General features: G+C 40.1%; 2 protein-coding genes and 1 pseudogene across 3 annotated transcripts; all 3 read right to left on the bottom strand.

Annotated features, from left to right (window-relative positions):
- Positions 1 to 52,828: 52,828 nt before the first annotated feature.
- Positions 52,829 to 72,301, bottom strand: KIAA0408 (KIAA0408 ortholog). 2 transcript variants are annotated; one of them, XM_065911393.1, is made up of 6 exons: positions 72,063 to 72,301; positions 66,297 to 66,537; positions 61,313 to 61,672; positions 61,145 to 61,224; positions 57,766 to 59,089; positions 52,829 to 55,734 (listed from the first exon to the last, which is right to left on the bottom strand). In XM_065911393.1, the coding sequence occupies exons 1-6, from the start codon at positions 72,218 to 72,220 to the stop codon at positions 55,582 to 55,584; spliced, it is 2,316 nt and encodes a 771-aa protein (XP_065767465.1). In that variant the 5' UTR covers positions 72,221 to 72,301; the 3' UTR covers positions 52,829 to 55,581. The 2 variants fall into 2 exon arrangements, with proteins under 2 accessions (XP_065767465.1, XP_065767464.1); XM_065911392.1 differs by having other exon boundaries at positions 52,835 to 55,734; positions 57,757 to 59,089; positions 72,063 to 72,299.
- Positions 66,425 to 125,901, bottom strand: MTCL3 (MTCL family member 3). Its single transcript, XM_065911391.1, has 7 exons — positions 124,801 to 125,901; positions 124,089 to 124,313; positions 122,166 to 122,324; positions 92,951 to 93,022; positions 85,241 to 86,422; positions 83,310 to 83,614; positions 66,425 to 66,551 (listed from the first exon to the last, which is right to left on the bottom strand). Exons 1-6 carry the CDS (start codon positions 125,899 to 125,901, stop codon positions 83,504 to 83,506), a joined length of 2,850 nt encoding a protein of 949 aa, XP_065767463.1. The 3' UTR covers positions 66,425 to 66,551; positions 83,310 to 83,503.
- A 5,724-nt stretch (positions 125,902 to 131,625) lies between these two features.
- On the bottom strand, positions 131,626 to 132,461 carry LOC136150694 (small ribosomal subunit protein uS2-like; annotated as a pseudogene).
- Positions 132,462 to 144,179: the final 11,718 nt, after the last annotated feature.

Raw genomic sequence — 144,179 nt, 5'->3', positions numbered from 1 at the left:
CAGCAGAAATCTTTCTTGCAGGTACTTGATTTATCTCTTCAATGTCTTCCAGCAAACTGTTCATATTTTCTCCACTGAGTTATACACTCATATTATTAGGTCTACTCCTCCTTGCTATTTTTTATGTTTTGTTGCTATTATGAATGCTATCTTTAAAATTGTCTTTTTTGAGTATATAGATACATATATGCATAATACCTGGCTAATTGCTCAGTTTTCATTTCTTACTATTTCTTCAAGCATTTGAAACACTTTTAACTTTGAGAATTTTGTAATTATGAGATGTGAAGTCATGCTGACTCTGACTTTGTTTGCTTAACTTTTGGGTTTCTAAAACTACAAGGCTTTAATTCAAATTTGGATTACATTTATATTCTTAAGGGAGTATGTTCGCAAGACATACTGTCAGGGCATGTTGCCTGGGCTCTGAAAGAGGGCAAGTGCAAATATATTTCTCAATTTGGCACTTAACCATCCCAGTTGTTTAAGGTAAAGCCCTAAGATGGCCTGACTCATGCCTGTGTTTACCAGTTCTCAAGGGAGATTTCTTTCCTCACTCATAGCTCAAGTTAAGACAGATACATTTTCTTGCTGTACAGATTTTGCCTCATTTATCATTTTTCAGAAGGCATAGCCCTTCAAAGATCACAACTTCACGCAGGGGTGGGAAGGCAGGACTCAGCTTAACTCTCCACCTGGAATGGTCCCAAGATCTCATTTCTCTTTTCACTCCTGAACTTGAAACACAAATCTCTAGTAACCTAGATCAGCAAATACAAAAAAGGCTACTTTAACTTGTCTTTGTAAAGCACACAAAAGAGTGGCCAGCAGATAGAAAGCATTTCATATAAATACAGTCAACTAAATAATAAATAGAAAATGTAGGGAATGGCTGATGGTATCAGGAATGTTTAACTTGGAGAAATTGTGACATTTTGTTAGAATTGGGAATGTGTAGACATTATCTGACAGCTCTCTCTACCTAGCTCTCTCACCTTTCTAATACTTGAAAGGTGAAGAAGTTGAAATAGATTTGTTCTGTGTGACATAAATAAGCAGGATTAAGACTGATCCATCAATGAATATTACAGCTGTTGTTGCCTGGCAGTGGAAAATATGAAGAACTGAAATACCATCATTTTATTTATTTTTTTTATAAATTTTAATGGTCACATATGTAAAATTTTACTCATATTGCAAAAAATTAACATTAACTCATAAGCCTTTAAAGATAAGACTAGGTTTTCAAAACATGGTTATGGGCTCCACAATATTACATGTGGAAATGGAGCAATCTATTTAACCATTCCCCTGTTGTAGAGTTAAATTTTGCTCTTCAGAAGAATACTGGGCAAAACATCCATATTCTCTTTTTAAAAGATCACTGACAAGTTCGTTAGATAGAGTGCTGGAAGTGTTAAAATATCACGAATAAGGTGTGGTGTTTTTTTTGTTTGTTTGTTTTGTTTTTTGCATATTTGTTTGCTTATTTGTCTTCCTCAGGTCTTAGTTGTGGCATGCAGGAACTTCATTGCATCATATCTGGATCTTTTGTTATGGTGCAAGGACTCTCTGGTCCTGGCATGTGAGCTTAGTTGCTCTGTGGCAAGTGGGATCTTAGTTCCTTGACCAGGGATTGAACCAGTATCCCCTACATTGCAAGGCAGTTTCTTCCCTGGACCACCAGGGAAATCCCATGAACAAGTTTTAAAGGCATTTGATAATTTGATTCCAGTTTGTTTTCTAGAAAGGTTAGACCAATTTACTCTTCCACCAGCAGTACATGATCATGTTTCTCACTTCTGTAATTTCTGGGTGTGTTTACTTCAGTTTTAACAAGAAACTCATGTTTGCAACTGCAATACTTAAAGTACAGGTATTGCTCATAAAATATATACTAGATTGCATTGTAACAAGATACTAAGGTAGTTGCCAAACTGATGAACATGCATGTGGGCTAAGTCAATTCAGTTGTGTCCAACTCTTTGTGACCCTATGCACTGGAGCCCTCCAGGCTCCTCGGTCTTTGGGATTCTCCAAGTGAGAATACTGAAGTGGGTTGCATGCTCTCCTCTAGGGCATCCTCCTGACCCAGGGATCGAACCTACGGCTCTTAAGTCTTCTGTATTGGCAGATGGGCTCTTTACTGCTGGTGCTACCTGGAAAGCCCAAATTGATGGACATGCATGAGTTATTGGTATATTTTTAATCAGAAGGCATGGGGTTGCAATTTAAGTGTTATTCACAACACAGATTCTATTGTAAAGAGTGGTAGGAAAAACCGAAGCTGCATTTGCTAATGTACTTCAGTAAGTTATTTACATAAGTAAATAAATGATCCAGAGTGAATCCTGCTATTCCACACCATACAGAGTATGTAAATTTACTATGCAAACTCACCCTGGGAAGAGTGCTGTGATATGAGGTCAGATTATCTCATTAGATACAAAATGAGCACTCATGAGACCGGCATGACTGAAACCACCTCATTCATTTGTATCTTCAAGTAATTGTAAACCAACTCCTTATATCATGCAGAGTGCATATGTGTGTGCTGTCTCTTCAGTTGTATCCGACTCTTTGTGTTCCTATGGACTGTAGCCCCCCCAAGCTCCTCTGTCCATGGGGTTCTCCAGGCAAGAATACTGGAGTGGGTTGCCATGCCCTCCTCCAGGGGATCTTCCCAACCCAGGGATCAAACCCAACTCTTAACATCTCCTGCATTGGCAGGCAGGTTCTTCACCACTAGTGCCCCCTGGGAAGCCCATATCACAGAGAGTATCTTCACTTAAAAGTCCTCTTTTTAGAGAAATTCTAAAGAATTCAGAGGTCAGTCTATAGACAGGGGAGTTGTTTTGAGTGACAGGCACCTTTTCTGTTGTCCGTGCGGGAACATTGCCTAGGCAGCCAGTGACTCTTCAGACAAGTAAGGGTGGCTTTGACATCGTGGTCTCTTGACCTCACGACCAGATCTCATGTCGTCACACAAACCATACCCCACAGCAATGCATTTGCTCTTACAGTTAAACTCAGTAATCAGTATGTTTATTTTTCTCCACTGCCGTCATCATTTATATTTTAGAAATGTTTCCACTGAGAGCTTTAAACATTGAATTTCAGGAAAGAAAATATCACAATTGGAAAAAAGGCACACTTGGAGGGTAAAATGTCTGTGCCGCCTGTCTTTAAATTGATCACCAACTGTTTTTGTTTAGGTGAATGTAGCAATTTATCGGAGAAGGCAATGGCACCCCACTCCAACACTCTTGCCTGGAAAATCCCATGGATGGAGGAGCCTGGTAGGCTGCAGTCCACCGGGTCGCTAAGAGTCAGACACGACGGAGCGACTTCACTTTCACTTTTCACTTTCATGCACTGGAGAAGGAAATGGCAACCCACTCCAGTGTTCTTGCCTGGAGAATCCCAGGGACGGGGGAGCCTGGTGGGCTGCCGTCTATGGGGTCGCACAGAGTCGGACACGACTGAAGCGACTTAGCAGCAGCAGCAGCAGCAGCAATTTATGTTTTAAAAGACGGTAGACTAACAGAAAATATAATCACCACCCACTTTGAAATGTAATTAAGTGAAATATTATCCATTCTGATCTTTCAGAAGTGCCAGCCTGAAGTTTAAGTCCTCTGTTCATACACCTGAGACTATCTCAAGCTACATGGCTCTGGAGCTGAACCTCTTAACCACTCAGCTGTGGCCCTGTCCACTCCCCTTACCTTACAATGGCCTGTGATTCCTTGTTCCCTGACATACTTCTCAGAGAGATTACCCTCCCTCTCTCTCTCCTGCATATTCTCTGTTCATCCTGTTTTCCCAATGAGAGAAGCCTCCTACCTTTCCACTATCAATTAAAATGCTACACTGTCTGACTAATGCCAATTCATCCATCAACATTTTACTTCATGCCCAGAAACATACCTCTTTATCTTGCTTATATCGCGTATCTTCACCTCTAGAATTATATTTGGGTTGCTTATTTTTGTATACTTTTCATCTTTATTGAACTTAATTAATTGCTTTATTAAATTTCATGATACCCTGTACAAATCTGGGTACCATAGGCCTTTGACAAATTCTTGTTATCTAGAAATAAATTTTAGTTCATTCTAGAATATGTACATTTTGCAATGGTGAAAGATAAAAGATTACAAATGGAATAATAATGACAACAACAAAAAGCATAATTTTTCTTTGGCTTTTGGATATCTTTGAGAATATTTTTTTCAAGAAAGACTAAATAAAAGATGGTAAGGCACACATAGGCTTAGGGTCTAATTTTCCAAAGGTAGAAATATAGGTGGGGATGGTAGGTGGTAGAAAGAAGGTTCCTTGCTCCCTGTGGTGTTTGATGTGTGAGCCTAAGGAAAACAACAACAAACCACTCTTCTGTTGGGAAGTAAGTTGACCGTATAAGTTGTCTACAAACTCCTCAAAGATTGAGACTGTTGCAGTCAACTAAAGCAGAAGATGACTTCCGAAACAAAAAAAATTTTTTGACTGAAGTAAACTGAACTTGCCATTAGTGTTGAGACAGCGAATATTTTTTATACCTGCCACATTAATTTGAGCTCCTAAAAGATACCTTGTCTATTTTATAAAAAAAAATTTGAAACTCTTTAAATGTTAAAGGAAACATAAAAGAATTAAAGCAGTGCAAAAACCACTTGACAAAAGCAAATTGATATTTATTACCAAGCATCTGACTATAGTTTACTGTGGCAGGTAGATACTCTGTCTTACTTTGAGCTTTCTGACAGATGAAATACAGAGAAAATGATATGAGGTGTTATAATTCTCACGATTTTATAACAGAGACAGTGTAATCTGGATTATAGTGGTAATTGTTTTCTTATACTGCATTAATGGAGAAATTTTCACCTCAGTTCTTATGTAAGGGAAATTAGGTACTGTTTTGGTAAATGATTTTGTGCATTGTTCAGATGCTTTAGGAATTTGGAGTTGAGCAATCCTGAGTTGATTCCTGGCTCCTGTGAGTTGTGTAACTATTACACGCATTCTTTCAGTTTGAGTTTTCTCATATGTAAAATGAGAATAATACCAGCATCTATCTTGTAAAATTATTTTGAATCAATATATATGATGTAGAAAGTGATGAATAAATAATAGAAATATGACACTGTTACTGTTTCACTGAGGGCTAATTTATAACGTAGATGCAGACTAGAGATATTAGAGGATTTGGAAAATGGACATGTCCACTATACTCCCTTCTCAATTTCTTATCCCTGCCTAACCCTCATGTATTTTGTAGTCAGTAAATTCCACCAGTCAACATTTGCAAAGAGTTCTGCTCAGGGTCAAGCTTGCCTCTGGTGTTCTGTGGATCGATGAATGGCCAGACCCACTGTTATTCTTTCCATTTCAAACTACAGAGGAGTAACAATAACCATAGGATTACAGCAAACTTTTCAATAGCAACAGTGAAATCTAGAAGAGAGCAGAAAAAACATCTTCAACGTATTGAGAGAAAATAACTCTCCACTTAGAATTTCATCTTCAGCAAAACCTCTTACAATTTATTGATCAATTGATTTTTATCTTTGCCTGCACTGGCTCTCTACATTGCTTTGCATGGGGCTACTTTTGCTGCGGTGCATGGGCTTCTCGTTGTGGTCGCTTCTCTTGTTGCAGAGCACAGGCTCTAGGCATGAAGGCTTCAGTAGTTGCTGCTTGTGAGCTCAGTAGTCGTGACACACGGGCTTAGTTGTTCCACGGCATGTGGAATCTTTCCGGACCATGGCTCGAAGCCGTGTCCCCTGCACTGGCAGTTGGATTCTCAACCCCTGCACCACCAAGGAAGACCCCAGAAAAACCTCTTAAGACTGAAAGGAAAATAAAAATATTTACAAATACAAATTTTAGTTTTCTTCCCTGCCCAGAGTCCACCATAAAGCAGCATTTAAAGACACATTTCAGAAGAAGGAAGATCATCTCAGATGGTCTGGGCTGCAAAAGTCTTGCTGAACAAATAAAATGGTAAATTTTATTTTATGAAAATTATATAAATTAATATGACATTTTCCACAAAGCAAAGAAGAATGTCTAACAAAAAGATAAAGTAAGTGTGTGTGTGTGTGTGTGTGTGTGTGTTAGTCATTTAGATATGTCTGACTCTTTGCAACCCCATGGATTGCAACCCACCAGGCTTCCCTATCCATGGAATTCTCCAGGCAAGAATACTGGACTGGGTTGCCATTTCTTTCTCCAGGGTTGGAATTCTAACCCAGGGTTGGAATCTGGGTCTCCACTGCAGGCGGATTCTTTACTGCCTGAGCCACCAGGAAAACCCCCATGCTCTAGCATATTTCCTTTCAAAAAAGTTATATGGAAATACTCAGGACCACTTGAATGCAAAAGAGGAAAGCCTGAGTTTGAATGGCAGGAAATGAACATTTTAGAGGCATCTGAGCATCTTCAAGACGCTTAGATTAGAGCATAGATTACATGGTATGTCAGAAAAGAGTATAGAAAAACATAAATGGGCCTTGTGACTGGGCCTTGTGGCCTACACTAAGTAGTGTGGATTTTATGCTTTTTATACACCATCCTTCTTTCTAGTATCCACTTCTGTAATTGTACTTATGCCAGAGTCTGATCATTTGCTTCCTTATCTTTCCTGCTATCGTGTGAAGGTCTCTCTAGAAGTAACTCATTTCCCTCTGTATGATCAAGCGCTTAGCAGTTCCTGGTACATATTCATTGCTGAAAGCATACTCATTAAATGGCTAAATAGTTAATATTATATTCCTTTGCCTCCTCATACAGATTTAAGTACTTTCCTGTTTGTGGCCCATGTAGACTGTACCTCTAATATTTGTTCTTTTAAAAAAAAAATTGTCTCTGTTAGACTATTAACCCTTAGAGGGTAGAGTTAGTCTTTTTACCTCCCGTTTCTGTCACAAGACACTTTATGTGCTGTGTTTAGTCATTCAGTCGTGTCCGACCCTGTGTGAGCCCCCGGACTGTAACCCCGCCAGGCTTCTCTGTCTATGGGTATTCTGCAGGCAGGAACACTGGACTGGGTTACCATGCCCTCCTTCAGGGGATCTTCCCAACCCTGGGGATCAAACCCAGGTCTCCCACATTATAGGTGGATTCTTTACCATCTGAGCCACCAGGGAAGTCCAAGACACTTACTTCATAGGTGTTAGTTTAGTAAATGCATGTAAGTATGCCTGTGTCAGTAAATGGACTGAGGTACGTGATAAAGGCCCTCCAAGGGAGAGAATTAGTGGTGTGTTAGAGTTCACCTGTACCAACTCCTGAGAGCTGATAAATTTAACTGATAAATTTTCAGGAATTTTGTGAGCTACTTGATATTATACTGGTATCTGGAAATTGGCCATGTTAGAAACAATGTAGACCATGGAAATCAGCAAATGCGACAAACAGGGTATTTGTGTGTTTTTTATGGGTTCTTTCCCCACAGAAAACCAGTTGTAAAGCAATTACCAGCACCCACATTCAGAACCCCAATTCTTAGGTCAGATGTTTATACATGTCAGGACCAGCCCAACAACAAACCGACCCAAGGGAGTGGTGCCACAGAAGAATAAAGAAAAAGAAGACTCAGAAATAAAGTGGGGATCAGGGGGCTGATGCCATTCGCAGGCAAAAGCCCAGATCCTAATCCTTGCATGCCTTTTATTGTTAACTTCTACTTCCTTATGCATGCTCTAGAGGTATCTGTTCTTTACAATCTCAGATCGGAGACAACGATGTACAATGCACAGTCTTCAATGTCAAACCTTCAAGCCTTTCATTACTTTGTTTAGCCTTTTGGCTAGTGATGCCCTTTCTCAGCAACTCCTTCAAGGCTCCGGTTATGGGAACAGTCGCTAATGGGTTTCCATCAGTCACATCAATACTTCAACATCTTGTTTTCAAGATGTCTTTCCACGATGTACTTTTTATTGCTCCCAGCCCTTTGCCTGGAAGTGATGAGAAAGTCCTTCTTATTTTTTCAAAGAATCTCTGTCAATTACAGAACAGGCCTGTGTGTAGCATATTCCCTTCAATACATGCTACATCCTGGAAGGAAGGGAAATTTTGCAAATAGGCAAGGCAGGATCCTGTTTAAAACTAGACTAAAACTAGCTTAAAACTTGACTTGTAGTTGTTTTAAACTAGACTTGGATCATTAACCAGACAATAACCTCCCTCTTTCCTTTCAGTTAAGCCCAGGATGTGAGGTTTCTGCTTCTAATGCTTTGCAAACTGCTCTCACTTCACTTGGGGATTCCCTGCTGTCTCAGACATAAAGAATCTGTCAGCAATGCAGGAGACCCAAGTTCAGTCCCTGGGTTGGGAAGATCCCCTAGAGAAGGAAATGGCAACCACCCACTCCGGTATTCTTGTCTGGAAAATCCCATGGACAGAGGAGCCTGGGGGGCTACAGTTCATGGGGTCACAAAGAGTAGGACACAACTTAAAGACTAACATTAGATTATTATACTTGCTTCAGTAGATGTCCACCAACAGATGACTACTGGCTTTCCATTGAATGAGAGGCTCAGCTGGAAAGGGATCTTTTCTCTTTCTCACATGAATGAATAATCTTTTGGGTCAGCTGTCCGTAGTTCCTTGCAAGTTACATTTTTGTTATTTTTTGTCAATCAGCACTTCATTTTCTTCATTTTTCATGTTTGAAACTCAGTTTCCAAGTAAAGTCATGATCTTATGCTCATGAGTTCAGGATGAATTTAGCCCTATAAAGCTGTTAGGTAGTTAGAATAGGCAAAAGGAGTCCAAAATGGTAGTGGCTAAAAGACAAAGAAGGGAAAAGCCTGTGAAAACAGAACAAAGAAAGGTCTGAGGACCGGAGTAAGGACCTCAGGTAAAACAAACAACCCTCCTGGCTAGCACAGTTTACATAGGGCAGGCTCAGGGGGAGGAGAAAAAAAACACATAAAAAGAGGAGCCAAAATTGAACCAAGGGCTTCTCTTCTCTTTGCATGTTTTGGGTCAGTACACCCTCACACCTTGAGGGTGTATTTTCCTTTGCTTTCTAAATAAAACTGAGCTGTAACATGGAGCTGTAACACTGGTCCATCCGAGGAAATTACATGGGGCTGTAACATCAGCTGTCACTTCAAATTTTTGTTGTGACAAGACAGAACTGAGGAAATTGCAAACTCCCCTGACAAAACAATGAAATTGCCCTAGCTTTAAGATTTAGTAGAAGAAATTTGCATGTCAATATACAATATATCAAAAGAGAATAATATTACCAGTTATCTGGTGGTAATACAAAATGAATTACCCACTTTTGCTAAATGGACCATGGTAAGGATGATGAGGTACCTAGATCACTAAGTCTTTCACTCAATATCTGCACAACTATGAAATGTCAGGCTCTGAGCTGATTGTGTGGGATTCATTGATGTGCAAATCACTACCTCCATGAAGCTCACAGTCTCCTGGGGAAGCTGACGGTGAAACAGACAAAGTATAGTGTATGGTTAGGTGCTCTGACAGGGCAGCACACAAGCCCTGCCAGAAGCTTCCTAGGAAAATCTGAGACTGAAAATGCTACCACACAGTCTCCAAGAAATGTGCCTTTCTTTAACGTCAAGTCATCTCAATTTTAACAGTATTCTTTAAATTCTTTTGGTTGGGAGCAACTGGACCCAATTCTGACTAGCATGAGCAAAAGTGGGGAATTTATTGGAAGACGATGGACATCTCTCACAAAATCAAAAGAAAAATGAGGATGCAAGGAAAGGAAGAAGGCAGATCCAGAAACCCAGGAGCAGGAGATTATACACTTTTTGTGCCATTTAAAGAACTCAGCTCAACAAACTCCCAGGCTCTCTAGTTTTCCTCCTGATTGACCAGGTGTTTTGTATGGAACCCAGCCTATCAAAAACCAATAACCAATGTGGCTGGACCAGCCCTGTGGATCTTACTACTATAAGAAGCCCTTCAGCAATAACCATAAGGAAAGTCTGGGGGAGAAAAAGGTTTTTTACCCATGGGTCCTGGAGAGCACATGGCACTCCTGGGGCCTCATGGTGAAGTCCTTTGAGGGAAGGAGGAAGAGAAAGAGAGAGAATGGACCTGGAGAACTGCTCTTATTGGGGTCAAGGATGGGGGCCTAGGGTTTCAGGGATATATGCTTTATTGAAGAATATTTAAAATATAGGAGTTGGAATTTTGAAAGTTTGAGAAGAGAAAAAAACAAGTGGTCCAACTAGTCGCTTATTGAAATCAACAAAGATCTTTAAAACAAAGGGATCTTAGTAGAAGGAGGTGGCCTGGCTCTTTATCTAGCCCTGTGGCTGCCAATGTGTTTATTTTAGAAAGTGTCTTTGAAGTGGATGCCTCAGGAATCAAAGCTTAAGTCAGGCACTTGCATTAAAAATAGGGGAGGCAGGGAATGTAAGGTTTTATAGTGTACCCCAGTTTGTGGAGTCCATCCTTGGATCAAATAGCTGTGGCTATGTTGACAGTGGAGGCTTCCCAGTGATGCTAATGGTAAAGAACTCACCTGCCAATGCAGGATTCATAAGAGACAGGTTCGATCCCTGGGTTGGGAAGATTCCCTGGAGGAGGAAATGGCAGCCCACTCCAGTATTCTTCCCTGGAGAATTCCATGGACAGAGAAGCCTGGCAGACTACAATCCATAGGGTTGCAAAGAGTCAGACATGACTAAAGTGACTGAGCATGCATGCATGTTGCCAATGACATTTTCAATAGATAAGGGTCCTTAGGAACCCATACTTCCTGGTATTAGGGTATGTCCCAGAGAAAGGTGGGTCTGGTAATAAGCACATGACTGAGTGCTAAGTCACTTCAGTCGTTTCTGACTCTGCCACCCTATGGACTGTAGCCCACTAGGCTCCTCTGTCCATGAGATTCTCCTGGCTAACTGGAGTGGGCTACCATGTCCTCTTCCAGGGGATCTTCCCAACCCAGGGATTGAACCCATGTCTCTTATGTCTCCTGCAATGGGGGCGGGTTCTTCAACACTAGCACCACCTGGAAAAGTGACAGAAGTTCCAAAACTGCTAGAAATGCATGCAACAAAGGGGCAGATAAACTGGTAAACTAGCAGGGGTTGAAGCAGCCCAAATACATGTAAAAGGCTCCATGATTAACACTCTCATTCCTTGGCCCCCAAGAAGGATCTGTTAGTTAGCCACATTCAAGGACTTTGTCACTGAGGCTGTAATTTCTGATGCCATTTGTTTTTCAAGAAGCAGAACAAGCTTGTAAAGTTTATTGTGTCTCCTCCTCAATAGCAGTTGTGTTCTTTAGACCAACTCAGTTCATTCAATCATTATTTATTTGTTTTGCAGGTGAGTGTAATTCACACAAAACACACACACACACACTTGAGGAGAAGAAATTATAGAGACAAAAACCTTGTGTAAAATACAATTCATGTCTGTTAATAGTATTAAACCGTATGGACCTGGGGTGTGAATTCTTTAAATCTGCTGTTAAGATCTTTGCCTGTGCTGTCATTCTAGATAGTGCAGTGGGCCTGCTAGTGGCCACTCAGCTAATACCCAAGTCCTTTCTTCTGCATCATGTATAGGGTCAGAAAAATTCCTCAGACAATCAGGGCTAATGTAAAACTTTTTCTCTTCTTCCTTGCAGAACTCCTTACCTCCTAATATTCCTTATATTCTTCCAAAGGAAGTTAAGCTTTGTTCTTTCCGTTGTGAAACTGTCCTTACTAATTGGTAAATTTCTTTTGGGGGCAACTCTTCTACAGGGCTCCATTATTAGCTCCCCACACCTTCACCCAACTCTTCCCCACCCACCTCCTTTTTTAAAAAATCACTTTCTAGGCAACTTTACCTACAACATTTTATCTTCAACATTTGTAGATTATATACAAATATTCTCACCTCTATACCTGTACTTCAGAGCTTCCCTAGTGGCTCAGCAGTGAAGAATCCTCCTGCCATGCAGGAGATATAGGTTCGATCCCTGGTTTGGAAAGATCCCCTGGAGAAAGAAATGGAATTCCATGGACAAAAAAGCCTGGCAGGCTACAGTCCATGGGGTCTCAAAGAGTCCACTTACTTAGAGAGTAAACAATGACAATAATACCTGTAGTTTGGACATCACACCTTGGTTCCAAAGAGTCTATTAAGTATGTATTCCCATCTATTTAACCTAACATTTAGATGTAATATTTCCAGATGAAATTTCATCTTGCCTTGAAGATCCACGTCACCTATTCCTCCAGTCTGCTATTGAGTGGACATTCATCTGTGGTTGGCCAACTCCTTTGAATACCTCGGTTTATTTTTTTAATTCCTCACACTACAAGTGCTGCTTTCTAAAGGTAGATGTCAGAGAATTCACACCCACAAACTTCTTTGCACCTACAGTACAGGTATAAGAACTAGTTTGGACTAATCAGATTTTATATATTATATATAAAATGACAGAAATTTAGGAATGGCTACAGTACTGATTATTCCTTCCTGAAATAGTCAGATACCAGATGTGTCATGTTGGATAGCCATGCTGTGACATTTAGTTGGGTCTTCAAAGGCTCTCTGTTCCCCTCAGAATAATGTATAGTGTTATATAGATAGACTTTATAATCCTGTCCTACTAGGCTATATAACTCAGCATCAGTCCCCTTACCTGAGATCAAGGAAGTATCATCTTACATATAATGCTCACATGTTAAAAAGCATCTCAAGATACATCACTCAAAGGCAAGAAATCTTTTCAACCTTTTACCCTTATTAAATTAAATATAAATAATTACCTTGATTTGTTACTGTGCCCTATTCCTTAGGTGCAGGTTAACTAGGATTTGACAAAAAAATGAAATTGCCATATTTCCGTATATGTTTTATATCACATATGCAATATTTTTGGATTTACAAAATTTTATTTTCTATCTTCATTCAATGGGTAGAAATATATTTTAAAGAGAATTTAGTTGAGTCAATTTAGAGCTCCCCCCTATTGTTCAGGAGACAATCAGAAAGTTTGGGTGTTTAACGGTGAAGTCCAGGGAGATCTCCTGCTTCCAAATTGACTTGATGAATTAGCACATCAGCTGGGCCTGTCTTGCTCTCTGACTTGCATCAAGAATAGTAGTACCAGCAGAAGAAGCAGTAATAGTCTCTCTTCTTACTGTTAACCTCCACACTCTGGCAAAATGGTCACTAACTGATCTTTCCCTGTAGAACTGAGTACAACTGTGTGGGAAAATAACACTCTTCCTAGTCTAGTTTCCCCAGGTCAGAGCTATGCTGAGAGCAAAACTTTATAAAGAATGCATTGTGTTGGAGGCTGAATGAATGCCTTTGAAAAGAGATTCTCAATTATACAATTCCATCATAAGAAACTGGCTTCACAGCTCTGTTGGCCCAGAAACCATAACAACACCATTTAAGGAAATGCCTCTGAGAATTTTCTCAGTGGAGAGACTGTAATTCTTTCTCATTCTTATTACTGTGCAGCTGCACATCAAGACTGGGCAAGTATAAGAACCCCTAACACAGAGCAAGTTCTCCCCGGAATGCTGACTCGGTGTTCTCCAGGCTCACTTGCTTGGCATCTGCTTCAAGTCACTTTCTTCTGTGAAGCATTTTGGAACTAACTAAAATAATGGGTAAAGTCTAGAAACAGTTAACATTCTACTGGATGTAGAAAATAAAAGGGATAACCTAAGGTTATGAACAAGGAGGGAGGAATAGACAAGGAACTAATATTTACTGGTGGCTAGTCTGCGACTCTGTGCTAGGAGCTGAACAGGTTATCACATTCAACTTTAAAAAGATATTTCCCATGCAAAGTGTTTTCGTATATCAAAGGTGAGGGAGCAGACATTCAATGCTTCCCACTGCACGAAGCTAGTAAGGAGCACACTTAGAATTCAAACTAGAGATGTTGGATTTTAAAATCATACTCTTTCTACCATGTAGAAAGATTTCTGTCTTAGTTTTGGTTTTAGTTTCTTTCAAAAGCTAAAAGACTCACTTGAGAAGAATCTCCAGGTTTCACCTGTAGTTTTGTTAGTTTACTATAATGATGAAACTTCACTTCAGGAAAACTCGTTGGGCTTTATTTGCTTTTGTTTTCTTTCTTCATGTCTCCTCTCTTGTATTTTTTTAAATTAATTTTTCTTTTTTTTACTTGAAAAAAGTGTTTTATTTCCAAATCTGGTCCATATTTACAATCTAGTTCAGAGCCAAGCCTTAAACTATACAGAATTTCCACTGTAATTAAATATTTAGCACTGAGTTATAAATAGCCTTCAAGAAGACATATTCTCCATTTCACCGTCAACTGCATCACACAACACTTGGTGAATGTATGTTTCCACAAATCAAAATAAAAATGGTCAATGCATTTAAAAATTAAAAAAAGGAATCTCCAAGTTTCATAGAGAAATTACCAGTTCACTGGTAATTCTCTGTAAGAGGCAAATGCAAATTAATCAAGCAAATTTTTAAGAGCTGCATTTTGATATCATTGGTGACACAAATTAGCAACAATGAAGAAGGAAACTTCAATGTGACAGTTTTTAAAAGATGTTGAAGAAGAGATATATGGCATCTTAATTTATTTAATACTTGCATTATAGAAAAACGCACTTGGCTTCCCTGATGGTTCAGTGGGCAAGAATCCACTTGCCAATACGGAGATACGAGTTCCACCCTTGGTCAAGGAAGATCTCACATGCCGTGAAGCAACTAAGCCCATACACCACAACTATTAAGCCTGTGCTCTATAGTCCAGGAGCCACGACTACTGAGCCCACGTGCCCCAGAATCTCTGCCCCAGGACAAGGTAAGCCATCGCAATGAGAAGCCCACGCACCGCAACTAGGAAGTGGCCTGCACTCACTGCAACTAGAGAGAAGCCCATGTAGCAACAAAGATCCAGCACAGTCAAAAATTTAAAAAATTACTTAAAAAATGTACTGATAGCACTCCCCTTAGAATTTAATTCAGCAGAGTAGACAGACTTTGATATTCTCTTCTCTACTAGAACTAATACCATAAGTGAACACAAAATACCGATTGTGAAAAGAGAACAGAGACAAGTCAGAAATTGTGTTTGGATGAGAACATACATTTTATAGGGCCAAGAAATCTCTGGACACTTTAATGTGTCTGAATAAAAACAGAGAAAGCACTAACTATAGTGTGGGGGTAGAGCGTATCACCCATTTTTTGCAATTCTGTAGCTATCGTGACTAAGAGTCCAGTGTCTTGGAGGCATCATGCAGCCAGGAGCTCCTCATGTACAGATTAATTGGCAGGACAAGGGTGCGAAGCTCTGCAGTCTTCTGGCTGCCGGCTGGTCTGCTAAATGAAAACTTCATAGAAATAGTGTATGTATGAACAAGGTAACCAGTTCATAGGCAACTCATTCACCACCTTGTCTCCCAAAGCTCCTAATTTTCTGAGTGGGTCACCTCTGACAAAGCCTGAGGCTACATCTGTGTAATGCCAAGCATGATCTGTGTGGATGTGTAATATTCCATTAAATTATAAGCTATTTTGCCTGCATAATATCAAGCTGATAGGAATTCCTTTATAGTCCCATTTATTTACCACACAAAGATTTCTTTTCTCATTTGGATGCTTGATATCGTTTAAATACAATCCAGGACTTACTCAGGAATTAAACACATTCTTTTCTTAAACAGTTCAAACGATCAGCCTGATATCATCACCCGGCTATAAATAACAGGCATATCAATTATCCTGTGGCCTCCCTCAGGCCAGGCAGATGACAAGCTCCTACCCTTTCTTTCCAGTGGAAGTTTGTGCCTTGGTCTTTCCAATTTTTGTGGTTTATGAAAGAACTCATCCACAAGGTTCTTCTATTTTTACACATGTGAAAACAGAGCCTAGGAGACCTAGGAGCTATTTAGGATTTTTAGGTCTGCTGACTACGTGGACTGAAGGACATCTGAGAGGTTAGTCTTCTGCAGTAAAGCTCGGCACATTGTCAGTGACATGGCTGTCTACCTAGCCCTGCAGGCTCACTGGAAGGATGATTTCTCTCAGCTCAACCACTGAAAAAGTCCCCTTGAGCTATGATGTCACTACCAGTCTCAGAGCTTTCATCCATGGGATGGACTAGTGATTTTCAGCTGGCAACCTACCAGATAACCTGTCACAAGTATAGCCTGATAATATCATGAGTATCATTAGAATCACACAATTTGAGACCTAGAAGGAAGCTTCTAGACTATTAGAGTTCCTTTCTCTTACTTTGGATAGAAGGAAGTTGAGTCCAGGCCAGTGGTGGTGATACAAGTCTATCCCATGAACCAAAGTGAAATTGTAGGGTTTTATACAGAACAAGGCCATGTAATTCTTAGCTACAGGACTCAGAGTGGTGGACAAAGAAGGATGATGACAGAAAGATCATCTGCACCATAGAAACGTGTAAAGTGTGGAAGTGTCAGTTGCTCAGTCATGTCTGACTCTTTGCGATCCCATAGACTATAGCCCGCCAGGTTCCTCTGTCCACAGAATTTTCCAGGCAAGAATACAGGAGTGGGTAGCCATTCCCTTCTCCAGGGAATCTTCCTGATCAAGGGATCGAACCCAGGTCTCCTGCATTGCAGGCAGATTCTTTACCATCTGAGCCACCAGGGAAGTCCCAGAGGGTAAGAATTGTCACAGGCTGAAAGACAGCTCACTGCGAGTTTCTGTGCAAGAGGGGTGTCATCGTTGAGAAGAAAGTCTTTCCTTCTAGAACCTAAGTGACACATTTCACCTCATCATAACCAAACTCTCAGACTTTCTTTCTGCCAATAATTTGAGTCAATCTCAAGTATGATCTACAGTCTCTTCTTCTGGACCCCAGAGAACTTCCATTCAAAAAAAAAATGCAATGTACATATGACCAGACACATACATATATTGATATTCTGTAAATTTCAAATAACCGAACATTCCTATAGCTCTTTATTTCCTAAAAAGTCTTACATCATCCCTGATTTCCCCCAGAGATCTTAGCTCTTTAATTTCATGTTACTGTTGTTCATCTGTTTGTTTATTTTTATTCATTCTTACATTCATTCATTCCACAGTTATTGAACACGTGAAACACATTCCACACCCTGGGTGAGATATAAAGATGTATAAGAGATGTTGCCTATTCTGAAGGATTTCACAATCTCCTGTGTCAGACATGCCTGGAAATAGATAAATTAAAATACCAGAATACCACAAAAATAATAGAATCGCTGTTGGAGCACTTGGGAGGGTGTTGCATAGTATGATGTGGACATGTGAGACAGAGCACAAAGGATGAGAGAAGTTGGCCAGACAGAAAGAACAGTCCTTCCTTCTAAGTAACAACATGTACAAAAGCACAAAGGTTGAAAGTATTTGGGAAATGATGAACAGTTTCATGTGGGCAGAATGAAGATGTAATCAACCTCAGATGTAATCAAGAGGTTTAACTGGATGAACACTGGAAAAAGAAACTCTAGGTTTTCTAGCTCAGGAAATAGAATAAATACAGCATATAGTAAAAAAAAAAAAATATATATATATATATACATATATATATATATATGTTTAAACAAGTCTAAGAATATAGCATATAGTTCAGTTTGGAACATCTGAGAATGTATAAAACCCTGAGGTCATTTGTAGAACAATTCTTATTCTGCTTTTCTAGTAGTTAAAAGAAGTTTCCACCAATACAGATGGTCTTGCTTTGTTCTTAATAGTCAGGAAATAAAAGAATAGGAAAATACAGTGGCAACCACTAGCTTTAAAAAAAGAAACACTTTATTTCCTGCTGTTGATAATAATAAGGCTTTCTGTACGGCAAAGCAGTTAAGAATCCGCCTGCAATTCAGGAGACCCACGAGCATGGGTTTGATCCCTGAGTGGGGAAAATCCCCTGGAGGAGGAAATGGCAACCCATTCCAGTATTCTTCCCTGGAAAGAATTGGACATGGCAGAGTAAGAGTATACACTATAGAGTATACTGGAATAATAATAATACTAGAAATCTGGACCATATTTCTACCATACTTGTTTAATTAACTCAGAGGGCTTAAAGAGAAGTGTGGTCCAGCTTTCTAGTATTATCCATTTTTTAATTAGTTGAAGCAGTTACACAAATAACTTGGAATTCTGTTGTTGTTTAGTTGCTAAGTGGTATCGTGTCCAACTCTTTGCAACCACAAAGACTGTATAGCTTGCCAGGCTCCTCTGTTCAAGCTGTTATCCCAGGCAAGAATACAGATGTGGGTTGTCATTTCCTACGCCAGGGGATCTTCCTGACCTGGTGATCTTCCCGACCTAGGAACTGAACCTGCGTCTCCAGCTTGGCAGGTGGATTCTTTACCAGTGCACCACCTGGGAAGCCCGTGACTTGCAATGCTAGTTATTAAAACAATTGAAATTAGAATGGATGCAGATGGATAGGGTCAGAACAGAGCTGCAATGCACATATTAAAAATAAATTAGATCATGGTGGGGGAAATAAATCTTTTAATTATATTAAAAAATTAACTACTTTATATTACCAAGTTGGTTTTCTAATTTGGTGTAAATATGGCGTAAATATGCATTCTTCTATGCATGTATCTACATGAAGTAATCTCTTATGAAGTACTATGAGCTATTGGAATAGAATGATGTAATGTATTTCTTATAGTTTTCTTTTTCTAACCTTTTATTTTAAAATAGCTCCAAATTATAGAAAAGTTATAAGAAAAATTGGAGTAGTTTATATTGCTAGAATATCACACTCAGTAAATTTAGTGTTGATACAACAGTTTTATCAAATCAACAATTTATATTACACTTTGGACAATTTTCTCATAATGTTTATAGGGTCTTATTCCTTTCAGTACATGACCAAGACTAGTCTAGGCTCATACATTTCAGAAAGTTGTCACATCTCTCTATTCTATCATCTGAAATATTTCATTAGTCTATGAGATTGATATTTTGAAGACTATAGCAAAGTTATTTCATAGAATTTTCCTGAATATTTATTTGCCTCAGGTTTTTTCATATCTTCAGGTAATGCCTTGCTGGCCAGAATGCTAAGAAAGTGATGTTGCATTCTTTTTAGGGTGTCATATCTAGAATCACATGATGTCCACTAATCCCTCCTTGGTGATGTTAATTTCGATCACTGGTCAATTTGTTGTCTGGTTTCTACACTATATCCTTACTAACTTCCTCCTTGAAACTAATAAACAATCCAAGGGGTTGAAGCCATTCTGCTGTTCAACAAACCCATCAAATTCATTCCCTAACCCCTGCTTTCATATTCATCTATTGATTATTTTCTTGGGCTCCAAAATCACTGCAGATGGTGACTATAGTCATGAAATTAAAAGATGCTTGCTCCTTGGAAGGAAAGCTATGACAAACCTACAGAGCATATTGAAAATCAAAGATACCTCTTTGCTGACAAATGTCTGTATAGTCAAGGCAATGGTTTTTCCAGTAGTCATGTAGGAATGTGAGATTTGAACCAAAAAATTTTGAACACCAAAGAGTTTATTCTTTTGATTTGTGGTGCTGGAGAAGACTCTTGAGAGTCCTTTGGACTGCAAGGAGATCAAACCAGTCAATCCCAAAGGAAATCAGCCGTGAATATTCATTGGAAGGACTGCTGAAGTTGAAGCTCCAATACTTTGGCCACTTGTTGCAAAGAGTGGGTCATTGGAAAAGACCCTGATGCTGGGAAAGATTGAAGGCCAAAGGAGAAGGGGGTGGCGGAGGATAAGATGGTTAGATAGCATTGCTGATTCACTGGACATGAATTTGAGCAAACTTCAGGAGACAGTGGAGGACAGAGGAGCCTGGTGTCCTGCAGTCCCTGAGTCTCAGAGTTGGACACGACTTAGCGACTGAACAACAGCAACAACAATTGATTATTCTTGCCCAAATCAATATTTAATATAATGGAGGCAAAATGATTCACAACTCCAGTGAAATTAGTTGTCATTCTACTCTAAGAACAAGCTTTTCCTTTCCTCTACTTATCTATCTCTAATGTGGACCCATGGATTCCTATTTCATTTGATGATATTACTATCTTTATTTATTTGAATAATTAAAATGTCTCAGATTGCCAAAGTGGAGACACTTCAGGCTGGCCTCTGTAAGATTTATTTGTGCCCCTATTCTATTTTTTTCCCTTTTTCATGAGCTCATCCTTAATTTCTGGTACAACAATGAGTGCCATACTCATCTTGTACCTTCCTTACCCCAGTTCTGCAATCAGTTAACTCTTATTTTATCAGCTCTAGGGAGCCATTTGGGGTTTCCCAGGTCCTTGTGGTAAAGAACCCACCTGCCAATGCAAGAGAAGCAAGAGACTCAGTTTCAATCCCTGGGTCAGGAAGATTCCCCTGGAGAAGGGACTGGTAATCCACTCCAGTATTCTAGCCTGGAGAATCCCATGGACAGAGGAGCCTGACATGGCCCATAAGGTCGCAAGGAGAAGGACACCACTGAAATGACTTAGCCCACATGGAGTCATTTAAAACATCTTACTTTTTAACATTCAAAACATAAATGAAAGATTTACTCTAACTTTCTGGATCTATTCCTCATTATTGCTTGCTCTGCCACTAAGGAAAAACATTAAAGTGTTCTCTTTTTAACAAATGTGCAGCTTGTTTTAAAATATCATCATATTTTGGTGGATTAAAAAAAAATCAACACTAAGAAATCTCTGATGGAACTTGTAAATCAAAGAATATCACGCTGGCTTAGAATACTTTCCTTGGCATCTAGAGCATGTTAACAAGGACTAAGGTAATAATCACACAGTTAAATATTGCTCACATGATGGGAGCAACTGTGGAGTCTACATTTGTCTGCTGGACATCTGCGGCTCGTTAGCTTGTACACCCAACAGTTCTGGTGATGTAGCTCAGCACCTGCCACCACTGTCAACTGTCGAAATTGGCTTTCTTCACTGATTTTTAAACAATTTGGAGTACCACCTGTTGTTTTCTTTGTATCATGATTTAATCATGATTTTCTGCTTCTCAGCATGCAATACTGTATATTAAGTTAAATAGTATTAGAATACAAAGATTAGGTGAATTTGGAAATAGAATAATAGACCCTGATTCTAAGATTAGCTGTTGCTCAATGAAATTGCAATTTGACCCAATTCATCTCTTTAGTGCAATATGCAGGTTATTGAGCTCTTATCATAGTTCTTTAAGTAATGCAACTTATATAGTGTGGGGTACACATCTGAATAAAATCTCATAACAGACAAAGAAACAGTTTTGAAATTAGTGCACTTGGGTTTTTCTGTGAGTAATATTGAGGGTAAAGAATTTGCCTGCAATGCAGGATTTCCCAATCCCTGGGTTGGGAAAATAATGGCAACCCACTCCAGTATTCTCGTCTGGAAAATTCTTGGGCAGAGGAACCTGGTGGGCAGCAGTCCATGGGGCTGCACAGAGTTGGACACAAGTGAAGCGACTTACCACACATGCAACATTTATTTGGCTCATGAAATTTTGTTTGAACTTCACCAGTCTGTGAGTCTTCAGGTCTTACTCATGTGTCTGCTGTTAAGTAAGTCAGGTTGGCTGGAGACTGGTCTGATATGGCCTCTCTATGCAATTTGTCATCCTTGTCTTGACTATGTGTGCTTGTTCACACGGGCAAGCTTCAATGTGCAAGTTTTTGTCAAGCTTCTGTTTCTCATGTCTCCTTTGGTAATGCTCAAATCAAAGGTGATAAAACAGATTCCACCTTTAATGGGAGGACTTGTAAAGTTAAATTGCAAGGACATGGGTTCAGGGATAGAAAGAGTTTGTGGTCATTTTTAGACTTCATCTACATCTTAATATGAATAATTTTATATAATTATAAATAAATTATTAATTATACTTGTTAATACAAATACATATGATAGCTCCATAGTGTTTTATGTTTTTAGGAACTGAAGTTTCTTTGTACCTGCTAAGTCACTTCAGTTGTGTCCAGCTCTTTGTGACCCTATGGATTGCAGCCTGCCAGGCTCCTCTGTCCATGGGATTCTCCAGGCAAGAACACTGGAGTGGGTTGCCATGCCCTCCTCCAGGAGATCTTCATGACCAGGGATCGAACCCACGTCTCATTATGTTTCTAGCACTGGCATGCAAGTTCTTTACCACTAGCGCCACTTGGGAAGCCCCTCTTTGTACATACACCTTGTCTATTACAACATATAACTAAAGGAAGAGACACTTCATCGTGGTAACGTGAACACAGTCATTCTTCTGTTTCCATTGGGGATTGGTTCCAGGACCTACCACCCTCCCTCCTGCCCACAGATACAAAAATTCAAGGAAGCTCAAGTACTCTATATAAAATGATGTAATATTTGCATATATCCCTTGTACATCCTCCTGTACATGTTAAATCATCTCTAGATTACTTATTTTAATATATAATAATACGATAATATAATATATATGTAAAGTAATTAGCCTCCAACTAATAAAAATAAATGAAAAAAAATAAAAATATTAAAAAAAATTAGTTCTCAGAATGTGGCACTATCAAGTTTTGCTTATGGAAATCTTCTGTAATGTTTTTTTCTAAATAGTTTTGATCTGCGGTTAATTGAATCAGAGGATGTGGGTTTGGAGGGTCAGCTGTGTGTTGTTTATTGCAGATGCTCCCTTATCAGCTGTTCCAGTGCCTGTTAACAGCACCTCACTTTTCTTTTGGGAAGTTTTCCTTCCTTCATCCCAATTCAAAGGGGGTACAGGGCAAGCAATGCATGTACTCCATACTGTGCTGTCATCTCTTAAAAATCTCAGTCTGAAGTGAAGTGATACAAACACAGAAGGCAGGGCCCTCAAAAGACCATGGAGAGTGTCTGTGGCTGAGATTTCCAGAGACACCCCGGTTCTTATATTTCTTGGAATCTGATTGTGCAGCATTTTCTTCAATACTGTAACTTTGTATCTTTAAAACTGTTCTGCTTTGTGTAAACATTTATTTAATAATATGTATGATTTGCTTGCATGCTCGGTCACTAAACTGTGTCTGACTCTTTGCGACAACATGGACTGTAGACTGCCAGGCTGTCCATGGGATTTCCCAAGCAACAATACTGGAGTGGGTTGCCATTTCTTTCTCCAGGGGAATCTTCCTGATCAAACCCGCGTCTCCTGCATTTGCAGATGGGTACTTCGCTGCTGAGTCACCTGGGAAGCCCGTGTATAATTTACTATAGGATATATAAATGAGATGTGAAGCAGGATATTTATGAAGATATCAATATATATATCTTAAACAAATGTGTATTATTTTTTATTTTGCCAGAATTTTTGATTTTTTTTTCAGCCAAAATAGACTTAATAAGAAATTAATATAGCTTACTTCAAAACTGAATATAACAAATACTGAATCCCAAAAACTTACTGAGGGCAATACATTCTTTCATCTAGCAAATCCTAGCAGAACACCACATTTTGTGGACCACATTTTGTCAGAACTCTCCACCGAGACCCGTCTGTCCTGGGTAGCCCTACACACCATGGCTCATAGTTTCATCGAATTAGACAAGGCTGTGGTGCATGTGATTAGATTGGTTCGTTTTCTGTGATTGTGGTTTTCAGTCTGTCTGCCCTCTGATGGTGAAGGATAAGAGGCTCATGGAAGCTTCCTGATGGCAGAGACTGACTGAGGGGAAAACTGGGTCTTGTTCTGATGGGCGGAGCCATGCTCAGTAAATCTTTAATCCAAATTTCTGTTGATGGGTGGAGTTGTGTTCCCTCCCTGCTAGCTACCTGGGGCCAAGCTATGGTGGAGGTAATGAAGACAATGGCAACCTCCTTCAAAAGATCCCATGCTCACACTGGTACACTCAGTGCCCACAGCCCTGTAGCAGGCCACCACCGATCCACACCTCCACTGGAGACTCTCAGACACTCACGGGCAAGTCTGGGTCAGTCTCCCATGGAGTCACCACTCCCTTCTCCTGGGTCTGGTGCACGCAAGGCTCCCCTGTGCCCTCCAAGAGTATACTTCCTAGCCCTGGCAGCTCTACGGTGAGGTCAGTGGCAACCTCCTCCAGGAGGGCTTATGGCTTACCCAGGTCTGCTGCACCCAGAGCCCCTGTCCCTGCGGCAGTCCACTGCTGACCTGTACCTCCGCAGGTGACGTTCAAACACAGTTCTGTCCCAGTCTCTGGGGGGCCCCTGGGCCCCAGTATGCACAAGGCCTGTGCAAGCCCTCTGAGCTTCTCTGGCAGGAATGCAAATTTGCCACTCCTACCGTCTTGCTGAGGCTTCTCCTTTGCCCTTGGGCATAGGGTATCTCCTCATAGCCGCTCCATCACCTACCATCTTACTGGGGTTTCTTTGACCTTGGACGTGGGGTATCTCCCCACTGGCTACTCACTACAGGGCTGTGCAGCCGCCGCTTGACAAAATTCCACTGGAGAAGCGAATGGTAAACCATTTCAGTATTCTTGCCTTGAGAACCCCACGAACAGTATGAAAAGGCAAAAAGACAGAAAACTGAAAGATGAACCCCCCAAGGTTGGTAGGTGCCCAATATGCTACTGGAGATCAGTGGAGAAATAACTCCAGAAAGAATGAAGGGATGGAGCCAAAGCAAAAACAACACCCAGTTGTGGATGTGACCGGTGATGGAAGCAAGATCTGATGGTGTAAAGAGCAATATTGTTTAGCAAATTGGAATATTAGGTCCATGAATCAAGGCAAATTGGAAGCGGTCAAACAGGAGATGGCAAGAAGGAATCAGCAAACTAAAATGGACTGGAATGGATAAATTTAACTCAGATGACCATTATATCTAATACTGTGGGCAAGAATATCTTAGAAGAAATGGAGTAGCCATCATAGTCCACAAGAATCCAAAATGCAGTACTTGGATGCAATCTCAAAAACAACAGAATGATCTCTGTTTTTTTCCAAGACAAGCCATTCAATATCACGGTAATCCAAGTCTCTGCCCCAACGAGTAATGCTGAAGAAACTGAAGTTGAATGGTTTTGTGAAGACCTACAAGACCTTCTAGAAATAACACCCCAAAAAGATGTCCTTTTCATTATAGGGGACTGGAATTCAAAAGTAGAAAGTCAAGAAACACCTGGAGTAACAGGCAAATTTGGCCTTGGAGTACGGAATGAAGCAGGGCAAAGGCTAATAGAGTTTTGCCAAGAGAACACACTGGTCATAGCAAACAACCTCTTCCAACAACACAAGAGAAGACTCTACACATAGACATCACCAGAAGGTCAATACTAAAATCAGACTGATTATATTCTTTACAGCCAAAGGTGGAGAAGCTCTATACAGTCAGCAAAAACAAGACCAGGAGCTGACTGTGGCTCAGATCATGAACTGTTTATTGCCAATTTCAGACTTAAATTGAAGAAAGTAGGGAAAACCACTAGACCATTCAGGTATGACCTAAATCAAATCCCTTATGATTATACAGTGGAAGTGGGAAATAGATTTAAAGGACTAGATCTGATAGAGTGCCTGATGACCTATGGATGGAGGTTCATGACACGACACAGGAGACAGGGATCAAGACCGTCTCCAAAAAAAAGAAATGCCAAAAGGCAAAATGGCTGTCTGAGGAGGCCTTACAAATAGCTGTGAAAAGAGAAGCAAAGAGCAAAGGAGAAAAGGAAAGATATAGCCATTTGAATGCAGAGTTCCAAAGAATAGCAAGGAGAAATAAGAAAGCCTTCCTCAGTGAACAGTGCAAAGAAATAGAGGAAAACAATAGAATAGGAAAGACTAGAGATCTCTTCAAGAAAATTAGAGATACCAAGGGAATATTTCATGCAAAGATGGGCTTAATAAAAGACAGAAATGGTATGGACCTAACAGAATCAGAAGATATTAAGAAGAGGTGGCAAGAATACACAGAAGAACTATACAAAAAAGATCTTCACAACCCAGATAATTATGATGGTGTGATCACTCACCTAGAGCCAGACCCCTGGAATGTGAAGTCAAGTGGGCCTTAGGAAGCATCACTAGGAACAAAGTTAGTGGAGGTGATGGAATTCCCAGTTGAGCTCTTTCAAATCCTAAAAGATGATGCTGTGAAAGTGCTGCAATCAATATGCCAGCAAATCTGGAAAATTCAGCAGTGGCCAAAGGACTAGAAAAGGTTAGTTTTCATTCCAATCCCGAAAAAAGGCCATGCCAAAGAATGCTCAAACTACAACACAATTGCACTCATCTCACACACTAGTAAAGTAATGCTCAAAATTCTCCAAGCCAGGCTTCAACAATACATGAACCGTGAACTTCCAGATGTTCAAACAGGTTTTAGAAAAGGCAGAGGAACCAGAGATCAAATCGCCAACATCCGCTAGATTATCGAAAAAGCAAGAGAGTTCCAGAAAAACATATATTTCTGCTTTATTGACTATGCCAAAGCCTTTGACTGTGTGGATTACCACAAATTGAAAAATTCTGAAAGAGACAGGAATACCAGACCACCTGACCTGCCTCTTGAGAAACCTGTATGCAGGTCAGGAAGAACAGTTAGAACTAGACATGGAAAAACAGACTGATTACAAATAGAAAAAGGAGTATGTCAAGGCTGTATATTGTCACCCTGCTTATTTAACTTATATCCAGAGTACATCATGAGAAATACTGGGCTGGATGAAGCACAAGTTGGAATCAAGATTTGTTGGGGTCCTTTAATGGACCGGAACCTGGTGGTATGGAGTCGACGATAAGAAAGTGAAAGAGAGAAAGAGGCTGATATCCCTTGGTTTACACAGAGGACCAATAAAGCCCTTGACACAGGACTTGCATCGCTCACGAAGGCACCAGGCGCCCTCTCGAGGGGGTCTTAGAAGCCCGGGCAGAAAAGTGAGCACGACGGGTCTCCACGCTCCAGAGAGTCAGACAGAAAAAGAGAGAGAGAGAGAGAGAGACAAAAAGGACCCGGGGACCTAAGCTCTGATGAATCAAAGGTGTTTTAATGATTTTCCTATGAGTATATATAGTCTGTAGTACAAGAAACTTCTTTCGGGAATGATAGAGATCAGAAAACCAAGCATACAGCAACCGTTACCTAGGGAACAAGGGGTAATGTTAGTCACAAGGTCAGGAGACAATCCGTATCTCAAGAAAGGGGAACGCGGCTAAGCAGCTTTGTCCTAAAGAGAATGTTTACTAAAGGAGACCCAAGCCTGCCTCACACAGTGACCTCAGTCCGCGGGAGCAGCGTGCTGTTCCCCTTGAAGAGGGACAAAGGACTCATGAGAGACAGCACGTAGGACTCCTCCCGTCAAACATTCCCTGACAAAGATTGACGGGAGGAATATTAATAACCTCAGATATGCAGATGACACCACCCTGATGTAAGAAAATGAAGAAGAACTAAAGCGCCTCTCGATGAAAGTGAAAGAGGAGAATGAAAACGTTGGCTTAAAACTCAACATTCAAAAAACTAAGATCATGGCATCTGGTCCCATCACTTCATGGCAAATAGATGGGGAAACAGTGGAAACAGTGGCAGACTTTATTTTGGGCCCCTCCAAAATCACTGTAGATGGTGACTGCTGCCATGAAATTAAAAGATACTTTCTCCTTGGAAGAAAAGTTATGACCAACCTAAACAGAATATTAAAAGCAGAGACATTACTTTGACAACAAAGGTCCATCTAGTCAAGGCTATAGTTTTTCCAGTAGTCATGTATGGATGTGAGAGTAGGACTATAAAGAAAGCTGATCACCAAAGAATTGATGTTTTTGAACTGTGGTGTTGGAGAAGACTCTTGAGAGTCCCTTGGACTGCAAGGAGATCCAACTACTTCATCCTAAAGGAAATCAGGCCTGAATATTCATTGGAAGGACTGATGTTGAAGCTGAAACTCCAATACTTTGGCCACCTGATGTGACTCATTTGAAAAGCCCCTGATGCTGGGAAAGATTGAAGGCTGGAGGAGAAGGGGATGACAGAGGATGAGACGGTTGGATGGCATCACCGACTCAATGAATATGAGTTTGAGTAAACTCCGGGAGTTGGTGATGGACAGAAAGGCCTGGCATGCTGCAGTCCATGGGGTCACAAAGAGTCAGACACGACTGAGTGACTGAACTGAACTGAACTGAGTGGAACACCAGTCATGGCCAGGTCCTGTTTTATGTGATAGGGATAGATCAGTGAAGACAGTAGATAGTAATTCCTGTCCTGCAGAAGCTAGCATTCTGGTAGGGGGACAGCAAGGCTGCAATGGCTCTAAGAATTCACAAAATTGTAAATAACTCAGCCCTGAAATGGTCAAAGAAGACTTTGTGGAAGTAATGGTGAACTGTGTGTTCAATGCAGTGGGATTTAGATAACCAGGAAGGAAAGCCAAGAGGAGCACATTCTTTAAATTTGTTAGAGTTTTTTATGAATTAAATCAGTGTTTTAGTTGGTGTTGGTAACAAAAAAATCTGAAATCGACTTTTAAAAACAATGTAAATGAGGTCAGTCTTGATTTAAATCCTTCAGTGGCTTTCCATTGCTCATAGGATAAAGTGAAAGTCAAAGTGTTAGTCACTCAGTCATGTCCAACTCTTTGCGACTCCATGTACTTTAGCCTGCCAGGCTCTTCTGTCCATGGAATTCTCCAGGCAAAAATCCTGGAGTGGGTAGCCATTCCCTTCTCCAAGGGATCTTCCCAACCCAGGGATTGAATCTGCATCTCCTGCACTGCAGGCAGATTCTTCACCCGTTGAGTCACCAGGAAAGCCCAAGTCATAGGATAAGATCATAGGAAAAGACCAGGCTCCTCAAAGATCTGGTGCCAGCATACCTATGAAACTCCTTTTTAACCCTTTCCTGTCCTTGGTCAATAAACTCTAGCCACCCTGACCTACTTTCAATCTTTATACCTTTCCAGTTTCATGCGAGACTTTATGATCACTTTGCCTAGAAGGACTTTTCCCTGTTGATTTGTTTAACAAACTCCTACTCATCCTCCACCTCTCAATTAACTGACATTTTCTCAGGGAAGGCTTTTTTAATATGCTAGTTTATGCAAGGTCCCCTAGTTATATGCTCTTAACATCCTGTATCTTTCCTTCAGAGCATTTCATAGAATATAATTAACTAATGATCTGTGTAACTACTGGTTTAATATGTGTCCTCCCTCTTGATGGTAAACACTTAGGCAGACATTCAATATTTCTTAAATAAATAAAGGAGAAACATGAAACTGTTGTAACCATTGAGGCCCTTTTCTGCTCCAGTGACTGTTTACTGCAGGTACCCCTCCTGTCTGGGAACAGATGACACTAGATTTCCTCAGGGTTGGAATTGCCAACAATGAACTTTTTAGTAGAGTATGAGCTCTACGCTCTCCCTTGTCTAGAACAGGGTAGAAACTGAAAGAGATTGTTAGGGCACGTGGAGAAAGAGCCACCCTTTGAGAGGAGGAGGGAGCGATGGTGTCATGTGAGTATGCGGAGAAAGCCGACACAGTTCTTGCAGATAGATTTCTATTTTTCTTTTCTTTCAGTTAAAAATAAGATAAGAAGCCAACAGATTGATACAGATCTGAGATTTTCCCAGGAGAATGTCATGAGTCGGTGCAAGTACCTCCCCCTCCTCCTGTGCATGCTCAGCCGCTTCAGTTGTGTACAACTCTTTGCAACCCTATGGACGGTAGCCCTCCAGGCTCCTCTGTCCATGGGATTCTCCAGGCAGGAATCCTGGAGTGGTTGCCGTGCCCTCCTCCAGGGGATCTTCCTGATCCCGGGATTGAACCCATGTCTCCTGAGGCTCCTACATTGCAGGTGGATTCTTTCTGCTGAGTGGCCAGGGAAGCTCCTCCCTTTGGGCTCCTCCTAACACATTACTTAAATCATAGAATAAAGTCTAAAAGTTAGAAAGCAGAAGAATGAGGGAAGAACGCATCTCATCACATGAACACACATACCAGTAGCACTTTAGTATAATTATTTACATTTTTGAATGCATGATTTTATTGTTTATGCAATGAAAACCAATGAATCTATAAAAAAGTATGTATATTTTTAATTAAAAATAACCTTTTATAATAATAAAATTATGTCTCAGGCCTGTGGGAAGTTTAGATTCAAAATACTTTACTGAAAATGACTGGCAGGTGCCCCTGTTCCCTACCCTCCTTTTAATAATATGCAGAATGGCCTATCTTTTTTTTTTTTTTTTAACAGCAGAACTGGTGCTTTATTTTCTTTCTAGCCTCTGTCTCTTTTCTTTTCTTTTTTTTTTCCATTTATTTTTATTAGTTGGAGACTAATTACTTTACAATATTGTAGTGGTTTTTGCCATACATTGACATGAATCAGCCATAGATTTACATGTGTTCCCCATCCTGAACCCCGCCTCCCACCTACCTCCCCATCCCATCCCTCTGGGTCATCCCAGTGCACCAGCCCTGAGCACTTGTCTCATGCATCCAACCTGTGCTGGCGATCTGTTTCACACTTGATAATATACATGTCTCAATGCTAGTCTCTCAGATCATCCCACCCTCGCCTTCTCCCACAGAGTCCAAAAGTCTGTTCTATATGTCTGTGTTTCTTTTTCTGTCTTGCATATAGAGTTATTGTTACCATCTTTCTACATTCCATATATATGCGTTAGTATACTGTATAGGTCTTTAACTTTCTGGTTTACTTCACTCTGTATAATGGGCTCCAGTTTCATCCATCTCATTAGAACTGATTCAAATGAATTCTTTTTAATGGCTGAGTAATATTCCATGGTGTATTTATACCACAGCTTTCTTATCCATTCGTCTGCTGATGGGCATCTAGGTTGCTTCCGTGTCCTGGCTATTATAAACAGTGCTGTGATGAACATTGGGGTGCACGTGTCTCTTTCAGATCTGGTTTCCTCGGTGTGTATGCCCAGGAGTGGGATTGCTGGGTCTTATGGCAGTTCTATTTCCAGTTTTTTAAGGAATCTCCACACTATTCTCCATAGCGGCTGTAGTAGTTTGCATTCCCACCAATAGTGTAAGAGGTTTCCCTTATCTCCACACCCTCTCCAGCATTTGTTGCTTGTAGACTTTTGGATAGCAGCCATTCTGACTGGTGTGTAATGGTACATCATTGTGGTTTTGATTTGCATTTCTCTGATAATGAGTGATGTTGAGCATCTTTTCATGTGTTTGTTAGCCATCTGTATGTCTTCTTTGGAGAAATGTCTGTTTAGTTCTTTGGCCTATCTTTTTTAATCTCAATCCTCTCTTGTAGTCAGTTTAATAATTATCAAGTACCTTTTGCCCAGATATGATCTTGTAAGTAAAAGTTTTTTGCAGTTTTCAAAATTGCTGAAAAAACAGTTTTGAACTGGAAGAAATTATTGGACTAGAAGAAAAAGTAAAGTAACCATTCTCCATGTTCAAAGTCTATAAAGTGCTCATTCAAATATCACCTCTTTGAGAAATCTTTAATTAGAAAAATTATTTTTAAACTATATCATAAAAAGATAGGAGTCAAAAGATTAGAAAGTTTCCTGTTTTCATTTTTCATTGTGCTGTAACCAGAAGAAAAAAGCCAGTGAATATTTGTTGACTAAAGAAGGTAAAAAAGTAAATATCAATGTACATCTGACTATATGCCCTCCAGAAAGAAGAGTCACAAACAGGCTACCTCTGATGGTTACAGGCAGTAAAATGTACATCTGAAAACATAAAAGAATTTCAGGGAGGAAGGTCGCCCTGCCTTTCTCTAAATTAATATCCATCTGAGCCCTGATATCATTATTAATTACATTTAATTAATATACTTATGTAATTAATAATGTAATTAATTAATAAGGTTAATTACATTTAACCTCAGTTTAAATGCGATGCTTTAGTCCTTCCTGATCTGATCCTTTTTCTCTCACTTACCTTTTTACCTGTCCAAAGTCAACTACACATGGAAGTAAACAGTTCGGAAAGAGGAGAGCTGTACCCCACCTGCTGGAAGACCAGTTGCATTGTGTTTTTTTTTTGTATCCCACAGGACGAACAATATTCTCTGACAGCAGCTGACCAACTACCCAACATCAACAGGTTCTTTTTCCTCTCTGTCTTCATCTATCTGGCACATCTTTGCCTGCTTGGTTTCTTGGCCCGTTGTTCTGCTCCAAGTCATGTTAAGAAGTGCACATTGAATCTTTTTCTCCATTCTTCCTGGACTGTCCAAAGGGACGCGCCAACCTCACACCTTTTCTCCAACTCTCCATTTCTGGTGGGAAAAAATTCAATTCCCTGCCCCTGTGAGCAAACTCCAAGCCCTATCCTATGCACACACATCTTGAATGTTCTAAATCCCTGGGTTACTGCCACACCTAAAGAGTCTAGATTAAAAGGGAAATATTTACAAATGTCAAGCTAGAGTTACCTGAATCTGCTTTTACTTAAATTGGCTGGGTAATAATTTATTCCAATGCCATGATTAAAGGTACAGAATGCGTCTGTCAGACCGTAAGTCATTTACAAGTACTTTTCAATTTCAAGGTTATTTCTGGGAGCTCTGAAGTCCTTGATTTCACAGATACAATTTGACTGACATAAAACATGAAATACAGTTTTATGGGATGTAGTTTGGATGCTGGGCTTCCCTGCTGGCTCAGACAGTAAAGAATCCGCCCACAATGTGGAAGACTCAGGTTCAATCCCTGGGTTGGGAAGATCCCCTGGAGAAGGGAATGACAACCCACTCCAGTATTCTTGCCTGGAGAATTCCATGGACAGAGGAGCCTGCCAGGCTGCAGTCCAGGGCTCACAAAGAGTCAGACATGACTGAGCAACTAACACACACCCACACAGTTTGCATACTGTCCCTTTCCTCCTGTGACTTTAGAAAGAAATTCTTTCCGGGATTTCAAGTTTCTGTGAGGAAGGGGGTTTTTCTGGGAGCTGTGAGATCATGCAGCCCTCTAGGTGTTCAGACTCTTCCTGTTCACAGGGCCAATGTTTTTCAGAGTCCTCCCCCACCTTCCCTCCTCGTAATACTCAGGCTCATAGTTACTCTCTAGGTAGGGAGATCTGGGGCAAAACATGGCCAAAGTTGGACTTAGACTAAGTCAGCTTCTTGAGCTGCAGTCCTTACTCCTGATGTGTTCTCCTTATGTCTGTTCAAGGAAAGAGTTGAAGGAACAGAGATCACCAAAATGTTCCATCATCTTCCCTGCCTCAGAAATGAAATGAAAGGTTTATCCTAAATTAGCATGAGACTGCTCAGTGTTTAGCTTTATCTAAACTATATGAAAGTCAATATGTGCTATATATGGTTTTTTAAAGTTCAATAATGTCTTACTTAATCCAATCCATATAAAATATTATCATGTCAATATTCAATCAACACAAAAATTCATGAGCTATTTTACCTTCTTTTGAGGGGTAGCAATTGAATTCAGCTAACTCTGGTGTTTTTCAGACTTTCAAGTTGTGTGAAAACCATAGTTTTACTGGTATTTTGCAATTTTGTTGTTATGAGGTATGTGACATGGGTCTCATTTTGTGTTCTTGTCCCAAACCCCGTGAATGTTAGAGGCGGGACTGACTACTTTCCCTCCACTGTATGACCAGATGCAGGGGAGGAAAGCCTCCTTAAGTAGTCATAGATCCCCTCTGTGACAGCACTTACCACTGAGTTTTCTTATTCCTAAGTATCTTCCCACCTTCCCTCAATTCCCCTCCATCTGTCTCCTTCAGTGAAATAGATATCAGTATTTATTGACTAAATAAATGTGATGTTTTTATTTTATAATCTATAAAGACTTTCACTTCTGTTATCTAGTTGGTACATAACATCCTCTGTGAGGCAAATAAGGAAATGGACTGAGAAAGTTTAAGTTCCTGGGGTCAAAGTTTAACCATTTCACCCAGGGCTCCTCACTTTAAGTTTTCACTCCTTCCACTTTGTAGCTTCATTTTGGACCTGGAGAAATGGGGCATCAGGGAAGTGTTTCAGGCAGAACACAGCCTGAGTAAAGAAACAGAAATAGCTCTTCGGGTTGGTTAAAGCTCATTGTGTTCAGAAAAAAATAGAACATGTGGGAAAGAGCAGGGCTTTGGTGGCAAAGCCTCCGATGTCAGTTTTGGGACCTTGTGTATTACTCTGATGGTTTGCAAGCTGTATATGTTTTTTTAGGGAGAAAGTAATTGAAGTAAAGAAACTTTATTTTTATCCATAAAAATATTGCTTATTTCCTCTTGAGATGAAGCTGGTCTTCATCTTAGTAGGAGCAGGAGCAGGGAGAGAAGTTGCTCAACTTACACTTGCCAATGATAAGCCCCTAAGGCTCACAGACTTCCTTCATTGCCCTGGGGTGTCAGGAAGCCTCTAATCCCAGCCAGCTGGCTGCTCTGAGAATACAACTGGGCAGGGGAACCCAGGTTAGAGAGCGTGGATACATTAGTTCCAACTTGACCATTTTTCTGCCAAATGCCAGAACAAAGGAGCCACATTTTTGTACAAAGGACAAAGCATTTCTTTTTTCAATTGATAGATACTACTTTATGGATTCTTTGTTTTTAAGGTAAAGGATAACTCTTTGTTTGGATTTTTCTTTTAAATTCTCAAAAAGGCATTGGAGCCATGCCTTTAAAACATGTATAATATCTTGTCATTCATTTGCTTAAAGCCCTGCCAAGACTTTCTGTTCTGCTTGGAGTGGAACTAGAAGTCCTTGAAACAACTCAGCCAGTCTTACACAATCTGGTTCCTCATGACCCTTCCAGTCTATTTATCTCTCTCTTGTTCCCTGTTCTCCAGCCACACTGGCCTCCTGGCTGGGCCTTTCACTCACCAGATATCTCACTGCCTGAGGACATTTGGTCTTATTATTCCTTCTACCGGATAACTACAGAGTTCAGTCGCTCACCTTCTTGGCTCTGTGGGTAAATCTCTGTCTGCAATACAGAAATTGCAAGTTTGATCCCTGGGTCAAGGAAGATTCCCCTGAAGGAGGAGATGGCAACCCATTCTAGTAATCTTGCTTGAGAAATCCGTTGAGCAGAGGAGCTAAGTGTGCTATAGTTCACGGGATTGCAAGAGTCAGACACAACTGAGGGAGTAAACAACAAGAACAAACTCACTTCAGTCTTGTCCAACTCTTTGTGACGCTATGGACCGTAGCTCATCAGGCTCCTCTGTCCACGGGATTCTCCAGGCAAGAATACTGGAGTGGGTTGCCATGCCCTGTTCTAGGGGATCTTCCCCACCCAGAGATTGAACTGAGTCTTTTGTTTCTCCTGGATGGGCAGTCAGATTCTTTACCACTAACACAACCTCAGAAGCCCACCTTATCATCCTGGCTCAAACATCCTCTTCTCAATGAACCCCCACTAATCACTCTATTTAAATTGAATGCCCGTTCCAGCGTATTCTATCTTCTTTCTAGTTCATTTTCCAATACCCTACTCCCCACCTGGCATTCAAAATCTTACCTTTGTAAGTTTTTTCTTGGTCTTTCTTCTTTCAATAGGCCATAAGCACCAAAGGAAGGGATTTGGTTGACTTGTATTCACCCGGACCTACAACAATGCCTAATATGTGATGATGATCAATTAATATTTGTTGAATGAAATAAGTGGGATCTTTTATTCTTGGAAGATTGTGCATTAGCATTGCTTTGGGTCTTTTGTCTAATTAAAGTAATTGTTAACCTTCTTATGGATTTCTATGAATCTAGAGTAATTTCTTCACCCCCCTGAGTATTTTGGATTAGAGTGTTAGAATCTTCCTTTTTGTTTTTTTATTCAGGAGGACTAGCCATGTCATCAGGGTTTCAATTGGACTGAACAAGGATGCCCTGTTTTTTGTAGGTCATAGAATGGGGTTTAGCAAATCATGAAAAGCTGGAAAAAAAGATCTCCATCTGCTGGATGGGACATGGGCACCATCTGTGGTCAGAAAAATTATTACTCTATCTGCCTATTCTGTCATTTCCACCCTGAATCTATGTTACATGTGTGCATTTAATTTGTGCTGTTACAGTATTGTTTTATGCTTACTGACTGCTAATTTTGGAAATGCTTCAAAGCATGTATATTTTTCTCTATAGCCATGTTTTAATACTTGAGATTGAAGATCCAGGTGACTATGATATATAAAATGGTGATGTGTGCAAAGACTCGATAAAGTACAGGTTGACTCATATTTATGGTGCAGTGATGACTGTCCTTTAATTCTAAAAGTCAAATAATGCCATAAAATTATAATCATAATCCATGGGTATCAATTATACCAAGTTATTCAAGAGCTACATATGAACAAATAAATCTTGCATGCTTTTAAAATACTAAGATATGTGAAATCAGAGAGTAGGAGAAAAGGAGTAAGTGAAAGAATAACTTTCTGTTATACTGTTTCAAATTTTATCTCCAGTTTATTTATGCACTGAGAACATTTTCAGAATGCTAAGTAATCTTATTCACCTGGATGTGTCTTGCTTCCATAAAGTGTTATAAAATTAATTGGTATAGTATTCAGAAGAACAATTTTAGTAAATTTTTCAGACTCATAGATTTTCCCTATGCTTCACCGACAAGGAGTTTTAGAAGAGGGGCAAAGTTGTGGTGGAGAGAGTACTAGTCGTGTACACCTTTATTCCATTGAAAGATGGAAGCTAGTCAGCTCCAACCTGGAAAAGAAGCACAAAGAAATGTCCCCTAACCCTAGATCAGAATCTCTTGGCTCTCTTCAAGTCTCACCCAAACCCATGTTATAATTGTGCTGCTCACTCCCTCTCTGGCATGCTTCCTCCCAGTTTCCTGGTATCTCAAGACTTTAGAGAAACAATGCTATGCCTCAGAATATGTTCAAAGTCCCTGAGAATAAAGTATATTTATTGGAGATAAAATGACCTATGTTTGTAATCCAAAAAATGGTCCTCAGAATTTTGGAGCATTGCAACAAAGAAACAGTTGACATGAGTTGCTACCCTTTAGCACAGTAGTGACATCTGTGAAGGGATTTTAACATTGTTGATGCCTGTAACGTTTTTGCCAAGTTTGCGTGCCTGCTCACTCACTTCAGTCCTGTCCAACTCTTTGCTACCCTATAAGCTGTAGCCCGCCAAGCTCCTCTGTCCATGGAATTCTCCAGGCAAGAATACTGGAGTGGGCTGCTGTGCGGTAATCCAGGGGATCTTCTCGACCCAGGGATAAAACCTGCATCTCTTATGAATCGTGCATTGGCAGGCATGTTCTTCACCACAAGTGCCAAGTTTAGTGGCCTGAACAATGTGTTCTGACTTAATATGGCAGGCTTGAGTTCCCAGAAGTAATTTCTTTAAAAAATTAAAGAATATTTTTGACTCATGTATGTTACAGAAGCCAAAACTGTCATTTTCTTTAAAGATAAAATGTCACAGTCTTGTTTCAGAATTTTCTCTAGTACCCATTGGTTTACTTAATAAAGTGTAAACATTTTAGCCTTAGCATTTCAGTCTCTCCTGAAATCTCCCCTCAGACAAGCTGGCTCAGTCACTGTTCTCCAGATTCCAGTGGAAAGGCCTCAGGGATTCCTGTTTGGTATGCCTTTGCCGATAAACTTTTCTTTCACTTAATATGACCTCTGTGCTTACATCGTTAAATCCAGCATCTGTCATGAACGCTCTTTTGATAAAGCTAAGCTCCAATTTTTATTTTCTAGGCATTTGATTGCATAAAGTACTCCAGAGTGTGAATTTGATGTCAGATCTCATCTCTTACTAGAAGTGAAATCTTGGGCAAGTTCTTGTCTCTCTAAATCCCAATTTCTTCATCCATTGAATGGTGGTAAAAATACCAAATTCAGAGTTGTAGTGAAGGCCAAACTTAGCACACTCTAATAAATCATAGAAATTTTAGATATATCATAATTTCTGTTCAATACCATGTATGGTTATAGTAGTTACCATTTATATATAAATATCCTATTTCTCCATCTACATCCCAAAATTCTTGAGAGTGCTATATAGTACAAGCCAGGCTGTCTTTTTCCATTCTATATAAACAAAGATATTTCTCAATTTATGGAATGAATTTAATACAGTGATAAAATGCTTCTGTAGTATCTCATGTTAAGTACATTATTAGTTGCTTAGTAATATGTGAGGATAGTGCTTAATTTTTTGCTGTTGTTAATTACAGGGGACATGGGGTAATTTAAAATGGAATTGTGACAAAGAGGATCTAAGTTCTGTATATTAATTAAAAAATTATATATCCCTCCTTTTCATCTCTCTGCCAGAAAACCAATGCTGAATTTGATGAAATGTCACCTGTTATTCATCATTTTAGCTTTAAAATCTAGGACGCTGCCTTGAGTCTCTGACTTCAGGGTGACTTGTAATTCAACCTATTGGGGTCTGACTGTGTATCAAAACACAGTGGCTTTAACTAGATCTTTCAAACAGCTGACAAATGAAGAAAAGTTGGGGGTGGGGTGAAGAGAGAGAAAAGATGCTTCATTTTAGGGACCTATTTTTTTTTTTTTCTTTTTATCCATTGATCAAAGGACCTCAGTGGCTGTTTCAGAGTCTCAAATCAGTGGAGTCTCCAGGGTTTACATTAGTTTGTCTCTAGGGTAAAGAGGACAGCCTGCAGCAGAGCAAGGAAAGTATGTAATGCAGCCAAATAGACTATTTTTAAAAACACATTGTGGTTATTAATTTGAAGCTGAGCAATCTGTTTTTCTATATGAGGATACAAAGATCACAAGTGTTCATTAGAACTTCAAAGCTTGGTCAAAGGCAACATGAGATTCACCCAGTATTCCTTCTCCTCTGGTAACTGATACTGATTGGTCCGTGACGGTTCACTGTCAAGTGATGGCTTCCAATGAGGGCGAAAAGCGTGGGCTCTCCGTAGAAATAAAAAAGTAACAGAGATATTATTTGTCATGATTCCTAATAATTCTAAATGCTTTGAAGTATTTAATTGAATCAAGAAGAAGGGAATTGTTCAATTCACTTTTTAAAAATCACAGAAACTGTACAATTGCTTGAAAAATTAGGAAGAGAAAAATTATTGGATAAAACATAATTGTGTTACTTAGAAAAGCAACTTTTAGCAGCTCGAAACATCTAACAAAAGCTTTAAAAGACTCATTTGTATTTACTTAGGAATTCTATTCCTGATAACCTTTCAAAATGAACTAATGGTAAATATGAAGGAATAAAAGCTTTAACTGCTGTATGAAATGAACCATAATGCAACAATTAAAACATTACCATTAAAAGTGATACTTGTAATAATATGGGATAATGTTAAGAGAAAAAGTTTAGACACAAAATTAGGTTCATATTATTTGATTAAAACTATAAAAAACAAAGTAATGTATAAACTATAACAAAATGCTAATAAGTTTATATCTAGGTGTAGGTAGTATCAAGATATTGCCTTAACTTTTCTCATAACATTTAAGGGCAAATGCAATTTTAAAATAAGAGTTTATTTCTTCCTGTTGAAAATATAGGAAGAGATATTCCTCTCACCAGGCTCCTCTGTCCATGAAATTTCTCCAGGCAAGAATACTGCAGTTGGTTGCCGTTTCCTTCTCCAGAGGATCTTCCCGACTCAGGGATGGAATCCGCATCTCCTGCAATGATAGGCAGGTTCTTTACCAGTGAGTCACCTTGGAAGCCCCATAGCTGTGAGTACTTTACTTCCTCTCTTTTTGAAACATATGCAAATCCTTTGGGAAACTAGATAGGCCTTTGTCAGCTTCATGAACCAGGAACATTTCTCTTAAGGATCTGGGAACTATCTCTTTGAAATGCAAACATCAAACTCTTTTCCCTATGAGGACACAGTGGACAGAATGGACCTGGAAGTCCATGAACCAGGAAGCACCCTTGTGAGTGTGAGTGCAGTGCTAAGGCATTCTAGTCCTGTATACTCTGTGACCCCATGGACTGTAGCCCCCCAGGCTCCTCTGTCCATGGGATTCTCCAGGCAGGAATACTGGAGTGGGTTGTCATGCTCTTCTCCAGGGGATCTTCCCAACCCAGGGATCAAACCCATGTCTCTTAGTCTCATACGTTGGCAGGTGGTTTCTTTACTACTAGCGCCACCTAGGAAACATCCTCACAAGACACCTAATCTGTTCAGTTTGTCTGCCTGGATTTTGGACTTCCTAGGGCTTCCTTGGTGAATAAGGCGGTAAAGAATCCACCTGCAATGCGTGAGACCTGGGTTTGACCCCTGGGTGGGGAAGATCCCCTGGAGGAGGGCATGGCAACCCACTCCAGTATTCCTACCTGGAGAATCCCCATGGACAAAGGAGTCTGGTGGGCTGCAGTCCAGGGGGGTCACAAAACGTTGGACATGACTAAGCGACTAAGTACAGCCCAGCAGAGCCTACGGAGCTGTGAGAAGGATGTGTTTGTTTGAGCCCCTCTGCCCCACCCCTACCCTGGCCCTGACCCCACCACACATAAAAGGCAATGCAAACATTAAAGGAGACAGTGTCCCTGTTTCCCAGTCTCTGTGGGAGGGCAGGAGCCTTAACTTGAGTGGGCACCTCACTCCAAGGTATGAGACTACTTTCTGTCGTAAAAATGAGAGAAGGCTCTTTTCCCTCTGGCTAGTTCAGCTACCTAGCATAGATGGCCACTGATTTACCAGGTGAATTTAGGATGAATTCTGTATGACTGATGGTGCTGTCCAGTCCTCCCACTTGAGGATTAGTTATCATTATCTTGAAAATAGGTACGTATTGGGCTTCCCAGATGGAGCTAGCAGTAAAGAAACTGCCTGTCAATGCAGAAGATGTATGAGATGTGGGTTTGATCCCTGAGTAGGGAAAATTCCCTGGAGAAGAGCATGTCACGCCCCGCCAGTATTCTTGCCTACAGAATCCCATGGGCAGAGGTGCCTGGTGGGCTACCGTCCTTGGGGTCACAAAGAGTCGGACTTGACTGAAGCGACTTAGCATACAATGGATTCTATTAGCTTCACTATATAAGAGGGTAAAACTCCTTTCTATCTTTGCAGTCTCCTAGCAGATTACCTGTGATGTGTATTATAGTCTGGTTTAGTGCTTATTCAAAAATAAAAGTACTGTCTTTCTCTATTATCTTTTCTGGCTTGGGAAAGCATTGTGTTTTTAATTATATTTCCCTAATGATTTCAAATTTTATATAATGAGTATTATTATGAATACAATGGGAAACTATTTTATTTTATAATTAGCTTCTATATTTGTAATGGATTTCTTAAACTTTTTTGTTAACCATCAGTTAATAGCCACTTTATTTGCTTATCCTGCTCTAAGCTATAAACTGTTCTTAGCTCCAGATTGACTTTTCCAAGTCAAAAGAATTCTTTTGACTGTCTGTTCCATTTTCTTCTGAGCTGCATGTTGTAGGCTGTTAAGCCTGGGAAATACCTATTTAATATATTGTCGCAGCTAGGAGCTCCACTGATCTCTCATGGAGATCAGCTTAAAACCTCTTCTGCTTTTCAAAGCAACCAATTTATTGTTAGTCTGGTTAGCCTTCCTCTGGACTCTGCTTTCAAAATATTTTTTTTTCTTTCTTTCCTCTATTGAGAATCAGAAAACAACAAAAAAGTGTTTTACTGTAAGTATGTCCCAAATATTGTATTCTATCTTTATCTTCTGTCTACTTATCATCAGCTATTAATCTTTGTGTTGACAATCAATTCAGAGTAGAATAAACCAATAGTGTTACTATAAACTGATTGTTGTTTATCTGAAGTTCAAATTTAACTGGGCATCATGTATCTATAATTTTAAATATAGAAACCCCACATGTATGATCATCATAAATATGCTTATTGGAACCATATTCTTCCAGATGATAATTTCTTTACCCAGGTCAGGGTAATTTTATAGCCTATTGTTGAAAATAAGTTGATAGATTAGATACAATGAAGCTAACAGAAAACACTTACATAATTTAAATGAGTAGAAACTGACTTATTTATCAGATAAAAAGATTTCTCCTATTCTTTAGGGAAAATTAATTTTCCAATTAGGATACTGGAAGATAAGCATCATTTGAAAGAGTAAATCAAGGAAATCATATTTTGTTTATTGATTTTAAAACTTGTTCCCTCTTTACACATATCTGTTTCTGTAAAATTTTGAGTAGAAAATACAAAACTATTTTGCTATACATAAATGAAATCCCACTACTTTTTTCCCCTACTCCACAAAAAAGCAACATTTTTTCCTTGCAGTCAAAAGAGTAAGTGCCTATTTGCTACTAAGTCCTCTCAGTTCAGTTCAGTTCATTTCAGTTGCTCAGTCGTGTCTGACTCTTTGCGACCCCATGAATCACAGCACGCCAGGCCTCCCTGTCCATCACCAACTCCCGGAGTTTGCTCAAACTCATGCCCATCGAGTCGGTGATGCCATCCAGCCATCTCATCCTCTGTCGTCCCCTTCTCCTCCTGCTCCCAATCCCTCCCAGCATCAGGGTCTTTTCCAACGAGTCAACTCTTCGCATGAGGTGGCCAAAGTATTGGAGTTTCAGCCTCAGCATCAGTCCTTCCAATGAACACCCAGGACTGATCTCCTTTAGGATGGACTGGTTGCATCTCCTTGCAGTCCAAGGGACTTTCAAGAGTCTTCTCCAACACCACAGTTTAAAAGCATCAATTTTTCGGCACTCAGCTTTCTTCACAGTCCAACTCTCACATCTATACATGACCACTGGAAAAACCATAGCCTTGACCAGACAGACCTTTGTTGGCCAAGTAACATCTCTGCTTTTTAATATGCTATCTAGGTTGGTCATAACTTCCCTTCCAAGGAGTAAGCATCTTTTAATTTCATGGCTGCTGTCACTATCTGCAGTGATTTTGGAGCCCAAAGAAATAAAGTCTGACACTGTTTCCACTCTCTCCCCATCTATTTCCCATGAGGTGATGGGACCAGATGCCATGATCTTAGTTTTCTGAATGTTAAGCTTTAAGCCAACTTTTTCACTCTCCTCTTTCACTTTCATCAAGAGGCTTTTTAGTTCCTCTTCACTTTCTACCATAAGGGTGGTGTCATTTGCATATCTGAGGTTATTGATATTTTTCCCGGCAATCTTGATTCCGGCTTGTGCCTCTTCCAGCCAGTGTTTCTCATGATGTACTCTGCATTTAAGTTAAATAAGCAGGGTGACAATATACAGCCTTGGCATGCTCCTTTTCCTATTTGGAACCAGTCTGTTGTTCCATGTCCAGTTTTAACTGTTGCTTCCTGACCTGCATACAGGTTTCTCACTAAGTCTTCTAAACTTCTCTAAATTCTTCTTTCTCCTTCCCATGACTGCTATAGTTCACGAATATAATGAGAGACACCTTGAGATGGCCGGTGTCAGTAGCTCATTTCCTCCCCCTTTTGGCAGCTAGCTAGACTTCAGTCTGAGGCTGATGAAAGAACAAGCTGTTGGCAGTGCCTGAATTTGCAGCTCCCCTTTTCCAACAAGTCTGTTATTAATGTCCCATGACATTGTGAAAAGAAGCTCCCTTTGTTACACTGTCAAAACCAAGTGGCCATTTCCTACCCCTCTTTCTCCATCAATGTGTAGAATACGTATCTGATGAGGTCTTGCTCTGACAACCCCTGTGCTCCCTCCTCAGCTTGCCCCCCACACCCACAAAGAGCTACACAGGATATGCAGGGCGATGGGATGGCTTTGCCTTGCTGTTTTCCCTACCTGTATATTTCCCCAAAGCATTCACTTTACTTTTATGCCTCTGGTTGCTAATGTTGTGTTTCTTTGCCCTCATTGCATGACGTGTACTGTCTGAACTGGGGGACCATAACAGTCAGGTAATTTAGAATCAGATCTGTCTTTTCATTGTGTTTTATGAAACCTAAAGGGCATGGACCCCCACCCCAGAGTGGGAAACAGAAAATCAAAGCCATTCTTCATTCCATTCTGAAAATTTCCCTTTGCGCTTTATAAAATTTCAGAAATTAGAACTGCTAAGGAAAAGAAATATTTGAAAAGGTCAAGATTTTCAATTAGGTTTTGCCAGTACCATATTTTGTTCTTCTCTTGAAATGGACTTGAAATTTAAATAATTTTGGAAGCTTTGTTGAATAATCCATGAACATTCTAGAGTGTAAATTTCAAAGTTAGAGAAGAGATACCAGGTGAATTAATATATTTTCAGGTTTTGTAAATTGATTTAGGATGATCTGGGTAAGAGGTGCTTGCTTAGGGCACAAATGTAAACAGTAGTTTAAAGAAAGATCCTCAGTGATTTGTTAATCTTCTTTCCTTTTAAAACAGATTGAATACCTTTACGTGAAAGACTTATTCCATGTTCTTCTTCACACAAACAAGTTAATGTCTGAAGTACAATTCTGGGGGAAAAAACTCCATAAAGTCCTTTATTCTCTTACTAGAAGTTTGAAATTTCCAGGTAGTACTCTCTACCAACTTGAGCCTGTAAACTCTCTTTGCTGATTTTACTGAGATCCATAAGTAAATGTTCCTGCTACATACTACTGATAATTTCATTTTGCTCTAAAATACTGGAGAAAACGAAAAGCTGGCCAATGGGTGCCATCTTCAATCATTTTTCCTTTTGTTTAAGGCATTAGTGTTAAGTCTAACATTTCATTTTAGAGTAAGTTCTGCAGAAATATTTTGGATTTTCCCACTTCCCTTTTAGACTCTGCTGTGTATGACGAGGGCTGTGAGCCTACACTGTATCTTCTAGGCCCTGTTGGTACTGGATGGAGATCTGGATGATAAAGGAAAAGGGAAGCTTCTGGCTTCCAGCTCCCACCCAGTGATAACTGCCAGTGTTGTTGTAATGATAGTGATGATGAGGTGATTTTAAACTCGACAGTCCAAATGGAAGCTGCATTTTTCTACAGGAAATGGTTCTTGTTTAGCATCCTAGAGCAAGCCCTGATGGAGCTTCCAACAGTGCAGCTTCAAGTGTGTGTGTTCTAGGCTAGGAACATGAGGGAACATTAGCAGCTCCTAATCTCTAGGTATTAGATCTTCTTTCCTGCTCCTCTAGCCCTCATCATCAGTTTGTTCCTCCAGATATTCTGTCCTTTTGTTATCAATTTCCTGTTCTTATGTGTTTAGATTCCTATTGTTGTTTCTGTCCTCCTGACTGGCCCTTGACGGACAAAGTACCAATATGAAGCCACTAGATTTCTTAAGCTATACTAGTAGTTTTGGAACGTTTGTCCCTTTCCCAGGTGGCGCTAAATGGTAAAGAATCCTCCCACCAATGCAGGAGATGCAAGAGACACAGTTTTGATCCTTGGGTCAGGAAGATCCCCTAGAGAAGGAAATGGCACTGCATCCAGTATTCTTGCATGCAAAGCTACATGGCAGAGGAGCCTCTTGGGCTTCGGTCCATGGGGCTGTATTGGACACAAGTGCATGCACGCGTGTGTGTGCACACACACACGCGCACACACACACACACACACACACAGTGATATGTGCAACAAACCAAATGGACCTCAGGACATTATGTTTAGTGAAAAAAGTTAATTTTCACCTCCACAATATTAATAGTGTATGATTCCATTCATATAACATCCTTGAAACAATAAAACTAGAGGGGTAGAGAACAGGTTAGTGGCTGTCAGGGCACAGGGATGGGTTTAGTGGGGAGATACAAGGATACAAGGAGGCAGCACAAAGGAATTGTTTTGTGATGGTACAACAAGCATGTATTTTGACTGTGGTGGTGATTATACAAATTTGTACATGAAAAAAGGTGCATAAAACTACACAAATACACACACACACACACACAAATGAATGCAGGTTTTAAAATGCAGGTCCTAGTGTCAGTGTCCTGGTTTTGATTTTACACTAGAGCCTCTACATGATGTCATCATCAGGGGAAGCTGGGTAAAAAAGGACGTATGGGATTCTTTGTTCTATTTTCTCAGCTTCCTATGAGTCAACTATTACTTCAAAATAAAAAGTGTATAAAACTGTGCTGGGTACAAGCCAACTCAATGAAAAGTAGATAACTTGATTTTCTTTGTTGTTGAATATTTTGTGGCTTTTATGTCAGCCAAGAAAGCATCACCTTTTTAGACATGATTATTGACTGGAAAGTTTAGTACTCTTGTGCTTTGGGGAATCAAGTGCTGTCAACAGTCTGGTCCCACAAAATGAAAGTGAACATGCTACTAGGAGAAGAACAGTGTGCTAAGATTGGTCATGGCACTGGCTGCTAGAGCAGGAAAAGCGGAAAAATGGAATTTCCCCATATGTCCTCAGAAACCTGTACAGCCAGTCTTTAGAGTAATTATTTAGTTGCTGCAAGAATCAGTGTTTTTAGCCAAGACACATAGTAATCAAACTGACAAAAATTAAAGACAAAAATAAAATATTAAAAGCAACAAGGGAAAAATGACAAATAACATACAAGGGAACTCCCATCAGGCTATCAGCTGATTTCTCAACAGAAACTCTACAAGCCAGAAGGGAATGGCACAATATATCTAAAGTGATGAAAGGGAAGAACATACAACTAAGGATACTCTACCCAGCAAGACTCTCATTCACATTTGATGGAGAAATCAAGAGCTTTACAAACAAGCAAACGTTACCACCGAAGCAGGTTTACAACAAATAAAGGAACTTCTGTAGGCAGGAAACACCAGAGAAGGAAAAGACCTATAGAAAATACATCAAAACAATTCAGAAAACAGTGATAGGATCATATATATTGCTAATGACCTTAAATGTCGATGGATTAAGTGCACCAACCAAACGATAGAAACTGGCTGGGTGGATGAAAACACACCCATGTATGCACTTTCACTTACCACATCACTCTGCTTGACCCCCCCAAATTCTATGTAATTATTTTATATTGCTAAGTTAATCATGTTCCCAGTATGGCTTGCAATTGTGATCATCTTTTATTTTTTGTTTGGCTATTGGTTGTGAAAACTGATACACATCTTTTACTATTGAAAGAGGAAGAATCAGTGTTTTTTAAACTTCAGATTACATGCCACAGAAAGTCATTGATTGCAAAATGGAATTTAAGAATTTCTAACAATTACTGTCATTATGTAGTTTGTTTACAAGTGCTTGATTCCTTCTAAGTTCTACTTATTGCCAATAGAGAATAAGTATTTTAAAATAAGCTGTATTGCATGTTATGTTATCATTTTTTGAAAAGACCTTTATGCTGGGAAGGACTGAAGGCAGGAGAAGAAGGGGATGACAGAGGATGAAATGGATGGATGACATCACCGACTCAATGGACATGAATTTGAGCAAACTGGGAGATGGTGAAGGACAGGGAAGCCAGGCATGTTGCAGTCCTTGGGGTCACAAAGAGTTGGACACAACTAAGCAACTCAACAACAAAAATTTAAAAATTGTATTTCCTCAGGAAATACATTATGTCATTTAAAAAGGAAGTTTGAGTCCCAAGCTGAATACTGAGTAAAATAAAACAGATAATTTAAACTTCTTAGTACATCCAGAAATCAGCAAAAGTTGGAGAGATGCATTTTACCAATAAAATGATGATGAAAAGGTCATAGACCATTCTCTTTACTATTGAACTGGTACTAGGTAGCTGCCATCTAAAAATAGTAGGATGTGTTTAGAAGCATATTTGAAATATGAGCTATAATATGATGGAACTGCCAAAGGTCTAGTTGTTTATATCTTTCAGTAGATAAAACTCTGAAATTAACTGCATAAACCATCACTGTTCTTGTGGTTAATATTAAAATAAACTGTTCAAAGGAGCAGAAAGTGTTGCACCAACAGAGGAAAAAAATATTAGCTAGGAGTGAAAAGCACAATTGAAAAGACAAAATTGCCTGATGATTAAAATCTGTTTAAAGAAAATAACCTCAATCTTGGTGAAGATCCATGCTATAGTTACGACCATATCTGTTTGGAGATTAAAAAGAAAATAACAGGATGAAAAAGATACAATCATTAAATGATGTTTGATAGTTCTAACACACAAGAAGTATATTCTAGAATGACCGATTGAAAGATGAACCCTAACCTTGCTCTTTATTTTAAATTGGAAAGCATGGACACTGATAATTTGGTAATTTAAAAATCTTTATCCTAATTCATACAGATTGAAATTACAGTAAATGATTTTTAAACTATATATGAGATTTCTTTTTAATTAATGAAAATGCCCATTGATGAGTGTTTCCAGAGAAATGAATCTATGATGTTGACATTGACGTCAACAAGGGCTCATCCTTTTATATTCTGCATGAATCAGCGGCCCTGGGGTGGTGCATCAATTATATCCCCTCTCAAAGAATTTGGTTTTTTGCTTTTCTTTGTGGATTAATGGGCTGGACATAAATGCTGAATTTTGTTGAAAATTAACAGAAATAATTATTTAGATGTTTATCTTTTAGAGAAATTTATAAAGAAATGGGAAATGAGTTTGAAAATCTGCTCTTTGACAGGTATATATGCTGGTTTAGGCAGAGAAAACTGCTGATCAAATCAGGGACCTCCCTGGTGGTCCAGTGGCTAAAGAATCCCCCTGCAAATGCAGGGAACACGGGTTTGATCCTAGTCCACGAAGATTTCACATGCTGCATAGGCTTTCTGCAACTACTGAAGCCCCCAAACTCTAGAGCCTGTGCTCTGCCAACAAGGGAGTAGCCCCACTCTCTGCAACTAGAGAAAGTCCCCGCACAGCAACCAAGACCAAGCATAGCCAAAAATAAATAAATAACAATTTTAAAAAGATTTTCAATTTAGTAAAACTACTTTTTAAAGAGGAAAATTAAAAACTTGTAAAAATGGCTAAAATATGGGTTAAAATGATGAATCACTGCTTTATTTAACAGCAAACAGTAGTTCTCAAAGTTGGCTTATTTAGCAAAAACATTTTAAGATTGAATTGGGTGTGATAAGACAGCAGTTAAAATGTGAGAGCTGTGAAGAGCTGACATCAACCATGAAATTTTGGAAATTTTAATTCAACGACATGGTAAAATTGAGTCCTATACTATTATTTTTTGTCTTCACAAAAGCCCCTCAACTATGTTTCTCCTCAGACAATAAAAAAGAGAGCATTACAATATTTCACATAGCACACTGACTTTTCAGCTAAAAAATACTTAAATTTCTACCAGCAGTCAATTCAAACATTCAAGAATACTATCTCTTTGGTAGTATTCTTGTCATCTTATGCCAGTGATTATGCTCATAAAGTTTACAAAACAGTGAAAACAAATGATCTCTATTTGTAGGCACATTTTAAGTGCTGAAAAATATGATGACACCATCAAGAAGAGAAATTACTATACAGTGTAAATTCAGGTGGGAAATAAATTATTTCAGTCCATGGTAATTAAATAAGGAAGCAGAGAGGAAAACCTATTTTGATTTTCCTGATAGCAAATGATTAAAGCATTTTGTTATTGTTAAACTGTTAACAATTTTTTAAAAATTTATTCAACAAATATTTATTGAGCTTACTCTCTGCTGGCACTTTCCTAAGCACTTGGCACAGTAAGTGAACAAAGCAAACAAAATTCTTGCTTGTTTAAGGACTGTAAAAATTTTCAAGTTACGACTACCCTAAATGAAATAATTTTAGACACCACCCTTCATGGATCAAAGCCCCGTTGTAGCGAAGGGGCTTGTATAAGTCAATGAAGCTATAAGCCATGCCATGCAGGGTCACCCAAGATGGATGGGTCATAGTGAAGAGTTCTGACAAAACACGGTCCACTGGAGGAAGGAATAGCAAACCACTCCAGTATTCTTGCCTTGAGAACCCCATGAACAATATGAAAAGGCAAAAAGATAGGACACTGAAAGATGAGTCTCCCACGTCAGGTGTCCAGTATGCTACTGGGGAAGAGCGGAGGGCAATTACTAGTAGCTCCAGAAAGAATGAAGTGGATGGGCCAAAGGGGAAATGATGCTGTTGTGGGTGTATCTGGTGGTGAAAGTAAAGTCTGATGCTGTAAAGAAGAATACTGCATAGGAACCTGGAATGTTAGGTCCATGAATCAAGGTAAATTGGACATGGTCAACAAGAGACGGCAAGATTGGACATCAATATCATAGGAATCAGCAAACTAAAATGGATGATAATGGGTGTATTTAATTGAGATGACCATTTTATCTACTACTGTGGGTAAGAATCCCTTAGAAGAAATGGAGTGGACCTCATAGTCAACAAGAGTCCAAAATGCAGTACTTGAGTGCAATCTCAAACATGCCAGAATGATCTCTGTCCATTTCCAAGGCAAACCATTCAACATCACAGTAATTAAAGTCTATGCCTCAACCACTGATGCTGAAGAAGCTAACATCGACCAATTCTATGAAGACCTATAACACCTTCTAGAACTAATACCAAAAATAGAAGTCCTTTTCATCATAGGGGATTGGAATGTAAAGGTAGGAATAATAGGCAAGTTTGGCCTTGGATTACAAAATGAAGCAGGGCAAAGGCTAACAGAGTTTTGTCAAGAGAATATGCTGGTCACAGCAAACACCCTCTTCCAACAACACATGAGATGACTCTACACATGAACATCACTAGATGAAATGAGATTATGTTCTTTGCAGCCAAGGATGGAGAAAGCGCTCTGCAGAGACCTTGGGTAGTTTTTTCTTTTTTTGCTACTAGAGAAAACTTCCTGGAAATATTAAAAAAATAAAAAACACCAGTCTTGATACTCTCTTATTTCTCTAGACAAGTCGTTAATTTGAGAATCAGAACGGTGCTTGAGTGAGTGTGGGAAAAGTGAGCTGATGGAACTGGGTGACCCTGTGGCACAGACCTGTGGAGCACAGATAGTCTGCGGGAACCTCCTCCTCCAGAGACAAAATGGAATAGTACTATGGCCAGAAATTTCCTGTTCTCAGGACCTGGCCTTTTTTTCATTTGTTTTAACTGGATGGCAGTGGATTAACAGTGGACACTCTTGCTCTCAAGTATCTTTTCCTCTGCTCCATGCAGCCCACCTCCTTTCCATTCAGGACAGAGCTCAGAGAAGCTGACTAAGCTTCACCTTCTTTAGTTATAATATCACTGCACTTCTTTTTCCCTGAGACTATATTCTATTCCCAGATGCAATATGGGTGTTCCCCATGCTTTTCTACTTCATGTATACAGTCATTTTCTAAGTTCTTCTAGACATGGTCTTACTCTTTGATGTTGTGCCTATTTCTGTTTTTTATTGAAGAAAAATGTCACATTCAGTTTCTGGGGTATCTAATTTTGCTCTTATGGTGTATTATATGAAGATATAGATGGTTGATTTTATTTATGGGTTTATCTAGATAAAATTTTAGATGATAATAGATGGAAAGTGGAAAGAGACTATCAGTCTACACGCACCACCCTTGCCTGCCTTTTAAAGTCAGATGAGTTGGCTCTGTGTGATTTCTAAGGTCTTTCCTACTCTAGATTCTTCTCTCATTTCTAGACTCCATCATAGATTCATGAAAACAGAATCATTTTTCTTTCCAGAAGTTGCCAATCTTACCTGTTGGATTCATGAGATCATTGTAATATGTATCAGATTTCAAGTTTTATTATTTTTTTTCCCACTGAGACAGATTATTTTCTATAAGAATTTCCACAGTGAAAAATATTGGCTAGGCACTTGCCTTAAAACTCCTCCTGCAATTTTTTCTTTGTTTTTTTGTTTGTTTATGAAGCTCATTTTTGGAAAGGCAAATTTTCTGAGCTGTAATAAAATGAAGGTCATGGGTCTAGATTCTGATAAAGGTACATGCAAACTAAGTCACTTCAGTCATGTCCAACTCTTTGTGACCCTATGGACTGTAGCCTGCCAGGCTCCTCTGTCCATGAGATTCTCCAGGCAAGAATACTGGAGTGGGTTGCATGCCCTCCTCCAGGGGATTTTCCCAACCCAGGGATCGAACCCACATCTCCTGCAGCTCCTGCATGTGGACTGCACGTGGATTGTTTACCACTGAGCCAGCAGGGAAGTCCCTCTGATTAAGTACTTGCTACTTTAGAAATGTGCAGAATTTGAAGCGAAACAGCACTCTACTAGAAATCTGTGGGGCTTTCCGCGTGACTCAGTGGTAAAGAACCAGCCTGCCAAGCAGGAGGTGCAGGTTTGATCACTGGGTTGGGAAGATCCCCTGCAGAAGGACATGACAACCACTACAACATTCTTGCCTGAGAAATCCCATGGACAGAGGAGACTGGTGGGCTACAGTTCATGGGGTTGAAAGAGTCAGGCACAACTTAGCAACTAAAACAACAATAACAAGAAATCTGTGTATGTCTAAAAATAATTTAACTGATTTCATAATGTAAGAGCAAATTTCAGAGAAGTATTTCTTTTTAAAACAAACTTAATCAGACTTAATAAGCAGATAAATAGACACAAAATGGTGTCAATACATGAGACACTAGATGTGTTTGCATATGACTGGGTGCAGGAATTCAAGAAGGCTTGGTCTTTAGACTACCATCTTGAGATATTTTAGGAGAAGCTAGGTTGAACTGTGTACATATTTGAGTTTAGACTTTAAAAAACTCTCAGCTGGAGTTTCACCAGTAAAAGAGGAAAATATAAATGTTCTTCCTCGTGTATACATATGCCACCACAAGTGTTTCCACACCTATTTTACTTGATAGTTTCCAATGATTGAAGGAGATTTCATTATTGAGTAGCTGTCAGCAAGTGTGACTAAAAATCATTTTAAAAAGTATGTGTGGGCAAGCAGATTCTCTTTTTTAGGTCCAAATGTTTTCTTAGGATGACGTGGAGACTGGCTAAATCCTCTATGTAGAAGTAATCATGTTTTGTGCATGATAATAGCTGGTCATTGTCATTGTCTATGTAAAAATAAATAAGTTATGAATAATTTTTAATAAAGTGAATTATACAACATCATTTGTACTTGGCTTTGGTCATAAAGCAACACAGGGAGCGTGGGCAAGGGTTGTGCACGTAGACACACACACACACACACACATACAGGCACACAGGCACAGAAACTCAGACACTCTTCTCTGCCTCATTCTTTTTCCTTTCTGAGATCAATCTACAATGTCAGTAACTCTATTGAGATAATATAAGATTTTTTTCCCCTCAAAAGTCTGCCAGGGAAAACTTCTAATCAAGTGCCTCTGAAACATTTATAAACCCCTAAAATCCAGTAATGATGGTATATTAAAGGTAAGTTTTGGGGGAAGAAAATGCCCAACCAAAGTAGAAAAACTACTGGCTAAAAGTCACATCAAAAATGTATTTTCAAGGATAATTTCCATTTAACTGATAGGTTTTTCATTAAAAAATTATAAAATATTTAAAAGAGAAGACAGAATATTCAAATAATACTTGTTTTTTTTTTTTTTTTCCAACTTTACAATCAAGGAGTTGGCATAGATGCTAAGGTTTTTTTTCAGTTCTAATATTCTATGATTTTTGTCAACATAAGATGTTAAAATGTATCCCACTGTTTCATTCAGATGGTTAGAACAAGTGGCACAAAATTGTGATGTGTGACAATATCACCCTTTTAATTTACAGATAAGGAAGTCCCAGAGAAGTAACATGCATATCCAATGATACTCATCCATTAGGGTATCAATGAATGTCACTGCTTCCAAATCTCCCTAATTAGCAAATATTTTGTTCTGTGTTACTAAGGACTCAAAATTCCCTCCCCACCCCTGGAAATGCTCTTTTAGTAATCATGGGGTGAGGCCAAGAATTAAGATACAACCCTCAATATTTGACTTGTAATTCAAGTTAGGAACCACAGCCCCATGTCAGACTACTGGGATAGATACAGTGAAGGAGAGGAGTAGCTGTGTCTCACGGCCCGTGGGCAGGCTTGTGTTCCCTTGTTACACAGAAGTATCTTCCTACCAGGTTCATCATCTTATGCCATAGTCTCCCACCTCCCCAGTGTTTTCTCCCTTTTAGATGAAAAGCATATTATCTGAGTGACATCACTTGATATCTAGGGTACTTTTTTCCTACAGTCTTCCTATGGAAAAGGATATTCCTGGAACAAATAAGAATTAAAAGACTGGATCTGTAGCCCTTTCTTATCATCTGCTCCAACCTCACGTTCTAAAAGTTTAATTCTGCTCAACTCCCAGAAACTGGAAAATAAGAATCTGGCCATCACCATGCAACAGTCTTGAGCCTTTAAGGCAGTCTGGGATTCAAAAATTAACTACTGTACCTCAAATCATACTGTGATGAAGTGAATTTTTCTAAACTGTTAGAATGTATCACAAGGAGAAGGCTCTTTGAATATCATTGTCATGAGAATTCATTAACCTTTTGGTAGTAGAAGAAAATTAAATAGAATTACTATCTAGCAATGTAGTTGGCTCTATACACAGACAATGGACAGCAAAGTTGCTTCTAAGATCATTCATGTAGAATTCCAGGCACCTCAACATTCACATTACTGTCAGCTCTCAGTATGTGGATATTCACTGTTGGCAAATTGTGACCAGCAAAAAAGTTTCTGCTCCTTATGCTACCCACAGATGCCAAAGGTTAGATTAAGGCTTTTTGAATGTAGCACACTACAAAAAAATACAATTCAGCTCTCAATGAAATATTGTTCCTGATTTTGTTAATAAAAATCTGAAACAGTCTCTTATCTACTAATTTGAAGGAAAAGGTTAAAAGAGGAAAAAGTGAATAACTTACCTCTCACAATATGTACTGCTCCAAATGCTGAAAAAAAAGTTTACTAAAATTTTGCCAAAATTAGAATTCAGCCTAACTGAATTTCTTTTTAAACCATATTTAAGGTATGTTTGTTACTGAAGTTGTCAAAATAAATTAATTGTTCAGTTATGTTGTTTATAAAGCAGTCTTAGGCCAGCTCTGAGGATCAAGTATACAGTGAAAGCCATAATAGACTGCTGAATGATATACAAAAGTTTTTGTGGATATTTTATGTTTGTTTTAGAAGGCTGATCTGTTTTCAACTATTTAAACTCTTTATTTATAAACATTTAAAAGAATAAACAAGGAGACCAATGGTATTAATCTATCCTTATATGGGTTAAGGAACTGAGTTGGCTGTAGAAACCTACTAACCTTAGGTATATGTATAGTTACTTTTCTATGTAGTTGGGGCCAAGGAAGTGGTTAGTTAATATATGTACCTCAAATGCCTTAAGTGGATGCCTATTAAAAGGTACAAAAAATATAAATAATACTGTGTATTTTAAAAAATTTTAAATAAACACAAAGAATATATAGGTATATATGTTATAATTTCAAAGTCAACACTAGCACATAAGTTTTACTTATCTAAATACATACCGACATTTCCTATATCAACACATGCACCTACAAAACACATAGCCATGCACATAACCTTGCTTTCTGCCACTTGCAAGAAAGTCAGACTATACAATATAGTACACTGTTTCAACTTAAATCATATTGGCAAATTAATGAGGATGGCATTAAAAAATTCTGGTCTAGGAAATCAAAATACAGGAGGAATTATTCCATAGATTAAAAACACTGAAGACTGATGGGAAGTTAAGGTTTAAATTGTCCCAGTAACCTTGAAAGATACAGAAGAGACAGAATTGGTTGTAAACACTTGGAATACTCTGTTTGGCAATTGGGACTTTTGTAGTCTAGCAATTAGAGCATCAGAGACTTAGACCATCGAAGCTTCTGATCAGAGAGGAATGGGGAAGTTGTGGGCAGTTCTCCGCAAGGCAGGGGGTGCTGAAGGAGATCTAGATGCCCATCTGGATGGGAGACGGCGATTTGCTGGTCTGGCAGGTCGGGAGAATCCTTTTCCAGGGGAGGATTTCACTGCCATGGATTCCTAAGACACAAAAGAAGACCTTCACCTCACCATTCAGGCACCAGCAATGAGCTTAATATATTATGGATCCCAACTGTAGGATTAATATATTACCATGTTTACAAGTAAGAAAAATTAAAGAAGCTCTTTGTCTAATATTTGTGGTCTGGAGTGTTTTAATCAAAACAACTCACTTTGAATATGAATATGGCATTTGCTAATCTTGTGGATCTCGTCGTACTAAGTTTTAATACAACTAATTTCATCTTAGAACTAACTATGTAAGTTAATCTTATGTTAGAACTCAAAGTTTATGTCAGGTAACATTGATATGATGGAACTAAAATAATCCTTAGTGGAGTGTTAGGATATTTCAGTTTTTAAAAGATAATAATTCATGAAGAATTAATTTGCATCCGGTTATTTTATGTCGTTATTGACACTTTTAGAGATCATAAACGAAAGGGACACAGACCACCAAATGATTTGTCTGATGCTATCTTTTTTTTGTTCACTAAGAACCACTCTTACTATCAATCTTTCAAAAGCTTCAAAATTATCTTTAAAAGACTTTAAAACCGAACTTTGTTCTTTTTAAAAATATTTACTTTTGGCTGTGCTGGGTCTTAATTGGGGCATGTGGGGTCTTTTGTTGCTGAGTGGGCTCTAAAGTTGCCATGTGTGAGGTATCTCTCTAGTTGTGGCGCTTGGGGTTAGTAGCCCCTTGGCATGTGAGGTCTTAGTTCCCGACCAGATATCAGACCCATGTCCCCTGTATTGGAAGGTGGACTCTTAACCACTGGACCATAAGGGGTGTCCCAAATATAAGAATTGCTCTTAAGGATCTACAGTAGAGGACCCTTCTCAAACCTCCAATCATTGCAAAAATGGGAAATATTTAATAACATTTGTTAATGAGAATTTTTGGCTGATTATTGTACATATGCTTCCACTTCCATGCCCTTCCATCTGAAACCAGAGGATCTTACAGGTATTTATGGGTTCAACTAAACAACAGACATACAAAAGCAGGATAGTTATTTGCACTTTGGGCAAACAGACAAAGCTTCTGATCAACTGGATGTAAACTGATATTTTGTAGGACTTGAAAACCACATAAAAATTTCTCACACCAGAAGGAAGCAACTTGCATCGTTTAAAACTATGCTGCATACACACTGTGCTCTGTAAAACTAGGATTTTCAAAGTGTTGCCTAATTATAACAATATGTCACCTTGTAACTTTTTATAAATTATGTGTATAAGGTACTGACGGATAGCTCTTCATTGTAAATACAGATCTCTTTAACCTCTTTTCTCCCCTCTAAGATTACACTCTTTTGCAAGCATACTGTAATAAAAAAAAAAAGGTAACAGTTTATTTAAATACCCATTTTTGGGGGACAATTTCCACACAAAGAATTTATACCAATAACAATGACTTTAAATTTTTTATGCTATACTATCATTTTTTTTTCATATACTGCCTTTTACCTCCACAATAAGAGAACTTTATGAGGCACTATTTTAAATGTTTTTTTTTTTTTAACCAAACTCATATTCATGTGAATAATCCCATGAGGAAGAACACAAATCAAATTCTGGGAATGACTGAACCAATCATAGCTAAAAACAAAAAAATACAAGTTATTTTTAAAAATACTTTCCATATACTTTAAAAAATATAAACACTTTAGTAGGATAAAATTCTATAAAATTCTCCCATTCAGAATATTCTTCAAGAAAGAAATATTTGATCATTTTGTTCTTGAGCCCATTTTTTACACTATATTTTCTGCTATTTCAGAATTTAAATAAAAGCTGTAATGTGCTAAACCCAGACTTAAAAACTAAACTTTTAAAAGTTTGCACTGAGTTACAATCCTAAGGTTTATATTTATTCACAAATGAAGGGTCAAAGAACCAGAAGATGTCAAAACATTTGCCTATGTTCTATTTATATGAATGGGCAAATGACTGAACTCTGAGCCATTGCTAAATATGGATGCAGTTCCACCAAAATATGTTAAATTGCTTTCTCACCTCAGTTACCTTTTTCCAATCTACTCCTTGCTTCACTTGCTGTGCCCCATACACTGCTGTCTTATGCTCAAGCTCTTGTTCTATTTGGAGCTTTTCTAAATGCTGACCCAGTGTGGCTCCACCGCAGACATCGGAACTACATTTGGTCCAGTTGGCCTGGAGGCGTCTGGAATCCTCCAGTGCAGACCCCGCGGATGTCTCATAGGTTTTAAGCAGCTTTTCCACCACACCATAATTTGATCTGGGGTCTGCTGACCTTGGCCGGCCAGACAAATTACTTGGTCTCCAGTCATGCTCGTGAAGCATATTCCGGTAACTGCTAGGGCTTACGGGCTCCTGGGTTGGTCTGAACTGGCCTGTTGTGGGTTTTTTGGTGGAATTATCAGGCACATTTTCCCTGGGCGCAGGCATGGGGGCACTGGTTTTCAGAACGTCAGAAACACGGTCACTGTCTGAGACGCTGGCTGTGCACGCAGTCAAGGTCCCACAGGGCTGGAGATCTTCAGATGGTTCTGAGCAGCTCTGACTTTGTTGTACAGCATGACAATTTCTATCTGTTCTAAATACGATTCTGTTAAATTCATCAGTCTTTTTTGCCAGCCTTTCATTCCCGGTCGTCTTTTCAAAGCCATAACTGAAACTTCTCAGAGGGCCGCTGCTCTGGGGCGCTAAGGAGCTACAGTCATTGCTTATATGAAGATCAGGAGGAGATTGAGCAGGGTGATCTGGAATTACCTTTTCATATTTTGGCTTATTGGGAGTAGAGCAGACTTTCTGAAACCACAGTGTGGAGGGGCTATTTTTTGCACAAACCCCAGTGTTGCACGACCACATGCTAAGTCCAACATTTTCATTATGTGAAGGCTTGTTATCTACTTTGGCTTCTAGTGCCAAAGAAGGAAATGTGATACCATCATTCAGAGTCTTCCCTTCATTTAGACCCAGCAGAGGCATCTCATCTTGCTTCCAGAGGAAATGAGGGTGGCTGTTCTTTTCACCTCGACCCTCTTGGGCCACCCAGTTGCTGTGGTCTAAACATTCCTTCCAACTTTCATGGGCTTGTACACAATATGAGTTGGGAAAATTTCGAGATGTGCTTCTTGGAGGAGGAATTGGTGGGGTTTCACTTCTTTTCAGGTCAGTTGTATCAATTCCATCTTTTTTCTTGGAATTGTTCTGGAAAACATTGGTACAGCTCAGATTTTTTCTGTTTTTCCGTTTCTCATTTTCTAAACTGGTTGAAGGAATGCACTGGCTGTTGTTGATCATGTGATCTCCACGAGGAGTATTCATTACATTTGGTGTTTCCTGGAGAAAAGAATCTGACTTCATCCTAAAAATTATAAAATGTGCTATATTAGTGATGACTTTGTTTATGATAAACTCTTAAAAGACACTAGGCCTAAAACAATGGATTCTATTATAGGAAAAGGAGTCACAACTTCCTTAAACAATATTTTTATATAAATTTCCTAGTATAAAACTTCAAGTCACTTTTGCTGTAGGATAAAGACCACCACTCAGTGTTGTATTCAAGACTCTATACATAGTCTGACCCAAACTGTTTTTTTTTTTAACTGTCTCGCATTATTTTCTTCTATTACCTGAAACTTCACCTACACTCAGACTCCACTTTGTGTAGTCTCTTGGGTGTCTCCTACTGGTTTTCCCATTTTCATAGGTTTTCTCTTGCTATTTCCTTACATCAGCTTGGCCTACTGAATTCCTATTCATACTGTCTTCTGAGCTCAATCTCCGCCACTCAAATTTGAAATAACATTCTAAGAAATTAATGAAATAACATTCTATTTCATTCCAGAAACCTGAATCAAAGCACAGAGACATGAGAAATACCAAATGGGAGGTGTTATTTGGACAAGAAAGAAAAGTGAGCTTTTTTTTCTTTGATGAGTAAAGGACATATTTTTTTTCAAAAAGCTGCAGTAAAAATCATGTGGCCGCTCAAGCTACAGTGAGTAATTTGGTATAGACAGAATATAAAACAGAGTGGGAAAGGATGATGACAAATAAGAGAGAAACACTAGGTCAGACTGTAATAACTTCTAATTACATATTAAGAATTTTGAGCTTTTTCTCTAAAGGCCATGAAGTGACAGTGAGAACTTTATACCAGGGATGGTTTGTAAAAGCAAATTGGAAAGTAAGAATTCTCTGAATTACTGAAATAAAAACCTACATGTAGCAATATTGTGGGTTCACAAATTAACATTAATCATATTGATAAATAGAAACCACTTTTATACCTATTTAACTTCCATTATGAGATAGCTTATAAAAAAGTGCAGATGAATACCTACTAGGCAAAAGCTAAATGGGAAAAGTGGAAGGCAAAATTATGTAAAAAACATGGTTGGGTAAGTCAGATCTGTTGTAAATCAGTACAAAAATTCTCTCTGAGTTTCCAAAGAGATGAAGAAAAATAAGGGTTCACGTTGCTATAGCTTCTAAGAGAAGTACGCTGTCCCACAAGGAGATAAATGGTAATTTTAGAGCAATCCATCACTTAACTTGTGGAGAATCCAATTTATTTTTCAATTTGGCTAAAACTTAGCCTTCGAATTATATAGGTGTTTCTGAACTGAAACAGCATTTTTACAGCACTGTGTAAAGATATATGTGTGTATGTATTTACAGTATGTTGTTCTGAAAATTATGAATGCTTTCATTATATACATAATAAATGTAGAGAAATAAATAATTCAGAATATTTCAGCAGAACATCCTTTATAAAATTAAAACACCACATTGTTAAATTTGACACAGCTTAAAGATGCATTTAACTAGGTTAACCCAGCATACTGTTCCACTGGCCAAATACTCGAAACAAAAAGAATGCCATTGCACATACTTGTTAATTTACTATTTATTATGGTGAGTGTTGGGGTTTTCCAGGTGACTCAGAGGGAAAGAATCCACCTGCCAATGCAGGAGGCACAGGAGACAGGTTTGATCCCTGGGTCGGGAAGATCCCCTGGAGGAGGGCATGGCAACCCACTCCAGTATTTTTGCCTGGAAAATTCCATGGACAGAGGAACCTGGTGGGCTATACAGTTCCTAGGGCTGCAAAGAGTCAGACACGACTGAGTGACTGAGCACAATGGCAAGTATAACTAAACTAAACATCAAAAAAGAGTAAAGTACACCTAATAGTCAAATTATGAAGAAAACCAGAAGATTTACTTTAAGAATTAATGAACACAGAAATGTACAATTTAAGCTTTTATCTCCTAAAATAACAGATTTTAGTAACATTACTAACTCTTGCTAACAAAGTGTTAAATGTGAAAGGTAACTTGGACTCATTAACTTAAAACAATATCCATCTTGATTTTTCAACATAAAAACCATCATAGATGTACCAGCCTACCTTCTGTGGTTAGACCGCTTTCGAATTTCCTCTTGAAAGTTGCATAATTCTTCACTAACTTTGGCAAGTTCTTCAAGAGCCTTTATACATATAAGCAATAGCATGTTAGCCCTTTGAAATGTAAATATTTCTTTAGAAACAGTCCAAGGCCAATCCCGTCTTACTTACTGTGTTGAGGGCGCCAGAGCAGCTCTTGTTCTCTGCCTCAGAAGTCCTCAGGTCAGGCCGGGCCTCACGTTCTTTTTGGTTGTCTCTGGCTTCAGAATCCATATACCCTACTTTTGATTTTTTGATTGTTTTTTGTTCCTTGCACACTTGATTTCTTTCCCTGAGTAAACTCTGCTCTGTTTTATCTTTTTTCCCTAGAACGTCCCTGGGATGTATCCCTGTAAATTTACATTGTCCTGAATTGGGGTAATCTGGAGAAGATTCCATTTTATCTCCAACGGCCTTCTCACAATCAAGATCAATGACCTTAGCACGTTCACTCATGTTGATTTTCCTCCGACGCTTTACTTCATGGCAGAGCTATAAGGAAAACAAAGATAAAAAATTTTCCCCAACCCACTTTCTCAATAGTTTTGATCCTAAACACAGTGTTCTGAGTTCTCTCTCTCTCTCTGTGGTGGGTCTTCCCAGGCGGCACTGGTAGTAAAGAACCCACCTACCACTGCAGGAAATATAAGAGACATGGGTTTGATCCCTGGGTCGGGAAGATCCCTTGGAGAAGGAAATGGCAACCCACTTGAGCATTCTTACCCGGAGAATCCCATGGACAGGGGAGCCTGGTGGGCTACAGTCCTTAGGGTCAGACATGACTTAAGCCACTTAGCACGCATGCATACATAGACTGCTCCAGGGTACTAATGCTCATGCTTCCAAATCATGCTTCTAAAATCTGGATTAGCTGGAGGAACTTTTGATGAACCATAAAGACTACATGTAGTAGGGCAAAGAAGGTAATTTCTATTTTTCTAAGCAGAAATCAACTCATTCAAAAATGACAGAAACCTGCAATTGTATATAGACATCATAATGACACAGAAGCACTGTTAACAAAATTGGAAGGACCTCAATCAATTACTGGCTGCTGCTGCTGCTGCCAAGTCACTTCCTTCGTGTCCGACTCTGTGCGACCCCATAGACGGCAGCCCACCAGGTTCCCCTGTCCCTGGGATTCTCCAGGCAAGAACACTGGAGTGGGTTGCCATTTCCTTCTCCAGTGCATGAAAGTGAAAAGTGAAAGTGAAGTCGCTCAGTCGTATCTGACTCCTAGTGACACCATGGACTGCAGCCCACCAGGCTCCTCTGTCCATGGGATCTTCCAGGCAAGAGTACTGGAGTGGGGTGCCATTGCCTTCTTCCAATTACTAGCAATGTACTTTAATTTAACCGACATTAAGGCCATATTTTAAAAATATATGATCCTACTTGTCAGTCAACATTGAACTGTCTAAATGATTGACAATCTCACATAGTAGACTGTAATAATTGTAGTAATCTCACAATCTCTCAGCTCATTCTGTCCCCAAAGTAGTTGTTTCATCATCAAAGGATGTTTCTTTAGGAAGTTATGTGGGTGAGGGGTAGGTAATTCTCAGACTTGGTTTTTTTTTTTACTTCCAAAGTTATATACATTCAAAAAAAGTTTCTTTCTTTGTCCTAATTAAAACAAACGTGACCCTGTCCTATGTGATACAATTGAACTCTAAGGCTTTGATCATCTATTAGTTTATTAATTGCCCCAAATTAGTTCTTGAGGATTTAGTTTAACCTGCAGGCAATTAGTGACTTTCTCTTCAGGCTTGAGTTCTGGGGAAACCTGTCAAATTCCAAAGACTGCCAGAGAACTATGAAAGCAAATAACTCTACATTTTACAGTCACATCCTATACCTGCATGAGATCTGTTAATCAAAGAATATAATAACAGATTTATTGCTACTCAATAATTACCCAAATGTCAGAGAGAAGCACTAGAACATACTTAATGCCTGAAGGATATGCACTGCATTTACTGTCCTAGTCATAAATTTGTCATTGGATGAAGTCAGGATAGCATCAAGTTGCCATCATGAATCAACTGTTTTGGCTCCTGTAAAATTATCTGTACTGAACTGCTGTGGGCGTTATAATTTTGGCCGACCTTGAGGGGTGTAATAAGAAGCAACCCTTCAAAGCACCATGCTAAATCTAAGGATGTTGTTGGTGGCACTGTCCTCTTTTAGAGGAGTCATGGGTGAAAACAAAATTGCTTCAATATAAAAATCAGGGACCAAAGTGCAATTTCTGGGAAATTAGTCTCCTTTTGTTTCCTGAATATGGAGAAATATGCATCTGATAATTTTTTGTTACTTGCTAGAAAGATGGACCTGCTGCATGCATTTTGCAAAGAATCCTTCCTCTTGTCTTCACTTCATCTTTCTCTTCTCGTTTAGAAATACTTTAATTAACATAGAATTCTACTTGACATCTTAAATTCTCTTGGGGACTTAGGTGAAGTATGAAAAAACAAAAAAACACATTATATTATTGATGGGAAACCATTTATTTTGTGTAAGGAAATCTGTTACTTGGTATTTAGCTGTCTTCAATGGGTATCTGATCATTCAAACAAAGGATAGAAGCAGAAAATATGACAAAGTGATTAAAAAAAAGAAAAGTTCCCAGGTGTCTATTAATTCTATTAAGGGTAACTATCTGGATCAGTCTAGGTTTCAAAGATCCAAGTATCTACATCTTTACTTTGTAACAGCAAATGCAATGATTGTGGCTAGTGGCTGAATAAAGAATCATTAGCATCTTAATACCCAATACTGATCCTCTCTCTGATCAGAATACTGATATATTTACTTGGAATCACAGAAATTATAAGCATGCACTTAAAAATGCTAAATTTTCTAGCATATGACTTAATAAGTTGTGTCTGATCTAAAAGACAGAATCTGTGATAAGTAAGAAAGAAATACAGTCTCTTCAGGTGGTGCTACTAGTAAAGAACCTGCCTGCCAATGCAGGAGACATAAGAGACACAAGTTTGATCCCTGGGTCGGGAAGATCCCCTGGAGGAGGACATGGCAATGCACTCCAGTATTCTTGCCTGGAGAATCTCATGGACAGAGGAGCCTGGTGGGCTACAGTCCACAGGGTCGCAAGAGTCGGACACGACTGAAGTGACTAGCACGCACACATACACACGCTTGTAGGATCTTACATTTTTTCCAAGTGTAGACTTTTCATTTTAGTTAAAAATATTGTCTTCACTTTCTATAACATGTGAGGACAATTTCCTGTTTTTCCCAATCTTTTCTAACTCAGCTTTGTAGCTTCTAAGCAGGAAGATATTAAAGGTACATTATTATAGGTACAAATACTGGGAGTGGAAAGCTGAGAGTGGAAAAGAATACATACATACTCTGCTATTTTATATAAGGAACTTGAGAGTATCCATGAATTTTGGTATCCATGGGGGCTCCTGGAGCCATTTCCCATGTCTACTGAGAGACAACTATATTTTTATGACACGGGGGACACAATGCTAGTCTTCAGGTATTGTAGAGGACCCGCTCTGGGTGGGTAGTCTGAATAAGCACATTATCCAACACATTCTTAGGTATGGTGCTGTACAATGCAGGCATCATGCCATAAATAGCACCACAGCTACTATCCAAGATAAAGAAAAAATATTCCAGTCCTTCTGTCAGTATTTTTATGGACTATTGCCTAAGTTTGGGGTATGTTTAATGCCTGTTAATTGACAAAGCTACTATCTTCCATAGATGGAATCTGCAGAGCTGTCAGAATAATTACTCGACAATAACAAATTTAACCAGAGAGCAGACTATCTTAGCTAACATCTTAAGCTACATGGCTTAAACAATTGGCTGGACTAATCCTGACTCCCTTAATTATTTTGCTCAGATGCTAGAATTATCTGAGACTATCATTAAACAGATCTTCCAAACCTTGAGAAGCCAGTGACCTATGAGTTCAGGTTTCAAACTGGCACTGCAGGTTCTGATTTAGCCATCTCCTTTTTGATCCAATAGAACTCTGGGTGGAGGAGTTAACAGAGGAAGCAAAATGCATTTCCCAAACTATAGAAGGACAAGAAGTAAATTCTCCTTTCAATCTGCAATCGTCTACTACATGCCTGACTTCTCAGTTGGATTTTACAAGAACAGTCTAATGGCTAAGTGTTAGTCACGACTCTTTGTGACACCATGGTCTGTCCATGGAATTCTCTAATGGGTTAATGGCTATTCTTTTCTTATTTTTCCTTTTAGCATGCCAATTTGTATTTTATTCATAATCAATTACATGGCTGTTAATAAGAAAAATATTTGCACTATAAACACACAAAGAATTAGCTTTGATTGCCTGTGAATGATGGCCAAGGAATCTGTTAAAATAACTGCCTTGACAATATGCACAAACCATGTAAGTCAACAGCAGGGATGTTACAAGACAGCAAGACAAGTATAAATAATTTTCAGTTGGAACAAGCCTGAATATATATCAGTGCAGATAATTAAGGAAATATTCAAGGTCCAACAGGCTGAAGGGATAAAATTACCATTTGTATCAGATTCTGGGCATGTCATTTTTCATAAACGCTTTTCCAATAAATATGCCAATAAATGTGGCGCACCTTGCCAAGATAAATATCATGTCCACTGTCATTTTCTTTTTGATATAAGACACTCCTTTTGGTTATACTGAATTATCGAGTACATAATTTCCTTTAGTAGACATTATTCATACATTATCTTAGAAAAGATCTATTTTAATGCCCAATTGTAATACTCCAAAGGTATGTTCCACTAATTATGGTTTTCTTTTATTTTCACACTGGGCTCGGCATTTGAAAACTCATGCAAAATACATACCTCACTTTTGATACCATCAGCATTTTGGTAAGGAAAGAGTAAATTTACAGATTTTAGAGTTTTCATGCAAAGTTATAAAATAAGTATAGTCTCTACACTACCAATGGGTTAGGTTATGCTATTTTCGGTCTAGTAAATATCACTGAGACATGTAACTTTTAGGTGGAATTGGAAAGTAAAAACAGTTTCCAATACAAAACAAACCAAAAAGGATTTTCCTTCTGAGTTTTAAGTTTCCAAAGGATTCAAACAAATCAACACGTACCTCTTCTATCTTCTTCTGCATTATCTTCCATTGACTTTCCCATTCCTTTCTTTCATTGTCAAACTGGTCCAGTAATTCCATTTTCTCTTTGTGCCAGTTAGTCTCTGAGTTCTCCCACCGCTTATGCAGCTCCATGGTAACCGTGTGAGTGTTAGTGAAGGGGTGTTTCTGCTCGTCTCTGCCTTCTCTTAACTGTTTCTTGGAAGCTTGGAGTTGTTTTATTTGAAGCAGTCTCACTTGCCTTTAAAACAAAGCCTAATATAAACATAACAAGAGAGAGTTCCAAATCCATGTGCTTTCTGGAAACATTTTATCAGATTGTCAAGAGCCATTGACATAAACAAACCAAAGGAAAATTGGACTCAAAAGAAGAGATGACAAAAATATCTGCTTAAGAAGAGAATAGCACAATCAAAAACAAACAGAAAAAAGTATTGTCCAGGGTTTTTTCCTTCCTCTTTCTGAAACCAGACAGCAAAATTACAGTGGACAGGATGGTTAAATGCATGTGTGAGATATAAGTATTCCTTAAACTAACCATCTAATCTAAAGATAGAATTTTTCATGGTTATTTAAGAGTGGAAGTATGAAATTCAACTGGATAGTCACAGCTACACAACTGTGGTAGATTCTTCTGCAGTAGAATTACTACTTCTGTTCTGATGCAACCAGATTATATAATTTTATGATCTTTAAAGTCCTGAGACGGTGCTGTGCTACAGTCTTCATTTTATACTGAAGAATTAAATCTTGTGGCAAATGTAGTTACTGTATCAATAAGACCCCAATGTTGGTAGTCAATCTGGGACTGATGGTATCAGCAAGAAACTAAACTAAAGCATGGAAAAATATTGTCATTATTTTATTTCATCAAATAAAATATTAAGGCAGCAAAATTATTCTGAAAACCATGTTAGAATTTATCCATGCTCTTTTTTCCTTCTAATAGACTAGATATCAGAATGTATGTTCTGATACTGAATTTAGAGTATTGAAGAAAATATTTTGACCACTTTGCAGGGAAATCTTCGATCATACTAAGCACTGACTGAAATAATTAGATTTCTAGCATTTAGGGCATGTGTACTCAGGATTTTAAGGTGCACTTTAAAATACCTGATTGGTAACTCTTTTATAACTCACCTAAAATTTCTGAGATTTATTTACTTACATTAGAATGGAGGATATCCACAGGCCTATTATAAAGATTAAATGACATGAATAAAAAGAGATTTGAGAAAGATAAAATTTCCTCTATTTCTTGTTTAAAAAAAAAAAAACCTTGTGCTGACTTCCACTGAAAGTATTTTTGTTAGTAAAGCCAGATATATTTTTAATGGGTAGAAAAGCATGTTTAAAGTATTCAAATCTCCATCTAAGATAATCATGCCTATAAGAAGTCTTTAACTCTTCGACTTTTTAGGCCACGACCAAAGTGCCTTAACTTACCAGGTGGCAGATGACGCTACTTTTAAGCTAATTCTCAAAAGTCATAGCTGCCTGGTGCTGGCATTGTCAAATGAAGCCCAGAAGCCCACAAACCCAGGCAGTAAGCCCCAGTCTGCAGTCATAGAAGAAGGCCGCATATTTCACAACCCAAATATAAACATTGAAGACATTTGATTTTTTTGTCAGGCTGTCCTGAACATGTATATCATGTGCTAAACTGTGCCAAACATACACTTTTGAGCTGCAATCTATTAATGAATTATAATAGACTAATAAGGGTCAAAGAAATCAGTACTATATGCAGGGCTCCACCCTCAAAAAACACCCTAATGTTAGGAGCTATATGGTTATTCTTCTCTCAAAAAATTTGTTACGGATACATCGATCATTCTTACCTACTTCTTTGGCACTCTACTGTTACTAATTCAGCCAAGAAAAAGAAGTAATTTCAGATTTAGCCATTAAAAACACTACCATGTCTCATTTTATCCACTTTTTCTAATCTCATTTTCCATCCTCTCTGTCCTTTCCATCTTCCTTTTGCTACCCTCCAGTCCTATGAGACAGTGACCAGAGGTACGTGCCACAGCAAATGCAAGTTGTCCCAAAATAAATGTGTCAATGAAGACATAACATAATGAAGATAGCAAAGAATACACAGAATTTTGTGTCTTAGTGAATCTGTTACTGATTTTGATTACCTATTAATCTTCTAGGTTCATTTAATAACTATTCACAGGAAATGAAGAGAGTGCTAATTTTCAGAGAATACAGACTGTTTTACTATAAGTAATTAATTGTGAGCTAAAACTATCTTGCAGACCACTCCAGTGTTCTTGCCTGAAGAATCCCAGGGATGGGGAAGCTTCGTGGGCTGCTGTCTATGGGGTTGCACAGAGTTGGACACGACTGAAGTGACTTAGCAGCAGCAGCAGCTATTTAACATTAAAACTGCTTAGGAAGAGTGGAATGGTTTAAGATATCAAGAGAAAGTCGCAAATTTAACCAAGCAAGTGATATAAAGAGAACAGACTAATTTCAAGCTATGAGAAAACAGGTGCTATGATAGTCCATGTTTCATTCCGTCTTTAAACATTAAATGTACAGAAATCATCATAAAGTGTCTCCTACAATTATGTAGCAAATGACTTCAATTTTTCTTTTCATTTCAAACTCTTCTTCAATCACTTTCAAATCAGGGTTAAAGGGCAACAGACCCTTTTCTTTTTTACCTACCTGAAGAACATCATCCAGGAAAACTTTCAATCAGGCTTGCTCCTGGTAACAGGACTACACATGAATATTACCATGTTCCTGAAGCAGACAGAGCCCTGCACTTAACTGCAAAGAGCCAAACTCATCACTTAATATGGAGAAGGACCAATCTAGAGAGCTTGTCCTTTCCAAGACTAGAGCCACATCTAGTGTCACAAAACCCAATGGTTATGGATCAAAAACAAGCCTTTGAGAGAAAATTCCTATAGGGCAATGTTAGTGTCAATTTCTATGGGTTTATTGTACTTTCCACTGTCTATGTCTTGCCATAAATGTCAAATATAATAGAGCTGAATATATTGCATTCTCCTCCAAAAATAAAGCGGGGTCCAAAGCGTTTTGTGAGGATTAAATATGCAAGAAAGAGAATGTTTAATCCAAGCACCTAACACTGTTTTGGATCATAGTGGGTGCTTAATAAAGGGCTGGTTTCTTCCTCTGTCTTGTCTTCCTCTCTCCTGTCTCCCTCTCTCTTTTTTTGGTCTTCCCCTGCACCCTTCTTTCTTTAATCTATCTCCCTCTAGATAAAACTAAAATTTTGACTTAATTAGAAAATTCATAGAAGCAAGTGTAATTGTGTGAACTCATATTTATAATGGTTTTCCTCTGCCTTCAGTGTTTTTCAAGTATTTTAAGAACACAAGGCAAGTTAAAGATTTAGGAATTTTTTATTGTTAGTAAAAATCTGAGTAGACAAATCTTACATAAAACTGTTCTTGTTATAATTCTCCCTAAATGTTAAAAATAATCCAACTAAGTAGGGCAATTGTGTAGGGACAAAACATCTTTGCCAACAAAGGTCCGTCTAGTCAGGGCTATGGTTTTTCCAGTGGTCATGTATATGGATGTGAGAGTTGGACTGTAAAGAAAGCTGAGCGCTGAAAAATTGATACTATTGAACTGTGGTATTGGAGAGACTCTTGAGAGTCCCTTGGACTGCAAGGAGATCCAACCAGTCCATCCCAAAGGAGATCAGTCCTGGGTGTTCATTGGAAGGACTGATGCTGAAGCTGAAACTCCAGTACTTTGGCCACCTCATGCGAAGAGTTGACTCATTGGACAGGGAGGCCTGGCATGCTGCGATTCATGGGGTCGCAAAGAGTCGGACATGACGAAGCAACTGAACTGAACTGAACTGAATGTCCTGAAATGAAAAGTTATGGGGTAAAACGGCTCAGCTGATTCAAAAACTCAATTTCAGTGCTTTCTGCGGAGGCCAATATAAAAGTTCTCTTTGTTCCTAGCTGTCAATCTTTTTCGCCCACAGATACTGGTATCTCCGTGGGAGAGAAGGAAGAATTTCTGCTATCTACACCACTTCCCAGGTCTCCTTGACTCTCCATTTCACTTCACTCTCTCCAGAGTTTCATTCAGAATAAAAATGTGTAAGAGCACATGTAAAGAGACAGAGGGAGTTGCATTACTCAGTCATGCACACATTCTTCCCCCAACAACTCTAAGTGAGCATTACATAATCCATTTTAGCCCACTTCTCCCTCCCCAGGCCGGAAGCCAGATTTGTAAAAGAGTTGTGAGTGGGTTGCATAAGTATGGTGATGAGAGGAAAATAAGTTCTGCTAACCTTCCGGCCCTACTAGGAAGCCAAATTTAAGAGCAACACAGGAATTTCACAACAAATCACTTCCATTCCCCGTGTTAGCCTCACGGGGGTCATGGTAACACTTCATCTGAGGGATGCTCCACTCCTAACTACACCTTCATCATTACCACTTCAACCTTCATCTTCCCCACTAAAAACTGGATTTTAGCCAAACAAATAAAACAATGCTAGGAGAACAGACTCAATGGCAACTTCTCCCTTTGGAAAGTTTTGTTCAGAGTTTGTTTCCTATTCTCTGATTTCCTTACCCTAAACATGCTACTTTTCATATCATGGAAACGTTTTCATTTGTAGGAGGTTACACATTCCAATAGGAATGCCACACACAGTAGGTACTGTCAACCTCACAATTCCTAGAACAACTGTTTGCCTTGGAGATGTTTTGCTTCCTCTTAACTTTGAGGAATCAGGAATTCCCTTGTCTATACCCATCAAAATTATGCACCATTTGCTTCCAGGATTCTCCAGCCCTTTCTCCAGGCTATTAGGAATCACTTGCAACATTTCAACTGATTAACAGAGCTTATTCCTCCCTTAGTGTTCACTGGCAAAGGCATCTTTCCAAAGAAAACCATGACTTGATTCTGTTACAAGGCAAAAGGGAATTTTTAAAACTGGCCATTTCAACATGTTCTTTATCTTCCAATAGAGTCAAAGGGATATTACCACATGCAATTCTGAAAAATCAATTTTGCCTTTTCATTATCTTCATGTTCTCTCTTCAGTTATATATTCAAACTAGAAAATATCCAACCTACAGGCACACTGATTTTACTTAACTGATAAAAGCTTTGAAAAATACATTTGGCTTGGATAAACAAATGCCTAAACTTAACCAGCTTAAACAGTAGAAGACATAGATTACGGTTCCCTCCTAACTGCAGATGAACCCATTATAAATGTTATGCACTTCAGCTCAAATTACAGAAACACTGCTCATGCAGTGAGCAAACCATCATCTCGGATGAAACCACACTGATTTATTTTTCACTGCCATTTTCAAATGCCAACAATTTCAAAGACTGTGAACTTTACTCAGCAAATGTTAAAAAGTCTTCATCCTAATGAAACTAGTTTCCAAATAAATAAATTAAGTGAAATCCTACAGCAGAGAAAGCAGTCTTCAAAGTTCTGAGAGGCAGTGTTTGAAAAACTGTCTCTCAGAGCGGATGGCACCATCAGTCCAGAGTCAGGAAATCCACTCACGGCAGCTGAATCCTTTCTTCCCTGGGAGTCAGTAAAATCCGTTACGCACCCCGCCCCACTGTTTTGAAGCCCAGGCACTGATGCTAAATCAAGCAGATGTTGAATCACCCTCTACTTACACGGTATCCACAGCTTTAAACAAGTCAGCAGCAGCCCCTCTCTATATTTTGCCACAATTACTCACTTGCTTTCAAACTGCCAGAAAACAAACATACCTTTTTGCACTGGGGAGAAATCCTACGGAGGTCCAACCACCAGTCAACCTAGCAATGGGAGGACAGCTGGTTGTTTTAGAGTGAAAAGTCTTTGAAGTCTTGGAGCAGTGAATCTTGCTTCTTTGCATGAAATGGGAATGTAAAATCAGTCCAACCATTCAACAGAGAGGTACTGACAAGTCCCTTTGAAACTTCGACCACTTTCACAAATCCAAAAGCTGCTCAGCCCGGTGTCACAGCAGCAGCTGAGACTACTGTGACGTCAGCTTCTCGGAGGCGGCCTTCGAGTCACCTCTTCCAACCAGAGCTCTGTAACTTTAGAGCAGCTCCTACTCTGGGTAAACAACTCCAGGTCCAGGACATTTTTAACTTTTCTAAGGGAGCCCAGTATTTCTAAACTTGCCAAAAGAGCTGGTGTTAATATCACACAATGACAATGGCCAATTTTAGATTTCACTTATTTGGAAAAGTTAACTCCTTGTTTACAGGCAAGAATCATCTTGCCTGCCTCTCTCTTCCCTACTTTCAGAACTGCACTTTTTGGTGCCTTTGGAAGCTGGTGTGCCACCTAAGTGTGGCAGATTTCATATATATATAAAATCTAAAAAGATTTGTGAAGATGTGCCAAACTTCTGTCTTGAAATAAGGTAGAAATGACATACAAAGACCAACCTCCTTGTTCTTTGTGATTCATTGGTAGCTTGCTGCCTATATCTATAGGGATGGTGATGTCTTTCTGCTAGAGGAAATTAGATACCATGGAAAAGGACGATATTTATTGTGGGAAGAAAAAAAAAACACAATGAGATACTTGTTTTCAATTAAGGCATGCTGCAGCCTAATTCAGCAAATATGCTAGATAAAACTTTAAATAACAAGGGCTTGCCCTCAAGTCCAAAGTCTGTGTGGTCCTTAAAGCACTACATATTCACTGTCACAGTATTTTGCCTGATCCCAGATAAATGGTTCATGGGGAGCTAAAATGTTTGCTAAGTATAACCTGCTTATAGTGGGACTTTAGTATATGTAGGACAATTAAGTGAAATCATACTCTGTGTTTTGAAAGCCCAGCATCATAACCTCAAAAACAATTAACAACAAAAGTATAGTGATAATAGTGATGACTCATGGAGAGTCTACTCTGCACAGCTCTATGCTAAGTACTTCTAATAGCTAATGTATCTTCGTTTTAGTTCACTCTTGCAGAAAATGGGTCTGTAGATATTAATTCAATTTTACTGATAAAACCAGGGCTCAAAGAGGCCAAATATCTTGCTGAAATTCATAGAAGCTTGACTACACAGAGGAGCAGGTATTAGAACTGGGTTCTCTAATGGAGGACACTGGAATTTTGTCACAGAGATACTGGCTTCAAATGACTGCTACCACTTATCTGTGTGAACTTCAAGTTTGTTAATTCTGTAAAGGGATAATTTACTTGGTAAGGATGTTTTAAGAGTATGGGGGTGGGGGGAGGACTTACAGTACCGGGTACTAGGAAATGTTAGCTCATTCTGCCTCCATCCTTATCAGGACAGAAGGAAGATCTTGGCATGGGGGAGGAGGTGGGAGTTGGGAGGAAAGGACGATCCCTAAGGCATCTCTATAGGATTATCTAATGAAATTGTTTCTCCTACCCTCTCTGTCACTCCAAAACTCTTAATTTCCATGTGTCTTTTGTAAATCAAATTCAGACAGTTTTCCACACCCTATCAGAACTTCAGATAATATGTAGCTAATTACAGAAAGAATTATATTGCTCTCTCCTCTGTACTTCACTCAATAGTACCTATTTCAATGTCATTTTCGATGGATGTTCCAGTAATTATTTTTTGCAGTTGTTTCATCTCCATCTTGTCATGGTAAACTTGACCTTAAATTATATATAGAATAAAAAATGAGGGATGAAAAACTCATGGAATTTCACCCAAGTCTACCATTTATTCTAGTATTTACCAACCTTTTCTGTTGTATAATTTCATGTGTATTAGCTAATATTTCCAAGCTATATTTCATACCCTAAAGAAAGAAAGTAATACAATTAGATGACAGCATACAAAGGCAATAAATATTCAGCACAGGTATTTCTGAACCTTCGCACTAAAAATTTTAAGAAAGTTTGTTTTAAGAAAAGTTCCTGCTGTTATGTACACAAAACAAATGGATTTTAAAGACTGACGCCAGTATGCTCAGCCATAGAGTAATATTCAGACATTTGGAAGTTCCTGACATTTTCAAGCAGGAGTATAATGGCTGAAAACATTAGAGAAAAAATGCAGTTTGTTGCATAATACAGGTTACTTTGAATTCATTTAAATATTTAAAACTTCAAATGTGAAACTGACTCAAATTATTGCTCTATACATTGGAGAGAATTTGGAAGAATCATTCATATCTGACATCATACCAATCCTATTTCAACGTATAACAAATATGTAAAGAAATGCATATAGTAATACTTAAAGTAAATGTAGAAACACAAGCTGCTGTCAAGAAACAACAGAAAACCCTGGAAAGGGTTTGAAATGACCTGTATAAATGATGATATTAAGCCACAAACTAAAACATTTTGGAAAGGGGGAAAGAGGAATATTGAGAGCATAAATGTCTCTAGGAGGTTTCCAGACTTACAGAATTTTATAGCCAGAAAAAACCGAAACTGTCCAGTCAAGCTTCTCATTTGTTAGCTGAGGGAAGAGGCCTCGATGTTATTTACTCAGGGTCACAAAGCCATTTACCAGCAATGTCAGGAACAGAATCCAGGTCTGCTAATTCCTGGGGGAGTGCCTTAAAGTTTAAAATTCCAATGAGCTCAAGGTAAGGAATAAAACCCAGGGATAAGAGCTTTGGGCATGAGACACTGACTTCTGGCTTTGCCAAATCTTAAACTCATTTTTTCTAAGTCCAAATGAAGGGGTTAATATTAATATTTCATCTTCCAAGTATGATGCAGGAGTCATATAAAAGAGTATTTATCTCTATAGCTATTTATATTGAAAAGTTTGCATCATTCAATAATATAAGTCCTTGGTCAGAATACAAAGACAAAAGAATTTTAACTGAGTGATCGTAAAAAACCTGGGGATAAAAGCACCGACTTTGTCTTGAGCATACATTGCACATTTCATTTACAGTTCTCTATCTGAAGGATGATTTTGAAGCACCACAAGTAGTTATTTATTTCATCTCTTTATGCTATAACAGCTCTGGCCATATATTAGATTGGGTGGCTTCTGATTTCTTGCCTGTATAGTTTTTCAGGCCCTTCTTCCTTTATTCTTTAAACATATTTGCCAGCTAAAGGGGTACTGTTTTTCTATTTTTATTGTAAAGAGATGGAAAAAATTGAAGGGATGACCTCGAAAAACTGAAGTCATAGCATATTAAAATTTAGAAGCTACTATAGGTGGCAAATCTTAAATAACCCTTCCTTACAGTATAGTATCTGCCCTTTGCAATTTTTAAAGTGCTCTATATAGGAATTCTCAGGACTTTCTGCTCATTTTTCTGAAACCAAAACTGCTTAAAAAGTCTGCTAATTTGAAAATTATAAATATATTTAATAAAATAAAGTGCTTCATGAAACATCTCAGTTGTTTAGTAGAACTCTCTTGAATCTTAATCTTCCATTCTTAAGGCGAGGTCTTGGGTACTCCAATTAACATTCCACTTAATGAATATTTGTGAGCACCAACTCTGGGCCAGGTGGAGGGTTGGATTCTGAGGACTGGAAGAATAAAGCAAATCTCTGTCCTCAACCAGTTCCATCACCTCTGAAGATCCCTGCAATAGCAACTGCAGCATGATTACCCACTTCCTGAGTATTCCTGAAACAAGTGAACAAATATGGAGCACCTCTCTTGGGAGTCCCCATAGCACTCGGCCACCGGGAGAACCATTCAGTGGTACTCTCAGACCCTGCTGTACACTGCAATCACTCAAAGAATTATTTTAAAAATTCTCCTCCAGAGACTTTCTGAACCAGACCATCCAGTGATGAGGCCCAGGTTTCTTAATTTTTATAATGTTCTACAGCTGATTCTGTCAAGCCTGGTCCTGTGTTATATGAGTCGTAGAATGACAGAGTCTGGACTCTTGTGTTAGTAAAAGAAATATGAGATCGATACTTACTAGAATCTATTTGGGGTGATTTATTTTCCATGGAGTTACATGTTTAGATTGTCATGTTCCAGCTAGTGTGCTATTTTCCCAGTGCTGGATGTTTTTCCCTTAAAATCATGGGATGCTGGCTGTCTCCTCTATTCTGAGGGATGGCGACATGTCAAATATGTTAGCCAAGCAAATCTGTCATGGGGCTTAAGTATAGGCATTTCCAGATGACAGAAATATTCAAAAGAAAGAGCTTCAAACTATCTGCTTTACTTTTTTAAGTGCTGCTCTATATTTTGAAGAAACAAAACATTTGAAAAACATGTTTAGTTATTTAGGACTAGAGACAGATCTTGCTGACAGTTTTTCAATTTGTTTCTGGCGTCTCACTGTATTACATGTTTTTGTTATTATATTATTATTTGTTTTTGTCTCACTATATTATTTCCAGATTCTTGACTTGGGAAAGGTTGATAGTGAGGATGATGATAATGTTGATAGTGATGACAATAAAAGCTAAGTGACACAGGGACTCTTCAGGGCTACCTCTCATTTCAATCCAGAAAAGGGCCTTGGGAATGCCTGTCCACCACAAGAGGGCCACCCTGAGACACTTTTAGTTCCAGCAGTACAGTAGGGCTGAGAGGCCATTGAGAGGGTGTAATAACTTGAAGGACACAGACATTAATTCCTATTCTCCCCACCCCAGGGTGTTTCCACCCCACCTTTATCTTCTACCAGGAATGTTAGATTTATCAGCATTAAGTGACAGCATTACATTTTAAGTAACTGTCTGATAAAATGCCATTGACAGAGGAAGAGATTACTGGCTAGTCACAACTTTGCTCAGAAAAAGAACACGAGAAATCCTCCAAAAGAACAACCCATCTCTCTAGTCTATTTGACTCCTAGTTCAAAAATGAGGTAACAAAAAATGCTAAAGGATTTAAGAAAGATGATTAATAGAAGCGTAGAGCACTGTAACAAGGAACTAGAAACTGCAAAGAGGAACCAATGGAAAATAGATATTCAATTGCCATGATTACAAACCCATCTAAAAGAAAAGGAGAACAGCTAACACACAAAAAGGGCTGGAAGGAACAGTCAATATAGGTAAGCTTTGATCAGAGCCTGGGAAATGAAGCTGTTTTCTTTGTGGGCTGTAGAGCAGAGAGAGAGACAGACAGACAGAAAGAAGAACTGAATGACTGGTGCTAGATTTTGAGGGGCTAATGTGAGAGGTCTTGATACCCAGGTGCAAAGAAAATGTGGCATCATGACTTCAGGAGGCCACGCTAAAGGATCTGGAGATGAGGGTTCAGAAAGGGAGGCCCGCGGTCATACTTCAGATCCTTAACCGTGGTACAAGACATTTATCTTGGTACAAAATAAAACTTAAGATTATGTATTTAATATATCTAAAAATGCATTGATAATTTAAAAGAAAAACAATTGAAACAAGTAAAATATTATGAACTGAACTGGAAAAATCCTCAACAGGAAATTTGGTTTCAACAACATTCAAAGAAATAGTCTCATCCTCAAGTCAAAAGAGTTACATGAATATCTTCTGAAAGGCTGAAAAACTGCTAAACACCATTGATTATATACATGTATAGTAAATTTTAGGGCTTCTCAGGTGGTGCTAGTGATAAAGAATCCAGCTGCCAACAAAGGAGATTTATGAGATGCAGGTTCGATCCCTGGGCCGGAAAGATCCCCTCGTGGAGGGCATAGCAACCCACTCGGGTATTCTTGCATGGAGAATCCCATGGACAGAGGAGCCTGGCAGGCTACAGTCCACAGCATCCCACAGAGTCAGAAACAACTGAAGTGATTTAGCACACACACACAGTAAATTTTGTGAATTTGTAAAATTTTACAATTTTATTTTCAGACATTGGATGTGGATGGTACCCTATTTAGCTATAGAGAAACTCATACAAGTGTGAACTAAAAAACCTTTTATAATTGTAACAATGAAATAAAATAATCAGGAAATGTCCACATATTTAAGCTTATTATATATAAACATCTGAGGTATAACATAAGAATAGGTCCCTTGAGACAACACCTGGTTTGACAGTAGGAAGTGAAAGGTGGAGATTCTTCCTTGTTTTTAAGAGTCGAATATTGCCTTTGCTGCTCCTATTCTCTGATCAAGCAAGGTTGTGATAGCGCTCTATTTGAAAATGGTCCCTAAAAGTGTCAACTTTTCTCACTTCCAATCCTGACTTTACATTAGAGCATCTGACCCGAAGCATGACTGCCAGATGAAAGAGAGCTGTGATTCTATAAGAATATAGCTACCAACACCACATGAACATTTGCAGTTAAGGCTGAGTGACCAAATTGACATTCCAAAGTTCACTGGCAGCTGACGAAAATAATCGTATCCCACTCTACCACACAGAATGAAATGAAGGCTGGGGAATGCAGGCCAATACACATTCCAGGCTCAGCACTGAATTTTCCCTTGTTTTGAGTTTGAGCCTGTTCTGCTTAAAAATAGCCAACTGAATTCTTTTTTCCTTAAATCTCGCCCAAATTACCAAAGTCACTCCTTCCTACGCCCAAGAATGTGCAAGCAAAGGAATTTTTGTTTGTTTGAATTTATTTTCAGGGTGATGTTTAAATAGCACAGTTTTCAAAGGTGCAAATAGGAGAAGAGTCCCTGTTTCAATAATTGGAGGACTGTGTTTTCTTCATGAACAAAGGAGCCTGGATGTTCCTCTCTTAGAACTAGCTTTATATGACAAAGAACATGCAAGGAACAGAATCAAAGAGATGGGGAAGGGATATACCAGAGACTTCCTTTCTGAGGTCTTGGGAGTCACCTCTGTTAACTGTTCTTCCCATGACTATATCCTACAGTGTAAGGAAGACATTCACCCTAGATCCTGGGTGCTCAAAGAACAGCCTCATGTTCCAAGAAGGCGGCAAGGGACAAGGTTAACGTCTGTCTGCTGGTAGTTTGCTGAGACCACCTTCCAATTACTGGCCCCCAGCAGTGCCCTGAGATAGAGTCAGGCCTGAATTCCCTGACACTGGGTGCATTTCCCATTGTACATCACAGTGTATAAAGATGTGTGTGCACACACAGGCACAAACTGGGTAATCAGTTCTGCAGTGGGTGGGGCAGAGTCGGAATGAGTCTCCAAGTCAGTACTATCTCCCCTCATCTTTTTCTTACTGGGATTCATATACAAAGAGCCTGGACGGAGTTCAAATTTCTCATGAAATTCTTCTATAAAGTCAATGGCTTAGGAATCCACAGGTAAGATTAATAACACTGTTGCCAGGAAGACTTTAATGCTTCACAAGAGATCTGAGGACAAGGCTGATGTTTTGGATAGCCTGAATCTCCCTTGGTTAGCCTCTTCTTTCTTGTTCAGGTCACAAGATATTGTTGATATATGTACTGCATGCATGCTAAGTCACATCAGTCATGTCCGACTCTTTGCGACCATTATGGACTGTAACCCACCAGGCTCTTCTGTCCATGGGATTCTCCAGGCAAGAATACCGGAGTGGGCTGCCATGCCCTCCTCTAGGGTATCTTCCTGACACAGGGATCAAACCCACATCCCTTGAGTCTCCTGCATTGGCAGGCAGGTTCTTTACCACTAGTGCCACATGGGAAGCCTACCCCTGCACTGATTTCTGTATTTTTCCATTCAAGAATGCTTAGGGGTTTTACTGTGTTCTCTTAGGGAAATCTAACATGCTATCAGGTATGCAATAAAGAATAAATTTCAACCACAAATCTTTTTTTTGCACTTCGGTAAGAATACATGTCAGAGTTAGCTGTCTACATCTCTATCCCTGTCAATCAGCCAGTTGAAAGCTGTAAACCATAAACACTGAACCTCAATTTCCTCTATACCTAACACAGCCAATACTTCAAAATGTGTGTTAAATAAACAAAGGATCCATGCTCTATCTGGTTTGGAGGGTAGAGTCAGTTGGCATCTGTTATCCCTGGTGGATTTGTGGGACACCATATCCTCTCTGTGGATCACATGGGGAAGCTTTGTGACAGAGATGATTGTGTAACGACAAAGTGGTGTTTGTTATGATGTGTTGGGGGGGATCATTTTGAGGTTTTAACTCAGCATTCACGTGTGCTGATATCTCCAGGTGTGTGTATGACCCTGACACACACAATATTCATCATGGTTCTCCTTTCTGACACATATTATTCTGATTTCTCTTCTCTAGTTTTGTTTCTTTCAAAAACCTGTTTGAATGAAAGGGGGAATTTTCGAACACTATTAGCAGTATGGAAACAGAGTTGCTTTGTCATTACAGGTCTTGTGGCAAAGGCCATATGACAAAGGTAGACATGCTCTATAAAGAGGATACAGATGTTCACTGAATGCTTGGAATTTTAAGGTCTATTAAAATCTAGACAACCCATGATTCTATATAGCTAGTATCACAGTTTGCTGTGACATTGGTATATATGCTGTATATACATTATATACATATTTTAATAATTCAAACATTTAAAGAAGTGGTTCTTGGGAGTTAAAAATATATATATATATATATCTGCTTGGGTTCATATATTGGATTTCAATTAATGTGAAGTAGCATCTCAGTTCTAAAACAAGCCAGGAATTCTGATGTGCAGCTAGGATTGAAAACCACTAATATAAATATTTAGTTCTTGGTTCTCCTCATGGTAAAGATAAGTTCAATTCCAAAGCCAGTTTCTTAAAGCCACACAGGATACTGAATATCCATGACATTTCTGAAGTGAACAAGTGCATTGCACACCATGCTTCCTCACAGGGACAAAGCTAGGAGTCTGGGAATGACACATATTTGAAGTTCTGACCCTTTTCCTCTAAATGCCATTAGAGCTTTCAGTCACTGTGAACGGAACCTAAAACACCTCCATAAACTACCAGATGCTTCACAGGTAGATGAGAGAGTCATTGCTTAGCTGACTGCATTCCAGTCCAAAGGCAATAAACACTTCATATAAACTTCCACCTCAAACATTTATTTTCAGTTCCACTTTCATTGCCAAAATGATTCCTCTGAGATAGCAAAAGTGAAAGTTGCTCAGTAGTATGACCCCATGGATTGTAACCCAGCAGGCTCCTCTGTCCATGGAATTCTCCAGGCAAGAATACTCGAGTGGGTATCCATTTCCTTCTTCAGGGGATCTTCCTGATCTGGGGATTAAACCTGGGTTTCCTGCATTGCAGGCAGATTCTTTACCATCTGAGCCACCTGGGAAGCCCCCAAGATGGCAATCTGGGGGCTAATCAAGGGTCTAACAGTCAAATTCTGATTTTTAATTAGTTTTTTATTTTTAAAGTGGTTGCTTTCCTTAAGATGAAATACTTTTTTAAAGTAACATACAATTGATTAAATATAGCATTTATGCTATTTCATTTGTTCTTGTCATGAGGCTCTATCTAACCACTTGAAATCTTAAGATGAAAAGCTGGAAGTATGTACTGACAGATTCTAACTGTTGGTTAGCCACTCCTCACTCCCAGTCTCTTTTTTCCCCAAAACAAAACAAAAACTAAAACTAAATTAAAAATCACGTACATTAGGAGTAGGTATCCCTGGTGGCTCAGATGGTAAAGAATCCGCCTGCAAAGAGGGAGACCTGGGTTCGATCCTTGGGTTGGGAAGATCCCCTGGAGAAGGACATGGCAACCCACTCCAGTATTCTTGCCTGGAGAATTCCATGGACAGAGGAGCCTGGCAGGCTACAGTCTATGAGGTCGCAAAGAGTTAAACTCAATTTTTAATTATTATGTAGTTTTTCTTTTTACTAAATTAACACTGAAAGAGAAATATCCATGCTGAGAGATGTGGACTCAAAAGATTGTGGCCCGCACCAACTTCTGTATTAGAGCAAAGATTTTTCATATATCATTCTTTATGCTGAGGGCAAGATACTTCATTTTATTACAAATTTTCTTATCTATCCACCAACTCACCAGTATTTCTAAGTAGGTGACTTCAGTGAGTGCTCTCAGTCACTCAATCAGCATGACTCAGCATGACTGAGTCCAGTTTTCTACTCTGTAAACTGCCAGTGAGGTGGACAGCATAGGAACTTTTGGCTACAGGAAACCTATCCAGGCCACTTTAGGTAGGAGGAGAAAGGGCAGTGCTGAGGTTCACCAAAGTTAAGTTTGTCTACAGAGCAACTCCCACTGGAACTATGCTACTGGTTTTGGACAGTGATTTAATGAAATTCTACAGAATGACTATTTTTTTCCTACTTAAAATACTTCATATACTGTATTTCTAGCATATTTTCTGCTCCAGAAGCAGTTCTACGTGGTAACCTATTACAGAGGACAGGATGCCAGGCAACAAACCTGATTAGCAACATATGGCTCCAAGTGTAACAGGTAAAAAGGTTTCCCTGAGGGCTCAGCAATAATGAATCCGCCTGCGATGCAGGACATGTGGGTTCGATCCCTAGGTTGGGAATATCCCCTGGAGGACAGCATGGCAACCCACTCCAGTATGCTAGCTTGGAGAATCCCATGGACAGAGGAAGCTGACGGGCTACCTCCCAGGAGTCGCAAAGAGTTGGACACGACTGAAGTGACTGAGCACGCACACACATAACAGGTAAACACAGATATGGTTGGTTTGAAACCGGTAAACACGGAATGGTTGAAACTGGTCAAATGCAGAGGACAAAGATAATCCCTTTCTCAATGATCTAAGGTATAACCCACTCATGCTTCCAAACACGTAGACAAAACACCATCACCATCACAATGACTTGTTCAGTTTTAGACAGAACACCACCAGCATCCAATAAATTGTTTAGTTTCCATGATGGTCACATTTTATTTCTTCACCATAATTTTCACTGAAACTTATTGGATATCAAAATTATTTTGTTAATCTGATGCAATTGAGCAAAAGCACTTTATAAATCTATACATTTTCTAAGATGTGACCAACTTGTGAATGCCCAGATTTTGAACTATCATAACAGTCAAATGCTGAGAAATAATTGAGAGACTTGGGAAATGTTTATGGTCATTCTTACAGTGATTTATGAAGAGTACAAATCAAAATGTAAAAGAAAGTGGTAAAAATGAAAATGATTTATAAAAAGAGAAGTCATACTTACACCCTTACCTGAAATATTTAATGTTCAGGCTTCTTACTGAATATGGTAGTGGGAAGATGCGTCTTTTTAAAGAAATAAGCAGTCTTCAGTGTTTTTATAGCATTGGTTACTACAGAAATTATACTTCTTTTACTTCTTGTCTTGAAGGGTGAACAAAACAAACAAACTGAAATACTACAATGAATGGTAAATGATGAAAGGTTTACAGTACAAAAAACAGTGTAAAAAGGAAGACAAGTTTAAATATTGTTGTGTAAGAAAGTGACGAAAATAATACAAGAATGAGAATAAGTAAAATGATAGGCTGGAACATCTGGGAAGGTAAACGCAAAGACAAAAAGAAGAATTAATTAATAATAATTTTTAAAACAACTTTATATCAACTAATCTACATATCCATTCAACTTAAAATAAATACCCCTCCCTCATATATACTTACAAAGTCTGAAAGCCAACTGTTATATACATACTTTCTCTTACTCTGATTGCTATTTCTTTCTGAGAGTATAATTGAAAAAAACACATGCTCAAAGTATTCAAAATCTGCAACAAGGAAATTAAAAACCAACTATTTGATATAACACATATTGAAAAAATCATTAACATGTCAAAATTCAACAAGTTTTATCATAAAACTTTTTATTTTTTTAAATAGCAAAGCAAAGCAGCATGCAAGATAAATAAGCGATAGGGTTGGGATTTTTCTAGTTGTGACTAACAGGCAGTTAATCTAATATCATGCTTCTGTGTATAAACTGATTTTTAGATTTAAACCTCCTGCGTGCCTTAAAAGCCATGCATGCTGCTGCTCTCCTGTGGGTTCTCCAATGGATACAAGATACCCCGCTTGCCAGAAGGGTAGTACTGCCTGTTTGTTTTATAAACTCTTTCTTATGTACTTAACTCTGACAAAATGCATTGGTTTTTGGCCACCATACCTGGCTAGAGGCGATCAGTCCAATTCATCAGATGTGCCTCTACAATTAGGATGAAGGAAAAATGCTGGTTTTCCCTGTTTGGGAATAGTTATTACTATTTCTCGGAATTAGTGTTGCCTTAAGGGTAAGGTATAACACTCCTTCCCCAGCCTGAGGGTCTTCGCTATAGAACCGACAGTGATCTTCTCTAGAAATAAATATCATGTTACTTTGACTGGTGGTAGGTACAACAGCTGCTTCTATTTGCTCCTCTTGTAGGGAGGGCTCCGGACACAAAAGCATCTTTCTTTACCGCTGGTTTCCTGTGGCTCAGCGGTAAAGAATCTGCCTGCCTATGCAAGAGACACAGGTTCGATCCCTGGATTGGGAAGATCCCCTGGAGAAGGACATGGCACCCCACTCCAGTATTCTTGCCTGGGAAAGCCCATGGACGGAGGAGCCAGGCGGGCTACAGTCTGTGGGGCTGCATAGAGTTGGACACGACTGAGCGACTATACAGCCACCACCACCACCACCAGTAGTTATGCATCAATGCTGATCACTTAGTGATGTAAAAACTACGTTAAACTTAATTTGAGTCTCAGCTCGAAAACCACAGACCAGCAATTGAAGATTTCTATTCGGGATCTTCCTGCGGCAAAATCTATTAGAATCAGTAGAGTTAATACTGAAAATGTCGACCTTCAATAATAATGTATCTTAGAAATCCTTTCATCTTTACACAAAAACTGAGGGAAGGAAGAGGTGGGTATCTCTCTCTCTGAAACAGATCAGAGAGGGAACAATTAATTCAGTAAGCGACTGGATGACGAAAACCTCAGGTCTGAAGGACAGGGTGAAAGAACGAGTGCGCCGTGGAGCTTCCAAGCCCAGAGAGGCTCTGAGCTGGGGCTTCCCTAAAGCGGGGCGTGGAGGTGGGTGCGCGGAGTCGCCCCTCCGGGGACCGCGGCTCCGCGGACCGGCCTCGCCAGCGCCGTGGCTCGCAATAGGCAGAACTGTACCTGACTCACGGATATGGGCTCCTCGGCGCCGGGGTCGTCGGCGGACTTGGGCACCTCGAGGCGGTCAATGAAGGTCTGCAGCTCCTTGCGGAAGGCCTTCATCTGCGCGTTGATGCGGTAGAGCAGCTCGTGCTCGCGGATGCGGCTGCCGTCGTCCTCCTCGTCCATGAGTCCGAACAGGTCCCCGTTGGCCACGTAGATGCGCGCCTCGGTGATGATGGTGCTGGTGTCGGCGATGAGGCGGTCGATGGTCTTGCCCAGGCGCTCGGCCTCCGAGCGGATGTCCTTCATCTGCTGCCGGTCGGAGAAGCTCTTGGGCCAGGGCCCCGGCGGCGGCGCGGGGTAGAAGGAGCGGGTGGGCGTGAGGCAGCGGATGTTGCGCACCTCCTCCGAGTCGCTCTCGCCGCCGATGGGCCCTTCGCGCTTGCGGTGCGGCGGCCGCGAGTCGTCGTCGCTCTCCTTTTTGCCCGCGTCGCTCTCGGCGTCGCTGTCGCGGGGGCTGCCGCGGATGCCCAGGTGCGAGGCCAGGTCGTAGCGCTGCATGTTGGACATGAGCACGCGGTTCTCGTACTGCAGCTGCATGACCTTGCCGCTGAGCTCGTTGATCTGCAGGCGCGCCGCCTTTAGCTCCTCCTGCAGGGCCTCGGTCTTGGCGCTGTCGTGGTGCCTGGCGCTTTCGTGGCCCCCCGACTTGTATTTGTACTTGTTGAGCTCCGCCGTGATGCGCTTGTTCTGCTCCTCCAGGTCGGCCACGTTCCTGCGCAGCAGCTCCGTCTCGTCCTCCACCAGCTGCAGGTGCTGCCGCAGCTCCGACAGGGATTCGCTCTGCTCCCTCATCAGGGGGTTGGCCGAGCCGTTGAAGTCGTCGCCCCGCAGGTCGTCCAGTTCCGCCTTCAGGCCTCGGTTCTCCACTTCCAGTTCCACGATCTTTCTGCCGAGGATGTTGGCTTCTTCCTCCACTAGCCTCAGCCGCAGCTTGAGCTCGGCTTCTCTGGTACTGGGCGGGCCCCCGGCTTCTCCTTTGGGCAAAGGACTGTCCAGATCCCCGTAAAAGGATCGGTATTTCTGGAGCTCGTGTTCAAATCTGTCCTTTTCTTTGTCGATCTTGGCCATTTTCTTCCTCATCAGAGCGGCTTCTTCCTTCACGAACTGCAGCTGGCATTTCAGATCTTCATTGTCCTCCTCAATTGGGAAAAAGAAGAGGAAGGGGATAGGAGCTCATTTTTCATGTAAAGAAAGAAAACATCCCCAAAAGGGACACCTGCAGAAATCATTCCCTTTCCTTGTAATTAAGCTTTAATAAGACAGAGGGAGAGACACAGACATAGATGCTGAATGTTTTCTCCAAATCATTTAAATTCTTTGGCAAATAAAAGATCAGGACAACATTATATGCTGGAAACAAAAAGAGAAGGGAATATAAGAACAGAAAAACTGTGGTCATCACTGTTCAGAAAATTATATATCCCCACTGCATACAACTGGTTTTGATTGTCATTTTCAACAGTGTTCACTTTGTTTTGTTTTTCTTGGGGTTTGAATTCCCCGGACTGTAGTAAATATGTAAAACATTCCCTGGAAGGAAGATGTGGTTGGTATGCACTCCCTGCCATTTATTGAGCTCTGACTCTTGGCCAGAGTTTATAAAGTTCTCAACATATATGACCTAATTTAATGTGTAGAGTAAATTTGGGAGTAGGTATTACAACACCTGGTTTAAAGATGTTCAATAAATTGTTCAAGGTTACACGGCTATTAGTGGCAGAGGACCATGGTGAAATTTGAATTCAGTTCTGACACTGAGGCTCAGTTAGGCACATGATCATGCAGCCATACAGAAAATAATTTATCCTCCATCTTTATTCAAGGGAGAATTGTTTTTAAAGCCTTTAACATAGGTAAAGTTTAACACAGGAATGGTCCATCCAAGAAGAAACTGGTTCTGCCTAGATCACTTTTAAAATGTGATGTATCCCCATCAGTCTGAAAGGATAGAACTGGTTCTGCCTGATCAAAGAGTGATGGAGTAGATCCTACAAAACAGGGGTCCCCAACCTCTGGGATCTAATGCTTGATTATCTGAGGTGGAGCTGATGTAATAATAATAGAAATAAAGTGCAATAAGTGTTATGCACTTGAATCATCCTGAAGCCATCCTCGCCCACTATGCCTTTGTCTGTGGAAAAAACTGTCTTCCATGAAAACTGGTTTCCCTGATAGCTCAGTTGGTAAAGAATCCACCTGCAATGCAGGAGACCCTGGTTCAATTCCTGGATCAGGAAGATCCACTGGAGAAGGGATAGGCTACCCACTCCAGTATTCTTGCACTTCCCTTGTGGCTCAGCTGGTAAAGAATCCACCTGCAATGTGGGAGGCCTGCGTTCAACCTTTGGGTTGGGGAGATCCCCTGGAGAAGGGAAAGGCTATCCAGTCCAATATTCTGGCCTGGAGAATTCCATGGACTGTATAGTCCATGGGGTCACAAAGAGTAAGACACGACCAAGTGACTTTCACTTTTCATGAAAACTGGTCCCTGGTGCCAACAAGGTTGGGGACTGCTGCTATAGAAGTTCTTCCCACACATTTGTAAGACACCCTTCAAACCCTAATCATTAAATGGAAAATTACAAACAGAAAAATGGAAACAACTCTTTCTCTGAGGGCTAATATAAAAGCACATTATAATGTCCAAGAACATATTTCCCAAGGACATGTTTCCCAAGGACGATTTCCCAAAATTCTCTTTTATGCAGGCACTTTGGGCATATCACGTGACTTCAGCAGACTTTGGTTTCTTCATTTCAAAAAGGAATACAAATGCCTTTCCTTTCCAGCACTGAGTCAGCTGTGTTTGAGATGAATTCTGGTAAAAATGTAGCAACCATGGAAGGTGAAGGTGAGGAGAATAAGGAGGCTTCTGCCAGGGATGCTCAGTAAATACAGCCCAGAGCTTTCCCGATGCAAGAGAGGGAGAGCAGGGACGGGGCTCGTATGCTCCCGTCCACTAATGAGAATTAGTATGAAGGTCTGAGAGCTGCTGAGTGTGCAGACCCTTAATGTCACATTCTTTATATCATTACATCCTCACACTAGCCCCACAAGGAAGGTGATATATGATGTCTACTTTACAGATAAGGCAGTTTCATGGAAGAAACCAAGTTAATGTGACAGAGAACATCTGTATTCAGACTGATTCTCAAAATCATGTTTTTCCACTGCACATGATGCCTCTAGAAATGATGTGCAAGAGGAAAAAAGTAGGACAATGAGTTAAAATAACAAAATCAGATGTGTTGGCTTGTACGCTTTCCTCTAAAGGGGTTCACAAGAAAGGAGAGAAGCCCAGAGATGAGAGAACCCCAGGAGCACAATGAGAGAAAGGGGTTAAGAATATATGTCACAGGAAGATTAGATATGAGAATCCATTTCACCAGGAAAGAAAGAAGCTGCCTTGCAAGAAACTATGTGTGGGGGTCCCTTGAACTAATTCAGTGAGAATGAAACCAAGGACATATTGTGTGTGTTAGTCACTCAGTCATGTCCAATCCTCTGCAACCCCATGGACCTAGCCCACCGGGCTTCTCTGTCCATGAGATTCTCCAGACAAGAATATTGAATTGGATTGTCATGCCCTCCTCCAGAGGATCTACCCAACCCAGGGGTTGAACCCAGGTCTTCTGCATTGCAGATGGACTCTTTACCATCTGAGGTCAAGTCTAAGGACATATTTCAGTGTCTAATACCACATCAGCAGAAGAGTAAAAGATAACGCTGATGTTTTTGAGCTTAGGTGTCTTGATGGATTGTGTTGCTAGTAACAGGGACAGAAACTGAACAAAGAGGATCAGCTTTTAGGGGAAGAATATGGGCTTAAGTATATTAACATGTTGCCTTTGAGGTGTGTCCGCAGAGGGATACCCAGTAGAAACATCTATCAATGGGAATCTCAGGCCCACGATTAGCAAGATTACAGCCCTGGACCTGGAGACAGCTTGGGCCCAGAGAGGAGGACATGAAGATAAGATGCACAGAGGTGACGGTTGAGGCTATTGCAGTGGCTTCAGAGGCAATCAAAGGGGAGAAGAAAAGAAAGGGAGACTGAAAAGAAATGATCAAAAGTTGGAGCCCGGAGCAGGACAAAGTCATTAAAGTCAAGAAATAGAAATAATGCTTGAATAGAAAGGTGCCCAACAATATGCATGCCGAGTATGCTTTTACCTAGACTAGGTTCTGTCAGGAAGTAAGAGTAGGTGAGATGGGGAAACCAGCTAGGCTCCGTGTTCTGTCAAAGTCCTTGACTGCAAGGAAGGCCTTCAGTTGCTAGTAAAAAAAAATGCTCACATAATACTGCAGTTTGAATCTAACTAAAACAGCAATGACGTTTAATATATATGTCATAGATTGGAACAGAATGACAAGCACATATAAAAGAGGAGGATATCTGATTTGTGTATGTGTAAGCTCTCCTGTCCAAAGGAATGAAAACATGAAAAGTATGTTATGAGTTGGACATGTATTGCATGTAGCAAAGTCATGAATCTTGTATGTCAATGTGCCTTGGATCCTGTATGTCAGAATCCTATATGTCAAGGTATCTTGCATCTTCATCCTGTAACCCACATATTGTAGGCACCATTTGGAACTGGGCAGGGAAATCCCGTATGTAAATGTGAAATCATCAAATCAGAGATTGTATGGAAAGTGCCTGGTTGAAAGGTTCAGTTCAGTTCAGTCGTTCAGTTGTGTCTGACTCTTTGCGACCCCAAGAATCACAGCACGCCAGGCCTCCCTGTCCATCACCAACTCCTGGAATTTACTCAAACTCATGTCCATGATGTCATCGGTGGAGTCGGTGATGCCATCCAGCTATCTCATCGTCTGTCATCCCCTTCTCCTCCTGCCCCCAATCCCTCCCAGCATCAGGGTCTTTTCCAATGAGTCAACTCTTCGCATCAGGTGGCCAAAGCATTGGAGTTTCAGCTTCAGCATCAGTCCTTCCAATGAATACCCAGGACTGATCCTTTAGGATGGACTGGTTGGATCTCCTTGCAGTCCAAGGGACTCTCAAGAGTCTTCTCCAACACCACAGTTCAAAAGCATCACTTCTTCGGTGCTCAGCTTTCTTCACAGTCCAACTCTCACATCCATACATGACCACTGGAAAAACCACAGCCTTGACTAGATGGACCTTTATTGGCAAAGTAATGTCTCTGCTTTTTAATATTGAGGTGTAGTGATCAGAAATGCTTGCTTCTATTTTCCACAACTAATGGCAGTCAAGAAACATTACAATGCTTTGAGATCCAAAGCAAGTTATCTCTCTTTTTTTTTTTTTTGTATGGTAAAGACTCACTCTTAAGAACCATAAGAGGAAGGGGAACATTAAGATGGTGAAGGCCCAAAGAAGAGAGCTGAGCTTAGCTTTAACTTAGCCATTTCTAGAGCTAAACTGCACTCTAATAAATTACATGTATTAACTCACTGGAAAAGACCTTGATGCCGGGAAAGACTGAGGAGAAGGGGACGACAGAGGATGAGATGGTTGGATGGCATCACTAACTCAATGGACATGAGTTTGAGCAAACTCCGGGAGATAACAAGGACAGAGAAGCCTGGTGTGCCGTATAGTCCATGGGGTCACAAAGAGTCAGACTCAACTGAGTGATTGAACAACAACAACTCATTTAATCTGTGCAACAACTCTCTATTATGACCCCATTTTAAGGATGAGGAAACACAGGCATAGAAAGAATAAGTAACTTGTCTAAGGTCATGCAGCTGGTATGTGGCAGAGATTTCCATGTAGGCAACCTAGTCCTAAAGTTACTGTTTGTAACTGCTCTGCAAGACCATTTCTCAGTATATAAAGTCACTGTGCCACTGGAGGAATATGTGGGGGAATACATAGAAGAAAGTGAACAAAATGAAATACAAAGCTATCCAACAGTAGCAGGTTGAACCATATGAAATTGTCATTTGTGTAGGTCAGAATCAACAGCATCTTGGCAATTTCACACGGCTCATCTAGAAAAGGAATACATGGAAGTATTCAAAAGTGTGTGCTGATCCTTATGAGCACAAGCTGAGTAAGATGGCCCCGGGCTACAGTATGGGGGCTTCCCTAGTGGCTCAAAGGGTAAAGAACCTGCCTGCAATGCAGGCCCCAGGTCCCACTGAAAAGCTGATGAAAGCTGCATGTGTCTTTTGGAGAAAAGTGCCTAAATACATGGAGTGGGAATCCACAGAGCTAGGAACAAGCACTTAAGGATTCCTGGATTAGAAAATATGGGTGAAAAGAATAAACAAACAACATGGCAAGTATAAGAATGGGACAAACATAAGTTAAAAAAAATGAACTGTTGGTTAAAGCTGACTTAAGACTTTAAAGCAGGGAGTATAAAGCACCTTCTCCCTAAATGAGGTCAGGGAAGAAAACTGATGGATAAAATTATGGCAAGACAGAGCGAGACAGTTGTGGTGACAGAGCATACATGAACTTATTAAGGGAGGATAAGACAGGTATAGATTGTAAAGAATACACCTGCAATGCAGGAGACCTGGGTTTGATCCCTGGGTGGGAAAGATTCCCTGGAGAGGGGAATGGCTACCTACTCAAGTATTCCTGCCTGGGAAATCCCATGGACAGAGCAGCCTGGCAGGCTATCGTCCATGGGGTCACAAAGAGTCAGACATGACTGAATCGACTTAGCACACACGCGCAAGACAGTTACAAAAGGCAGATAACTTTGGTAGGAGACTCTGGGATTCTAGAACTGCTGAGGCCTATAAATGTTCATGTCTGTACCAATGGGAAAATGAACAGAGAGGGGAGAGAGAGAGAGAACAGGAAACTCAACAATTACTATGTCATGCTTTTAAAAAAGAGTGAGATCAACTTTTTCAAATTTTGAATATTTAAACATTGCTTTAGTTAAAATTCTTACCAAATGAGAAAACACCTTGTAATAATGAGAAAAAAAAAAAAAGTACATATGCTATAGTATTATAGATCCCACTTTATACCTGTAAAAATAAATATTTAGCCAGGTATTTTTAGCGAGCCATAATGTCATAGCTGCCCCTAAATATCTCGTCTTCTGTTTTAAAATCTCCTTTATTATATCCACCAGCACCTCTGCTCATCATAAAAGCTATCTTTACTGTGGCTGTGTTTCTAAGGTTCTTAACAAGCCCATGTTGAGGGCATGTTTTAAGTTTTATTTTTATTCCTTCATTTCCTTTCTTGGCTCCCCCAATCATGGTGGAGAGAATTACTTCATTCTGGGACTCTCCAAAATCATCATGAGTCTCTCTTTTCCCTCTGCCATCTTTCCTACAACACTCCTTTCTTTCTCCTCTCCTGATACTATAGGAACAGTTATTCTAATGTCCTTATTAATTATGGGTGAACAATATTAGCACCATGGGTACAGTTCTTAAATGCAGCAACGCATAAAGTACTAATGACATTTTGCTATGTGATTACAATACAAAAGAAAAAGTAACAGGGACGTTAGTGCTAGTTTTTTAAGCAAAGATACTGAATGCTTTATATTGCCTCCTGCATTTACAGCTACATAATGGATACACATAATGTAATTCTGTTTTACACAAGTATGTCTCGTTATTATGTCTACATATAGATGTAGCTTATCATTATGTACATTTAGAGGTGTTTGATATACTAGTTGAAATTTTATTTCCACATACCTCTGTGGGAGTCTGTTGAGCCTTTTTTTCAGATTTTGGCAAATCTTTGCTTCCTCTTCTCTTTAAAGATAGCTGAAACAAAGCATGAATAGGTTTAGTTTGATAAACTATAATTTAAATTCAATTTTAGTTTTAAGAGTTCGAATCTCCTATGATCAAAAAAAACCAAGCCAAATAAAAAGTTCAATAATCATAAGACAGGGGAAAAACCCAAAGCATATATATTTTACTTTGGATGGGAGTACATATCACAATAGAAGAATAGCTGGCAATTATCATGTTGATCTGAGAAATATAGGAAACCTACTGGAAAAATGCAGAAAAGCAAGTTGGAGAAAATTTAGATCAATAACGCAATATACTTATATTGCAAATGAAAGCAAATTCTTGTTACCATTCTACATCATTGAAGAAAAAAAAAGAATAAGGTATTATTTCTGGTTGGACTTAAGGTTGTTGTTATAAGATTATCAAGACCAACTTTCAGTGGATTTATGTAGAATTTGAAGAATCTCACTCTTTCCTAATCACTCACCCATGTAAACAAACATGATACACATGTTCATATACACGCTTACACATGTGTAATACAGTAGGGAGTGGTAAGGGTTACAGAGAAATGGAGGAGTCATGCTTTTTCTAAAGGAGCAGGATGATGAGAAGGAATCAGAAATGTAGGCTTTTTCAAAAGAAGCTGGAGATTTGGATAGTTATGTAAAATCTTCCATGTTTTACTGGCTGGCCTTAATTGAAATTCAAACAAACAACACTTTGCAGGTCAAAAAAAAATACACATTGAGTGCCAAATCCTCTGAGACCAGCAGTGTTTGATCTCTGGGGCTCAGTTCTACTTCTCACCACCAGTTAAAGTCAAGTCATTCTGTATGAGCAATAATCCATATGTATGAATATCCACCATGTGCTGAATATTGATCTGGATACACAAGGATCAAACAAACAATGTACCCACCATCGGTAAGTTCACAACCTGACGAGGAAGACAGAGATACCGACGCAAACAATTTAGTACAAGTTGGCAAAAGCCGTGCTCTAGGTTCTGTAAAGAAGGGACTTTGTCTCAGTATGGCATCTCCACCATGAGAATAATGGTTGCCACACAGCAGAAGTTGAAACAAAATATTTGCTGAACTAATGAGTGAATGTGAAATATGAGATTCTGAGGTCAAAGAGGAGGATGGCGGTTCAGGCTGACAGTAAAGGCAGGCACCGTTTCTCAAAAGAACAGGCTTCATGAATTTGCCAAGAACTGTAAATTAAATTCCTCACATGTTAATTTCTAGCCCATTTTCAGTGTTAAATGCAGGCATATGCTCAGGCTGCAACTGCTTCTATTCATTATGAAACAGTAACTACAGGGCCAAATGAATAGTCTATGTGGTTACTTATTTCTCTTTTACAGAAATTCTCCATGTTGCTTGTATAGTTTTCTTAGAAGCTGTGGGGACTGATTCACCATAATCAAAAGCGATTTAGGAATGAAGCAGCAAAACTGTCTCAAGAAAACCGGGAATACAGTGAGCCATCACTAGGGACTCATGGAACAATCTGCACAGGGGCTATCTATGAAGACATGCCCAAGTTCATTTTATTAAATATTTATGGAATGCTCTTACTTTGAACTTATTCCATTATATGTTTATCTAGTGCTTACTAACGCACTTCATAAGGTACAATAATAACACTAACAGTCTCTACTCATTATGAGTTTCCTGATTTACTTGACAAATGATCTATTCAGTCTGCAATTTAATAGTGTGGTGAAAGCAATGATAATGCAGAAGCAATATTAACTGGCATTGAGTACTATTCATATCAAACACAAGTTTTTTAAGTTCACTTTGTAAATGATAAGGGGCTTCCCAGGTGGCACGAGTGGTAAAGAACTCGCATGAGACTAAGAGATATCCCCGGGTTGCCCCTGAAGAGCAACCCATTCCCGTATTCTTTCCTGGAGAATCCCTGGACAGAGGAGCCTGGCAGGCTATAGTTCACAGGGTTGCAGAGTCGTACAACTCAGAGTCATTGCACAACTGAAGCATCTCAGGATGAACACGCTGCTTCTGCTGCTGCTAAGTCGCTTCAGTCGTGTCCAACTCTGTGCAACCCCATAGACGGCAGCCCACCAGGTTCCCCCGTCCCTGGGATTCTCCAGGCAAGAACACTAGAGTGGGTTGCCATTTCCTTTTCCAATGCATGAAAGTGAAAAGTGAAAGTGAAGTCGCTCAGTCACGTCCCACTCTTCGAGACCCCATAGATGGTAAAAATAAAGCCGAGAGAGGATAACTAGATTTTTTAAAGCAGTGGTTCTCCAAGTATGGTCCCCACAGTAACATCATCAGTGTCACTTGGAAACTTGTTATATGTGTAAATTCTCAGGACCCATCCCAGAGCTACTGAATCAGAACGTCAAGAGATGGGGACCAGTGAGCCATGGTTTAGCCAGTTCTCCAGGTGATTCTGATGCATGATCAAGTTTGAGAAGCACTTGTCTAAAGTCACTGCTTGGTAAGTAGCAAAATCAGGCCTTGACCCAAGTCTGTCTGATCTTTTGTTGCTACTGTTGTTCAGTCACTAAGTCGTGTTCAACTCTTTGTGACTCCAAAACTGCAGCACCCCAGGCTTCCCTGTCCTTCACTAACTCCCTGAGTTTGCTCAAACTTATGTCCACTGAGTTGGTGAAGCTATCTAACCACCTCATCATCTGTTGCCCCCTTCTCCTTTTGCTTCAATCTTTCCTCGCATCAGGGTCTTTTCCAATGAGTCAGCTCTTTGCACCAGGTGGCCAAGGTATTGAACCTTCAGCTTCAGCATCAGTCCTTCCAATGAATATTCAGGGATACAGGGATAATTTCCTTTGGAATTGACTAGTTTGATCTCCTTGCAGTCCAGGGGACTCTGAAGAGTCTTCTCTAGTACTATAATTCAAAAGCATCAATTCTTTGGTGCTCAGCCTTCTTTATGGTCTAACTCTCACCTCCATACATGACTATTAGAAAAATCATAGCTTTGACTACATGGACCTTTGTCAGCAAAGTGATGTCTTTGCTTTTTTAATATGCTGTCTGGTTTTATCATAGCTTTCCTTCTAAGGAGCAAGCATCTTTTAATTTCATGGCTGTGGTCACCATCCATGGTGATTCTGGAGCCCATGAAAATAAAATCTGTCACTGCTTCCACTTTTTCCCCTTCTATTCATCATGAAGTGATGGGACCAGATGGCATGATCTTAGTTTTCTGAATGTTGAGTTTTAAGCCAGCTTTTTCACACTCCTCTTTCACTCTCATCAAGAGGCTCTTTAGTTCCTTTTCACTTTCTGCCATAAGAGTGGTATCCTCTGCTTTATTGCATTATCTGAGGTTGTTGATGTTTCTCCCAGAAATCTTGATTCCAGCAAGCTTGATTCTGATCTTTATTATTTACTAGATCACAAAGAAGAAAGGCTTAATCCAGCCTAGAGCTGGAGATGGAATGGAAAGAAGTAGGATCTTATCTTGACTCTGGTAGGTGAGGAGTAACACAGCCAAAGATTGAGAGGAGGGGAAAGGACAAAACATTCCATGTAGAAAGGCCATTGCTGGCACAAAGATATCTGGGATGGCTGTAACAAAGTGTGAGGAGGGTGACATGGGATTTACTATCAGATCTTGAAGGACATTGAATAAAGCTTCGATTTTATTTCAGGAAGGACAAACTATTGTCCTGAGGTCAATTAGAACTATTAAGAGGCCTAATTATTAATTTATTGCATTTCATTATTAAATTAGAATAATTAATTAATGATTAAATTAATTATTAGGTTAATTGAATTCAATTGTTAAATTGAGTTATAATTTTTTAAAGGAGTGTCCATAATCAGATGGTCATAGAAGAAATACAAAGACACAAAGGCGGCAGTCCCAAATGACCATGAGGCAAAGGAATGACACGCAAAGGAAATGAGGGAAAGTATGGAGAAGGAAATGGCAATCCACTCGTGTTTTTGCCTGCAGAATTCCATGGACAAGGAGCCTGGCGGGCTACAGTCCACGGGGTCGCCAAGAGTCAAACACAACCGAGTGACGAACATACACACACACACACGCTCTAGTTCTGAGAACTTCTGGTGGGGAGAGGGGCAGGGTCTTTATTTTTTATTCACTACATAGACATATTTGTTGACTTCTGGCCTAATATACTGGAGAAGGAAATGGCAATCCACTCCAGTATTCTGGTCTGGAAAATTCCACGGACAGAGGAGCCTGGCAGGCTATAGTCCATGGGGTCTCAAAGAGCTGGACACGACTAAGCGACTGCATGTGCAGGCACAGCATATATATATAGTACTATATGGTTATACAAATGGGATTGGGAAATAGTTCACTCTCCCACCAAAGGGCTAACTATTTATGATGGTAAAAAGAATGAAGATAATTAACTAAATCAGTAGACAGAATTTATTTATTTATTATAAATAAATTTATTATTTATAATAAATAATAAATTTATTTATTTATTAATGAAGAACAAATAAAAGATGGAGAGAGGGGAAAAACAGCTATGATTCTCTTTTTTTTTTTTTTCCTGTTTTTGGCTGTGTCTCTCAGCTTGTAGGGCTTCCCTGGAGGCTCAGATGGTGAAGAATCCACCCGCCACACAGGAGACCTGGGTTTGATCCCTGGGTTGGGAAGATCCCCTGGAGAAAGGCATGACAACCTCCCCAGTATTCTTGCCTGGAGAATCCCATGGACAGAGGAGCCTGGCAGGCTACAGTCCACGAGGTCGCAAAAAGTCAGACACAACAGAGCAATGAAGCACAGCTCAGCTTGTAGGATCTTAGTTCCCAGCCAGGGATTGAACCTAGGCCCTCAGGAGTGAAAGCACACAGCCTTGGCCACTGGACCGCCAGGGAATTCCCTATGATTCCAGACCTGGGGAAATCAGAGAAAATCACCCAAGAGGGCTGATATTTGAAGGATACATAACATTTCAACAGAAAAAACCCCAAGTGAACAGCAAGGGCAAAGACGTGGAGAAATAAATGTGCTTTATAGATTTGCTGACTTCGGAAAAGAAGTGATGGAGGTAGAATTTGAAGTATAATGCTTCAGGGATTGAGGTCAGCATGTGGAGGTAAGAAATTTACACTTTATCCTGTGGGCAATGTTAAAATGAGCCCTCTGAATTAATATAGGAGGAATGCTGAAACTAGGCCATCTTTTCCTAAGAGGCATTTTCTATTTTACTTTTATTTAAATATCACTCAAGTGGGATGTCAAACTCAAATAAAGTTCTGAGTAAAGGTTTCCCCCTGAATAAAAATATATCGCCTTTAAGGCACCTCTAGAGCCTCACCTACCTTTAAGTAGCACATTTAAATTTTCAATAAAGATTTGACCATCTTTTCCTATTCCAGTACATTTTTATTAACTTTCTGACTCCAGTGAAACAAAGACAAGAGATTCACTTGGGTAGAGAAAGCTGGAGAAATAAGTTAAGTCTAAATAGTCTCTTTCCCATGAGAGTAACATTTTGTCACCTTCCTCCACCCCCCATCACCCTGTCCCATCTTCATGTACTAAATCTAGGAACCTCTGTAAGGGGACCAGTTTGGGAAGCTAGAGCTAAATCTCATATCTGCATCTTTGTCTCAAGTAGGCACTTCAGGTGACTCTCTAGAGAAATATACTGAAATCATGTTTTCTCCACATCATAATTCTTTGCATTCCCATCCTCAGCTATCCAAAAGAGACTTAAATTCTTTTTATCCATGTCAAGGCCAAGAATTAGAGAGTTTTACCAACAATTGTTTGCATAGCAACTATATAATTTGGACTTGTATTCTAAAATGTTTCGAGACTGACTTCCCTCAGTGATTAAAATTTGGGTCATTTCTTAATATGTGGCATCTTTGTGTTTTTAGGATATTAGACAACAGAGAAGAACTTGTCTAAAATTCTATTTTTATACATGTTATATGTATAAAAGTCTCCTGTGTTTTTTAATAAAATTAAAGACAGGTCCATTTGCATAGCAATTAAATTAAGAAGGAAACCACAAGTGTATTAATATAGGATTTGTGTGTGTGTTAGTTACTCAATGGAGTCCTACACTTTGTGACCCCATGGACTGCCGCCCACCAGGCTCCTCTGTCGATGGAATTTTCCAGGCAGGATTACCAGAGTGGGTTGTCATTCCCTTCTCTAGGGGATCTTCCTGTCCCAGGGATTGAACCCAAGTCTTTTGCATTGCAGGCAGATTCTTTACCATCTGAGCCACAAGGGAAACCCAATATAGGATTTATGGAGCACTAAACGTGTGCCACATACTTCTCCTAACATTTGATATGTTCCCACTCATTTAATCTTACCAATCTTAGGAATTTGCCACCATCATCTGAAGCAAACAAGCAATAAATCTCTCAGCTTGTGTTAGAGCCAGGATTTATGTTATCCAGCTCACAACTCTTGCTCTGAACAAATACATTACATCCCACTGCTACTCCAAAAGAATTAAAGTACAGAGTTATATTATTTCTGGGCATATCCTTCTGCATGCTATTACACCATGGCTGCAGCTGCATGGGTTTGGGGTCTACAGAGATCACACAGGAGCAATGCATTTTCCTATTTTCAACATAGGAGTCGGCAGAAGTGACACATACACCCACTGGTTCTCACAGTCGTCCTGTAAATGCTTGTGACTTCAGGGCAACATTGGAAGTGAGGCACGAGGATTTCTGACTAAAATCTAGAGGAAAACAGAAAGCGGCAGGAAGTCTGGCTCTGCTGCAGTCTGAATGTTTGTGTCTCCTCAAAATTCCTATCTTGAAATCCTAAAGCCTAAGATAGTAGTGACAGGAGGTGGGGCCTTGGGAGGTGCCCAGATCATGAAGGTGGAGCCTTAAAGGGTGGGATTAGTGCCCTTATTAAAGAGACTCCAGGCTTCCCAGGTAGCTCAGTGGTAAAGAATCCGCTTGCCAATGCAGGAGACGCAAGAGACCTGGGTTTGATCCCTGGGTTGGGAAGATCCCCTAGCAGAGGAAATGGCAACCAACTCCAGTGATCTTGCCTGGAGAATTCCATGGACAGAGCAGCCTGGTGGGCTGCAGTCCATGGGATTGCAAAAGGGTTGGACATGACTGAGCATGCACAAGGACAAATGCAGACAGAAAAGAGACCCCGCAGAGTTCTCGAGCCTCTTCAGCCATGTGAGTGTTTGTTCCAGGTTTGTGACCTGGAAGAGGGCTCTCACCCGGCCATGCGGCCACCCTGATCTTGGACTTCCAGCATCCCAAACTCTGAGAAATAAATTTCTGCTTTTTATAAGCTAACCAAGCTAAACGGGCTGTGGTATTTTGTCACAGCGACCCATTTTGGAAGGAAACAGGTGTGGCTCTGGTCACGAGAAGCCCTCCTCCCTCGTGTTGCATCCTTGACACCTGGGAGAGGAGAGGCAGGTGAGAGTACCCAGAGATCGTGCCCAAGACCACATCCTCCGCGCTCTCCCCCAAACAAATGAGGCAGGCTCCCAAGCTTTCTGGGGCTTCCCTGGTGGCTCAGCAGTAAAGAACCCACCTGTAACGGAGGAGACTCGGGTTCAATCCCTGGGTCGGGAAGCTCCCCTGGAGAAGGGAATGGCTACCCACTCCAGTGATTGCCTGGAGAATCCCATGGACAGAGGAGCCTGGCGGGCTACAGTCCATGGGGTCGCAAAGAGTCAGATACAACTTAGCCACTGAGCACGCACCCTACCAAGAAGGTGGCAGGTTAAAACAAAATAATAAAAGTTCACTTTAAAAATGCCATTTAAAGTTTAGCAGGGCTTCCCTGGTCGATCAGTGCTAAAGAAGCTATCAATCTAGGAGACATGGGTTTGATTTCTGGTTCAGGAAGATGCCATATGTTCGGAGCACCTAAGCCCATGTGCTACAACTATTGAGCCTGTGCACTAGAGCCCAGGAATCTCAACTATTGCGCCCACATGCCCCAAATACTGAAGCCCGAGAGCCTGTGATCCATAACAGGAGAAGCCGCCACAGTGAGAAGCCCACACACTGCAACTAGAGAAAAGCCCAAGCAGAACAGAAGACCCAGCACAGCCAAAAAATAAACAATAAATAATAAAAAAAGAAAAGAACAAAGCTTAGAAAAGCAAAATGTCCCTACTTTTTCAGCAAAAGACTGAAGAGCAAAAATACGTATGAGCTGAAAAGTATTTAAAATGGGACATATGACACACCTTTGTTCTGTTCTAATACTTCTAAAATTTTTTTTTACCAATTCATTTTTCCAGTGTGATAAACTAAGATTCTAGGTCTTGAAATTATTTTGTAAAGATTATTTGGTCCCAGCACTCTTCAATGGCCTATCTGCCTTTATGGCTTCTACTTATCAGCACCTTTTCAACAATTTCTCTTCTATCCCTGGCCCTTAAGCCCCCAGAGTCTTGACACTCTTCTCCAAATTCCTTTCTTTTTCTTTGGCAGGGGGGAGGGGGGGGGATATGGCATGCCCTGAAGAATCTTTGTTCCTAACCACGGATCCAGTCTGCACGTCCCTGCAGTGGAAGGATGGAGTCTTAACCCCCACGAAGCTGATTGTATTTTTCACCTCCCAGGAGACAGTCCATTTGCAATATGTCCCCATTAAGAGGCAGAGTCTTTTTCTGTACCTCTTCAAACCAGGTTGGCCTTGTGACCTGCTTTGACCAATAAAATAAGGTAGGAGTAAAATGTGGTAGAAAAGATGACAAGCTAATTCTGACTCTGCCCTCAAGAGATCTTGCTCATTCCTGCTCTTTTTCTCTTGGTCCCACATGACAGTCTGGGATAATGTGGTAGATGGAAAGAGTCATGTGGCCTGGTTATTTTCCATGGTCCTAGTCTATATCCAGCCAACTCCCAGAAGCAGAACCTCCCAATTGACTGGCAGCTGACCACAAATATGTTCGGAGACCCAACGGAGTCCAGAATAATCTATACAGACAGCAAAATAATTAGGCAAATAAATGATGGTTGTTTAATGCCGCTAAGTTTTGTGATAGTTTGTTGCATATAAAAAGCTATTTCATTTACCAAACATTTTTCACCATTGAGACTGAAAAACAATTCAGTTAAGCTTAAAGGAAAAAATCCTTTATTCAAACCCCAGAAAAGCAAAAGACATATGTAAGAAGCCAGGAAAAAAAGGTGAAGGGAGGGTTGAAAAACATAGGAAAAAATAAAACTCAATACACTTTTTTTGTTCTCACCTTCCCCCTACTTGTGTCAGTATTTTGATTCCATAAAATATTTTTTTAATAAAACTGAGCTTTAAATAAGTTATCATAAAAGCTCACCTTCCAGTTTTAAAATGCAGATACTTCTCTTAAGATGCTTCTTTTAATAAAAGAAGGTGTTTAATTAGCACCAAAGGTATGATACAAGTTAAATGCTAATAACGTTCATTCTAACAGTCAAGCTTAATACAGGGTCTGGCTCAGCATATTTTTGAAATACTCCTTCTATTTGAACTTAGTTTTTATTCTTCTTTTTAAAGAAATAATGTATATATCTTTACAGTGCTTCCCTGGATCCAGGTTTCTAATTTATATCTGCCAATTTCATTTGTCTTTTTGTTTCTATAGTCTTCTTAGGCAAGGCAAGAAAAAAAATGTTGCAAGATGTCCTAATTAAGTCAACATACAGAGTTGAAACATAAAAAAAATTCAAGGAAAGCTGTACTGAGAAAATTCTCAATTGTATTTTAAGGACTAGATTTCCCAAACTTCTACTGCTTGCTATTTTCAAAGGCCAGAATTTAGGAAAGAATAGAATAGAGAAGAGAGAAAAAGAAATAAATAAATTCTGAGAAAAAAAACTTTGGAAGGTTTGGGAAAGAAAGCTAATCAACAATTTAAATCTGAGATTTGTTCCCAGAAAAAAACAATAAATAAAAAATGGAAATTTTCATTCTTGGGGAACATGGTGATCTTCTGAATATTATCACAGAGGTACATGTCACAGTGGAGAGGTGTATCTGGCATACGTAAGTGTATGTCATAGAGGCGGAGCCCCACATCTGCAAGAATGAATCTACCCTCTTCTGTCAGAAGGTTACTTATTTTCTTTTGTCTCACAAGCCCAGGCCCCATTCCTATCTTCTAAGTTATGAGGCTTCCAAACTTATTTTTTCCTTACATCCAGTGAATGCCTAAATAAACACTTTTAAAAGCTGGAAATGTTAGCTTTCTGCTCTAACTACTTCAAACCAAAGCCAAATTGAAATAGCTAGGATCATGGGATCATGCACATTCTTTGCTATTTTAAGCTTTTCTTTTAATTTTTAACATTTTTATTGGAGTATAATTGCTTTACAATGTTGTGTTAGTTTTCGTTGTACAGAAAAGTGGATCAGTTGTGCATATATCCATACATGCACACATTATCCCCTCTTTTTGAGATTTCCTTCCCATTGAGGTCACCACAGAGCGCTGAGCAGAGATCCCTGTGCTAGGCAGTAGGTTCTCAATAGCTATCTATTAGTTATCTACTGTTTGTTTTTTTAAATAAAATAATCCAATGAATGTTCCTTTCCTTGGCTCCATCCTTTTCTCTTTGTGCTTAGATATCTACAGCAGAGGTCAGATTGGCTGTAGAGGAGTACAAATTTTTATTGCCAAGGAACATCAATGCATGAGCTTTGCAGAACATGCTATCAAACCGGACCACCAATGAAAGGGAAAACATTTGAACCTTTGCCTATATGGGAATCGGAATTATCTCCTCAGGGCCACATGGCTTTGAATGGCTCTAGATTTGCATAGCGTCTTTCCTTTTATAAAAGTCATTCTTTGTTGCCAATCATCATCACTTTAGATCTCTTCTGCTCCCTTCCTAGCATATTGCTTGTTATTAGTGCTTAAATGTTGTTAGATTGGAACCCACTTTCCATAATTAGCACAGTGAAATTTATGTAAGCCAGAAACTTGAAAAGCAAAATCCTGAACTCGATTCCAGAAAATTCAGAAGATCTGAAGGACCATGGACTATCAGAAGGCAAAAAAAAAAGAAAAACAAATATTTCTCTTATTAATGGGATGTGCTTACTACAGAACTAGAGGAAACAAAACTGGGAGGAAACTTGAGATAATACTGTAATGGTGGGGGCTTATAAAACCTCTGTGAAAAACATCCTTTTAAAAGTTAAGCTTGGACTCAGTAATTGCCTGCCTTCCATTGTGCTTTCTATCATATGATCAAACTATCTCCCAGATCCTTAGGGGGAATTAGTGTCTATATTCTCTAAGCTACTTGAGGACATTCAAGGGGCTCAAGGCTACTGGTGAGAGATTTTCTGGTACTAAAATCTCATACATCACTGAAGAAATCCTCTTTAACGCAGGGTATAGGTTCTGAGAGGGTCTTCCAAGTTATCAATACCACAATAAACTGATCCCAAAGCTAGATCACCTTGCATTAAAAAAGCAAAGTCAACATGATAACAGTATTGATTATTATTCTCTGATACACATATCCCATATTACACTTGGACAGGTATACCTTAAAAAGGCCTAAGAAAGTCCCACACAATCAAACAGATACAGGACCGGAAGCTTTCTCATTTGAGACTTTTTTTCAAGCCTGAGAGCCTGGTTAATGACTTTTGAAATAATAATCATTAAAAAATTATTTTATGTCTTAGATACTTGATCCACTGTAAATGTGTAAATGTATGATTACTAAGCTCTGAAAGTCATCAGCAAATGCAGAGATTTATATTCCCTTCTAAATTGCTCTCATTAATGAATTGAATTCTAAGCACGACTGCATTTAGCAATTAAAATTCATTTGGAAAATTATGGCTGGGCAGTGGAAGCAGTTTCTTATGGCTTTTCTCTCTAATAGGGCAAAGAAAGAAATTGTAGCCAGCATTTGTAAATTAAAATAACAATTTTCCCAGTTTTTATATTGTGTATCAACCAGCTTCTACTTAATGTAGTTTGATTTTAAGGTCATTTTGTATCAACTTTAGAGTCTTGTAAGAAACATGCTTGAAGTACCATTAAGATGACAGGATGCTAAGGGTGGTATTGCATAGGTGCTTTAAAACTGTTCTTTACACAATCACGCATTTAGATACTTTGTGATAAAAGTTCAAAGGTCAGTGTGTGTGTTGTGTTTAGTCACTCAGTCATGTCCCACCTCTTTGCGACCCCATGGCCTATAGCCAGCCAAGCTCCTCTGTCCATTGGATTCTCCATGCATGAATACTGGACTGGGTTGCCATTCCCTTCTTCAGGGGATCTTACTGACCCAGGGATTGAAGCCAGGTCTCCTGCATTGCAGGCAGATTCTTTACCATCTGAGCCACCAGGGAAGCGCTTCAAAGGTCAGAGTATTCAGTAATTCCTGAAATGCACTTCAGGGGAGTAGAAGCAAGGTTCTAGGGTAATTCCTGGAGGAGATTAAAAAAGTGATGGCCCACAATTGTGCTTTAAAAATTTTGGAATTAGTTGCTAAAATTTAAAATGTGGACAGTTTCCATTTTAAAAATGAAGATTTCCAGTTTCAGTTGAAAAATCAGAAGACCTGGTAAAGTTGGGCCTTGATTATGGAGGGGAAAACATGGGCTGGGACCAAATATTGAGACATACACACAATATCCAGTTAGTCCCATCACTCTTAACACAGATAACTTCACTCATTCATATAACCTGTTTGACCCCTAGTAACAGAGAAAAGTTCAAAGTCTGCCCTGGAACGCTAAGGTCACATATGTGGAAGGAGCCCAAGAAACTCAACCTAGACCCTGCCTGTACTTTTCTAGTAGTTTGCTTCTATAGAAGGCAATACAATCCCTTCACAAATGACTCTAATGGATAAAATATCTTTATTTTTATCTCAAATCTACTTAAAGTAGAAATCACTTAAAGCAATTCAAAAAATAAATCCACTTTATCTTCTATACTATATCCTTTCACTTAAAAGAAAGTGATTCATATCTCAAGTATTTTCTTCTCCAGGCTGTATATACTGCTCATGCATGCATGTTAAGTCACTTCAGTCGTGTCTGACCCTTTGAAACCCCATGGACTGTAGCCTGTCAGGCTCCTGTGTCCATGGGATTCTCCAGGCAAGAATACTGGAGTGGGTTGCCTTGCCCTCCCCCAGGTTTCCTGACCCGGGATCGAACCATGTCTTCTATCTCCTGCACTGGCAGGTGGGTTCTCTACCACTAGTGGCACCTGGGAAGCCATATACTGCCCAAAGTGTGCTAGTTGCTCAGTCATGTCCGACTCTTTGCGACCCTATGGATTGCAGCCTGCCAGGCTCCTCTGTCCATGCGATTCTCCAGGCAAGAATACCAGAGTGGGTTGCCATTCCCTTCTCCAGGGGATCTTCCCAACCCAGGGATCAAACCCGGATCTCCTGCACTGCAGGCGGATTCTTTACTGCCTGAACCACTAGGGAAGCCCCATATACTGCCCAGTTCTTCATCATATGACATGATTTCATGTCTAGTTTATGGTCAGCTTAACTCCCTAAACTTTTCTTTGTGTAAAAAGCTATGAATATATTTTTTGTATTTGTAGGAATTTTAAAAAATCAAATGATAAGATCACATTTATTCATATTAAGTTTCATTATTAATTTGGGTTTATTACTCCAGGATATTAACAATTTTTTATTCTTTCCTTACCTGTATTTTCTTGATAGCTACAAGAGGGTTCTGCCTACATATTCTTTTATTCGAGTATAATAGATATTTACTAAGAGATGCAGTTGAAATAATGTGAAAATATTTATATTTCTTATATTCTTTTGGAATAGGCCAAAAAGATGAATGTCTACTGTGCATGCTAAGTCACTTCAGTTGTGTCCAGCTCTTTGAGATCCTATAGACTGTAACCGACCAGGCTCCTCTGTCCATGGGATTCTCCAGGCAAGAATATTCGAGAGGGTTGCCATGCCCTCTTCCAGAGGATCTTTCCAACCGAAGGATCGAACCCACGTCTACTGCAGCTCCTGCATTGCAGGCAGATTCCTTACCACTGAGCCACCAGGGAAGATCTTCTCAAGAATGGGATGTCTACCCACCCACTCCAGTATTCTTTCCTGGAGAATTCCATGGACAGGAGAGTGGTGAACTGCAGTCCATGGGGTTGCAAAGAGTCAGACATGACCGAGCAACTGATACTTACACTTACTTACTTTACTCTCATACTGGCCACTCTTGTAATAATGAAATGTCTACTAACTGCCAGAAATTGGGTTGGAGTTGTGGGAATCAAGTTGCACCACAGCTTTGGATCTGAGTACTGGCAGTGAGAGGGACTAAGGGGAAGTTACACAGTGTCTTGAGCCATGATGGAATATAAAAATAAAATTTGCTATTCAGTGGTAACAGTTTTTTAAAAAGAAACAAAAATTAGAAAAAGAGTTGAAAGTATATGGGACAAAGACATTTCAGCAGGTAGAGAATAGTTTTTCCCATGAACAGGTCTGGTGCAATTGGAACTCCACTTGCAAAAAGATGAATTTAGACACCTAAATCTCATGTTCAATGTTCATGTTCAATGTTTAATAAAATAGCTATAATAAATAAGATAGAAAATAAATGTTGGTGAGGATGGTGTTAAATTGCAACCCTCCCCCATTGATGAGCCTATCTCTAGAGGTGTTGATGGTTTCCAAGTGTTACTAGTCTTCTCTGAATGCCTAGCCAGCTTAAATTAAGAATGAGTGCATGCTCAGTCACTCAGCTGTGTTGGACTCTTTGCCACCCTAAGGACTGTAACCTGCCAGGCTTCTCTGTCCATTGGATTCTCCAGGTAAGAATACTGGACCGGGTTGCCATTTCCTCCTTCAGGGGATCTTCCCCACCCGTGTGTCTTGCATCTCCTACACTGCAGGTGGATTCTTTACCCACTGAGCCATCGGGGAAGCCCCAAATTAAGAGTATGTTCCCTCAATTCTACCCACACCACTGTGAGTAATCCTATTCATTTGCGCCATCTAGGGCAAATTTTATTTCCTACTGAAGCACACTGATAGATACAAAGGGTAAAGAAAAAATACCCAGAAACAGACAGAGAGAAAGTAATTTGATACACAAAGGAATCAAAATCAAGATCAATCTCACACTTCTCCATTGCAAGACAAATGACAGAAGCTAATGGAACAGAATATGTAATATGAATGTGAAAAAAATTCACACATAACGTGGAAAAAAATTTCGACTTAAAAATTTCATTCTGCCATTCCTACGTGAAGTCGAGCAAATGCTATTTTCAGAAGTGCAAAGTCTCAGAAAATAAAGCATCTACAAACTTTCCTCGAAAAAATAAGTCGAGAGCATTATCCAATCAACTTAAGATGATTTACAATTGAGGTCTCAGAAACGTAGTTGTGGTTTAAAATCATTGACAATAAGTACTGAAATTGAATATACAGAATTGTTTCTGTGACTATATAATTACATAGGAAGCAAAGATATTCTTTAAATTGAAACTTGATACTGCAACAATGAATACTTTAATAGTAACAATCTCATTCTATAATCCCATTTTAAATTAACAAATACGAGACAGTAGGTGGCTCAGAAGATAAAGAATCCTCCTGCAATGGGAGAGACCCTGGTTCGATTCCCGGGTTGGGAAGTCACCCTGGAGGAGGGCATGGCAACCCACTCCAGTATTCTTGCCTGGAGAATCCCCATGGACAGAGGAGCCTGGCAGGCTATATAGTCCATGGGGTCACAAAGAGTTGGACATGACTGAGTGACTAAGCACAGCACAGAAAATAATCCAAGGGACTGTACTAAGTAAAAGAATTCTTAATTCTGTGTTCCATTCCTGATTTTGGTAATGGTGAAAACTGAAACTTGTACATGTATTAAAAAGAAAATGTATATTCAGATATAAAAGGAAAAATAAAAAACACTAGCAGAATTTAAAATGTCTTTAAAAATATCTTTAAAGTATGTTTTTTTTAAAGTTATCTTCTTAATTATTATAGAACATAATGATTCTAATTTAGCCATATCTATAAGGAAATGAATTCAATCATTGCATTTTACCCTTGAAGGACAATATTTTTCATATAAAAGATTCTCCTAAATACAAGCAGACAGCTACCATTTCATGAAGTTCTATGAAAATGCTTTCTTCCATGTGTAAAGACACAGTGGATATAATCATTATGCACTTGAATGCAATAATCAGTTGGGCTGTCTAATTATTTCTACCATTAGTCAAGGCTCTTGGCCAATTGAAGAATGCTTACTTTTTGAAGGAAAGAAAAAATAATGTAGTTAATTTTATTTGCCACTATGATTAACTGGCTAGACAAATTAGAAATAACTGAGCTAGCCAGACAATGAATATAGAACACTTGAATTTTTAATTTTAAGCTCTTCTGAACTGACTCATGCTGAATATAAATGGCCTTATTAAGTGAAATATTTAAGTATAAAATGGAAAATGTCAGGAGAGCAGCTAAATGACATCTTTAAATGTCATCTTCAAATGTCACTTACCATCTGGATAAAGATCAGTTTAACTGACCCTTAAGTATAAAACTGGAATTAGAACAGATATCAAATAAGTGGCTGCATTTCCATTAAAATGCAATCAAGTATAAAATATTCAAGATATGACTGAATTTTCAATTTGGAAAACATTTCCTAATATACAGTGAAATTGCATGTTATATTTACTCAAATGTAACACAAGTACTGGAAAACAAAGGAACCGAGTAAATTCTAATTTTAGGAGCTAAAGCTGGGCTCCTCTGACAGCAGTCAATGTCTTCTTAAACATGTCTTCCCTTGCCTGTGCATTTATTGATAGTTTTTGCATGTTTAACAGTCTTCATGTGTGAGTTAAATGAAATATGGTTCTTGAATTCAGAGAGCATAGAATTTAGCTGTGGAGTTAATAAAAGCTACAAAAGGATCAAAAGTATCTTGCGCTTGAATACAAGAGCCCTCTTCTCTCTGCTAAGATGCTTCTCTTTAAGAATAATGTTTATTGGGCAGCAGAGGTAGGAGAGAAACATTTATCCAGACAGATGAGTGCTGTCAGCCTTGTTGATGGTTGCAGGGGCAGGCAGGGCAGCCTCATTGCCCCCTAAACCTTGGCAAATGTGAGCTAATGGATGGCAAAGCAGCAAGGACTAAGGACATACCTCCTGCTTCCTGCCTCGGACAGACAGAATGGTTTTATAGTGAAGTTAGATGTCATAGAGAGCTTCAGAAAGTAGCAGACATTTATGGGAAAAGAGAAAGCAAGAGTTTCAAAGGGCTACATAAAAGAACTGGAGTCCTAGAAAGACCTAAAATTTCAACTACATGGACTTAAAAATTCTCCCTAGGAATTGTCTTAATCGGCTAATCTAGAGCTATGTGATATTATTATTATATTAACAACAAGAAAACCTTATGTCTACATCATACCTGACAGTTTTTCAAGCACTTTCACATGTTACCTCCTGTTATCCTTGTGAAAAGATTGGACAGGGAACATACTTATTTTCCTTTATTTTTTTATTTTTATTTTTATTTTCTTTTTAATTTTTCAGTGGGTTTTGTCATACATTGATATGAATCAGCCATAGAGTTACACATATTCCCCATTATTTTCCTTTAAAAGGTGATTAAACTGAGAGTTGGGCTTTCCTGGGAGCTCAGTGGTAAAGAATCTGCCTGCCAATTCAGGACACGCAGGTTTGATACCTGGTTCTGAAGATCCCCTGGAGAAGGAATCGGCAACCCACTCCAGTCTTCTTGCCTGGGAAATCCCATGGACAGAAGAGCTTAGTGGGCTATAGACTATGGGGTCGCAAAACAGACATGACTTAGCAACTAAACAAGAGTCAGCCATTAACAAATCTATCTGAAAGAACACAGGTATTAAGTTTGTAAAAGAACAGGCCAGATCAACAGGCCTGAAAACATTTTTCTAGCTTTATGTTCTTAGTTTTGTTTTTTTTTTCTCCAAAGATTCCCTTTTTTGTGAGATAAAAGAGATTTTTCTTATAGACATCTTGAAAGTATTCTCTCAATGCTTGCCCAGAGCATCCCCTAAATGTGTGCTGGAGATGCAGACCTTGAAGATTCCAGAAGTACTGAGGTCCCTATAGAGGACAGGTCATTTGTGGGGTCAGGAAAAAGATGGAAGGGGCAGCCTGAGACTCTGCAGTGAGGCCAAGCTGGCCAGTGGAGACATGGGTTTGGAGGTAGATGGACTGATGTGGACCTGGCCTGTTTTCTGAGCATTAAGTGTTCATCTCTAAAATCAAACTATTAACACAATGATACATAAAGTGACTGGCTTATAATTAGCACTCAACACTGATGGCTATTGAAAAAGTGCAGCCCTGGGGTGATTTTCCACATCTCCCAGCCCAAAATAACTGCTGAACTGACTGTCCCAAACATTGACCATTTAAAGTAAATTCAGATAGTCTTTGAGAGTGAAAGGATCTGCAATCTTCTTCCATTCTCTAAACCTGCAGTTCACGCTTTCTCACCAAAGAACACAGAAGTTCAACTGCAGATTCAACGCACAGGATGTCAGTGTCGGACTCCTGTGTTTGAACTCGCATCCTCATCTCCCCTTCCAAGAAGCCAATGAAACCTTGTTTCAGGGAAGACCTGCTGCTTCCAGGGAATAATTGGGGTTTGCAGGAAGCAAGGTAGAGGCCTAGAAATTTCCAGGAGGCAGGAAAGTCTCAAGAGACCTCTAATACTGGAAGTGGGGTGGCGCTGGAGTTAGTCATCTACTTCCTTCTCATTTTGTTTGTATAATCTCAGCAACCATAGAAAGAGCCCTGATTCTGAGTCAGTTTCCTGTCTTCTCTGCAAAAGAGGGCCTGAAACACCTTTCCTCATTTCCATTCATCCTCTCATTAAAAATTATTTATTGCTTGTCAAATGTTGTCAACAACTTCCGGTTGTTGTGGATGCAATGGTGAATAAGACAGACTGAGTCCTTACCCTCAGGGAATTTACACTCTAGTGCAGGAAAAAGTTACAGACAAGTGAAATATGAAATATCAGTTGTTACAATATTACAGAAGCACAGGGTCTAACTGACTGCAAGCCAGGCATTGAGCTGGATGGAGTGTGACAGTGATCACAATAGGCGGGGCCCTGTCTTCACGGTGCTCACCACACTGAGACAACGAACACCAGCGTGCATGCTGAGTTGCTTTAGCCGAGTCCGACTCTTTGTGACCCTGTTGACTATAACCTGCCAGACTCCTCTGTCCATGGGGATTCTCCAAGCAAGAACACTGGAGTGGGTTGCCGTGCCCTCTTCCAGGGGATCTCCCCCACCCAGGGGTTAACCCACATCTCTTATGTCTCCTGCATCAGAAGGCAGGTTCTTTACCACTAGCACCACCTGGGAAGCCCAAAAGTACTCAATACAGGAATGGAAATACTTTTCTGTCAAATAAAACCTCTAAGAGACTGTCTTTTCCATCAGAAAGTAATTAACTTGAGTCCAGGGACTACGCTCATGGTGACATTAATTGTTATTCCCTTATACATACTATATGTACACACTCAGTAAATATTTAAAACTACTTGCTAAATTAAAGTCAGATCAAAGTTCGGGGATTCTAGGCTCAAGGAAAAGGCTGAGACAGAGAAAAGATGCATTTTATGCCACTGCTAGAGGCAGGGCCATTCTCAGGCAGCCAAAGGTGGGCATGGGGAGAGGGCAGTGGTGGAGAACAGTGTTGGTAATTTAGATCCCAAAGCCTAACTCACCACAGGAGAAGTCAGGTACAGTTACACCCCTGAGTAAGGAACGGACTAGATTGTCAAATGAGGGCTGGTTCTACATGAGATTTTTGTCTGCCACACACAAACACACACACACACACAAGCCATCTCAAAATAATTATTTCACACTTGGAAACATAGACTTTCACCTTTAAAAAGCATTAGAGAACACAGCAAAGGAAACTATAAGCAAGGTGAAAAGACAACCCTCAGAACAGGAAAAAATAATAGCAAATGAAACAACTGACAAAGGATGAATTTCCAAAATATACAAGCAGCTCATACAACTCTATGCCAGAAAAACAAACAACCCAATCAAAAAGTGGGAAAAAGACCTAAACAGACGTTTCTCCAAAGAAGACACACAGATGGCTAACAAACACATGAAAAAATGCTCAACATTGCTCATTATTAGAGAAATGCAAAGCAAAACTACAGAGAGATATCATTTCACACCAGTCAGAATGGCCATCATCAAAAAGTCTACAAACAATAAATGCTGGAGAGGGTGTGGAGAAAAGGGAACCCTCTTACACTGTTGGTGGGAATGCAAACTAGTACAGCCACTATGGAGAACAGTGTGGAGAGTCCTTAAAAACTAGGAATAAAACCACCATATGACCCAGCAATCCCACTCCTAGGCATATACCCTGAGGAAACCAAAATTGATAGAGACACATGTATCCCATTGTTCACTGCAGCACTATTTACAACAACTAGAACACGGAAGCAACCTAGGTGTCCATCAACAGATGAGTGGATAAAGAAGTTGTGGTACATATGCACAACGGAATATTACTCAGCCATTAAAAGGAACACATTTGAGTCAGTTCTGATGAGGTGGATGAACCTAGAACCTATTATACAGAGTGAAGTGAGTTAGAAAGAGAGAGATAAATATCATATTCTAATGCACATACTTGGAATCTAGAAAAATGGTCCTGAAGAATTTATTTACAGGGCAGTAATGGAGAAAAAGATATAGAGAATAGACTTATGGACATGGGGAGAGGGGAAGAGAGGGTGAGATGTATGGAAAGAGGAACATGGAAACTTGCATTACCACATGTAAAATAGATAGCCAATGGGAATTTGCTGTATGGCTCAGGAAACTCAGACAGGGCTCTGGATCAACCTAGAGGGGTGGGGTGGGGAGGGAAATGAGAGGGAGGTTCAAAAGGGAGGGGGTATATGTATATCTATGGCTGATTCATGTTGAGGTTTGACAGAAAACAACAAAATTCTGTAAAGCAATTATCCTTCAATAAAAAAATAAATAGAGAAAAAAAAGCATCAGAGAAGTCTCATATTATTTCAATAGTAGCATAAAACAAACATTTGGATGTTTAACTAATGACCAGCACTCATTAACTCATGCCACACAACTTAGGGTGAGAACCGGGCAGTCTTCCGGGGCAGATTTCACTGCAGAGAATTACACTTAAAAACTATCCAGGTGCTATCATTCAATACTGTGGTTTATTACTAATTGGAAAAGATGGTGAATTCTTTAGTTACCATGGAATCTTAGTGGCCTCCTAAGGCCACTGGTGCACTAAAACTATTGAATACTCTGAGCGGGGCTCAGCAAGGAGATCAAACCAGTCCGTCCTAAAGGAAATCACCCCTGAATATTCACTGGAAGGACTGATCCTGAAGCTAAAACTCCAATACTTTGGCCACCTGTTGCAAAGGGTTGACTCACTGGAAAAGACCCTGATGCTGGGAAAGACTGAGGGCCCTCCTGAGAAGAAAGGGGTGACAGAGGATGAGAGCATCATTGACTCAATGGACATGAGTTTGAGCCAACGCTGGGAGATGGCGAACGACAGGAAAGCCTGGTGTGCTGCATTTCATGGGATCATAAAGAGTCAGACACGACTGAGTGACCGAACAACAAGAGATTATTCAGAAAGCTTCACTTGTTCTTAGCCCCTCACATCGCGTCTTCAGTTCTGATTTCCACAGTAAACCAGCTCCTTAGATGCTGAACGGTAGCAACAACCAGAGAGAGCACTGTAGGTCTCTGTGGTTAAACACCCTTCAGCAGAGCCCTCAAGGACTGCACACTCTCAGTTTAACGAAACATTCTGATATCTGCATCTCCGTAGCCTCTGGGGCATCCATAAAGTGTAGTGTGAACACATCGTTTAGTTGTGTCCAGCTCTTTGCAACCTCGTGGACTGTAGCCTGTAGACAGGGGAGCCTCTGTCCATGGAGTTCTCCAGGCAAGAATACTGGAGTGGGTTGCCATTTCCTTCTCCAGGGGCATCCATATGGCCACACTATGTGCTGCGCTGTGCTTAATTGCTCAATCGTGTCTGATTCTTTATGACCCCATGGACTGTAGCCCGCCAGGCTCCTCTGTCCATGGGGATTCTCCAGGCAAGAATACTGGAGTGGGTTGCCATGCCCTCCTCCAGGGGATCTTCCCAACCCAGGGACTGAACCCAGGTCTCCCACATTGCAGGCGGATTCTTTATTAGCTGAGCCACAAGGGAAGCCCAAGAATACTGGAGTGGCTAGCCTGTCCCTTCTCCAGTGGATCTTCCCCACCCAGGAATCGAACCAGGGTCTCCTGCATTGCAGGTGGATTCCTTACCAACTGAGCTATGAGGGAAGCCCCTAGAGCCTCTGTTAAACTGGCAGAGCCCAGAGTAGAGACTTAGTTCCCTCGGATATGGTTCATCAGCAAACGGAACATACATTTATTGAACATTTCAATAAACGTTTCAACATACATTTATTGAAAAATTCCTATGAAGCCTTGGGAACTGCATGTGTACTCAAGGGGCAGAGGCTTAGTCCATTATTGCAAGAATTCATCATCTGTTCAGTGCCTTCCTGTTTCAAGAATATAAAGTTCGAAACTCCAGCCAAGAAAGGAACTGTAATCTGATCCATTATATAGGGTGTGTACCGCTGATGTGGAGAAAAACATAAATTTGAAACGTATAATAAAAAATCAGTATGTTTCACCCATAGGCATGTTCTGATCTGTGAACCACTTTGCTTTTACTGAGAGCTTGGCATGTGGGTAAAAGAAAAGGGCCATTTACCAAATGAGCCTTGGGAATCACTTCAAAGTGCATACAACTGCAAATGTGACTTCATTTTTTAAAAATCCAACAAAGCTTACAATTCGTAAATTAATACGTCTTTACAAATCTGACAACTGGTAACCCTGAAGACAAGCTTTCCCATGCTTAGATGCCACATTAGGCTTTGCTTTTACTTTCAGTTTCTTTTATTCCTGCCTATGTTACTCAACAAACTAAGGCCTCTGAGAAGATGTGACTACAGTCATAGTATTTAATTGATGTATTTCAAAATATTTATGGTAATTTCACCATAAAGATCAATGACTACTATTCCATTTTTCAGATCATAAGTTAACTACCAGGACCTGGGGGAAATAACTTGGATGCCAAAGAAATTCCCCACTTAAATGTCTTTAGAGTTGTTTCTTTGCTGATTTATCACTCAGAATTTCTTTTTGCACCTTATAACTTAAACATGCCCAATCAAAACCAAGCATGGTTACCATCAGCTCTTTGTCTTATATAAGAAAATAAGTAGGTAACTATAAACATGCAGGAAAAGCATTTATTTAAGTGTTCTGTCTGTACAGAGAGTCTGAGTAAACAGCTATAATCTCTATGTACCCTATAAAAATTTTAAAAAGACACTACTGTTGAAATTTATAGTACTAATTACTGCTGTGTTCTAGAATGAAAGTTCACAGCAATAGATAGGATATATTAACCAAGTGTACAGAAAATAAAAATCCCAAGATAGATGGTGCTATTGCAGTAGGCCAGTTAAGAGCTCCCTAGAGCAATAGCCAGAAAAAATTAAGAAAATTAATTTATTTTAAGATTTTGGGGTTGGGATTGGGAATGAGACAATACAAAGGGTACAGACTCTGAAATTAAAAAGATCTAATAAACAGTTCTCATCATCATCATCTCATTTACTCTTTTTCTCCTTTTTGATCTTTAAAGATAAAAGGTCTTTAAAGAACTTCTATTGGTTCATTCATTTCTCAAATATCTGTCACCAATGCTTCTCCAAATGCCAGATTTTAGAGGTTACATGAGAAGACCCCTTCATTCTCAAGAGCACAGGGTTTTCAAAGCTTTGAAAATAAAGGTGGTTTCTACAGAAGTAAGACTTCATGAAGGGCAGTGACCTTCCCTTAACTGTAGCAGAGACTCGCCCCTCACAGAGCTTTCTCCATACTATAAATAGCCTCCTCTATATTCTTTTTTTTCTTTTCCTGCCACAGTGCCTGGCATGTGGGATCTTAGTTCCCCGACCAGGGATGGAACCAGCACCCTCTGCATCAGAAACAGAGTCTCAACCACTAGACCACCAGGGAAGTCCCTGACCCCTCTATATTCTCCCTTCGTGCTATAGGTGCAGTAACCCAACCCGGAATTCCAAAGGTTGATTGTTAGTTCCATAAAATAACTTTTACAAAAACCTCTATCTCGCTGATTGTGATGCTGAAAGACAGAAAAGCATTTTTACTAAGTTACATAAAGGTAAAGGCATTTTTCTGCCGCAAGAAAGCATATTGCCAGTTGCTATCAATGTTTTATAATGCAATTAAGACTTCAAGCCAGCATCCTGAGAGGTCCCTCTTGTTTGCAGTTGGCAGAACATCAGCTGTTTTAATACAAGCAACGAGTAGCAGAAGAATCAGCTAATTACCTCCACCCTGCCTCTGCTCAACTCTTCTTAACCCCTGGTGCCTACTCTGTGCTCTCAGGGGGAGAAGATAAGCAGATGGATGTGAGCAGGTGCATGGGACCTTGTACAGCCACCAACCCCGAGAGGAATTGGCCAACACCCTCGAAGCCAGTTAAACTCTCAGTAAATGGTTTCCAAACTCTGGCAGATGGCCTATTGGTCCCAGCTGTGCTGTTCAACATCCAAATGACTCCATACAAGAAACCAGACTCTGTGAGTTGGAAGACTGCTTTCTCTCTAGTATATTCTGTTTGACATTTTATGATTTTACTCCATAACTAGTACATTTTCTTCATAATGGAAAGCTTGGCCTGGTTCTATTTACTCCACTGGTAGGACACCACCAAGGGATAACAATTGTGTGATTAACACTCACTAAGGACTTGAAAAATGTTTCCGTTTTACACCCAAAAAAAGCAGATAATTAACTGAAGTCGTTGCAATCAGATGGGGGACAAATCAGCTCCAAGCTCATGACCTCTACCACACAAAGTAAGCTAAGATTGCACCTCAGTTTTTATATTTATCTTTTTAGAAGCTAACAAAATCACCATTACAAAAATCTTATTTTAATGAAACATTTCTGATTTCTAAACATATTTTAAAACTACTCTTTCTATTTTTGATACTTTGAACACTATAAAGGTCAACCTCAACTGACCTTCATATGACTAGAAAATCTTCCTGCCAGAATATTTTTCATTTTCTCTTTAGAATAATATTTAGAATCCTTCAGATATTTTTCTGCTTTCTCTCCCTTCCTCTATATTTCCATTTCTTTTCCCTACCACCACTCAAATTCCCAAACTGAATGCTATTTTAGAGCCCATTTTAAAAATAAAAGGTTACTTTAAAAGCTGATGTCCTGATGAAACTGAAAGTGTTACTTGCTAGGTTATGCCCAACTTTTTCCAACCTCGTTCATGGACTGTAGCCCTCCAGGCTCCTCTGTCCATGGGATTCTCCAGGCAAGAATACTGGTGTGGGTTGCCATTCTCTTCTCCAGGGGATCTTCCCAACCTAGGGATCGAACCCAGGTTGGGTTTGGCTTTTATTCCTCCCAGATGCATGAGAATTTCCTTTTTGGCATGAACATAGACCCACACTGCCTAATGCAGCAAGAGTATTTTCCCAACTCAGAGTTAGAGCCCTGAAGGAGGAAATGGTTATAAGAAAAAAGTATGGGAAACAGAATCAATGAAATGTATTTTTACAATGAGGATATCCCCAGGTTTCTGTCATCTTTTTTTTTTTTTTTGGCAGTAAGATTATTTTGACTTTTAAGACAGGAGAGGTCCCATCTCTCTGGCTAATGGCCAGTCAGTTTACGGGAATATTCCCCTTTCCCAGACACAGGATGAAAATCAGAAAGCTCTTATGCCATTCTTAAACCCAACTTTTCAGATATTCACTTGAAAAACATTCACTTAATACCAAATCACAAGGCATTTCTTTTTCATCCCTTGTAATTAGTGAAGTTTGTTTTGACTTGGATATTTTTAATTGCCTAGACAAGGAAAATGCAAGAATGCAAGTGAGGTCAGAATAAGGAATGGAGCCTAATGTATGTGACAACGAGCTTTCTTTTTGCTTATCCCTATAAAGATATTTCGGAGAAGGCAATGGCACCCCACTCCAGTACTCTTAGCTGAAAAATCCCATGGACGGAGGAGCCTGGTGGGCTGCAGTCCATGGGGTCACTAAGAGTTGGACATGACTGAGTGACTTCACTTTCACTTTTCACTTTCATCCATTGGAGAAGGAAATGGCAACCCACTCCAGTGTTCTTGCCTGGAGAATCCCAGGGACAGGGGAGCCTGGTGGGCTGCATCTATGGGGTCACACAGAGTCGGACACGACTGAAGCGACTTAGCAGCAGTAGCAGCAGCAAGAAATATTTAATAGCTACTCTTATGGGCTGGATTGTACCCCTTGCCCCAAGTTACATGTTGAAATCCTACCCCAAGCAAGTATCTCAGAATGTGACCTTATTTGGAGAGGGTCTTTACTGAAACAATCAAGCCTCAATAAAGTCATTGCAGTGGATCCTAATCTATTTTGACCAGTGTCTTATAAGAAGGGGAAATTTGATCACAGACAAAGTAAATGCCATGTCTACGTGAAGATTCAATTTATGAGCCAAGGAGAGAGGCCTGGAATAGATCCTTCCTTCACAGCCCTCAGAAGAAACCAGCCCTGCCAACACCTTAATTTTTGGACCCATTTATTTAGAAAATAAATGTCTATATTTAAGCCACTCTGTAGTATTCTGTTATGACAGTCCCAGCTACTTCCTTAATTAAAAAAGGAAATCAAACTTTCCATTTTCCTGGAAATCAAACTTTCCATTTTTCATAAACTTCAACTGTATATTATTATCGAAGAAACATCTTTGTACCTATATTAATATTTGCTCTCTCAAATTTAGAAAAGAAGTCTTAAATGGCGATGTCCTGGATTTCACAATAAAAGGCATGATAGCTGCCTAGTCACTGAAATCACTGAAAGTAACATTTTACAACTGAATACACTGAGGCAAGTAGAAGTTGGAGAGCTTTTAAGTCACCCAATTAGTTATTGGTGAAGACAGCCCTGTGGCTCCCAGTTTCTCTACTGTAGCACACAGCCACCCTCAGGTATTAGCTAAAAATCACGTATCAGTACAGTGATTTTGCTCTAATTTGTCATGTTAAAAGTGTTTACCTGATAATGTAAAATAAGTAGAAACTTTGACCATAAAATAGTTTATCCCACTGAAACAGTTTTCTACAAATTCCTGCCACATATTCTTGACTACTGATATTTTCATTGTTATGTTGTAGTTACATTTATTTCCCCCAGGGAGCAATAGCTTTATTAATATAATAATCACCATCATCATGAACCAGTTACAATACACACATTGCTTTAGAAAGCAAAATAAGGACAACCTGGGTTTTGCTGGAAAAGCTGCCCTTGAGGTTAGATATGTACAGTTAAATTTGGAGTCAAGTTGAGGTCACTGCTAACTAGATTTGGAGTTGGAGATCTGTGTGGAAAATGGTTGCCTCATGGAAGCTATTCACTCACCAATAAAACTCACTTTGAATGATATCAGAGCAGGAAAAATTAAAGGGTTTTAATCCCGAAACAGACTCGGGCTTTTCTTAAAGTCTTGGTTTTATTGGGAAAGGAGGTTCTATGTTATTTAATCTTTGCCATCCATCCTCTGTTTCTAAAAGAAATCCTAGTAAAAGCTGAATGAGAAGTTTTATTGGGAAGATACTACACACCATGTACATTCCAAAGGAATTTCACTGTAAACATCTAGGGAATGAGCTGTACATTTGTTAAAAGAATGTCAGTTTTTCCTTCACTCTGGGTCCCTCGGGGCTTTCCCTGGTGGCTCAGATGGTTAAGAATCTGCCTGCAATGAGGGAGACCCAGGTTCGATCCCTCGGTCAGGAAGATCGCCTGGAGAAGGGAATGACCACCAACTTTAGCATTTCCACCCAGAGAATTCCACAGACAGAGAAGCCCGACGGGCCACAGTCCACAGGGTCACAAAGAGCCAGACATAACCGAGCGAATAACACACTTACCTGGGTGTAGTTACATTTTTATACCACTTCGAGATAAGCAAAGCAATGGCAAGTGCAATATCTCAATTAGTCTATGAAAAGATCAGGATTTTCATTTACATGTTCAGAGAACCACATGTGAATTTGCTAATTTTCAACAATGCTCTTCACAAGTTGCACCGTACGTTTTCAGGCAGTTTTCAAGGAAAAATACTATTTTATTTCAAATTGTTACTTACCACAAAGCTAATTATTTCTTGATACATCTTGTCTGTTTCTTTTACTCTCTAGTTATTTTCTTATTACTGATTTTGTTCTTTGAGAAGATTCAAGGGAAACTTGCTAGGAATCTTCTAGTAGTTAATGTGGAAGAGAACTCTGACTCTCCTACTTGAACAAGTAGGACTAAGATGAATGTATTAAACTTACTAGTAAATAAATTTCAACCCGAAAGAAAACCTTAAACAGAGTTATGCTGTGATAAAATTATGAAATGGCAAGCCACTCCAGTATTCCTGCCTGGAGAAACCCTTGGACAGAGTTGCCTAGCAGGCTACATACAGTCCATGGGGTTGCAAGAGTCGGACATGACTTAGCACCTAAACCACCAGAGAAGAACTTAAGGGCTAGGTGCTGGTGATCCTCTAAGCATTAGACCATTTGGGGGTTATGTTATAAGGAGGAGTCAAGCAACAATTAGACCAGATTGAATGGCCTTGATGGTCTTCTTCATCCTAAAAGTCTGTGGTTCTATGAACTCTGTAGAAATCTCACAGGATTAGCACTTTCCCTCAACTAACTGAAGGCTTAATCCTTCATACTTGTGATACCCTTTGTGTTTGGCATAGCTGTGTTAATTTATTCCACTAACATCCATTTAGATGACATGCACAAAGCATCAGTCACAGTTCATCTATGTCAAGTCAAAAGCAGGGCAGAGATCAGAATTATTTCTTGGCTACTTATTTATTAGTATGAAAGCTTGTACCTGTTACTATATTGGGTGAGAACAACAAACTGTCCTACAATCATAAAAATGGAATTACTGTAACAGTCATATTGGTCTTTGGCACTCTCTTTGAAGAGCTAAATATACACAACATGCCATGAGATGATCAATTACTAACCTCCTTCATTTTTTCCAGTTCATTCTGTAATGCTTGCTTTGCTATCTCAACTTCTATAAGCTGTTGCCTCAGTTTCTCATTTTCATCTTCTGTTGTTGTTCGCTTTTCTTCCACATTTTCCAATTCATGGTGAAGTCTCACAGATACATCCTTTGCAACCTAAATTAAAGTGTTTTTACCAGTAAAATATAATTAAAGACAATACAATAAATGGGCTAGTTACATTAAAAGTATTAGAGCCAATATGTATATAGTCTCTATCATATACTAGGCATCCTTCCAGATGCTTTACATATAAGCCATTCACACATACAAACCATTTAACCACCACGACAATCCCACAAAATAGGCTTGAGTATTATTACTATTTTATAGATGAGGAAAACTGAGGCTCATCAAGGTAAAGTAATATGCTCAAGGTAACAGAGCTAACAAGCAGCCAGATAGTCTGGTTCTACACTCTGTTCCCTTAATGTCTACAAGAAACCATGGTTATAAATGTTCAATCGTGTTTTATCATGTGTAGAGAAATTTCACAAATCTCTTCTAATTCTGGATGCCCCCATTGTCACTTATTTTAAATCACCAGAAAATAAAATTTTCCCAAGTAGAGTCTGGGTCTTGAATTTTGACCCTATCATTCTAGGTGCTTAGTTTTATGAAACATTTTAATCTTTAGGATTAAGTTAAAAAAATTAGTGTGTGCATTTTTGCCTCCTGTTTTAAGATTACCTCAGAAATTTTAGGGTTTGGAACAAAAGTGGAGTAGTTTGGTTCAGTGGCATAGGACACAGTGAATCTGGACTAGGTAGGGAGCCAAGTTCCAGGGCTAGGGACTGGGTGCTTAAGTTCTGTAAAAGGGTCATCTTGTCACCTGTGAAACGATGCTATTAATAATCTCTACCTTACAGTTTGTTTGTTTGTTTTCCCTTGAGAACTAAGTGAAATAATATAGGTAACAAGGCTAGCCAGAGTGCCTGGTGCATGACGGCCATTCCACAAATGTCAGAAAAAGGAAAAAGAAATGATACAACTTGCATAAAATGTTTTCCCATAGCTTTAAGAAAAAAAAAGATAATTACACTCAGTTTTGATATCTTGATGAAATTAATACAACTGAAATTGCATTTCATTTGTTGTCCAAGGCAGTCAAGATAACATCTGATTTGCATTGTCCGAGAATCTGCCTACAGTTAAACCCAATGAACAGACCGCACCTGCCCCAAACTGGCGTTTCCAAGTTGAAGTTTCTCCACTGGCGGAGATTCTGAAGGAGCTACTTCACTAAGAACAAGGTTCTTTCATTTAGCTTACTCTCCCATTACCTTTCCTAAAGGAGCCAAACACGAGACGGCGTTTCTCTCCGGGAGTGGTTGAAGTGGTTAAGTACAGAAAAAGGACTTCTGGAAGAAGGCGGGAGAAGGGGGCGGGAGGGGTGGGGGACGACTTTCAGAGAGAAATCTCAACTCTAGTATCTTCCCGAGAGCTGTTCCTATTTTGGGTTTCAACTTCCCGGGAGGAGTCTTCACCGCGCTGCCCCTGAGTGCCTGAATCCATCCACTCGGCCTGCACTCGGAGGCGGCTCTCAGGAAGCCAGATCAAGGCCGGAGCCGATGCTCTGCCACACCCATGTTCCGCCGGGGAGGGAGGCGGCCTCCTCCCACCTCGGTAAGAGTCACCGTTCCTTCCCAGGGGAGTTCCCCGAGCTCGCCCTCCGAAAGACCTTCCGTACACACAGGACTCTCAGACCCACCTGTCTGTTCCTCCTCCTCCCCTTCCGGGACCTTGGATTGCTGCCATTGGTGCTGCGAAAACTCCCGCGTCCCTAAAGCTCTCGGCCTCTCCCCACTGAAGGCCTTTCGAAGCAAAGAGCCCTGGGCCCGCGTCCCCGCGCCCGCCCCGTCCCCCGCGCCCGCCGCAGACCTTGAGGTCTTGCTCCAGGCTGCGCAGCAGCTCCCCGTCGATCTCGCCGGTCTGCGCGTAGCGGAGCCGCTTGCGCTCGGCTTTGCGGAGGCGGTACTGCAGGATCCGGCAGTTTTTGTTGGCTCTCTCCAACTCGTGGCGCATTTCCTGCAGTTGACAGGCGTCCTCCTCGAAGAAAGTGTCCCTCATTTCGTCCATCTCGGTCCTCAGCTCATCGATTTCGTTCTGAGGCGGGGACAGGCCGCGGGTCAAAACTGGCCTCGCCCCACCACCCCACCCCACCCCTCGGAGACACAGCACGTACACCCTATTCCAGCTCCAAATCCTCAGCTTTAGCGGCCCCTCTCCATGGGACAGGAATGACACGGAGCTGAACGAACGACGAGAAACTAAGGAAACGGGCCCTTGGCCTTCCCTCGCTCTCCTAACTCGAGCGCTCTCCATGAAAAAGTGAGACAAACCATTAATAACCAGAGAAACGAAGGCCCGGGTTTGGAGCCAAATAAAAACCTGACGCTCCTGATCTCGAGCCCTCTGAGATCCGGAAGGGGCCTAGGAACCCCCTCCTCTCATTTCCTGTCCCCCTTCCCCCCTTCTTTAAGTGAGAGAGGGTTAGCCGCCTCTCACTTCGCCAGGACACGCCCTAATCCTCCGAGGCCCACGCCTCCCCTCCCCCAACCGGTACCCCGCTCCTCCCCGCCACTCTCCTCACCTTCAGAGTCTCGTTCTCCTCCCTCAGCTTCTCCATCTCCTCCTGCATTTCTTCCTGCTCCTGGAGCTGCTGCGGGTGCGGCTGCGACGAAGGGGGCGCCGCCGCCTGCATGCCCCCGCCGCTCGCGCTGCCCTCTGCGCTCTGTTGAGGGCCCTCTGCCGCCGCCGCCATTGGGGAGGCGGCAGGGACCGCCAGGGGCTCACAAACGGCAGGGGCGCCGGTGACCGGAGAGCTGCGGTGGCTGCTGCTGCCGCCGCCGCCGTTCTTAGCGTGCATCTGAGCCGCGGCCGCCGCCGCTGCCCGCTCTTTCTTCAGATGGAATTGGATGAGCTCAGACTGCAGACATCCTTCCTTCCAGTAGCTCCCTCCAGCACCGCCGCCACCCGCCACCACGCCAAGCCCGGAATTTCTGCTGCCGGAGCCTGGGCTTTTGCCCGCAGAGGAGGAGGATGGCGAAGGGGAGGCCCCCTCCCCGCCGCTGCCGCCCCTCTGCTGAGCGCGGACGCTTTTCCCTCGCCAGCCCCTGGGCGGCGGCGGTGGCAGCGGAGTGCCCCCCTCCCTTTCCCCGGAGCCACTGCCGGCTCCTCCTCCTTCCCCACCCCCTCCTCCTCCTTCTCCTAGCGGAGGGGGTTCCCCGAGTTTAGAGGGCGCGGGCTCTAGCTCCCGGGGCGGCTCCTCCGACAGACCAGGCCTCCTGACACCCACAGGGGCCAAGGTCGCCACTAGGGCTGCTTCAGCACCAGCCACAGGCTGGACAGCTCCCGAGGCCGCCCCCTTGGGCGCCGGGGGCGCGGCCTTCTCCGCCCCGCCTCCGCTCCCCCGGGCGCTGGCCGGAGGCGCTGCACGGCTCCCGACCTTGTTGCCCTGCTGCTGCTGCTGCTGCTGCGGTCGACTAGAATTGAGTTTAGTGCCAGCCCCTACTGGGGCCCGGGCGGTCGCGGTTGCCTGTCGGACCGAATTGTCCCTCAGTCTAGCAGGTGACTGAGCACGCTGCTGCTTCCTGCTGCTCCCCTCCGGGTGCGAGCGAGCCTCAGTAGCACCGGTGGCGGCAGGAGGCGCTGCTGTAACAGGGGCAGCGCCCCCCGTCGGTGGCTGACTCATGGCGGTCTAGGAAGAATCTAAGGGACGTGATATACAATAGTCCATCACCAGATCATTCGCCTCCCTCTTCACTGCCACCAACCTTCCTTTCTAATCTGAGACGGAAACAAAAGAAGGAAAGCATACAGCATGTCTGTGTTGTTACAGAGCAAAGGCTGATTCCCCTCAACAGGAGAAGTCCTAGAAAATGAGATTTGGAAGGCGCTTTATAGAAGCCTTGACTTTAGAAATAGGATGCAGAATTGTCAATTCTCAATTCGCCCGGGGAGGCGCTATCACCACCCCACTCTACCGCTGTAAAAGGAAGATCTGAAAGCTGCTGAACCTAACATTCTCATGGTAGCAGGTTATGGCAAGCATGGAGTCGAAAGGAATTGATGGGAAGGAAGTTTTTTTGTTTCTTCTTCTTCTTCTTCTTTTTTTTTTTTTTTAAAGAAGATAAGGTCAAGAAAAAGCTTCAGAAGGAAAAGATGTCCATATGCTAGAATTGTCAATACCCTGATTTTTCAACTTTGTTTTCTTCACTATCATATCTGCATTTCAAATCCTAGTTTCGTGGAGAAAGTTTTAATTAATATTCTCAAGTGTCAATTAGATGAAAAGGGTTTTTCCCAGAGAAAATTTGTTATGGATAAATGATACTCTTCTCAAACTGATCTAACCTTTATTGTTGCTTTTAGTTAGAGAAATGCACCCATTTTCCTTCCTTTAGACTAGAACTGAAAGAAAATAGAAATAATGAATTGCTTCAAATCAAATTCAGTTTCAAGAAAATATGGCATTAAAGTCATCTATATGCTTTCATCATTAGCAACCCTAAAGGGATTTTTTTCTTTTATTTTTTAGCTTTGAGAAATAAAAATACTTTTGGAATAATTTATTGTGAATGTGCAAAATTTCTTAAATTACAAGTGGTAACTTTTCTACACCTATCCAAATTTCATTGTTTTTGTCAATTGTTTTAGTTTTTAGGGTAAATTACTAGACAGAAAGCATTTTCACTATTAAGCATCTTCCCAGATGGCACCTAACAGGCAAAGTTATACTTTTAAAGTGCCCAGTCCTTTCCATGAAATCAAATTAAGACAGAATGACCCTACACTCAAGAAGCCTGGTGCATTTTCACTGTGGTACGATTAACTCCTACTGTGTTTTGTTGTTGTTTTTTTCTTCTCCCAATATAAATCCATTGCTGGCTTTTAAAATCTGGAAAACAGCAACTCAAAACCCATTGCCTCCTAGGTTCTTCTCCCTACTGATTCAGCTTACTCAGCTATTCAATTAGGTGCCTTTTCCTTAGAAATATAATTTCTCTCTAAAGCACAGAAAAGGGCATGACTAGGCAGAAAGTTCTGCTTTAAAAAAAAAAAAAAAAGCTCCTATTATGAGAGAAGATGTTTGCTAGTTACTGTACTAGCATTATTCTTGATATTGTCTAAGTACTGTAACTTAGTCAATGTGTAGTAATACCTCAATTTATAAAGAAATATTACTGGGAAGGCTCCGCCATCTCCCATTCTCTTTCAGGAATCTCCTTCCAACACGGTTTGGAAAATAATAGTGAACAAAGAAGAGACGGTGGGAGGGTGAAGGAAGAGTCGTCCATCAACTTATTTTCTACATCTCCTCCCAGAGCAACGTGCTCCCAGAATATCTGAATACCTGGTCTAGCTATTTGGCAGGTCACACTAAGGTGGATCACCCAAACAAGTTACACTGCCAACGCAACCTTATTTTTATTTTGAATTAGGCATAACCACTCTGAAGCTGAAAGCCACCAGAGAACGCTTCATTCACCCCCATATAGTTCTAACCCAGGAACTCGACTCCCACAATCAAAGGTACCTGGGTACTGTCACGTGGTTCTCAGAAAGTGACAAGATGCTGTCGTCTCTCTTGGAGGCTTCCCTTACAAAAATCGCCAAGCAAGCACCCCAGCAACGGCCTAGACCAACACATTTACTCTCAAGCTTTATCTGCCCACTGACCCACCCACCCCATATCTCATCCCCATCCCTTTAAAAAATCCAGAACTGCTCACTTCTTAGCAGAGGCGATGCTTTTTGAAGTCAGTCGACAGCTCTTTCCTTCTATCTTCGGGGGACTTCAGGATTTATTATTGTGTCTTCAGGAGACGAGGAAAGTTGCACTTCGCAGTATTGTATATGCGACCTTCTGGTTGAGCACTTTCACTCTGGGCCGGTTCGCACCAGTTCCACACCCACTCGCTTTCTCCAAACAATGGCGTGAACGCGGAGACTCGGCGGCCTGGAGAGCAAACTACTCCTTCGGCGTCCGCGGCTGGGCTGGATGGAGCTGCGGCTCGGAGCCGGCGAACCCGCGAGGTACCACGCCGTGCCAGACGCTCCCCGGGAAGTGCACGGATATTCATGAGCTGACCTCACCGGCCTGGGCAGGGGAGGGGGCGGGATTGCAAGGGAGACAGAGCAGAAGTAACCAAAGAGAGGCTACTTTCAAAAGGGAAGAGGAGAAGGCGGGGGCGGACGCGGAGGGGCGGCGGGTGGCAAGCAGACAAAAAAGGGCCGGAGCCACGCCCGAGATGGAAGACCCGGAGCGGCGCTCACCGTCCTGGCTGCACTCACATATCCCTTCCTTGGCAGAAGCTTCCAAAGCCGCTCGGAATCGGATGCGCTGGTTTTCCGCAGAGCTTTGTTCTGGGCCGGATCAATCGCCATCAATTATTTACTTGAGCTCTGGTCTCGGGGAGGCGGATTCCAAGAGCCTTCCGGGTGCGATCTGCGTCTCTGGATGCAGCTGCGCGGCGCTGGCGGGCGGCAGCTGGGCGGTCTCTTTGTTCGCTCACTTTAATTCTCGGTTGAGCTCTCCACGCGGTGCACCCTCCCCACCCCCAGCCCGGGCGGAGTCTTCAGACGTCGTCTCCGCGAGGAGATAATGGTCGCTAGATCCGTCGTCCCGCAGACAAAGGGTTCTTGTCACACCTCGACTCATTTAGCACAAACCGAATAAAAACCGGTTTGCAGCGATCCCTTTCGGACGGGTTTGCCTTCGCTCCATTTTCTTCTCTCCTTTATTAAGTTCCAGTGTCCACTGTCAACACAAGAAGCAATTACCGTGGTCCATAATCTTCATAGTAGTGCATGTGGGTAACAAGAATCATCAAGAGAGTGTTTACTATAAGATACGAGTTTAAAGGGCGGGGGGGACAGACTTCTGAATATATGCCTTGACGATGCACAATAATCCATACTGCTCCACAGTAACAGTATTGAAAAATAAGACTGGAAAATTCCCTTTTTCCTTCCAGTTTTTTGTTTTTTGTTTCTTGCTTTTGTTTTGCTTGTTTGTTTTGGTGGGGTGAAGTGGGTGGAGGGAAGTAGGAAATTCTCCTTCTTACCTTTACGAATTCCTTGGTGAACTTGATGATGAGAATGAAAATAAGCGCTGTTTTACAAAGAGTATTTTTATTTTAAATTTCTCTAACATTAATATTCTGGTTTTGCATGTAAAAGAGGGTCAACACCTGGAAATAATAATTATTGTATTGACATGAATTTTAGTGTAACAGATTTTATTTTCCAAGTGTAACACCTTGCATTAAAAATGAAATAACACATTTAAGGAGTGGTTTGCATACACATAGTATCATTTTAGCGAAGCATAAAGATGCTCAGGCCCTGGTGATTAGTATCTCCAGCAATATATAAGACAAACATAGCAGCAGGACAAAATTATTCATGTGTTCATCTGCTCCTAAATCAATGCCTGTTTTATGCTCGGCACTGTCCAAGGTGCTGGGTATGCAAGGAAAAATCAAGAAACAGTTACTGTTTGCGTAGGCTCAAGCATATCGATAAGAAATGGGATGATTTCCATATAATCCTTTAAATACCTTTGGAAGGTGGAAGTGGGATGTCTATGACATCTACCATGAATAGTTCAGACTTTGACTGACATACCAAAAATAAACACAAAACAGCAAGATAAAATGTAATCACAATTTACTTGAAATTTGCTTGATTTCCTTAAGAAATACTAAGATTAATTTAAAATAGATAAAAACATTTTTCAGATTAATCTTTACAAATCAAATAATGATATTATAAACATAGTCTGTGGACACAAAATCTACCTCATCATGCTTATTTAAGAATTTGTACTCTGTTCAGGTGTATTTCAGTTTTTCCTTAGTTGATATTATTTATTTCAATGCAATTAATAACTTAAAAACATCTAATAAAAATCAAGAATTGATTATCATGCATCTTAAATCAAACAACCAATGTGCTTAAACATGTCATTTTATAATATAGTTTTATGCAATTCAGGGTTTAAAGCTAATAATAAAGATTAATTGCAAGCAGTGTTTAAGATGCTTCTTTACTCATGTAAACATGCCACAAAAAGAACTTTTGAATTGCAAATTTATCTGGCATGCCATTTTATTTGCTAGTGACAGAGAAAAGCTGATGTTTTCAGATCCATCTTCTGTTTTTGGAGAATAATTTAGCTTGGATATTTGCCATTGTCTTGACCACTACTGACAAATGTATGCTGTAAAAAAACATTTGTTATCTGAATTACATTTTAGATAATAGTTTATGAATCATAGATTCATATATGGGCTGGGTTGTAAACATCATGATTTATCTTTTTATCTCTAAGCAGGTTACAAACCACATTATACTTTGGTTTAGCCTAATTTCAGCCATCTCAATAAGGTCTGTTCTACAATATCCTGGACCAAGTAAACATGTGTTGTAAGTTAACATTAGGACCAAAAACTGATGGTTAATTTCATATACTGGATAAAGCTGCTACTTGTGAATGGCAGAAATTGCTACTCTACCAGAGGTATTTTATTTACTCTTGTTTTTTGCTGATATGTAAGTTTGCAATTGCATATTGCATACCAAGCTTCTGTTGTATAACTTCTGTAAATGTTCATGAATATCAACTCTTGATAATTCAGTGTCTAGCCACTCATTATAGCCAAAATATTATCAAGCATCTGATTTTAATACCATTCCATTTTCAATCATAATCTTAGTGAAGATTTTTAACAAGTCTAGTAGTTATTACATAAATTCTATATACATTTAAGATTCTATATACATTTAAATTCTATATACATTCCATATACATAAATTTAACTAAGTTATTAAATTTTCCCTAATCTTAGTAGTTTAACAGCTCAGAATTGTCAATTTTTATATATCAGTGCTTTAAGAATTTTTTATCTTCCTACCCTAAATCCTCCTTCATCCTTGGTGGCTCAGATGGTAAAACGTCTGCCTGCAATATGGGAGACCCAGGTTCGATCCCTGGGCCAGGAAGATCCCCTAGAGAAGGAAATGGCAACCCACTCCAGTACTCTTACCTGGAAAATTCCATGGACAGAGGAGCATTGTAGGCTACCATCCATGGGGCCGCAAAGAGTCAGACACAACTGAGCGACTTCACTTCACTTCACTTCAATGTGAGTATAGTAGGCATCCTAAAGTAATTTAGGATAGAGTAACCCATACTTCACTGTGAAACCTTAGAACAGCTTTTTCTATATTCTATTTGTAAATATTTTCTCTAGACTGTCTTTTGCCCTCAGATTTCATGGTGTTTTGCACAAAATTCTTAATTAATATATGGATATATTTTTCTTATTCTTTCTTTTTTTTTTTTTTAAAAAAAAACTTAATTTTCTGTCAACCTGTTTCTATTTTGAGTTTGTGGAAGAACAACTTAAGACTACTCCATGGTTGTTCCTACCCGTTCAGTGGTCTGAGCAGTGGGAGCTGCAGACCTGTCTCCATTGACAGGCTTGAGTGGGGAACAGCTGAATAGACACAAAAAGCATCAGCACCCCTTCAGACCAGTCCATCACCTTAGCTGAGCAAGCAGTGAACTTTGGAACTAGAGTGGTCCAGTCACCTGGAAATTCCTCCCTGGTCACCGCCTTCTCAGCTGCCTCCTGCTTTCCCTTGTCGGTCTCCTTAGGGTTTTTGTAGAAGCGGAGATCAGACATGACCTTCAATGGGTGTTCACAGGAGATGGGGCCACGCATGTGCAGAACTTCCGCTACATCAGACCCTCTGAGTGAGCCCCCTTATTGGTGCACACAGCACAGGGGAGAGTCTGTGTTACACAGAGCAATGGAAAATGGGTTAACGTCAGAGGCTTCTGGAAGAGGCTAGTGGTCAGCCCTGGGATCAGGAACCACCAGAAGTCTTGGCCCCAGGAAGGCTGCCTGGATGTGGTTAATGAAGTTTCCGGAAGTAAAGCGGCCAGCAATAGGAGTGGCACCAGGGGCAGCAAAGAACTCCAGCACGGCTGACTGGCCAGTATTCCTGGAGAAGGTGACACTGACATCAGTTGGGTTTTCAATGGCACCAATGACACGCTGCCAACAGAAGCTTCTCCCAAGTTCTTTTCATGCTTATGATGTACATGCCATGAGTTTTCCTTTGGCAGATGTACCATTCTGTCTATAAGTCAAGGTTGGGGCCACCTAAGTGGGTTCCTGCGGCACGGAATTTGAGGACATCCTTCTCCTTCATTTGCAGGACATCAAGGACTTTGGACATTGTGAAAGTTTCCCTTTAATTTATGATGGGAATCCAGAACAATGCTGTATGAGCTCCTGTCTTGGTGGTGTGGAAAGCACATATACATTTTTCAATAATTATATTTATAGCTGTTAGACTTTGGCTTAGAAAGGTCTTCCCATTACAAAGTTATAATATGTTTTCATGCATAGTTTTAATTCAAATATAATTTTTAGAAATTTAAAAATTAGCTGCTTTGAATAAATCTGGAAATTATTTTTGTGAACGATGTGCTATAGTAATTTAAGTATAGTTTCAGCAAGTAACCAGTTATCCTTTCTCCACTGGCTTAAAATTAATAGTAGTAGTTGTTCTTTGTCTTACTAAGATGATGATAATTATAAATAATACCTTTTGATTGCTGATGAGGATGCAGACTCAGTTGCTTCAGTCGTGTCTGACTCTTTGTGACCCCATGGACTGTAGCCCGCCAGGCTCCTCTGTCCCTGGGATTCTTCAGGCAAGAATACTGGAAAAAAAAAAAAAAAAAGAATACTGGAGTGAGTTGCCATTCCCTTCTCCAGGGAATCTTCCTGACCTGGGGATCGGACCCTTATCTCTGGTGTCTCCTGAAATGTAGGTGGATTCTTTACCCACTCAACCACCTGGGAAGCCAGCCCAACTTTTCAAGTATTTATATTACTTAAAAATTTAATCCTAAAACTAGGTTGGTACTGTTATTATGTCCATTCTATACATTAAGTTATCAAAATTCAGTGAGAGTAAATAATTTTCCCAAAGTGACAATTTACTGTCAGACTCAGACTTGAACCAAGCCATGCTAGCTCCAGAGTGCACGCTCTTAATTATCACACTACTTTTTATAGTATTCCATATTCCAATAATGATGGTGTCTTTTCTGCATTACCCACTCTTTTCGTTGGTCTGTTCCTATGCTGACATGTGCTACTTTAATTATAAAAAATTCATAGACCACATTGACATCTGATAGGACATGTCCCCTTTCATTCATGTAAATCTTTTCTCTTTCCTTAATGTCCATTTTTTCTCTCCTGTGAACTTTAGCTTATCAAGCTTTCTGGAAATCCTGCAGTGATTATCTAACTTTATACATCTACTTGGGAAAACACATAATCTTTGCAATATTAGAGTATTTTTGCCTGGAAACATAATCTACCCATTGATTTTAATTATTTTATTTTTTATTTTTTTTAATTTGAATTATTTTAAATGTTCCTTAACAATGTTTCTTTTGTGTTGTGGTTATAATCTTGCACTTGTGTTTTGGCCTTATTTTCACGTATTCTAAAATATTTGTTTCAATTGTAAGCAGCATATCTCTCAACTATATTTCCAATTATTTGTTGCTATGTATGAAAATGATAATTAGTTGATTTTTGTGTCTGCCATGGAGCTGAATGATATTGTAAGTATCAATTGTTTTTCATTCACCAGTTTTCATTTTTTATAGAAATGAAGAATATGAAAGCCTTTTGAATTTCTTTTAGAAATGAAGAATATAAAATTGTTATACAAGTGAAAAAACATTCCCTGAAACTATCCATTACAGCCACTACATTTTATGGATTTTGAGCTAGGCTATGTGTGTGAACCAAGTTTCTTCACTTGAAGGATTTTTCCTTGGCTGGTTTTTTTTGTTTTTTGGGTTTTTTTTGGACTTTTTCTTTTTTCTTTTGCATAAAAAAGTCTAAGAAAAAATGATATGCCTATTTACATTACTATGACAATCTCAAATCTTGTTTAAGCCACTACTGAGTGCCTGACAAAGTGAAAATAGCATTGTGCAGTGACTTCTTTCACTGTGTTTTATCAACACCAGCACTTTTAAATGGCAAAAACTTCATATTATGAATGTCACTGAGGATCTGAGACATCGTAAAGAGTATTTTGTTTAAAGAACACATGCACACATCACATTAACATATACCTCTGAAATGTGAAAAAAGATTAGCAAAACAATAAACTAGTGTCAGTCATTCTGTATGAAATCCCCCATTGTGACCAAAACCCATCTTGTCAAGAGTGGACAGAACTAGCATAATAGCAGATTTTAGAAGTTGAGAAAAACAAGCTACCTTTACAGAATGTTTCCAACTTGATAGTGTTTCCATAAATTGTTTCTTTTCATTTTTATCACAAAGTGATAGTGCTTTACATCAGAAATATTTCAAAGGAAATTAATATGCAATGCCTGATAAAAGGAAAATCACATGTCATGATTGACAGCAATTGTACAGAATATGTGGAAATAGTACAGTTGCCTGATGTAAAGTCTCCGAACTAAAATTAGGGAACAAGCATTTGACTAATTCTTTAAACATTTAATGTATTCCTATTTGGGATGCAATACACACACACATATATACATATATATATATATATTCAAAAAAGGAAGTTTTCTGGACTTTTGGGAAGACTCTCCTACCTTTCCACACTCCTTTTCCAAAAACATTTTACAGTAATATAAGATTTTTTATAGTATAAATAATTTGTATATTTCTAATGTGTTTTTTTTTACAATATTTAGTGTTTCTAAAGTTTAAAGGAAACTAAATAAGATGAAGTTCCTGCTCTCATGTTTATGTTCTATAGTATAACTAATGGATACTTTTGAGAAAATATAAACTTAAGCAAAAATCTGAGTGCTGATTTTATGTAGGTGTTAAGGAAACTTACCAGAGGGTAATTTAGTTAGGGAAAATCTCATGGAAAGATAAAATTCAAGCTGGCCTTGAAAAAAATTACAGGTTTGACCCATTTATTGAATCCCCCTGGTTGACAGTGATCTATTTCTGCCTTAATTCTGTGTTGTTCCTTTTTTTTTTTCATTGAATTTTTAGCATATAAAGAACAGGGGCCATGTCTTGTTCACAGTTACATTTCCACTGTTTCTGTACCTATTCACTATTCTTTGCTCACAAGTGATTATTTAGCCATAAAAATAAGTGTATTTGAATTATATTGCTTTATTGTCACAAATGCATGTAATCTTCTTCTCATATAGATTGTTTGGGATATGTGGGGCCACATCTTACCTATTTTATATCCTTCCCAGTTTTAAGAACAGGGTTTTGCAAATTATGAGTATTTCATAAATATTCTCAATTGAATGGGGATATTGCAAAAGAGAAGAGGCATTTAAGCAAAGGAAATGAAAGCTTTGGCCTAAGGCAAGGAAGGGCTTCCTCAGTGGCTCAGTGGGTCAAGAATCTGCCTGCAATGAAGGAGACACAGGAGACCTGTGTTGGATCCCTGGGTCTGAGATCCCCTGGAGAAGGGAATGGCAATCCACTCCAGTACTCTTGCCTGGAAAATCCCATGGACAGAGGAGCCTGGTGGACTACAGTCCATGGGGTCACGAAGAGTTTGAAGTGAAAGATGTAGAATCTTTCTGTTAACGAGTACTTGGGTATCTTCAGTAGTTTGCCAATACCAGTTAATAATAACTCCAACTTTCTGGTTAGTTAATTCAAAATTCTTCACTCCTCTCTTTCTCCCTACACACCTCCTTATGCATTCAGGTAGTCTTATCAGCTGTGAATACAAAATGATTTCTAAATAGATTCATTTCTCACTACTTACACTGCTACTACCACAGTCCAAGGTCTTCCCTGGTGACTCAGATGGTAAAGAATCCACCTGCAATTCAGGAGACCCGGGTTCCATCCCTGGGTTGGGAAGATCCCCTGGAGAAGGGACTGGCAACCCACTCCAGTATTCTTGCCTGAAGAATCCTATGGACAGAGGAGCCTGGCGGGCTACAACCCATAGCATCGCAGAGAGTCAGACACGACTGAGTGACTAACACACCGTCCAAAGGAAAATGACCACTTCGCTGAGAGGATCGCCCTGCGTCTACCCTTCCTCTCTCCCCTATGTAGTAACGTCCACGTGGTGACCAGAGTAATAGTTTCAAGTCAGAACACGCTGCTCTTCTGCTCAACCCTTAAAACAGCTTGCCAGCTCTCCCAGGGCAAAGGCCCTGGTACGCGCATGGTTCAAGGAGGTTCCCTTACTGTCTCCACCTTGCTGTACCCTTACACCCTGGTCTCGCTTCTTCCTCAAACCTACGTGCACACTCAGGACTCAGGATTTTTGAAGCATTGTTTCCCTTCTGCTAAGAACTCTCTACCCTAAGGTTGCCATTTGCTTCACACACCTCCACACCTCCTCTCGTCTTTTTTCAAATGTCACCTTCTTTGACTGTCTCCAATTGTCTGATTTCTTTATACAAGCTTGTGCCCAGTCAACAATTTCTACCCTCTTTGCCACACTTTTTTGTGCCTTCTTAGCACTTATCTCCGCTTAACATACTCTACATTAATTGAATTTTTCCTGTCTGCTTCCCCACTCTAGAATCTCCAAGATGGTAGAGCTTTCGTTTTTTTCACTTCTCTAGCTCTAGGACTCAGGACAAAAGACCTTCGTAAGCACTCAAAAATGTTTACACTGGTTTGAATAGATAAAAAAATAAACGTGTAAGTAAATAAGTATCCATTAAGATTTCAGATGTCAAAACAAAGAGTTTTGCTTTGATCAAAAAAGCAACAGAGACACATTAAGGATACTTGCAGAAGAGAGTAGAGAGAGGTTGCCCATGGTCAGAGAAGATACATTCAAGGAAGACAAAGAGGGTAAAACACAGATTTGTCTAATCCAATCTGAGATCATTGGAATCCGGTTTAGGAAAATAGTTAAGTTGCTGTTCAGTCTCCCAGTGATGTCCGACTCTTTGCGACCCCATGGACTGCAGCATGCCAGGCCTCCCTGTCCCACACCAACTCCTGAAGTTGGCTCAAGTTCATGTCCAGTGCATTGGTGATGCCATCCAACCATCTCATCCTCTGATGCCCTCTTCTCCTTCTGCCTTCAATCTTTCCTAGCATCAGGGACTTTTCAAATGAGTTGGCTGTTTGCATCTGGAAAAACAGTTACAGAAATGGAGGAAAAGTAATGAATTCCAAAGGGACAAATGTGAATTGGCTGAATTAACTACCGTGGGTGGAGAGAAGTGGCATTTCACAGATATTCTAAATAATACTGTGATCTTAGAGAGCTGTAAACTGTTGGGCTACTTTCAACAAGAAAGAAGGTGGGAAGGTTTGGAAGAGATGACACTGCTATTATGGGGGAAGAGTAATGATTTATTGAGATTTTTTTAAAAAAATCATTCTCTTCCCATAATGCTCTTTATTGCAATAATGTAGAGGATGAATGAAAATGAACTTTTTTATATCATAAAAGACTATAAAGCATGTTTTTATTTTTTTTTTATGTTTCATAGTGCTCCTCCACACATCAGACAGCTGTACTTGACCTGCATAATAATCAGGAGAGGAGTGATTCTCTACTGCTCCAGGTTAATTTAGAGTGTGTTCCTGCTGGGTCTAAAAGAGCCATGAAACAATAGAGGGGTTGCCAGATTCTCTATGTCCCTACCCCCCATCAGTGTACTCATTTTAGGATTCTGCTTTCATAGGCAGCTCATGGTATAACAGAACTCAAGATCCTACATGTTTCTACTGAGACAGAGCGAGCGGGAGAAAAAGGGAAAGGGAGAGAGAAAGAGAGGTCAAGATCTGCATTGGTTTATTGCCTTGAGATTCTGCACTAGAACTGTACTATCTTCTATTGTTTCCTTCAGTCTTGAGTTTCTAAGAATATAAGTACTGGGAAATATATGCTTATCCCTTTAGTCTTAAAGAGTAGAATCAGGACCGGAATAAAGTTATGCCACTTACTTACCATCCAAAAATAATGAACTGCCCAGCAGGAGAATGTTTAGGAAGGCTGAGCCATCCAGATTTTTAGAACTGAAGTGATGGTTGTAAGAAGTAAGAACCATTTATAAAGTGTTCAGCATTTCTGAGGAGGCACTTCCTTTCAACGTTCAACTTAGTTTTAATGAGTCACAGGCTTGAAAATGTTTCCCCTTATTTTGTCCTTTGCTGTCTTTGTGCTTTTTCCTCTTTTGGTATTATTAAATACGAAGGGAGTTAGACTTGAAGGGATTATGGGGTAAAGACTTAAATTGCTTGGCTGTATTTTTGAATGAACAGGATGAGTGAGTCCCTGGATTAGTAAGAATTCTTTTGGTTAAAGTGATGGTAACCTAAGTCAAACTAGCTGGGGTGGAAAAGAGTATTTATTGGAGGGACATCCTGTTGCCAAATGTGAGAAAACAATTGGATTAATTAATCCTTGGGATGGGAGCACTGCAGGACTCTCTTGTCCTCTTATCTCTGTGTCTCTGGTTTTCAATGTCAGTTTTTCCTACTCCAGGCCAGTTCCTGCCCTGCTTCCCCAGTACCTGCATCCCACATTGTGATCCTCCCACTTCAGGGAGGCCCTGGCTGGCTTTCCCAATCCTATTTTGAAAAAAGCCCAGAGAAGTATTCAGAGTCACTGCTTTTAGGTCACAGGCTCATCCTTGGTGTATTCTGCCAAGGCCAAGAGGCCAGATCATGTGTTCCTACATGAGCAAAGAGTCTTCTGCTCATTTCATAGATGAGGAACTGAGGCACAAGGAGGCTAACTGACTTGTCCCAGATCATTCAACTAATAGCAATAATATTTGATCACTATCTATAGACATCATTAAAAAATATTAATTCAAATTGGACCTGTAATCATTAAAAAGCCATCTGGAAGGAGCCTGACACAGAGGGCAGTAAAAACAAGATGGTAGATGGTATTCGAACTGTTGTGCTGGAGAAGACTCTTGAGAGTTCCTTGAACAGCAAGGAGATCAAGCCACTCCATCCTAAAGGACATCAACCCTGAATATTCATTGGAAAGACTGATGCTGAAGCTGAAGCTCCAATACTTTGGCCACCTGATACAACGAGCCCACTCATTGGAAAAGACCCTGATGCTGGGAAAGGTTGAAGGCAGAAGAAGGCAACAGAGGATAAGATGATTGGATGGCATCATGAATTCAGTGGACATGAACTTGGGCAAACTCTGGGAGATGGTGAGGGACAGGGAGGCCTGAAGTGCTGCAGTCCATGGGGGGTGGGGAGCGGGGTGGGGGCGGGGGCTCACAAGAAGATATTCAATAGGTTATATAGCACCATCTAGATTGCAGCCATGAAATTACAAGACGCTTACTCCTTGGAAGGAAAGTTGTGACCAAGCTAGACAGCATATTAAAAAGCAGAGACATTACTTTGCCAATAAAGGTCCGTCTGGTCAAGGCTATGGTTTTTCCAGTGGTCATTATGGATGTGAGAGTTGGACGGTGAAGAAAGCTGAGCACCGAAGAATTGATGATTTTGAACTGTGGTGTTGGAGAAGACTCTTGAGAGTCCCTTGGACTGCAAGGAGATCCAACCAGTTCATCCTAAAGTCCTGGGTGTTCATTGGAAGGACTGGTGCTGAGGTTGAAACTCCAATACTTTGGCCACCTCATGAGAAGAGCTGACTTATTGAAAAAGACCCTGATGCTGAGAGGGATTGGGGGCAGGAGGAGAAGGGGACGACAGAGGATGAGATGGCTGGATGGCATCACCGACTCGATGAGCATGAGTTTGAGTAAACTCTGGGAGTTGGTGATGAACAGGGAGGCCTGGCGTGCTGCGATTCATGAGGTCGCAAAGAGTCGGACATGACTGAGCGATTGAACTGACAGAGTGGTCATCTAGAGAATTTAATTTTATTCACATTTCACTGTGATATTAATAACTGAGGAAGTTTTGTCTATTTTTAATAAGGTATCATAAGCCAGAAACTTAGATTTGCATTCAGAAATCTGTGTATTTTATGGGCCCAGTCATAAAACAGTGCACATCTAAAGGGTCATTTCAACTAATATTTACTAGACCAGTTTCTTAGTGCTGATGTTGACAATAACTTTGAATTGAAAAAAAAAAAAAAAAAAACTGGGATAAATCCTCTTGTGGAAAATAGCCATTTATTCTCAAATACAATATAAAATGAGCCAGACTTCAAGGTTTGCGGGAGACAGTCTTGTTTCTGGGAAACAAATGGTTGCTACTATGAATTAAGTAAAAGGTATGTATAAGTCCTAGGGGCCTGTCTTGAGATGAACTTGTTTATCCCGAAAACTGCTCTACAGTTTGCAGGGGACAGAGCTGGTTGGATGGCTTGGTGCTGAATGCTAAATTCTCCAGGTGACCACGAGATGGCGCTTTATAACCTATTGAATATCGTCTTGTTTAGTGACCACATCGTATCCGACTCTTTGTGACCACTCTGGTGCCATCAACTATTTTGATACAATGCAGTCATGCTGCTTTCTTTTATAAATGTAAAACTTGCAACAGGATGATTCTAGCATTTATTATTTCTACATACTACAGTAAAATTTCTAGGAAACGGAAACCTTACACAAAAATACTGACCTCTTGACTGAGTATTTTAAGATTATATTTAATTCAGTATCATTTGATAATTTTTTAAATTTAAACTTCTATTACAGAAATGATATTTCACGGTACAGGTAATCAATAAATTTGTCCCTGGAACACTAGATGTGTAAGAAGAAATTTCACGTATCTTTAGAGAATTCACCATACCATGCTCTACTACACTGAAATCAGACTATTTATGACCCTTCAGTTACTTGATAAGGTCATTCAAATCTTGATTTGAAGACTTGACGCACCTCTGCGTCTCCATTCCTCCTATGCAGAAAGGCCTATTTCTATTCTTGATGCATTATGTGATTTGGGGCAAATCAATGGACCTCAGTTTCTTAAGCCAATGAAATGAGTGTTATGGATTATATGATTTTTTCATGTTTTTTCCTGTTATAAAATTTAAAGCTTATTCATCTCAAGTATTTATATTTATATCTTACTTATATCTTACTATCATGATCCACTGGCTCCTGGGAGAGGAAATGAGGCAGATATCCTACCCGTCAGCTCAAGATTGCTAGAAAACTAAATCCCTAGCCCAAAAATGTTTTATTTTTCTCTTCTGTAGACCTTATAATTTATAGCCCCATGGTGGTTAAACATTAAAATAGACACCCATCTTTCCTTTCAGAAGATTTTAGTGTGTATGTGTTCGCTGCACAAGGGGAAAAGAAAAGAAATCTTAAGAAAACAGCTCACCTGAACATAATATTTTCTTCCCTTCAGGCAACTAGATTTCATGATATGTGGAAATATTCTGAAGGGGAAGCAGACAGAACAGGCTCCATCTTAAAAGCAGGACTCCATCTTGGGCCAGACTGTGGCCTTTGAGCTATATGCCCAGTATCTATGAAAATGACATACTAACTGGAAAACCCCCCAGAAGGAAGAGTCCTAGGGCTCGTACCTAGACTCTCCATTGCCTAAAAGAATATCCTAATTATCTGTGTAACTGAATAGAATCATAAATTCTATTATACTTATTGGGGTATGACCACAGGCCTATTGATAATTGTCCACTGTTAACTACCTAGGCTTAAGGCAAACAAATCATGGGTTAACTTAGATTGTGTCTTTCTTTTCCTTTGTTCAGACTAGTTTCAGGCCATTTGGGGAGGTGGGTTTGGGCACGTACACTTAGGGTATATAAGGTTTTCACAAAAACTGGTCCAGATCCTTGGCTAAGAGGAGACTCTGCCTTGGGCCCGCCTGTGTAGTAAACTGCATTCCACCATTTGCATTGTTATTCTGAGTGAGTTTGTTTCCCAGAAAGCCTGACTACAACAATTCTATCCTTCTCTCAGGTTAAAACAGACCTGTTAACAACAGCTTGTTCAGTCAGTTCAGTTCAGTTCAGTTCATTCGCTTAGTCATGTCTGAATCTGTACGACCCCATGGACTGCAGCACGCCAGGCTTCCCTGTCCATCGCCAACTCCCGGAGTTTACCCAAACTCATGCCGATTGAGTCAGTGATGCCATCCAACCATCTCATCCTCTGTCATCCCCTACTCCTCCAGCCTTCAATCTTTTCCAGCATCAGGTTCTTTTCAAATTAGTCAGTTCTTTGTATCAGGTGGCCAAAGTATTGGAGTTTCAGCTTCAAAATCAGTCCTTCAAATGAATATTCAGGACTGATTTCCTTTAGGAGTGACTGGTTGGATTTCCATGCAGTCCAAGGGACTCTCAGGAGTCTTCTTCAACACCACAGTTCAAAAGCATCAATTCTTCGGTGCTCAGCTTTCTTCATAGTTCAACTGTTATATCCATACATGACTACTGGAAAAACCATAGCTTTGACTAGACGGACCTTTGTTCGCAAAGTAATGTCTCTGCTTTTTAATATGCTGTCTAGGTTGGTCACAACTTTCCTTCCAAGGAGCAAGCATCTTTTAATTTCATGGCTACAGTCACCATCTGCAGTGATTTTGGAGCCCAAGAAAAAAATACTGTCTGTCACTGTTTCCATTGTTTTCCCATCTATTTGCCATGAACGGGTGGTACTGTTAGGTAGTTAGAATAGGAAACAGGAGTCCAGAATGGCGGTGGCTAAAAGACAAGGAAGAGAAAAGCCCGTGAAAATAGAACAAAGGAAGGTCTGAGGACCGGAGTGAAGACCTCAGGTAGAACAAATATGACTCCTGGCTAGCCCAATGTACACAGGGCAGGCCCGGGGGGCGGGGGGAACCATATAAAAAGAGGAGTCAAAGGTCTGGGGGGGTCTCTCTCTCTCCCGTGCTGGGGAACTCTTCTCTTCACGTCTTTGGGTCGACATGCTCTGGCACCTCAAGGATGGATTTTCCTGCTATTATCTACATGAAATAGAGCTATAACATGGAGCTGTAACACTGGGACTTCCCTGATGGCTCAGATGGTAAAGTGTGTGCCTACAATGTGGGAGACCCGGGTTCAATCCCTGGGTCGGGAAGATCTCCTGGAGAAGGAAATGGCAGCCCATTCCAGTATTTTTGCCTGGAGAATTCCATGGACAGAGGAGCCTGGTAGGCTACACTCTCCATGGGGTCGCAAAGAGTCAGACACGACTGAACAACTTCACTTTCACTAAACAGGTCTGTTCAAGATCTGAGAGCTATAACACGGTCTGTCCAAGACCCGAGAGCTGTGACAAGCCGAGGGTTTTAATGTCCGTTACTCCAAATCTTTGTTGTGACGAGACAGAGCCGAGGAGCATACACTCGCCTGACAGGACCGGATGCCATGATCTTAGTTTTCTGAATGTTGAGTTTTAAGCCAAGTTTTTCACTCCCCTCTTTCACTTTCATCAAGAGGCTCTTTAGTTCTTCTTTGCTTTCTGCATAAGGGTGGTGTCATCTGCATATCTGAGGTTATTGATATTTCTCCAAGCAACCTTGATTCCAGCTTATGTTTCATCCAACCTGGCATTTTGCATGATGTGCTCTGCATACAAGTTAAATAAGCAGTGTGACAATATACAGTATAATGACAATAAAAGTATGAATCCACCTTTATGCAAAGATGAGTTGCATTGAATTCTGAGTTATTGTAGATATCTCAAGGCAAAAGACCCTGAAGCTGGAAAAAAAAAACAAAAAACAAACAACTTATGTTCAAGAGGAAAGGGGGAGGTTGCTGCCATTCCAAAGATGGGTCTCAAAGAGACTTGGACCTTTCCTCCATGACTGGATGAATGTAGCCTTGGGAACTGTACCCACACATATCTCAGGCCAAGCCAAATACCTGGGAGTCACCTTGGAGGTTCTTCTTTCCACTCACCTGCCATGCACGTCAGGAAGAAATAATATTGCTTAATGTTGTTTCTTACAGACAAGACCACAGAGAGTCTTGAGAAAATTT

Source organism: Muntiacus reevesi, chromosome 19 (genome assembly GCF_963930625.1).
Source record: "Muntiacus reevesi chromosome 19, mMunRee1.1, whole genome shotgun sequence".
NCBI lineage: Eukaryota > Metazoa > Chordata > Mammalia > Artiodactyla > Cervidae > Muntiacus > Muntiacus reevesi.
This window is presented reverse-complemented; position numbering and strand designations above follow the sequence as displayed.

Coding starts and splice junctions, on each gene's coding strand:
- KIAA0408 (XM_065911392.1), bottom strand. CDS start 72,220: ATGGTTGGACTGATTTTACATTCCCATTTCATGCAAAGAAGCAAGATT. Junction 59,090..61,144: donor AAGCGGTCTAACCACAGAAG/GTAGGCTGGTAC, acceptor TATAATTTTTAG/GATGAAGTCAGATTCTTTTC. Junction 55,735..57,756: donor ATTGGAAAAAGGTAACTGAG/GTGAGAAAGCAA, acceptor TTTGTGTCTTAG/GAATCCATGGCAGTGAAATC.
- MTCL3 (XM_065911391.1), bottom strand. CDS start 125,901: ATGAGTCAGCCACCGACGGGGGGCGCTGCCCCTGTTACAGCAGCGCCT. Junction 122,325..124,088: donor GCCTGGAGCAAGACCTCAAG/GTCTGCGGCGGG, acceptor ACTTTAATTTAG/GTTGCAAAGGATGTATCTGT. Junction 86,423..92,950: donor CTCAACAGACTCCCACAGAG/GTATGTGGAAAT, acceptor TTCCCAATTGAG/GAGGACAATGAAGATCTGAA.